The sequence below is a fragment of the Mytilus californianus genome, unplaced genomic scaffold, assembly GCF_021869535.1.
Source record: "Mytilus californianus isolate M0D057914Y unplaced genomic scaffold, xbMytCali1.0.p SCAF_11, whole genome shotgun sequence".
Taxonomy (NCBI): Eukaryota; Metazoa; Mollusca; class Bivalvia; order Mytilida; family Mytilidae; genus Mytilus; species Mytilus californianus.
This window is the reverse complement of record NW_026262593.1, coordinates 36250477-36374323: the sequence shown is the minus strand read 5'-3', so window position 1 is coordinate 36374323 and position 123847 is coordinate 36250477. Positions and strand designations below refer to the sequence as shown.

At 31.6% G+C, this 123847-nt stretch overlaps 5 protein-coding genes across 5 annotated transcripts; 3 read left to right on the top strand and 2 right to left on the bottom strand.

Moving 5' to 3' along the window:
• The first annotated feature begins 8140 nt into the window (after nt 1–8140).
• On the top strand, nt 8141–25498 carry LOC127720001 (protein-S-isoprenylcysteine O-methyltransferase-like). The gene is made up of 4 exons (XM_052226389.1): nt 8141–8354; nt 12253–12508; nt 15610–15827; nt 24734–25498. The coding sequence occupies exons 1-4, from the start codon at nt 8157–8159 to the stop codon at nt 24917–24919; spliced, it is 858 nt and encodes a 285-aa protein (XP_052082349.1). The 5' UTR covers nt 8141–8156; the 3' UTR covers nt 24920–25498.
• Nucleotides 21293–24581, top strand: LOC127720000 (uncharacterized). The gene is made up of 2 exons (XM_052226388.1): nt 21293–23275; nt 24039–24581. The coding sequence occupies exons 1-2, from the start codon at nt 21531–21533 to the stop codon at nt 24070–24072; spliced, it is 1779 nt and encodes a 592-aa protein (XP_052082348.1). The 5' UTR covers nt 21293–21530; the 3' UTR covers nt 24073–24581.
• Nucleotides 25499–29687: 4189 nt separating the features above from the next.
• Nucleotides 29688–54533, bottom strand: LOC127719978 (uncharacterized). The gene is made up of 16 exons (XM_052226358.1): nt 54435–54533; nt 50471–50683; nt 49682–49825; nt 46421–46575; nt 45239–45332; nt 43572–43715; nt 42810–42886; nt 40763–40852; nt 40129–40228; nt 39260–39429; nt 37399–37526; nt 36813–36922; nt 34000–34104; nt 33434–33564; nt 32234–32325; nt 29688–31605 (listed from the first exon to the last, which is right to left on the bottom strand). Exons 1-16 carry the CDS (start codon nt 54465–54467, stop codon nt 31451–31453), a joined length of 1941 nt encoding a protein of 646 aa, XP_052082318.1. The 5' UTR covers nt 54468–54533; the 3' UTR covers nt 29688–31450.
• A 4684-nt stretch (nt 54534–59217) lies between these two features.
• Nucleotides 59218–66988, top strand: LOC127719994 (uncharacterized). The gene is made up of 4 exons (XM_052226385.1): nt 59218–59346; nt 64027–64246; nt 65412–65548; nt 66400–66988. Exons 1-4 carry the CDS (start codon nt 59295–59297, stop codon nt 66420–66422), a joined length of 432 nt encoding a protein of 143 aa, XP_052082345.1. The 5' UTR covers nt 59218–59294; the 3' UTR covers nt 66423–66988.
• A 4450-nt stretch (nt 66989–71438) lies between these two features.
• Nucleotides 71439–93028, bottom strand: LOC127719982 (chorion peroxidase-like). Its single transcript, XM_052226361.1, has 13 exons — nt 92854–93028; nt 89627–89666; nt 88847–88990; nt 87677–87853; nt 85989–86028; nt 85457–85551; nt 83700–83801; nt 82867–82962; nt 77022–77514; nt 75820–76020; nt 73695–73861; nt 72636–72744; nt 71439–71945 (listed from the first exon to the last, which is right to left on the bottom strand). The coding sequence occupies exons 1-13, from the start codon at nt 92893–92895 to the stop codon at nt 71873–71875; spliced, it is 1779 nt and encodes a 592-aa protein (XP_052082321.1). The 5' UTR covers nt 92896–93028; the 3' UTR covers nt 71439–71872.
• Between the last annotated feature and the right edge of the window lie 30819 nt (nt 93029–123847).

Below are 123847 nucleotides of genomic sequence, written 5' to 3'. Positions count from 1 at the left end.
TGTCCACTTCTTCAGTCTTAAATATTTACCTGTTGTGTCATGTTCCTGGTTTAAAAGTTACCAGCTTTTACCCTACAGATTGTAATTTGGAATCATGTGACGGGTGAATGCATGCATACGAATATGATCTGATGAGTTAAGTAATTTACAGTTCGTTCTTATGTTGTGTTGTTACACTATTGTCCCGGGTTAGGGTAGGGTTGTGCGCCCGCAAACACGTTTAACTCGGCCACATTCTGTCTGTGTCTATCCCAAGTCAGGAGCCTGTAATTTAGTGATTATTCGATTGTTGCTGTATATCATATTTATTTTTCGTTTGTTTTTTTGTACATAAATCAGGCCGTTGGTTTTCTCATTTGAATTGTTTTACATTTTGTTATATCGGGATAGTTTATGTCTTGTTATGTGGTATTGGTTTCGTTCATTGTTAAATGCGGTATGGTGACCTATAGTTGCTAATATCTAAGACAGTTGGTCTCTGCTAGATAGTTGTTTCATTTGCAGTCATACCACATCTCGCTATTTTATATAGCAGGAGATATTTATCACGTCAACACATCTAGTCCACTACGGTTGAAAATTCATCTGTATAGTAATTAATTCACTAGTTAACGAATTTTAGTCTCAAATGGTCATTTTGATCTTAACATCATCTGAAAAGTCAGAGCCATGAATTATTCAGTCATGATCAGTCTTTCAATCAATTTTCAGTCTTATCCATTGCGGTAAATTTAGTACTGTTTAGACAATTCGCTTGTGGTTATTCTAGTACTGTTTATTAGCTTTTCAGACAATTAAGTAGGATATTCATGTGTTCAGGTAAAATAACAACTACTGAAAAGTCTGAACATAGTCTGGCCAGATCTTAATTGACTGTAAGCAAATAGTCTGAACATTTAAAATGACTTATTGATAGTAAGTTATTGTTCGGCCAATTAAGATCACTTTCGATTACAGGCTTTTGACTTTAGACATGCATATAAAGAATATATGCACTCATCATTCCCTAACCAGGGACGATGTTGTAACAAAAATTTGGTTTTACCTGTAAAAACATAAGCGCAAATGGGATATCACATCCAAATGCTTATGGGTTCTTTGAATACATAAGACACTTTAAGAAGTTTATAAATTGGCATGCTTTTCTCAGATTGTTTACGACATCTTTATACAAAATGCCTTGGATGTACTGACTGACATTTTTGTTCCGGAAAGCATGACTTATTTATACTTTGTAATAGACTTTTTGTCATGCTGTGGCATTTTAACGCTTACTACAGAAAAAACACAAAAGTAACTTACAATTTATATACATAAAACATTACATTACACATAATATAAAAATAAGGAAATTCGGTATGATTGCCAATGAGACAACTATCCACCAAAGTTCAATGGAGTGGATGTATAAGCCTATATAAATTGTACATAAGAAGTGACGTAAGGACACAATTTATACGTAATACAGATCGACTTGTCTTTCTAATGCAAAAATGGGGTAACATATGTGACAGTTTGTCTCTGGTGGAAAGGTGTCTCATTAGCAATCATACCTCATCTTCTTATTTTTAAAGTGAAACGAAATTCCATCTAAATGTAGCTTTATAGAAATGAAATGTGAAAAATAAAAGCAAAATTTAAGGCTACAACACAAAGTTGCGTAGGCTTAGCAAAAATATATTTCCACACGTCCGGAAAAAATTAAGTTTCGAAACCAAGGTTAAAAACTACAAAAATAACAAGAGATTGGTTTGCAAATAGGTTTGGCATGGCCATGTAGGATTCTGCGAGTATGATTTATGTAGTAACGGTATTTTTTACTATGGAAACCTGCTAAATATGGTAAAAGACATTCTTTAAAATTTGCAAACTGAGTAGGTGGTACAAAAAAAAATGTCACTTTAAATAGGTCAATTATCGATGTAACAATCATTCTATGTCTTGAAAATTAACAATTCGATTATCTTTATAATTATTATAAAATATTTATAAAGCGCGTTATCTAATAACCTCAGATCACCCCGTTTTTTTGGTGGGGTTTGTGTTGCTCAATCTTTAGCTATCAGATTCTATGTTGTGTTTTGTGAACTGTTGTTCATCTTTTGGTCGTTTTTTTTTGTTGTGATTTGTTTGCCATGGCATTGTCAGTTTGTTTTCGACATGTGAGTTTGAATATCCCTTTGGTGTATTTCGCTTCTCTTTTGCAGCCGCTTTGTCAAATCATCTTTCCCCGTAAGTTGCAGTGCGGAAACGCGGTGGTTGTATACACATAGTGTTCTCTGACCGCAGAGATCGTGATGGCTGATAGACATTGACAAGTTATCAAATCAGTGATGTCTAAAGTAAAATAACATAGTTTTGAAGAGAAACCCATCGATCTCGATGAGGATTAATCTACACAGGAAAAATCGAAATATATGTGTGACAGACCTTTGTTTCAAACGCATGGAATATGTACACTTTATATACGTTCCAACGGACGTTTTACGGACAAAAGACTTGATGACAAATACATACATTCAATTGATGTAAAAGATAAAAGTTGCACTCTAGAACCATGATACCATATGTAAAACATCCGCATTTTAACGTAGGTTTTTCATCCGTTGAAATAAACGTAAATAATACGTTTGACAAATATGAAACAGGTGTTGCTTTTTCACCAGTGCACCAATGGTGAGAACAATGATAATTAATATAGTGTTTGTTTTATTTCAAAAGTCCGGGATTTATCAATTCCCAAAGGATCGGACGTATTTATACCTGTATGTGATGTAAATAAATTTGCATATAATAATATACATGTATATGTAACATTCTTATGTTAGGTCGAGTGTTTTACGTAATTGTATCAGGTTTACATATTTTCATTAATAGTCATTTAACACAGTTAGATATATCTTTAGAAATATTAATTAAGAGTTATACTAAAGTATTTAGATTTCTTTGTTAGACTAGTGGGCCCTAATGATTTCCATATGGTGCCCTAGTAAATTTATGTAATGGAGCCCGGAGCACCCGGAACCCGGTCTCAATGCCCTATTGCCCGGTTGACATAGTATTCCATATTTGTATCCGGGCTTATAGGGCAAATAAGAGAGATATAAATGAGAGAAAGAGCTTGAGATAAGTGGAGAGAGAATTTACAGTGAGGGGAGGACAGTTACGTTTTTAGTAAAAGAAGAAAAACGTGTTGTTGAGCCTGAAGTTAGATGTACATTTTTATACTTGTTACTTTGTTATAGTCGTGTGCTTTTGATAATACAGTATAATGAACTTTTAATCGATTTTGGGTCTATTTTCTCTGACAAGGATTTGTTCAGACTACACCAGGGTCAATTTTATTTATGTGAACAGGCTTCCCTATATCACGTTACCAGTTGAATTAGGGTAAACCTGTAAAAGTGTATAATTGGCATCTGCCGTCTGTTTATGATTGAATGTCACGACCTGAAAGTGAGACACCCAACAACAATTCACAACAACACACCACACACGTTTTTTCGTCGCATGTAGTTATTAAACCAAGCTATGCATTGATTAGCAAACAAAGCGTTATTGAGGTTCTTTTCCTAGTACATGAGTTATGAGAAAAAAATATATACTTACACACAATTGAAGTAACGATGGATTTTGTAGTGTTTGGATGCTGTTACATTGGTGTATATCCTGCAACTTTCTTTTCAAAACTGTGAAACAAAATATTTTGGGAAATTGAGGAAGAATATATTTCCTGTGAAATAAATGACAGTGCAGTTGATATCAATTTGTAAATAAAACTAACAATGTACAATGGCACATAATTCATACAATGAATTAATTGAAACTAAATCCAACCAAGTCATTAAAAACATTATAATGTTAACATCAGCAAAAGCAGCAAATTTGAAATCAAAGCAATGTAAGCGCTATATAGGCAGTTAATCAAAAAATTGCCGCCAACTTAGACTACTGTAATACGTATTGCCGACAAACAAAATTCCTACGACTTTTGCCATTTGGGAAATGTAAACGACTTGTCTTTAGAAATTTTCGGCGATTAAATATTTCATACAATTGTTCTTTGACATCTTAGGCAAAAGTACATGGGGAAAAAAACTACATAAGGATTTCTATTGAGCACTATACTTCCTATGTGCAACTTCAAAACTTTTGGGTTGTTCGACGATCATTTAAGGTTTTTCTTGTCATATTTTTTGTATTCCAGAATTGATAGTATGAAAAAAGTGCCCAATTAGTTATTAATAACATATTAGCCAGCTAGATAATAACAACAGCACCTTTTTCGACATTAATGGGAAGAACACAAATCTAGGGTAGTAGCATAAGGCAGCTTAACTGCCTAATAATATTAGAAATAAAGAAAACTGTAAGAAGACCCATAAAGAAAGATATAATTACATGTCATATAAAACAAAGCATTAACAACCTTTCTCAAGGTTAAAAAGATTGTCAGAATTGTCAGAATAATAAATTAGTATGGATTCCTACAAACAAAACAAAATACAAACAATACGGTACAAACTATTAATAATAATATGCAAACAACATGTAATATAAAGTAGCAACTCACATGTTTTTTTATCTTCTTTTTTATTTTGTTATCACTGCTCTCTTCCAAATGCAAGGCTACCCCATTACATAAAGGTTAACTACAAACTTAATTAAGATGACAACTATCTTTGAACAGTGGCTAGCATATTTTTTATCTTATAAGATTGTTTCTGATTGACAGAATGGTTGCATCTTTGAATAAATACTAATTGGATTGCACTTAATTAACTGAAATAAAAAATTGCAAATAATGGAAACAATTATTTTACCAATAATACATTTAATTGTAACCATGATATCTTTTGTCGCCGAATAAAAAGTCCTTTATTACCGCATGGTTCGATTGATCGTAACAAAGTTAAACATAACATATGACCTACATTTGTATGCTGGCCAAACATCGCCTCATCATAAACTAGAAAAATCTGATGACAGGAAATCATCATATTTGGTCCAACATTTTACACTTCAAAAATATTGCATCAATAAATACAAACCCTCTCCAACAGTGTTAAAGAGAACACGTACTGTGTATTTCTTTATCGAGTAGAATTGACAAAGTTTCATATTCCTAATGTTGGCATTAAGTAAAGTGACCAAGTGTAGCTAAAATTTCAGCTTTGGCTGAACATTACGCCAACATAAGAGTTTGAAAGCATGAATTCGAATATTTTTATCAATGTTTGCCTAATACGCAACATTTCAATCTGACGTATAGTTAGAAATGTTAAATAAGATGAAATCGGATAATGTGAACCCAATTCTTAGAATAATTATTTGCTTTTGTCCAACATCGATCCAACATACATTGTCCCAAAGTTAGTTAAAGAAAGTGTTGCAACTACCGACGAATGGTTCTTGTTGCTAACAGTATTCCAACGTTGGTTCATTAATTAGTAGCCAACACGAGAAAAACATATGAACATAAGCCCAAAGTTAGTTAAAGAAAGTGTTGTAACCAAAAGAAAGGCGAAGAATACCAAAGTGTGAACATATATTTGTTCCGCATAATACTTGTTCCCCCTGGAACAAAGCTATGGATAATAAAAGTTCTTGGGAACAAACATTACATAATACTATTTTCACCTTCATAAGATATTTTCCTGGAACTAAAAAGTCATATGGTTTCATAATGATTGTTCTTTTAAAGAAAGAGTGGCAATTGGTTTTTTTTACACCTGATTACATCTTAATTAATGTTCACCTCACATGACATTTACCTGTACATATAGTACATACAAAGAATGGAGTCTGAGGAATACAACAAAAATTGTACATATTTAAACGATGGCTCTTATTCTAAACAAGGTAAGAATATATATTTTTAATATTTTATTACTGCATACTCCACTGTGACTTACTAAACTAAATGGTCCGTTAGTCCGTACCAATGAAGAAAGTTCAGCTTATACTTTAGTCAAGCATGAATTTAGCCACAAATTTCAGATGAAAATGCCTGTACTTTATTATTGGAAATTTACTTCCATACATTTGTAGCTAGAAATAATTTTGGATATTGTAGTATATATTCCTATAACTTTGATCATATAATAAATATTTCTAGAACTTTAATTATCTAATAACCATGATAACTATTCATGAAACATTTATGATATAGCCAATATTCCAATATGCCTGGAACTTTTATAATATAACAAATATTCCTAGAACTTTTAAATATAACAAATATTCCTGGAACTTTTTATAATACATGTATAACAAATTCTCCTGGAACTTTTATAATATAACAAATATTCATGGAACTTTTATCATATAAAACATTGTCCATAATATTTATTCCAAAGAACTTTTAGCATATAACAAAAGTTCCATTGGGAACTTTCCTTATGTAATATTTTATCCTTTGTGAAGGAAATTTTTTTATAGAATTGGATAAAATATTATATAAGGAAAGTTCACAACGGAACTTTTGTTTTATGCTAAAAGTTCTTCGGAACAAATATTATGGGGGAACTTATATTCTGTCACATTGGGACATTCAAACTCATAAGTCGAAAATAAACTCACAACCCAATGGCTAAAAAAGAAAAAGACAAACAGACAAACAACAGTACACAACACATAGAAAACCAAAGACTGCGCAACACGAATTAATCACACCAAAACCTGGGGGTGATCTCAGGTGCTCCGGAAGGGTAAACATGGTAAATATCGACGAATAGTTATTGTAACTAATTACAGTATGCCAACGTTGGTTCAATTATTAGTAGCCAACACGAGAAATAAATATGCATTTACAACAACAGTCTGACGTTGGTCCAACTTTGTGCAGTCAACACCAACGTATGCCAGACAGACAGACCAACATTGGCCCACTGTACACCTGTTGACCGGGATGGTTCTTCTTTGTTCCAGTGGTTTCTAGTTGAGTTTTTGTACCACTGATGTTATACTGATTAATTTCTCTTGACTGTGTGGTTGATTCTGTACAAATCTAGCAGCATTCTGCTGTATCTGTTTGATCTGGATTCTCTGTTTGTGTTCCAAATCGGTGTTTCGTTCACTTTAGGCCGGACTAGACATTGGTATGGTTTTTTTTTTTATTACCATGGGTGGACAATGTCTTAGGTTCCGCTTTAAGCTGACCCCCAATACACTTGCTTTCATGTCGATCCGACCCAAGTCGATCCGTCCCAAGTTGTTTCGGCCAATATTTAAAGTCGATCCGGCCCCAAATTAAAAGATGTTTACAACATGTACAATGGATAACATTTACATTTTTTTTACTTCTAGTCCATAAATATGAATAAGTTTATGATACGCTTGGAGCTTTCTTACACAGTGGGAAACCTGGTGACAAAATATTATCTCCCCTGTAAACACTGAACCTTAACCTGCACAGACAGACTTTTAAATTTTTATATTCACGAAAAAAACAGTATTTCTCAATTGAATATGATGTACATGCATGTGACATGAGCAGACCGGTGTACTCGATAACTTAGGTGTGAAAAAATAAGTATACTTTGGGAAATTGTAACATGCTAAGGACTTTGTGGAACACCGGCTCCGAAAATTGGTGACCCGAAAGATCTTTAGATTTTGTATGTAATGATTTTTTCCAATTTATTTTATCAATATGCAGCAAATATTAGCATTTTTTAAATTTCAGTTTCACAAGCTTCTAATGCAATTATCTCGATAAATACTGAACATAAAACATCGTGTATTTGCATGTATATTTCTAGTAACTTTTAAATGTACAATTATTATTTAGAAATAACTTTTGACCAGTATCGTCACCGGCATTGTTTTATTATTGACTTTCTCGACTCTATCATATAAAGAAGAGTAAATTTTCTTTTGTTTTCGTTCACTAGATTTCCCATTGTACAGATGTTGTCAATGTGCAGATAATATTTTAGGGTTTCACTGCATGATCTAATGTGTAGGCTTAGCCAAGGATTTGTATAGTCTCACTATGAAAGGTTAATCTTTTTTTAGTAAGACCCGTCACAACAAAGCTTGTGCTGTTTAACGCGATATCGCGTGATGGTGCTCTTTAGGAAAGGAGGAATATATACAAAACATTAAATAAACGTTTCCTTCTCCTGTCGTATGAATCCCTGTAAAAAGTAACAATGACGAACAAATATGCCGAAACCAGTATACTGGCTTTTTCACTTGGTTCAAGCACAGTATTTTTGAAATTTGTGTGTGTGTATATAATTGGATTTCAAAATATTTCCTTAACAACATGGTTGTTTGTCTGTTCCATTGTCGGCGCTCTGTTTATTACAGGACTGTATCTAACAGTAAAAGAAAAAAAATATTTTGAGGTGAATTTAGTTTAATATAAATAAAATATACGTATACGTTGACAACTATATCATGATTGATGCAAGGCATACAATACATAACCAAAGGAGTGGAAGCAAAATTGCAATAACCTTGTCCGTATGTTCAAAACATATTTCTGTCCATCTGGACCATCCTTGTGGAACAATTTGCCAATATCATTACGAAATATTACAAAGAGGGTGGTAAAGGGTTATTTTCGTGCAACGTGATCGCCGTTTTTTATTTCACATTCAACATGTTTTTACTTTTTTATTTGACGTTCAGTCGTGCAAGACAGGTGCCTCGTTCAACGTGTTCAGTTTATTTAATTTTACATGCATTGTGATTTTCAAATGCTTATTTTGCGTGCTCAGTATTTTTCAAATAAAAATCAAACACTTGGCAGGAATCGTCAAGAAAAAAATGGATTTAATTTTGTTTTTTGATAAAGCGGAAAGGCCTTTGATGTTGTTTCTTATCGATTTTGTATTTTGATAGTTAAGAAGATTGTTATATACTTTTTTAAAAAGCCGTAAACCATATATATCATGAATGTGTATACTAAATCAGGAATATCAAGTAACACAGAGAATTTATGCATACAAGAAGACAGTGACTCAGTCACAAAAGGTTCACATCAAAGTCTTTATTTTTCGTGCAACGTTCATGACAGAAATTATTTCACGTTCAACGTGAAATTATGTCATTTCACGTTTTTTCCGTGCAAGCACCCCCCCTTTACCACCCTCTACAAATGTTCATTCTTTCAAATGCAAATGAACAGATCATTTATTGAAATCAACCAAATAAAAAATATAAAATATCAATTATTTTTTTATCGTGATTATTTTTTCATTGATCATTATACTTGACTTTTATAGACATGGAAGATTAGTTATAGGGCTAACTGTGTAACCCTCTTAAAATGAAGTATTGTTGTTGTTGTTGTTGTCACACTTTTCTTAGCTCTACACTAATGGCAGTAATGGACAGAATGACTTCACAGCTTGATAGTGATGAGTGCTCTTTGTATGTGTCCCACAAATATTTCCTGTTGGTTGATACTTTCAATTTTTCAATTTGATGAACATGCTGCCGGAAAGACACATGTGTCCATAACGGCTGTGTAGGAGGGACCCATATGTTTAATTATGCAAGCTTCTAATCATTGCTGTATCTCTTTCATATAAGGTATAGAAGATTAAATAGTGTAATCTTTTTCTTCAGTGGGTTCCCAATGTAACGTTATTAGGGCATGATGTCATATACATATCAAATGACATCATTGTTGGGCATGTGACTTCAAAGTTGTTTAGCTGTCGTATTTTCTATCACACTAAATGCAACCATGTGAAATTAGCGGCAGCAAGAGGGCTAGTACATGTACATGTAATATATTGATGTCAAATATTTCTCCAATAATGATGATCAAAACAAGTAAGCATGACAATAATCTATACTTATAATCTATACCAGGGCTAATACAGTAACCACCATTTCTTAACACCTTTATAAGAAATTAAAACATTTCTCTGTGCAATGCAGTGAGTCAGGATGAATTTTTTGTCAATTTCAATAAGATTTCTGATTTCCCATCAGTAATTACATTTTTATTGTCATATTAACATAATTAGTTTGTGACAAAAACAAAATTATTATTATCAATATAGCAAAGAAATAACAATTTTATAACCAATAATTATTATAGTACATTGTACTTAATCTATGCTAACACAATTCATTTTATGTAACAAAAGGAGAATGTCTCTTCCACCTCCATAATCATGATAATTAGTATCTATGATTATTAATTTTTGATTGAAATGATTTTTTAATTCAAGATATCTATTTTGTTTGCATGTACATGTAGTATTTAATAAATATGGTAATACAAAATAAAAACCAGTACATGAAATAGTTTACAAAGACTATTTAACCTTTTGGGTATTAGCTGAATTGTCTCTGAAAGACCCAGGATGAGGGTCGAATGGGGGTACTTTCATGACGAATGATGGGAAAAAAATCTTGCCAACTGACGTTAACGATAATTTTTGGTGCATGACGATAAATTGTACATTTTCTTTATGACGATAAAAAAATCAACTGATTTTGACGAATCAGGCTAAATTCTTTCCAAAAATAATGGTAACTCATAATTATTTGAGACCTTGAGTTTGTCTCCTGACTGTAAAGGGCATTCCTATAGCTACCCTCCAGGTTCTGTTTCCAAATAAACTTCTGATATCATGTAACAATCATTTACTAATTATGATGTCAAATGTTTTAAATTGTGTTGCAATTTTTTATGGGAACTTGTGTGGTTGTAAGTAATGGCTAACAAATGTGCATACAAGTGTAAATATGTCTAGTCATGATGTCATAATAAATTTAGTTGTGACCTCATGGAAAATTTAAACTCTCCTAACACAATCATGACAATGATAACAGTCTTAAGTGTTTTCATATAATAGTAATAAAATTTGGTAATTTGTTTTGAACTCATTTTTTTTATCCGCAAATGTAGAACATATGCATATATATGAAAGTATGAATTAAAAATTTTACCACAATGTTTTACTGTATGAACATACCCTCTAATGTATATATTTATTTGGTACAATGTACTTGCATGTGCTTAAAATTTCCAACTCAGAAACACGACATATTATAATTCAAAACATGTCATTTTTTACCTTTCTTTTGTAGAAATTAATTTTATGCTACATTGTATCTTCACAATGTTCACATGTTTTTCAACAGAAAAAGCTTGAAATAAAATAAAAACACACATTTTAGGTGAATCCCATCATATACATAGAATAATAAAATATCTCCAACCATATATGTTGATTATTTTTATGCCCCCGCCGAAGCGGAGGGGGCATTAAGTTTTACCCTTGTCCGTCTGTCCGTACGTACCAAAATTGGTTTCCGTTCTCTAACTTAAGTTTGCCTCAACCAAATGTTATCAAACTTATACACAATGCTTATTACCACAAAACACAGATCAAGTTTGAATTTTGGTGGCGTCACTTTAACCGTTCTAGAGTTATGCCCCTTTACAAATGGAAAAATTGCTAAATTTTTCATTTTTTTTCTAAAAATATCAATGATGTCATTGTTCAAGTAATTTTTTAAATTGGAGTTATCTTCCTTTGTCCATGATTATAGTTGAATCAACTAAAATCAATGCTTTATACAATGCAATGTTTAATTTTGCCTTCCACTGATAAAACACAGATCAAGTTGAATTTGGGTAGTGTCACTTTAACCATTATTGAGTTATGCCCCTTTATAAATCGAAAAATTGCAAAATTTTTAGTTTCCGTTCTGTAACTTAAGGTTGCCCCAACCAAACATGAAACCTATACACAATACTTATTACCACAAAACTAAGATCAAGTACAAATTTGGGTAGCATCACTTTTATTGTTCTTGAGTTACAAATGTATGTCCCTTTTTAATGTTGTATGCAAGCGGGGGCATCATCTGTGTCCATGGGGACACATTCTCCATTTATTTCTAAAGTAGGTTACACTGAAACATTTTGAAAGCTTCATTGTAAAGTTTTGTTACATTTTAATTAATCATGTTAATTGTCAAGTTCTCACAAGTACACGCTACATATACTGCATAAATTTTACTTCTAAAACACATTGTCTACAAAATTTCTAGCAGGAAAAAGCAGGTACTGTGAAATGTCCCAACAATTACTTAATGTTCTTTGAAGATTTCAATCCAACTTTTTCAGTTGAGAATGTACATGATGTAGGAACATTGATAAAGAACACGTAGATTCGCAAAAAGTTCTGCACACAAAAAATGTTAATTAATTTTTAATCCAAGCCAAGATGACTAAACTTGGTTATAAATAAGTGATATGTATTCTACTTTTAGGTTGCAATAAGAGGTGGAGCACTTGGGTTTGCCTTCGGAATAGGTTTTCATCTGACATCAAGTGAGACATTCATGTTTTTTGGATATTATTTTATGGCACTGACATTTTTCCATTTCTCAGAATATTTTACGACAGCAGTAGCTAATCCAAAGTCACTTACATTAGCCTCGTTCTTGTTGGACCATAGCAGAGAATACACTATGGCAGCTGTTGCTAGTTGGGTTGAGTTTATGATTGAACTGTATTTTTTTCCAGGTAAATGAGATATTTTTACTTATTAATCTTCAGACAGCTAGTGCTATGAGATTTTGAAACCTTAATTGTGTTAATACTCATGACCTCACCTTGAAAGACATGCAAGATGGCAGATTTTTTATGGTTGAAATTTTATTGAGGTGTAAAAGCCTTGACTGAAGCACATTTTGTATGAAGTGCAGAAGTGCTTAATACTAAAAATGTGTACACGATCAATGCTTTTACAACCCTATAAAATTATAAAAAGAAGCATTCAATTCTAATATAATTACATTCCTAGAAAAATCTTATGACACAACCATGAAATTAAGAATTATATCAAGCTTTATCGTTTGTTTTCCTATGCATTGTTTTAACATTGTCACAAATAGCACACACAGTGAAAGCTGTTGTATTTTATATGGAAATAAAATATAATATTGGAGTGCCTTGCAATTGTTGTCAGGCAATCAAAATTTCAGATTCTAATGAAACATACAAGAATTATATGTAATTATTAAATTATGCAGGATTTTACCATGAAATTATTTCAATGAATTATGAACAATTTTACCATTTAAATAAATGCTTACATGCATATTTGATAGTTTCAAAAGAAATGAGATGAAATTGGGAGAAGTTTTGGTATAAGGTAGTTTTTCATGACGTTGTGGTCACATCAACTTGAAACTTTAATAGTAAACATGTTCATTATGGGGTTTTTGTTGAGCCTGCGACTTTTGTGGCAGAAAGCTCAACATGGGGATAGTGATCCGGCGGCAGCGGCTTTAGCTAACTTCTTAAAAGCTTTATATTTTAGAAGCTAGAAGACCTGGATGCTTCATACTTTGTATATAGATGCCTTATGTTATGAAGTTTCTGTCTGTCATATGTCCAATGTCCTTGACCTCATTTTCATGGTTCAGCGACTACTTGAAAAAAAAGTCAACATTTTTTGTAATGTTAATTTCTTTCTTATTATGAGTAATAGGATAACTATATTTAGTATGTGCGTACCTTGCAAGGTCCTCATGTCCGTCAGACAATTTTTATTTGACCTTGACCTCATTTCATGGATCAGTGAACAAGGTTAAGTTTTCGTGGTCAAATCTATACATCAGATACTATAAGCAGTAGGTCTACTATATTTGGTATATGGAATGATTGTAAGGTGTACATGTCCAACTGGTAGGTGTCATCTGACCTTGACCTCATTTTCATGGTTCAGTGGTCAAAGTTAAGTTTTTGAGTTTTGGTCTTTTTTTCTAATACTATATGCAATAGGTCAACTATATTTGGTCACGTGTATGGAAATATTTTATGATGTACATATCAGTCTCGCAGGTTTTATTTGACCTTGACCTCATTTTCACGGTTCATTTCTCGAGTGTTAAGTTTTTGTGTTTTGGTCTGTTTTTCTTCAACTATAAGCAATAGATCAACTATATTTGTTGTATGGAAGGATTGTAAGGTGTATATGTCTGTCTGGTAGGTATCATCTGACCATGACCTCATTTTCATGGTTCATTGGTCTATGTTAAGTTTTCATGGTTAAGTTTGTTTCTTAGATACTATAAGCAATAGGTCAACTATATTTAATGCATAAATTGATTGTAAGGTGTACATGTCTGTCTGGCATGGTTCATCTGACCTTGACCTCATTTTCATGGTTCATTGGTCAATGTTAAGTTTTCTTGGTTAAGACTGTTTCTTAGAAACTATAAGCAATAGGTCAACTATGTTTGGTTTATTGAATGATTGTAAGGTGTACATGTATTTCTCGTTTGGTTTATCTGACCATGACCTCATTTTCTTGGATCATGTTAAGTTTATGTGTTACTTGTATTAAAGCTTTATATTTAGGACTATCAACATACAATCAATGGTTAGTAAAGAAGGCAGGACATTTCAACGTGTGCACTCTTGTTAAAATATATACCAAATTATGAGATAATGAGAGCAAGCATAGTGACCTATGGACACACTCTTATTTTTATCACTCTGACATTACCCTTTCAAATGCAGTAAAATGCATATATATATATGTCTCACACAAAGAGATTAAGGTACGTAAATGTAAAATGTCTGAATCAATGTTATTGAGAGTGAGCAAACAATGAGCATAGGAGTGAGAGATAAATTCACTTTTTTTAAGATTTTAAAAAAGATGGTAGAATTTTTTGTAGATTCTCTCTAGTTTTTCCCACTTTTTATTCTTTTCTATATAAAGACCAAAGGACAAAAATGTGAACAATTACAGGTCACCATATATATATGTTTGGCAGTTAACAATAAGTAAACCCATACCATATAGTAAGCTATAAAAATCCTATTGGTGACAACATATGGAACAATTCAAAAGAGAAAATTAATTGCGTGCTTTATACTACAACAATATAAGAAAACCAATTATTGTAATAAAAAAAGCTACCAATGACAACAGCTGGACTTCATACTCCTGACTAAGGCTGCATGACTTGGGGGACAGGCACATAAAGAATGATGTGGGTTAAACATGTTTATGAGTGTTCAACCCTTTCCCTAACCTGGAACAGAGCTTATTGGTGCCTGTCTATCTAGTTATTTGAATTATTCTAGAAGACTATGAATAAGAATAAGAATAAGAATTTTATTAGTTTAAAATCCAAACAATAGGATTGTTACTAAATAAACAAACCAATACAAAACCAAAACAAAACAAACAAACAGACAGACAGACAGGCATATTAATGACAAAACGATAGACATCAAACAATATAAACATGTAGCATTGAAAAAAAAAAAAAAAAAATAAAGATTATTAATATTAAGTATTATACTATTTTTGACAGCATGCCTCCTCTATAAAATTATCAATTGAAATATTATGATTATATCTAACATTATAAGTTATGCGAAATTTCAGATTGCATTTTGATTTAGGACTATGATAGACTAAACAAGAATCAGTAGATTAATTGGGTATTAAAATACAGGGAAACACTTAAAAGGGAAAGTTTGACATACATGGAAGCATGTAAACAAGATTAAGATTAGTAATAATCAATGAATGATAGAGTCATATAGCTTTCTGATACAAATATGCATAACAAAAACATTGTGTCCTCTATTTTTATTTTCAGGTTTGAAGCATATCCATTTAATAAGCATAATAGGTTTAATGTTAGTGGTATTCGGTGAAATAGTACGTAAAGGAAGTATGTTCACAGCCAAATCAAATTTTAATCATTACGTACAGTATGTAAGGAGACCAGGGCATGAGTTAGTTACTAATGGTGTGTACTCATGGTGTAGACATCCATCCTATGTAGGCTGGTTTTATTGGAGTATAGGCACACAGGTTAGTACAGTACTTAAGAAGACCAGTGCATGAGGTAGTTACTAATGGTGTGTATTAATGGTGTAGACATCTGTTCTGTGTGGGCTGTATAGGTTCACAGGTGAGTACAGTATGTAAGGAAACCAGTGCATGAGGTAGTTACTAATGGTGTGTACTCATGGTGTAGACATCCATCCTATGTAGGCTGGTTTTATTGGAGTATAGTAACACAGGTTAATAAAGTATGTAAGAATACCAGTGCATGGGGTAGTTACTAATGGTGTACATGTGTACTCATGGTGTAGACATCCATCCTATGTAAGCTGGTTTTATGGGAGTGTAGGCACTCGGGTGAGCAATAAAAAGAAAAATATACTTGTTGAATCAGATTTTATATTTTTGAACTTACAGTATGGAACCTACATTGTATTCAAAATTTTATGCACATTTTTGATGATTTTTGAAACGCCATTATTTTGCATACAGTTACAGAAATTGTGCAATGCATCTTATCGTCATGTAAATATTAAAAGCCTGAATGATTGTATAGTTGTGAATGAAAATTATAAAAACAGATGAAGTGTGAATTGAAATTTTCACCATATAAACTGAAATTATACTTTATAGTACAGCCCGAAGAATGCCCTCAGATTTGAGGGAATCTCAAATTTCACAACTGATTAGCTTCACATTTTGAAGTCCTTGTAATTAATGTAATTTATAGATCACTCTTCCCAATAAACTGACCACAGATGTTATACATAGATTATCTGATAAGAAAGTCAACATTTTGGCATTTTCTGCCTTCACTTGAAATATATCTACTACATGTAACATTATCTATGTATGAATATTCTTCTTAAGATTTTTACAATCTAGTCAGTGTTTTTTGTTTAATCGTGTGCAGATACAGTTATTGGAATATAAAATAAAGGTATGTATATTATTTTTATTTATTTTCATTTTTCTAATTAAAAATAAAAGGATAATTTGTTTTCATTTTGAAGGTTTATTTTTATTAGAAATGAATATTCTTTGTAATTTCACATTTATTTTGATAAAGTGTCATTTAATGATATAAGGATATTTTCTAAACATTTAAAGGGAATTCTTAATAAAATATTCATGAAGCAAATACACTTTGGGATAAGAGCCCCCTTTTTATTTTTGTGTAAAATTTTCATTTGAAAACATTCTTTCACATTTCAAATTAATTTCTCTTATTTTAAGTGTTTGATCTCACTCTTTTCAATGCGATATAACAATAAAAGTTGTTTATATACATATTGCCCGGGCCTTAATTCAGTCGAAAAAAAGGGGGAGGGTTCACTCCACACTTGAATGTAAATAGAAGTAGGTAATATTTGAACATTATATACTCAAAAAATGCAAAATGTGTCTCAATATATTGATGTATCTATGCACATAGTATATTCTTATAAAATATTCCAATTTTTTAGGACAACATGTTTTTAATGAATTGAAGTATGGACAGACAGAGGAAAAGAAAATGAATAAACAAAGGTAGGTAGTCATATGATTTTTTTTATATCAGAATTACTATTTTAGAACATGCTGATTGCGTTTAAATACTATTACAAACTCCCGAAATGAGAAATACAAAACTATGCAGTTTTCACACAGCATAGATAAAATATATCTTTTTGAATCCAGGGAAAGTATAAAACTTTTATTGTTCTTTTTCTGATTCTTGAGTTACAGCTCAAACAACCGATTGAACCGCATCATATTCATAATTCATAGAAATGAAATTTATCATATCATTCGCTAAACAACTCAATAAACTGCCATAACATCAGATAAAAAATGTAATGCAATATTTATTTATTTTTGAAATATTTGTCACTGGACAATTAGAATTATCTATTGAATTATTTAAATTCATTGTAGATGTTTTTGAAGACCATTCCACATTTTAAAGATTTAGTCTTTATAAAGGAAAATAATGAGATTCTCCTTCCATTAGTGGATTTTGTTAAATTCCTTAAAGAAAATAGAAAGCCAGATGACACACCATCAAGGACCGACAACATTCAGAGAGATTTTGACAAAAAAAGAGGAATACGGAAGCTAGGCGATAAAGTGTACATCACATTAGAAATTCTTATTTCATATATCATATCAAAAACGACAAGTATTGCTATATGTAAAGATATATATAAAGATATTTTGAAATTGATCATTGCTGAAAAAAATTACTCAGATGATATATACACCAAGAAACTTTATGATGACATAGCTGTTTTTTCATCATGCAATAAGCACATCAATGCAACTGAAATTTTGGAATTCAATGAAAGTCAAATCTACACTTTAAATAGTAATTACAAGCACTTCTTTACCGATACTGAATGGAAATTTATTTGTCAGTTTGAATACCATTTTCAACAACAATATCCAGATTTTGCAGACTACTCTGAAACACTTACACGAAAGTTTAACTTTTTCGCTGAAATCAAAAAGGCATATGAAATTGGAAGCCAATTATCAAAATATACCAAAGAGTATACTTTACGAAGCCAGAGAAGACGGGAATTTTCGGACATCTTGTACGATGACAGTTTTGTCGTCAATGAAACTTTTCATATATACACTGCATTAAAATCCTGCATTCTTAATGCAGTGTCAGGATTCTTTAATAATATTGAAGAAATAGTGTGTGTGGAATGTAGTCCTGAAAGCTGTGCTCATGAATTTACAGGAGTCCATATTTATATTGAACTTTCAAAGCTTGAAAATACAGACGAGGAACTCCGTGATTTGTCTTTGGTGATATGTAATACCGTTACCAGAATACATGGAATCAGAGTTCCTTATGTTATATTTTTTAAACCAGGGTTATTCAAAGACTATAAATGCAAAAACTGTGAGCCTCAAAACTTGCATAAGTTCCACATGCGTGATGATTTTCATTTGCAGAAATTAGTAGACAAGACAGTGCTAGTTTATAGGACAATATTTGATGACATTGATCCAGAGACAGTTTTTGAGACTGTAACTTATGGACATGAAAGTTTCTGTAAGATCTGTGCCCAAACAGTATCTCAAGAAAATTTACAATTTAAGCCATTAGACTGGAGAAACTTCAATTTAATACAAGAATGGCATTTGGAAGTACCACTTCAACTGCAAACATTACTAGCAAATTTATTCATTAATACAGACAGTATTAAAAGATCCGAGAACCCACAGGCATTGACTAGAGCAAAACTAACACGGCTGTATTCTTTGACAGATTCTGCACTCAACTTGCTGAACAGAAACCATAGTGGCATTATTCAACTATTAAATACAGAAGATCTTATTATTAACTACCACTCACTTTCTTCAGTATTCGGAATTACATCTCAGGCTGGTGTTTCAAGAAGTCAAAAATGGGCAGAAAATTGGTTACAGCATCAAACAGACACAGACAAATTGTATTATGAGACATATTTAAAGAAATATCCGTTGGAATACAAAACTGCCAATGAGGAAAATACAGCTATGAGGCATGTAAGCATGAGGGACTGTATAGTAATATTTTACCTTGACAATCTAGTGCGCCTCAGAGTCCATGCTGATCCAGACCCAGGGCTTAATCGGACCTCTCAAATATGTACTTTACCTATGACTCTCAAAGGTTTACCAAGAGACTCGTACCTCACAAACCTTTGGCACAGTATAGATTGTTCAGAGGAAACATGTACATGCTACGACAGGATCAGTCTTGAAAAAGAAGACCATAATCTTCTTTTTGAACTAACAAAAACAGAATCAGAGGCTAAATACTTATTTGAACACGAGATGTATTGGGGATACTTGAATAACATTAAAAATAGTGAGGAACACTTTTGGAAAATCTTATCAAAACAAGATGCACCAAGCAGTACAGAAACATTTGGCAGTACAGATTTAGCTGATTTGAATGGCGTGTCAGCATTGGGTGATATTGACACTTTGAACAACACTCTCCAGTCATTATCTATGTATGAACCAGGTGAACATTCAGAGTATGAACAAACAGAAAGTGATGGGGAAGATTCTCTGGAAGAAAATATAGATGTGCTTGACTTAGAAAGCATTGAATTAGAGGAAGATTTCATGGATGGCATCGAAAGACTGGACCTTTCAGTAGATGATATGATTGAAGAAACAACTACCCCATCAGTAGATGACATAAATGAAGATAGAACTAACCCATTAAATGCAGATAGAACTACCACATCATTAGATGGTATGAATGAGGATACAACTACCCCCTTAAAATTACATACATCTGCTAACAAGCATAGCTATGCTAATGGAGACATAGAAAGTAGTCAAAGTGAATACAATCATATCTCACCTGTCACAAAAGCTCATCTCCAAAGATTTAAAGTGCCAGATCTTTTGTGTAGACACCCAAAACCAGCTTGTGGAAGGGATGATGACATTAACAACTTGAAGGATATTTTACATGACATTCTCATCAAACTTGGTAGAAACGACACAAACAAATATAAAGACAGAATTTTATTTGCACCAGACCATAAGATTTCAAAAAATTTAATTGCTCTTGTTCAAAAAGATAGTCAATGCAGTCAACTTCTTCCAGAATTTCCTATCTTGCACTTGAAAAAATCTAAGATAACAAATTTATTCTCAGCATACAAGGAATGTGGCCTAATGCATCTTTTAAAGTACATGAAAGACACGGAACAAGACAAAGATTGGATGGACCTTGTGACGATATCAAATATTGAAACAGCTGCTAAAAATGTGAAAAGAATAGCAATAGCTCTTCACTTATCGTTCACCAAAGCGTTCTTCAAAACCTTGTCTGAGGATGAAAAACACCAGTATACAAATGATATGCAACATAAAGACGATAAACTGCTAAGGCACAAGTGGGATACAGCATTTACTGAATTTATTGACAAAGGTCTAAAGCAGAATGGCACCTTTGCATTACATTTTGATATGATGCAGCACTGTGATGAAATTGTTGGTATATCTATTGCAGAGAGACTTGGAGGACCTGATGGATATAATCTTATGCTGGCATGTGTTAAGACATCATTACCATTTGCTTTTCTAAATGGCGCTACATCGTATGCTTCGTTTTGTGTTGATCTGTTGTACTGCCATTATACTGCAGGTGTATTTCATAAATGTATGAAAGAATCTCTGTTTTCAACACCCCACAAACACAGTAGTGTAAACTTCGCACTAGACACTCAAAGGGAAATGGACCACTTAGATGCTAAAAAAGGATTCCGACCAAGAGCAACAATAGACTCAGTATTGCCTAGAATGTCAACTGTGGACAGACAGAATGAGGTGCAAAATATTAGAAGGTTAATGAAGGACACAGATCTGGAGACATCTCATTTGGAAAAATCAAGTGAAGACACAACTAAATTAAATGAAGATCACTCCAAGTTTGACATTACAGAAAAAGGATTAAAATTCATATTACCAGTAGCAGAATTGGTCCAAAGGGTAGGTGCATTGAGTTTGGAAGAAGATCCATATCCTAGAAATGTATACGAGTCCAACAAATCAATCTTGTCTGAGTCTATTCTTGACAAAGAATCGTACCAGATAGGATGGTTCCTAGTATACAGGTATGCTTGTAAGCAGAAACTTTTTAAACTGGATTCTGATGATATACCTGCAATTGAGTCAATAAAAGGTTCAAAGCCCCTTCTACAACGTTTGAAAGCATCAAAGGGTGTGACAATGAAAAGATCCACAGTAAAACCCACTATGGCAAAAACAGACAAAGAAAAGAAAGAGATGAAAAGAAAGACTCTGGTGAAGAGAGAACACAAAATTACAGACTGCTTCAGTTCAGAAATGAATACATGCCAGGCTCTTGTGAAACCAGATGGAACAAAAGCATCAATTCAAAAATCCTTAGGAATAAAGCGGGCATTGTATAAAACCCTATCATACTGCTTTCCCTTTACAGACAGCTCTAAAATTGAAGACCTACTTGAAAAACATGGATACATTTACAGAGACCTCAAGGATTTTCCAACTGAAGAAAGGCACACAATTAGGTATGCAACAGTCGAATTTGCAGGAATAAAATTCAAAACCAAAGCTTCAACAGGAGATGAATACCTGGAAAACATCAATAACGTTGTTATTAATAGCCTTTTTAATAACAAACTGTTCCCAAATTTGCAGCATATTGTTATCTGTGAGGAAAAGTACAGCTTCACTCCAGATGATTTCAAAGCAGCCACAAGACAAAAGCGACAGAAGTCAATGCCATTCTCAATATCCCATTTGAAAATAGGAGATGAAATCATGTCATCTGAAAAGTTATCAAAGTCTGCAGTTTTAAACACGGAACTTGGAAAAAGGATGATAAGTAACTATCTTGCACGTAACATCAGCAAGCTAAAAATAAAACGCAATCTGACACTGGATGTGGATAGTGAATTGGTTTTAAGTAAGTGTGAATGTATGTCAACTGATGAAGGCTTATGTCCGCATATAAGGTACACTACACCAGTCAGAGCAACTTTTACAAATGAGGGGTACCAAAATACCACACTTTTGAAAGAAATCAAACAAATGAAAGGTGAAGCAGAAATGTCGCAAGTAGACTGGCTGAGTAATATTAAAGATGAGTTAAAGGAAGGTGAATCTGTAGTTAGTATTGTCACATCTGCAGATATTGATAGTATCGTTATTCATCTATTTGCTCTATCAATTCACTGGCCACGTACAACATCAGGAAGTTTCAAAAATACCGTATATGTGATGCTTCAGAAACCAAAGTCAGAGGTTTTTAACATTACTTCAATTATAGAAGTATTAGAACATCGTTTTGTGAAAGGAATTGGAAGGAACATAGCCATTGCATGTTGTATTGGAGGAAATGATTATATTCCCAAATTTCATGGATTTTCCCACGAAAAATGGATTACCGCAATACTAGATGAAAATTCTATCAACAGATTAGTCACTTTTGATGTTTCAAATGATAATGTCATCACTGGAATTTTGGATGAGGAGACATTTCTAGATACCGTTAAAAGAATGTACTGTCCAGCTTCAGTGAATGCTAACTCTGCAACTCTAGAACAAGTCCGCCAGCTCTCTATTAAATACCCAGATAAACCATTTCGACCACTTGTGTCTTGGATGCCTCCAAAAAGTGCACTACTTCAATTTATTAAATTAATCAACTGCCAAATACAGTATTTACTGACAGCATGGAAGCATGATGCCGTTTTGCCAAATTTCATCGGATCAGGATGCTTAATGAAAGATTCAGAAGGCAATATTCAATATAATTTTGGATCAGATATACGTATTGGAGCTAGAGAGGACGCACTAACATTACCTGAAGATGATATAAGGATACTGTATTCCAAAAAAGGAAAGAAGAAAAAACGGCAACGCTCAGCTAATAACACCCCAACAAAAGACAAGAAAGGAAAAAGAAAAGCTGTGATGTCTACCCCAATGTAAGTACAAACCTTTTCTTTATTTAGTTGAAAAAATTAAATATTTTCATATTAAATACAAAATTATGTGGTATGATTGACATTGCGACAACTCTCCATCCAAGACTTAAAAGCAGTAAAAATAAGGCAATTATATGTTACAGTACGGCCTTCAACGTGGAGCCTTGACTCTCACCACACAGTAAATATAAATGGCTACTGTGTAACAGTTCAGACAGGACACAAACTAACAGCCATATTCAAATATAAAAACAATAATGTATTGTCTGTATTAAGTATGAAATATTTGCCACTAGACATTCAATATTTGTATTTTGGTAAGCTCTTCAATAAACCAACAGCCATATTCAAATATAAAAACAATAACGTTTTGTCTGTATTAAGTATGAAATATTTGCCACTAGACATTCAATATTTGTATTTTGGTAAGCTCTTCAATAGAAAAAAATTTAAGGTTAGCAACTTTTTAGAAAATGGGCAAATTGATACACCAAACATATCTAATACAGTGTTTTTAAATAAAACTAACAAGTTAAATAATACAAACAAAGATTAAACATGTATTTATATATTCTAAAATGTCACACACAATTGAATAATATTATGGTTAAAAGTTTGAGGGACGTTAACATGAATATAAATGTAAAAAAATTTGCAGTAATTAATGATCGCATTATGTTTTTCAAAATATTAGGTGAAATAATGTTTGCTTTGTGTTAATTTCTAAAACTTTACTGATAAGAAATACTTCTTTGTATTCCAGCAAAATGAAGAACAAACAGGATGGAGCAAACTAGTCAAGTCTACAATGTATCAACCACAAAACTTTAGAAATTGAACTTTATTATTTTTTTGTGATATATATTGATGCTTTTTATGTCTATAGTCAAATTACATTGCCAGGTTTTATTAAAACATATCAAATTTACTAAATGAGCAAGTTTATAATTTTTATTCATAACATTTCCAAATTATCTGCAGAAATCTTTTTTTTATTAATATGCAAAAAAAAAAAATTATATTTTTTAATTGAATTTCGGATGAAAACATTGCAAAAATGTGAAGAAAAAAAATAGACAACACTTTGTCTATGAGAATATTTTGTAGATAAGAATATACAATGTATTTAGTGTAGATGATATGGAAATTAAATAATCTTGACCAGCTAACCATCTGTGTTTATTTGATAAGATCAGTGGACACCAACTGTGAGAGAAGCACTTAACCTAATCATTTAATTGCTTGTATAAACAATCAATTACATGGTTTCAAAGCTGAATATCAGGAAAAATCCGGGCTGTTCTATAAAGTAATTAATGAATGGTTCTCGTCTGTTCACTTTTATGTAAAATAATGGCAAATTTAATAGTGTTTCATGGATTGTAGAACAGCCAAAACAAAATAACATATTAAACGGTTTTAAACCTAATAAAAATTACAATATTTTTATATTTTCAGCTAATTTTATGTAACCCTCTGTGTTTGGTGGCCTATACAGTTGTTTCATGGAAATTCTTTAATGAGAGAATTCAAGAAGAAGAGATCTACTTATTGAACTTTTTCGGAGAAGATTATGTAGACTACAAGAAGAATGTAAGAACTGGTTTACCATTTATTACTGGTTACCAAGGGCATTACTCATAGAGCATTGTAGAAGTAGATGTTACAAAGTAATTTGTACTGTTTGTTGTGATGGGTATTTTTAAAGCTTTATTATATGACAATCTAAACAGATAAGATAAAACAAACATGAGGTCATATACATGTAACAATCAATCTAAGGTCAATAAACTGCTTCGCTGAGCGCAGCTGGATACGCCCGCAGAGGTCCAACCCTGAACAGTTGGGGCAAAAATGGACACAATATTCAAGCTTGATACAGGTCTGAATTTGGATTGTAATTAAATATTTGACATAAAGGTTTCTGAATAAATGTAGTCAAAGAACTTGAAATTGGTTATATGAATTGAATTTATATTCAATTAAAGATTTCTTGCTGTTGTGCAATACACTATGCTGTTGCGCAAAACTTAGTAAATCTGTTGTCAGACTATAAACAAATAAATTTAATAAAATTCTAAAGGGAGCTTACATCAATAGATATAATCAATTCACCAAAGTTTCATAAGAATTGTTGAAACTATTTTTGAGTTATTGTCTGAAAACTGGAAAATCCTCCCTTTCTTAATGAATAAAACCCCACAACTCGGAAATGTAATATCTAAAATTAATAAAATTCTAAAGGGAGCTTACATCAATAGATATCAACAATTCATCAAAGTTTCATAAGAACTGCTGAAAGCATTTTTGAGTTATTGTCCGAAAACTTGAAAATCCCCCCTTTTTTTATGAACAAGACCCCGTAACTTGGAAACGTAAAATCTAAAATTTATAAAAATCAAAAGGGAGCTCATGTCAACAGATATAAACAATTAACCAAAATTTCTTGCAAGTTGGTGAAAGCATTCTTGAGTTATTGTCCGAAAACTGGAAAATCCCCCTTTTTTTAATGAATAAAACCCCATAACTCGGAAACATAAAATCTAAAATTTATAAAAAACAAAAGGGAGCTCACGTCAATAGATATAAACAATTCACCAAAGTTTTATGCAAACTGGTTAAAGCTTTTTTGAGTTAATGTCCGACATGTTGACGACGGACGAAGGGACAGACGGACGGACGGATGGACAGACGGACGGACAGACGGACAACGGTATACCATAATACGTCCCGTAAACGGGCGTATAAAAATGAAGTTCTTCATCAGGAGATTTTATTGCTTTTAACAAAGAGTATATAATTTTAGTATGTTGAAAATGGAAAATGTGATGGTTGGAAATATTGCTTTACTTTGGATGGAGGCAGCTGTTTGTGTTTAGACTTCAGACTAACTTTTCAGTAAAACAGTTTGCTTTAGACCTATTTCTTGAAACAAATAACTTTGTATGTTACACATAATTATATCTTTATACCCCTTTCCTCAACCTCTCTATGGAACTGATTTCCAAAATCAGTTAACAATTTTGATGAACTTTGAAGTAAGTCATGAATTTTGAAAAGGAATTAGCTAATTTCTCAAATTTTCACTATCAAATGAACCATAAAAATCAAATGTAGGCTATTAAGACCAGAAGGAATAAGTTACTGAATTATTTTTTTGGAAGTTCACTTCAGGCCAAACATTTCAAATTCCAAAAACAAATGCAAAACAACTGATATATATATTTTGTAACGGATGTCTAGAGCCTAATTTCAAATTTAAATACTCTTTGATGTCTTTTCCATTTCACATGCTGATAGATTACTGTTTCATTGATTAATACCTCAGATCATAACTTTAGATTTACTTAAAAAACTAATTAGGTCTCAGGTTAAGTTTTCACAGGAAATTTGAAAATTATATTAGTATTACAAAATGTACATAATGACCTGTTACATGTAGTATTATAAATAGTATATTAACTGACAAAAAACAATTGATTTACTTTAAAATTGCCTTGATTATCCTTTCTGGATATGTTTTTTCCCTCAGAAATGTCAGTCTAAAACTAGTTTTTGAATAGTGGTAATTACATATACAGTTTGAGAAATATCTGATAAACCTTGCCATATGTCCCCATTTATACAAGGGTTCATTTTATGTGGAAAAGATTATATGGCCATTTTCAAAAATCTTGTTTGAATGATCACTCATAAATCATGTACAAATTTATTGTGTAACTTCTGTGCAATCTTAATATAATGTGTAAATAGAGCAGTCGACAATAAGTTATCAATTTTCATCAATAAAATGATGACATAATATTAAATGCCTTCTATACAGCAGTATGAATTTGTGTTTTGACTGTTGACTGTTCTGTCTCGCCATGTATTGTATTAATATTTTATTGGTATTGTCCTCTTGTACACCAATATGTGTTGAAGGCTATGAATAAAATCTGCAAGGACAAAAAAAGATAATAATATTTGTGGACTAAGGACATTTTCACTTAATATTTCATCTGTACTTGTAACTTGACATCTTAGGCCAACCCAATATGCATTCCAGAAGGATTTAATGTACCACATTACCTCAACATTACAACTTAATTTCTTACAGCATATTTAACAGTGTAGAGTTGAATTCATATCAGGTTGTAAACAAATATTTATATCACTTATATTTTAACTCTGAAAATTTATCTTGTTTTAAATTTCATTTTTATTGACTTGTACATTAACTTGGAAATAATTGTATGCATATAAATATTTATGAACACTGAACATGATGAATTGTAAAATATTTGCCAAAATATGCAATTTTTTTAGGAATTTTGATGTTGTAATTTATTAATGTAAAAATACTTGCACTTGTTATATTGTAAAAGAATTTACAGTGATGGATTTTCATATTTATATGGCTGTAAGAAAAATAATTGGTTTTGTGTGTTTTTTTTTATTTCATGGTTTCAGTGTCTTTGTCATGTTGTATAACATATCATTTTAAATTATTTCAATATATTCTTTTTAATTCATGGTTTAACTAGTTATTAAGAAATCTTAACTACAATACACTTGATTCTAATTGTTATCTATCCGTCAACGTACTTGGTTTTAGAGGGTGTTATGTAATTTGTGCATTATTGGGCATAAAATTTATGAATTGTTTGTCTTTCAATTTTTACAGACAGATGACCTTATCTGTTCCTATAATTAGTGACAATTATTGTTCTTATTCTACTCATACTGCCATATCAGTCCCTATTTAAATTATAATAAAGGGGAGACAAGTATTTAAGGCTAGATTGTAAGAAAGTATTACTTCATGTTGTAATTGTTAATTATATAAAAGTATAATTTAGAATACGTTTACATGTAAAATTAGCTTCCAAGATCAACATCTGTTTAAAAGAAATTGTGGTAGTGAAAGTGTATATACACATGTTTGATTGCTCATTCTGTTTAGTGTTATGTTTTGGGTATTAAATGATTAAAGAAAATTGATGGTTTTAATTGTCTATATTATCCAGAGTATTTTCTTCTATTTCCATGATCAGGTTGAAACCAACCCATGTAGTCAAAAAATATCAGATTTACAAATATGTTCAAGACTTAGACCTCACAAGTTGAACACAATTTTAGCTGTTAAGTAGTTTTGCTTACAAAAGCTATTACCAGATATTGTAGTATAAAATAAGTTGTCAATTATGTCCCCTTTAACATTTTCAATCAGGATTATACTGTTTTTCGCACATCCTCGGGTAGTGTTTTAAATTTATGTAAAATTTCATTGATATCTGTTTTGGAGGAGTTGCAATTTTTCCAGTATTGCAAAATTGAAATAAGTTTGAAATTCAATTATCTCTCTTTTAACATGTTGGAGGGGTTCAGATTGACAGACAGGATGATTCCTATATGCTGCCCAAAACTTTGTTTGCAGAGGGGTATAACTATTGATTTCTTCCTACAGATTCTATAAATTTTTGCCATACAACAGACTTGTCCTTTAAAAGAGAGTTGAAGGATACAAAAGGGATATTCAAACTCATGAATCGAAAACAAACTGACAATGCATGGCATAAAATAAAAAACAATGAAAGACAAACAACAGTACCCAAATCACAACATAGAAAACTAAAGACCGAGCAACACATACCCCACCAAAAACTGGGGTGATCTCAGGTGTTCACAAAGGGAAGGCAGATCCTGTTCCACCTATGGCGCCCGTGTTAACTACTGCAAACTTCAAAACAAAAACACATTAGGGAATAGCAGTGTATAGATGCAGGTATGTTATCTTTTTCTGCTTTCTGAAACTAGATCTCAATCTCTGCATAATAATAAAATTGAGAATGGAATGGAGACTGAAATATTTTTATACTGATTGTAAAAGAGGGACAGTCAAACTCATAGATCGAAAACAAACTGACAACGCCATGGCCAAAAATAAAAAGACAAACAGACAAATAATAGTACAGATGACACATAATAGAAAACTCAAGACTAAGCAACACGAACCCCACCAAAAACTGGGGGTGATCTCAGGTGCTTCGGAAGGGTAAGCAGATCCTGCTCCACATGTGACACCCGTCGTGTTGCTTATGTTATTACAAATCCAGTAAATAGTCTAATTCGGTAAGTCACATTCGTGAAAAGGGAAGGGTATAGTAGTTACGACATAATGACATATCCGATATCATCTGTGAAACGGTTATTCCATAACGGTCAACCAACTCGTGATGGTTTTACGAAGGGATGATTTCAACTTCACCATTTGGAACTCTTGGCTTAATAGCTTCCTTGTGAGCAGCAATCCCAACTTGAATGCTCCAAAGCATATCTATGGAAAACAAACCAAAAAGTGGATTTCTTCTGAAATAGGAGGCAAATTATATTTCTCATACTTGAGTATTTCAATCATAAAACCTTTTGATTTGGTTATTAGAATTTATTGGATATAATAAAAATAACAATATGGAGGTCCAGCCTTCCAAGGGTCATATAAAATGTGAAAACATTAATAATCTAATTATATAAAAAAATATATATATTACAAAGTGGTTATTTTGTCATAAACTGATACATGAAATAAGATACTGCATCTTGCAAGGATTTCTTTGTTCTACAAACACCTGTGATTTAAAGACAACAATCAGATTAAACTTTTAACAGGTTAGTTCTGTGCCTATGTTGAGTGTGAAAAAAGAAATTTCTGTCCTAGTATACATAAAATAGTAAAATTTCAGCAGTGAACATCCTTAAAAAGAAATTTAAAATGCCAAGAAAAAAACCTCATAACTCATTTAGATTAAACACCAGTATATCAAATTCTAAGATTCCTTTATCTTTAAACGTTGATACAATGGTTCAAAATTGTTGTCAATCTATCTTAGAAGTGATTTAAAAAAAATCTTGCATGTATTAACAGCAAATGAATGTTTACTAGATGGATAACTATTCACTGACTAAGTCATTATTGTTTCTCTGGGAAAACTATAATTAACCTTGTTGAAGGGGCATAACTCTTAAAAAATCATCGTTATGTTTGTATCAACCATTTACATATCTCTTCAAACTGTTATGTTTGTATCAACCATTTACATAATTCTTAAAAATCACCGTTATGTTTGTATCAACCATTTACACAACTCTTAAAAATCACCGTTATGTTTGTATCAACCATTTACATAAATATATCCTAATCTGCAAAATAACCAAGATAATTTTTATTGTTTCTACTGAATGCTTTATCAGCATTGATAGCATATTCCACAAAATTAAAGGAAATCTACAAATCTTTAAATTTAAACATGATCACTAAAGAAATGTCCTAGTCAATGGTAAACAATAGTTAAAGCAGGTCTTTTCAAATACAATTTTACCATATATGTACAATGTAAGTATTGTTATGAAAGAAATTTGAGAGAAAATAGGTATTGAAAAAGTCCATTTAAACTGATCTGTTAAACAATACAAAATCATTTTATATAGTGATTAAGCAAAGACAAATTGTAACAAAATGTCATCTGACAATATAAAGGCTGATCAACAGCTTCTGTCTAAAATTATTGTTTTACAAAATTAACAAATTGTCTTCTTTTCTTTTGTTTATCATTAAACTAATATTGCACTTAATCAAAAGAAAGAAACATAATTTATAAACATCATTTCTTCCCTTATTTTGTACTCAAGTTTAACAGTGATATATTCTTAACAAAAAACTGACACAGACAAATACAGTTTATCACAATAGGCTTGAAAATGGACGGAACAAAATATAGAATAAATTTAGATAAAAAATCTTGCAATTTCAACAAAAGTATTCAATTGCTAAATAAAGTATAGCTGTAAATAGATTTTATTTGTATCAAATTGTATCAAAACTAACATGTTAGTATCTACTTAAAAAAAAAATACAAATATCATTAAGCCATTTCTGTTATAATTGACATAAATTCATTTAACTTGTCTTCAAATTTGATTTTCATTTTTTACCAAATTCTATAAATATATTTAAGTTTTTTGATAGTATAAGGAATGACTAAAAACAATTTTCTGAATTCTGTTAAAAAACCTGAACTTGATCTAAACAAAAGTTTGAAATAAGATATTAAAGTCAAATGTCCAGGACAAAATATTTGATTGCAGGAGAAAATAAAATAATCACAGTCTATTGCTAAAATATTAGTGAAGTTTTTAGTCTGATGAACTTCCAGATGGTTTTACATCAGAACCCAGTGAGGTTTTAGAACCAAACTGTTCCTTGGATCCCATCTTGTTCAGCTTCTCTAGGGTACTGAGAGTTGGTAGGGTAGACAGGTTGTCATCATCACAATTCATTGCTTGTAAACCTACACAGGAAATATAAAATAGTAATTGTATTAATGATTTAAAAAAACATTTCAAGTTTACTATGCAAATTGAAATGATATATTATTTTGTAATATATTTTTTTTTAAATTTTGTGATATTTCAGTATTTTAAATTTTAGTGTTCAGTATGTTCACAAATATAAATATGCAAAAGCACAGCTAAAAGTTAAATGTATTTTTGTATGCCTGCAATGTTGAATTAGTTAATGTTATGACGCCATTGTGAAATCATTATGCTTAATTTCTAGCTGGTTTTTTTTATTTTTCAAAAGTATTATACGCGTAAGATGCTTTTAGAAAATTCAAATACATGTACACATATTTAGACAGAAAGGTCTTTAAAAGCCCCTTTACCTTTGTTCGTGAATTTGAAAATCAAAATATTTAACATTCATAAAAAAAAATTTTCAACAGTTATATAACACTTCCTTTTAAAGGAATATTTCTCTCTCATAGTCTTATTGCAACATATGGATTAAGGTGATAACTTTTACTTGTCGTGATTTTAATTGAAAAACAATACTATTGTCAAACCAATATGTTATTATGAAACCTTCAATATAAGCTTATGTTTATTCTTCATGTATCTGGAACTTAATTAACCAACCTTGATCAGCCATATCCCAAGCTTCTCTGTCAGCTGCATTGTCTCTGATGTATCCTAGTACTTTATCCAATCGTATCTGTTTAGCCTTTGACCTGTATTTATAAATGTCATTTCTATAACTTTAAAGACCTCATATAAAATTATCTTAAGATTAATAATAGAATATTAAAAGATAAAGCTTATCAAACACTCATTTAAACTCATTGTCACTTGATTATATCTTCAATCCATTAATTTCTCAGACAACATCATTAGACAGGGTTTGCAATAACAAAGAGTAGTTTTTAGAAAAAAGAGAAAAATTATCAACAAAGCTATTAACTTATGTTACATACAGTCTTTTTACATACATCTTCAGAGCGAAAGGGTATATCCCATTATAAAGAAATACTAATAGCAATGTGTCTTTGAAACAACATACATTACAACAACACACTAAAATTAAGAATGGAATTTACTAAGAAGAAATCTTTAACTAAAATAAAACACTCATTCTTTTTAAGTAAATTAACTAAAAGGTTATACCTGCCTCTTTAATTCTTAAATATGTAAGATCTGTGTTTGGTTAATATGAAAACTTTAATAAATTTGATGAACAAAAGAAGTACAAAGATGACTACAAATTGATTGATATATACAAATGCAGCTGTGTAATGATGTTTGATTCCAAACTACCATCTGTCCCTTAACAAAACTGCAGATGAAGAAGACTAGAAATAAAATACCTGTACAGGGTCATTTATAAATTTGTGAAATTTGTAAAAACTTATGGAAAATGTACTTAACCCTTTTCAAATTTTTAACTAGTCTTTTGATTGTTGTAAGCCATAATTTTACCAAGAAGGAGATCCAACATAACATAAATGTGTAATCCAGGATACAAAAATAGTATTTCCCCTTTCAAATAAATGGTTTCTATCTGATTACTAGTAAATAAAAAAGTTAACTCATTTAGCTAGGGTTCTGCTTTAACAATCATTCAAATTTGAATTAGTTAAGACAAAAATTGAAAGTATTTTCCAGTAGATATCAAAATAATTCCAACAACTGACAAGAAATGTATTCAGCAGACCATAACAATGACAATACTGTTTAAAGAATATTGGTACCACAGTGTTAAAAATGCATGGGAAAAAAAAGTTCACTGAATATATAATTTGTAAATGAATAAAAATATCAAAAGAATAGAAAATAACTAACTTGATCCCTTTATGTTCTGTTGTACAGAATATAACTTTAGCAACAACTTTCTGTAATACAGCATTCTGTGTCCTAGCAAAGATTGTAAGAGATTCCTTCAAGCTTGGATTCTCAACCAACTGCTTGCAAGTCTGAAAATGCACAAAATAATATACAAGCCTTTCTAAGCAGATTTTTGTTATTTTAAATTTTAAATTCAAGATTAAAAAAATTTAATGGTCTACAACCTGTTTACTACTTACACAATGCCAAGTAGAAAACAATAATTTTTAAAAAATGACGGGAGTGAAATTTTTTAGAATTATTGGTAAAGAATGTATTATTTTCAGTTAACACAAAAATTTGTCAAAGACTTTCTTCCTTTTCTATAATAAGATAGTTTTTTTTTGCATGAGGTTTCCTTTTTCACAATGTTGCAGAAAACCCGAAAACAACCAACCATCTACCATCATATTTATTGAATTTAAACCAATGAAAAGTTCAGAACCATAAAAAACTATGTTGCAAAAGTATGATTTGGTGCAGAATTTGGAACAGTATATCAGAAAACTAATAAAATGCCTTACAGCCTTATTTTCAGCATAGTATAACAGAATCTTCCCAGCAATAAGATAAAGTTTCTCATCCATTGTCTTCAGTGGTAACTCAAGCAGTATATCCAGAAGTTCTTCCTGTAAAACAAAATAACAATTTATCACAAAAACAAGACAAACATTCCTGCCAAGTTTTCAAGTTCTTTCCCTTTAATAACTGTTTATGGTTGTTGGAAGTAATACACTTATACTTTAAAAAGCTTGATTTTTAAATAAACTTTTAATTATTAAAATCAAATTGTAATTAAAGAACCTTAGTGAGCGTGCTCACATACCCCACGTCCCCACATTGTCATTGGAGAAATAAAATAAGTGTAAGAAAAAACTAGAGGCTCTCAAGAGCCTGTGTCGCTCACCTGACTCTACTTTGGTTTTAGAAATCATGTAAAGATAGATAAAAATCATAACAGATACCCAAATAATGATTGAGGCCAAATTTTGATTAATATTGGTCCCATTATTTAATAAAATATCCTGGTGGCCATCTTGAACAGTTAAGCCCCCCCCCCCCCCCCCCCCTAGCGGCCATCTTGGATGATGGATCGACTGCAAAGTAACAACACTTGGTCAGCAACTCATAAGGAACATTCATGTCATGTTTGGTTCAAATCCATTCAGTGGTTCTCTAAAAGAAGACAATTGTATGTATTTCCCATAGGGTCCTGTGTTAAACTAAGTCCCCCGCTGGCGGCCATCTTGGATGATGGATCGGCTGCAAAGTAACAACACTTGGTCAACATCTCATAAGGAACATTCATGCCATGTTTGGTTCCGTTCCATTTATTGGTTCTCTAAAAGAAGACATTTTTATGTATTTTCCAAAGGGTCCTATGTTAAACTAAGTCCCCCGCTGGCGGCCATCTTGGATGATGGATCGGCTACAAAGTAACAACACTTGGTCAGCATTTCATAAGGAAGATTCATGCCATGTTTGGTTTCATTCCATTCAGTGGTTCTCTAAAAGAAGACATTTGTATGTATTTCCCATAGGTCCTTTGTTAAACTAAGTCCCCTGCTGTAGGCCATCTTGGATGATGGACAGACTGCAAAGTAACAACACTTGGTCAGCACCTCATAAGGAACATTCATGCCATGTTTGGTTTCATTCCATTCAGTGGTTCTCTAAAAGAAGACATTTGTATGTATTTCCCATAGGGTCCTATGTTAAACTAAGTCCCCCGCTGGCTGCCATCTTGGATGATGGATCGGCTACAAAGTAACAACACTTGGTCAGAACCTCATAAGAAACATTCATGCCATGTTTGGTTTCATTCCATTCAGTGGTTCTTTAAAAGAAGACATTTGTATGTATTTCCCATAGGGTCCTATGTTAAACTAAGTCCCCCGCTGGCGGCCATCTTGGATGATGGACCGACTGCAAAGTAGCAACACTTGGTCAGCATCTCATAAGGAACATTCATGCCATGTTTGGTTCCATTCCATTCAGTGGTTCTCTAAAAGAAGACATTTTTATGTATTTCCCATAGGGTCCTATGTTAAACTAAGTCCCCCGCTGGCGGCCATCTTGGATGATGGATCGGCTACAAAGTAACAACACTTGGTCAGCACCTCATAAGGAACATTCATGCCATGTTTGGTTTCATTCCATTCAGTGGTTTTCTAAAAGAAGACATTTGTATGTATTTCCCATAGGGTCCTATGTTAAACTAAGTTCCCCGATGGCGGCCATCTTGGATGATGGATCGGCTACAAAGTAACAACACATGGTCAGCACCTCATAAGGAACATTCATGCCATGTTTGGTTTTATTCCATTCAGTGGTTCTCTAAAAGAAGTCATTTGTATGCATTTCCCATAGGGTCCTATGTTAAACTAAGTCCCCCGCTGGCGGCCATCTTGGATGATGGATCGGCTACAAAGTAACAACACTTGGTCAGCACCTCATAAGGAACATTCATGCCATGTTTGGTTTTATTCCATTCAGTGGTTCTCTAAAAGAAGTCATTTGTATGCATTTCCCATAGGGTCCTATGTTAAACTAAGTCCCCCGCTGGCGGCCATCTTGGATGATGGATCGGCTACAAAGTAACAACACTTGGTCAGCACCTCATAAGGAACATTCATGCCATGTTTGGTTTCATTCCATTCAGTGGTTCTCTAGAAGAAGTTCAAAATGTAAAAAGTTAATGCCGACGACGGACGACGCCGGACGACGACGGACGACGGACGCCAAGTGATGAGAAAAGCTCACTTGGACCTTCGGGCCAGGTGAGCTAAAAATTGAATCATAATTTCCTGTCAATATGCACATCTACATAGTATGTCCTTATTATCTACAAAGTTTCATGAATTTCTATTGTGTAGTTTCAGAGGAGTAGAAAAAAAATTGAATCGTAATTTCCTGTCGATATGCACATCTATGTAGTATGTCCTTATTATCTGAAAAGGTTTCATGAAATTCTGTTGTGTGGTTTGAGAGGAGTTGCGATGACAAACTGTTGCAGTAGTACATTTAAGTAAATAAGTTCAAAGGGGCGTAACTCCTAGAAAAAAAAATTGAATTGCAATTTCCTGTCGATATACACATCTACGTAGTATGTCCTTATTATCTGTAAAGGTTTCATGAATTTCTGTTGTGTGGTTTGAGAGGAGTTGCGATGACAAGAAACAGGACTGACGGACAGACGGGTCAAAAACATTATACCCTCCGCAACCCGTTGCGTGGGGTATAATTATTCAATAAATTAAGTGAAAGTTTTTCATATATTGTTCAGAAAATATAAATTAGTTAAGGCTTTAAAGTTTTTTTGCATAAAATGACAAACCTGAGCACAAATCATATCAGAACTCTCTATTGCAAGTAATTCCAGTGTCTGTAGGGCATATCTCTGCGTCTCAGGATCATTACTACGACACAGATGTGTCATGGCTTGAGCTGAAATGTAAATAAGACATCAATATTATTCACATGAAGTTTGCTATTAAAATACTAAAGTAGGCCTGAATACCTCCCTTAAATCTTATACTTTTCGTTTGGTAATCTCAATGATTTTCTGTTTCTTATTTTATCATAATCTCCCAAAATAACTAAACAAAATGTAAAATTTCAATACACACTGTGGATTCATTATGATTCGTGGGATATCAATTTTTGTGGATTTAGTGGGTATAGCTGAATCACCAATTTAAATGTTCAAATTTTCTATAGGCTTGTATGAAGGCTTTGGCAAAACCATGAACTAAAAAATCCGTGAAAATTAAATTTTTTCCTCAATCAACGAAAAACTGGTACCCATGAAAATGAATGAATCAACAGTAGGCAAACAGAACTACTAAACAAATGTATAAAGATCTTACTCAATCTATTTATTTTTCAATCTCCCCTTTTAGTTTTTGTTCTTTATAACATACCAGGAATATTTCTAGAGGCCAGTTGTGCTCTGATGTCTCTATTAAAAGCTAATTCTAAGAAGATACTAGCCACTGTTCTCTGACAATATATTGTTCCTTGGTGTGAAGCATAGGCCAGATCATCAATGCTGGAAAATAAAAACAACAATCATTAAATACAATATATTGTTCCTTGGTGTGAAGCATAGACCAGATCATCAATGCTGGAAAGACAATAATCATCAAATACATTGGCTTATCTCTGTGTTTCAGGATCATTCTGTGTCATTGTTCTCTTGTGAAGAGCTGTCTTATTGGCAATCATACCACATCTTCTTATTTTTATATTTGCTAGTATTTTACATTAATGTGATGCAAAACTAAAAATAAGAGTGCTTACTAATTAAAACAAACAATTAGTAAAACCAAGTTTTTATGTTAGATACAGCTATTTCAGCTTTCAGAAAATATAAAAAAAATACTTGGGCTTGATATTTCAAATGATTCCTAAATGTAAAAGTTAACAGTATAGAATAACAGAAATACAAAGTACCCAACTAGTTTTTCATTGAAGTTTTATGCTTTAAAAGTTTGTTATTGTAATGTTATTAAATTTAAATGTCATTAAATGGAAAGAAGATATACGTTATACAGTTGATCACAAAATGGATAACCATTTCAGAATTTATTTAAAACCAATTTTACTATGTTTCCTGATAACACATATAGTCTGATGAGTTTACCTGTATTGATCATCCTTCAGGTGTATATTTTCAAATAAACAGTTTAAAGTTGATAAACTTATCAAATTATAGTGTGCAATACTAAGTATATTTTGAAGTGATCTTTTTAAAAAATATTTAAATTTCTGTGTTTGAATATTTATGGGGTTACCGTAGAAAGGCTTGTATAGTCCGCAGTTTTATTCTCCAAAATTGGACCTTCCAGACGGGGTGCGGACTATAGAGTACAATAAGCTAGAAATAAGAGAAAAATTTCAATTTCGCGGGCGAGGTGGTTTGTTTACGTTCCGCCATCTTTGTTATTTATATTGTAGAGGGCGCTCTTATCATTTTTCAAACTTATAATTTTAACTCATCCATATTAATAAGTTATTTCTATTCAATATCAAATTAATACTGATAAATATAAAAACTAAACCTTTCATTACAAATTTCTCGTTTCTTTTCAATGCATTGGTTGAAATAAACTGGTATCTGCTTGATTGAAACGATACAAACATAGTGAAAAAGACAACCGTAAACCAGCTTAGAATTTGTAAACTACAAAACGTAATCCGTCATTGTTCGTTCCGTTTTGGTGTTTCATACTGACTAATATGGTTTGTATTAGCTTAAGACCCTTCAAACATTAATGTGATAGATATATTAAAGACTGTTTTACAAAAGGATGGAACTGTTTTACTTTCAAAGTCGTATTATAGTGATATCTGTTATGTACGGATTTCGACTCTCACCGGTTAATTTCTTCTTTTACACGTGCTTTTTAAACTTCCTGTTTAAACATACACAAGTTTCTAAATTGTTTTTTAAGTGAATTAAACTTATTTTAACAATCATGAAGCATTCTAGAATCATTTACAAGCAGTTTCAGCTTCTGTTTGATGATGGAAAACAGGGTTTTCCAAGAAAATACCGCAAACGACCGCACAGGATTTGAAATTACCGGAGTTTCATTAGACCTTTTCTAACAGTTACAAAAAGTTTTTTTACCTAAAATTTCGTGGGGAGAAGGGGGTGCGGACTATGTACCACTGCGAACTATACAAGCCTTTCTACGGTAAATTAAATGAACATTGTTTTATAACAACTATAAATGAACATTAAGCTATTTCTATTTTTTTCTTTCTTGTAAAAATTACCCATGATCAGCAACCACTGCACTTTGGTTTGAACTTTTATGTTCATTGTGCTCATCAGACTCAGACACAATTGTGTAGAGGGCACTTGCAGCTTCTTGCATCACTTTGGAATTCTCGGATCGAAGTAAGGCAGTTAGTGTCTTAACTCCTCCCATCTCAACAAAGTTGTCCTAAAATCAGAAACATCAAACTCAATACAATATTTCTAAAATCTCAAAATATCAACTGATGAACTTTAATATTTCAGCAATAATTTGTCCAAATCATAGCACACATTGTTATTTCAATCTAATGTACACATGGTACAAAAATCGATGACAAATCAATTAATTTGAATGATTTCCTTCATTAGCATTCAATAGCAAGAAACTGCAACAATTCGCAGGCTATTCCAACATATCCCATTTTATTTCTGCAGAAAAAACAAGGCTGTTTATGCATTGATGTTTTCCAACTTACCAAAACAATAAGTGACAAAGTAATTTAAAGAATTATTCATTGCAGTTACATGAGAGAATTTTATAAGTTTAACTTGTCCCTGCTATAAGTTAAATTAAGAACATTTTTCTATAAAATAAGGAGATGTGGTATGATTACCAATGAGACAACTATCCAACAGAGTCCAAATAACTTAGATTTAAGTAATTATAGGTAACTGTGCAGCCTTCAACAATGAGCAAAACCCATACTGTATAGTCAGCTATAAAAGGCCCAAACATGACAAAATGGGAAACAATTCAAACTAAAAAAAACCAAAGACCTGACATTTCTAAAACAGCAATTTTGTTACAAATATTTGAAGCAAATAGTGCATTAAACAAAGTAGTAAAGACTCAAATTGTGCAGACAGATATCTACAACATTCTTACCTGTATTGACGGAATAATGAGTAACTCTTCAATAGCCTCAACAGCATGCTCTTGTGTAGAGTCATCAGAGCTTAGAGCCAGTGACAACAGAACTTCAAGTCTATAATGTCATAAATGAAAAGTCATACAAGTGAAAATACCAAACAGTTTTTTTAATTTTAGTCGAAGAGAGTATAAATTTAATAGAGTATATTATGTTCTTATCTTTTGAGGACTTCCAAAAATATTTCATATTGTGGCAGATTGAAAGGGGAACATATAAAAATTTAAAGCACAAATCTAATCAAACAGGTTAATTAATTAATATGAGCGTGATATTGATTGATTATTGTTTGCTTTACGACGCATTAGCACAGAAAGGCTATATCGCGGCAAGAGCTAATTCGAATATTATAACAATTTAAGGTTATGAGCGTAATAAAGGATGGTTTTAAACAATAAAAAAAATGCAAGACTTAAATTGATCTTTTCATGTAAATGGTAGATAACTGAAATTCACTCATACAATAACAATGTCAGGGAATGTAGGTATTTTTTTTTTATATAGGTTTCTAGAATTTTGGAGCCAGTGAATCAGAAAAACTATAAATCATTTTGGAGTGGCCATAACATGATAAGTCTACTTTCTACTTACCCATCTTCAGCAACAATCCTGAACTTATTGTCATCTCCTGAAGCTGCCATGGCTGCTAGCTCATAAGCTGCTGTTCTCTTCTCTTTCAACCTTCAAAATCAAAAGTCCACTACCGGTAATTCAAAATGCAAAGGAAAAGAAGTCTTCTGAAAACATGTTCACTTCTTAAAGTCAAAGCATATTCATAATAATTGTTGTGAAAAGGAATAGCCATGTTACTTATATTAAATCATCATAAATAGTTGACCCCAGACATGGGGTCAATTACTTTTGAATGTAATTAATTACATTCAATTACAATTACAAAATTTTCAATTAAATTACACATTACATTTGACTTTTTTTACCAATGTAATTAATTACTTTTCAATTACTTGACAAATGTAATTAATTACTTCAATTACTTTTGAAAGGAAAATTTAGATAAAAAATTGAACACATGCATTTATTCTATGATATGCATGTAAGTATCATACATTGCTTTAAAGTATAAATAACAAACGAGATCTACAGCAACTATAATCAAATTCAGTCAGTATCAAAGATGAGTTAAAGTTAGGTATCTGGTGTGTTACAGGAATGAAGAAAAAAACATACATATATCCGAGGTGCACATAATACTTTGTCTATCAGGAGTCCTTAGGACTAGAGGTCTGGTTAAATTTAATGCTCAAAATGATAAAAAGCCTTAAGCTTATACTATAATTTGAAAATATTATATTTCGTTTTAATTACCTATTGAAATTTTATATTTTAAACAAAAAGAGAGCCCTAATTTTAATATTTTGAAATGATATTTTATTTTGATCACTACTTATTAAAATTATTTTTTCTAAAGAAATGATTTAGAAAGCCTGACTTTTTAAAAAAAATATACTTTAGTTTTAATCACAATTAATTGATTTAAAAAAAAATTCATGTACCTATTTATCTTTCTCTAATTGGCTTAACACCTGTATAACATACAAACATAACTGTTGTAAAAACAGTCATTATATAGTTAATAATAAAACAAATAGCCATTGGTTATATTTACTGATTGACTTTGTCCTTTAAAGTTGATTGTGTTAAAACAATATCTATCTAAATATACATGTAGGTAACAAGCTAATTAAAGTATAAGACAGTAACTTACTAATGGTTTCTTTTAAACACAAATTATGGCATGTTTCTACAATCTTTTTTTTTTCTTCTTTTTTAATTTTTGTTCATTCAATACAAAATAAAGAATCTTCCATGGTTGTGTAATTACAGAGAGTTTATTGTGTAGGCTTTGCTTTGTCAGTTAACTACATTTACTAAGGTCATGGCTTTCATCATTTTTTGAGAAAACACTTAAGATTCAATCTTTCTGATCCCAAATTTCAAATGTAATTGAGTTGTAATTGAAAAGTAATTGTCAATTACTGACAATTTTGGCTATGTAATTCATTACTTTCAATTACTTGTAATTGAAAAAAATGCTCAATTACACATTACATTCAATTACTTGAGAAATTGTAATTAATTACGGTCAATTACAATTACATATTTCAATTACCCCATGTCTGGTTGACACAGAGATATGCCTTGCCTATATGTAATTTTGATAGTGTAAAGCAAATGTTGAAATTATAATGGCAATAGTTTGACAGGTCAACTTTGCAAAACATTCAAAATCAATGAACCATGACTTAAGGTGCAGGGCCAAATAATCTTTGTGGAAATGAAGTTTGCTAATTATGCTTATACAATTGCATATCAAATATCATTAAATTACCATTAAGGATAACCTGATAAACCGATCTAATCACAAACTTTACCATGTTAACTACACAAAAGTTTATTATCCATTAAGATTTCAGCATGCAATACACCTTATCGCTATTTGTCTGCCATTACTGGACATCACACAGGTTCCCGTAAAATTTTGACGTCACAATACAAAATATCTCACGCCACAATGAAAAAGTGATTGTTGTATGACGTCAAAAGTTCAAGCGGGACAGATTCTCGGGTCAGCCAGGAATAGCGATAAGGTGTATGGTTATTTGTATCATAATCTTACTTTCCATTCCTAGCAGCCTTCATAACATCTTCGATATCTCTCTCCTGTACCAGGAATTTCTCTATGTAATCTCCTATCTAAAAAATGGGAAATCATTCATTAAAGCAAAAACAAAGTAAAAATCATCTAACAATATTCTGGGTTTCAGATAAAAAAATACATAAAATAATTTGACTAAATGACGTCCTTCATTCCTTAAAAGATAAGAAATAATTTTTAATAAAGAAGAAAAAGGATATCTTTAATAAGAATTCAACCTGTATGGACCACAAACATTCACAGTGAATACTTTCATTGTCAATATCTTCATTTTCTATCAATATTTATGGTTCATATTTTAGAAAGTTCTGATTTTGAATTCTTATATAAAATTCTCAAGTTACAAGTTTTTCCATTTTCTCATTGTTGAAGTTTGTACAAGGGCTTATAATTTTATATATCAACTTCATTTGAACTCTAGCGATCTAGTGGATAGCTGTCTCATTGACAATCATACCACCTCTCCTTTTTTTTTTTTATATATGTACCATTTAACCTAAAACAATTCTTCTTGTTATTAAAAAGATTGTTGAATGAACAATGAACTAAATTTGCCTTGTTTTCATTTCTTGCCATAAGTAAATAACAATTTTCCACAAAAAATATTAATAGTTTTCACTCAAATGTTATTTGTGCAAAGTTTCTAATATATTTGTTTTAATATCTAATATGCTCAGATTTGTAAACATTCGTTTGCAAACACAGAATAAAACTTTTACAAACCTGCAGTCTGAAGTTAAAGAATAGAATGGCGACTATAATGGCAGCGCCAAGTAACAACAGAGAATTAAAACTGAAGAAAATTGCTGTAAACACATGCTTGTGGGAACAAGCATCCACGAACACCCAGTCTTTACAACCATGATTCTGAAATTTTAAATTATGTGATCATTTAAAAAACAATCTTAATCAGATAATTCATTCATCTTGGACATATTAAAATTGTATTTTTACAACTTTTGATTTTGATGTATTTTTAAAAAAAATTTTTAGTCTATTAAATGCCTCTTGACAATTTGTAAACAAGTATACAAGCTTTAGTTTAAATTGAAGAACATAATAATATTTATTAATTTCAATCTGAGAGCTTTTGAGTTTTTTCACAAAAAATTAGCGAAATTAAATGAAACATGACATTTTTGTGACAAAACTTCTAATATAGTGTTTACAAGGGGGTAATTTCTCTTTGCTAAACACTGGAACATGACATATGAAACAACTGTATTGGATTAAATGTTAGCTGAATATAAACATAAAATTTGTCATGAACCTAAAAATACTCCTGTTTACCCACTTTTAGCAAATATGCAACAAATTTATCACACTAATGGCTTTATCATGTCTCTGTTAATGTCCAAATGTCAATCTTTTGCTTTAATTACTAGTTTTTTCTGTACACCATGAATGTTGATAAAGTTAACATTTTCTTTAAAGAAGTCAAGCAAGATTTAACATAATGTATGTATATGCATATGTCTACAATGTAGACTCGTCAGTTTGTACTGCAATATTACTATTTACTTTACTGAATAAAAGTACATTTCAAATGTACAATATGATTTCAAATTTGAATATGAAGGAATACACAATTTTCTCTATTACTTATGTGCTATAGAATGAGTGTATAGTTCTACATTGAAGACTGGATAGTGGGATTTAAGATGGAGAACAGCAATAAAGGCTTTATTCTTTTCTCACATGTGATTGTTTCATGTTTACTTACACAATACATGATATCTTTCTCAATACTGATAAAAAGTTGGCATTGTAAAATGCACATTTAAATGGTATGTTTCTGTCCTAAAACAGATATATTTGTTACAACTGAAATCATAAATACTTCAGCACATTTTCTTGCAAATAGGTAGTCAATTCTCTCCTAAAAGACATTAAAAAAAAATTTCAGGTGACTGTGCAATATAAAACTGCTCTTAGGAATTCTTATTGATCTAACATGTCTAAGGTGAAGTCCCCTTAAGCAACCTGTTTCACTCAATATTGATCAAATTTCAATACATTAAAACTGTTTTAAATAGCTCTAAATAAAATTCAAACTGAACAATTGATCAAGAAAATTGCTAAGCATGTTTATCACAGGTTTGACTGCAAACACAATATGATAGTTTCAGCTTACAGGATGCACAATGATAAAAGATTATTTTCAGTACCAATCTATCAACCCAAAGTTTTTAAAATATCATTGGAGTCAAGTTACATTCAGAAGGAAATATAATAAGCTTTAAGACAAACAGACTCACATAAAATGTGTAGGCATGGTACATAGTGTCATCCCATTCTTAGCACACACATTTTAAAGGCCAATCCTAAATAATATTTTGCTCTATTCTCTTGCAGGAGATAAAAAAGAATGCATTTGTTTTGTATCTTACCACAATACTCATCCATTGGACAGATGAAAAATACAGAGAGACTCCTAATGTTGCCAAGGCTCCTACTGCATAAACTACGCAAAACACATACTTCCTAAAACATACATAAACCAAAATCATTACCATAATACATTTAATTTCTTCTTGTAGCAAGCTTAATTATTGCAGGTAACGCCCCTTTAAAGAATCTTAATTAATATCATCAGAAATATTCATTGGTATTGTTAAGATAATTGAATAGCAACAGTACAAAAAGCTAGTTCATGTACAAATAGCATTTTTTTTTTTGAGACTGCAGTATTTATATGTAGTATTTCCTGAAATCACTTAAATCATTCTCACATTTGGATTCATTGCACAACAATTGAAATAATGAAAGAATGCAAATTTGTCTGAATTTTCAGTACTTCTAGTACAGCAGTGCTACAGAAGACCAAAGCACAGCTATAGATAGTTATCTATTGATGTAATCTGAGTCTAACTTGTTTGGCATAAACGATGGAGGTCAAGCATTCAGAATAGAATTGAAAAAAAAAACAATTCATAGCACTATTTAATTATGTCTTTAAAAAATTGGTACGGAAAAGGTAAGAACAAACATGGTGAGGTTCTCATGAGTCTTCATTGTTTGATGTATAAGGTTTGAAGAGTTCTCCTCTGTTTCATTACCTATGTCCAGAATCTAGAAGTGATAATTTTATTACAAAAAGGAATTAAATAAACAACCTAATATACATACCTTTATTTCTTACCAATAAATATGAAACAATGGTATATTCGATTAAATCCCTATCCATTACAGTGCCTTTATATCTATGTAAAGAGTGCCCTAAAAGTGTTGTTCTCTGCGCAAAGGGTGCCCTTAAAGTGTAGCCAATTGCGCTTAGAGTGCCCTCTGAAAAAAAATTACCCTGCCCTGCCCTTTTCAAAAGCTGCAGGAAACACTATGCTTCGCGATAACTTTTATATCAACCAATGAAATGTCTGTTTTCAAATTTTTCAAGGTGAGTATCATTACGACAAATCATGAAGATCCCGAAAGTTAGTTGCAGAAAGTAGAAAGGAGGGTTGTAAGATCCTTGTAAAAGAAGTGTGAACACAGGATCTGTATTTTACATAGATTGACATTTTGTATACTTGTCATTGAGCTTTATCGTTAATTTTTTGTATAGTTTTACTTACCAATGAGTATAGTTTCCAACATAACCGCCAATTCTAGTAAATTGTGGACAGAAGATAACTCCAATAAGGAACAGTGGAAACGTCCACGAGAAAGAGTACCAGTAAGTTGTCAGTAGTGTCAGACAGGCTGCCAGGAAGTGCATATACATCAAACCCTGTAATTAAAAAGGAACAACATAAATGTCCATGAGAATGAGTACCAGTAAGTTGTCAGTAGTGTCAGACAGGCTGCCAGGAAGTGCATATACATCAAACCCTGTAATTAAAAAGGAACAACGTAAATGTCTACGAGAATGAGTACCAGCAAACTGTCAGTAGTGTCAGACAGGCTGCCAGGAAGTGTATATACATCAAACCCTGTAATTAAAAAGGAACAACGTAAATGTCTACGAGAATGAGTACCAGTAAGTTGTCAGTAGTGTCAGACAGGCTGCCAGGAAGTGCATATACATCAAACCCTGTAATTAAAAAGGAACAACGTAAATGTCTACGAGAATGAGTACCAGTAAGTTGTCAGTAGTGTCAGACAGGCTGCCAGGAAGTGCATATACAACAAACCCTGTCATTAAAAAGGAACAACGTAAATGTCTACGAGAATGAGTATCAGTAAGATGTCAGTAGTGTCAGACAGGCTGCCAGGAAGTGCATATACATCAAACCCTGTAATTAAAAAGGAACAACGTAAATGTCTACGAGAATGAGTACCAGTAAGTTGTCAGTAGTGTCAGACAGGCTGCCAGGAAGTGCATATACATCAAACCCTGTAATTAAAAAGGAACAACGTAAATGTCTACGAGAATGAGTACCAGTAAGTTGTCAGTAGTGTCAGACAGGCTGCCAGGAAGTGCATATACATCAAACCCTGTAATTAAAAAGGAACAACGTAAATGTCTACGAGAATGAGTACCAGTAAGTTGTCAGTAGTGTCAGACAGGCTGCCAGGAAGTGCATATACAACAAACCCTGTCATTAAAAAGGAACAACGTAAATGTCTACGAGAATGAGTACCAGTAAGTTGTCAGTAGTGTCAGACAGGCTGCCAGGAAGTGCATATACAACAAACCCTGTCATTAAAAAGGAACAACGTAAATGTCTACGAGAATGAGTACCAGTAAGTTGTCAGTAGTGTCAGACAGGCTGCCAGGAAGTGCATATACAACAAACCCTGTCATTAAAAAGGAACAACGTAAATGTCTACGAGAATGAGTATCAGTAAGATGTCAGTAGTGTCAGACAGGCTGCCAGGAAGTGCATATATAGGGTTTCCCCTGGGTCAATTTTCTTTTTCGACACCTCTTTTACCAAACAATATATTTTTCACCACTTTTAATTTTTTTTCGCCATAAACATATTTTTTGTTCCAAGTTTTCCTTCTTTCTAACAAAAGCGATTGAAATATAGATCATGAAATCATAATTTTTGACTTCGGGGAACACCGGATTAATCTTCAATAAGTTTTTTGGATACTTCCCGATTATTTGAAGGATACAAACTAAAGTCAGAGATTTTACTTAATTTTGAATATTTTTCTTCATAACAACAGTTTTCTTTTCCGGGGCATCCTTAAAAGAAAAAGCTGAGTCTAAAACTATGCTTCAAACACATGCGTCACTAAAACAATTGTGAAGTACCCAATTCAAAACAATTATTTCTATCAAAGTTGTAAAAACAAATCCTTACGGTGACATGTGAAGCGATTTAACCACACCATTTCATTAAACAATACAATCAACACCTTTGTTAATTAGTCCATTGTTGCAGATAGCTATAAAATGCAATCAGCTGATTATTGATTTTCTATCAAAATCGTAACGAATTCAAGGTGAATTCCATTATTATTGTCTAATCACAGAAAAAGTCAGAGAAACCCAAAAAAAGTAAACAAGATGGACAAAGTCGAACCGTTATATTTCTTTCGCCAATAATGTATTTTAATTGCCACAATTTTTATTTTTTACCTCCAGCTGAAACCCTGTGCATATTCATCAGACCCTGTAATTAAAAACATGCAGCACAACAAATGCATGTAGAACATGCAACTTAATTCAAAATATATACTGTAGAATTGTTAGAACAGCGACAAGACAATTGATTTTACATCTCTTAGCCGTGAAAATACATACAGTAAAAGTACTTTTGTTCCAGGGTATAATATATATAACATTTACTGGAGATTTCATACAACCCAATAATTTATGGACTTTAAATCTATTTTTTCATACTTTATGAAATAGCAGATTCTGCATTTTGTTAGAAACAGAGTTAAATTGCAGTTTTATTGAAAAAGAAAAATTCTTAAAAATAAATCATGCCATCCTATACTCTAGAACTTGAAAATTGCAATATTTTAAAAATATTTTCTTTAGATATAGTAAATATAGTGTTTCATTAATGTCTTTATCATAACAACAGGATGTTATTAAGCTTTTGTCTTGCACTAAAAAAATTTTAATACTATATATAAATGCCATCATAAAGATCACCAACATGGCCAAAGATGTAGATAATAAGAGTTTTTTTCTGTTTCATTTAATTCATTCTTTTTCTTTAATAGCTTTGTGATTAAATGCAAGTAACTATTTGAGCAATCTGATCAAAATATAGGTACTGTGTTAACGCTTTGCTTTCAAGGATCTGACATCTCTCCGTTCTACTGTTTGTTCGATATTTAGTCCAATCCAGGAAAAACAGTTACTTAGACAACTTCCTGTTGAGGTCAAGCAGAACAGAACAAAGGTCATCAGCAATGAGCTGAGGGAGGAAAAAGTTTGGAAAGTGGACATTTTAAAATTTTGGTAGTTTAAGAAGCAATTTTTAAAAAGACAAATTAAACTCATTAAAAATGCTTTGTTTGATGTGTTTATGATGGTTTAAACATGTCTCTATGAAAAGTTTAATGCACAATACATTGTTTAAAAAAGGCACCATATAGCTTCAACTGGTTTGAAAGTTGTGTAATTTTAGAACTTATCCAGATAGGAATAAATAGCGTTAAGGTGTAATTTTACATCAGCCAATGAATTTCCTGTCTTCAAATTTTTGAAGACCTGTACATGTATTGTTGTGACAAAACCAGATCCCAAAAGATCTCTAAATCAGAAAGTAGAACAGATCATTGTCAGATCCTTGTAAGCAAAGCGTGGAACAGGATATGTATTTTAATCAGATTGCTATGTGAGTATATATGTACAGATATGCTTAATAACTACACTTGTACAATGGTTATATCAAATCAGATGGAGAAATTATTGGAAAACTTACAGAAAAATCACTGATAAGCTTTTCTCTAAAACAGAACCCTTTGAGTTCTCTGTATAGTGCTGACTTCACATCTTCTGTCTGTCCTGGTCCAAGGTCAAGGTTTAATGTTGTACTACTGGTTAAAGATTTCAGGTCGTACACAGACTATAAGATAAGAAGACTAAAGTGTGGGTAACATTTAAAATATGCCCAAATTGTACTCCAAGAAATTAATTACAGCTTTTAGAAACACAAATTCACTCAGGGATGTTTTAAATACAAAACACTGTGAGCAGATGCTCCTCAATTTCAATACATATTGTAAAAAAAAAAAAGTAAAAATAATTGTTATTCAGATTTAATTTTTCTGTCATTTGGTATTGATTTCTGAGTTTGTTTTACAACAAATGCTATAATGCTACTTCAAAATGTTCAAGTTTAAGTCATAAATAACTTCTAAAGATGAAACACAATGCACAAATAATGTTCCTTTTTACATATGGATAGTTCTCTATAAAAAATCACCCAATCCAAAATCTCATTACAAGCCATAGGATGTTAAATGAATCTAAGATTCTGAGATTTCAACTCCCTCAGGTAAAGTTGACCTGAGATGGATTTGTCTTTTTTGGTCATATAGCTCTTAAACTGTTTTGGTTCTTATACATCCTTGGATATCAAATATTCGGCTATAAGTTTTCCTGATGAAGGTAAGTCTAAAAATGCTCTTCAGATGCATGCAATTCATTTAGTGTTATTTTCTTTTTTTATCGTATGTTTTTTTCAATAACATTTTAAAGAACCTCTTACATCATTCCTCTTTGACATGGGGACCATCTTGACGACAGCATTTTCACCAATGTCATAATCCTCCAAATAGAATGCATCACGCAGATATTGACCTTTGAATCTAAGTCTGAACTGATGGTCCTCTCGTCCAATCTCATGAAGGGAATGAAGAAGGTGGGCTCTGACTCTGGCTATCTTATCTGTAGGGTCCACTAGAGTCACAAATGTGCGAAACTTAAAAAAAACCAATACCATCATTAAACTTCAACGCTGAAAATTTTCAAAGGCAAAAACACAGACAGTCAGTAAACTTGGGAACAAAATAAATATTGAAATACTTGACTAATATTACTGTAGTTGAAAAAAAATACAGGTAGGTTCAAAGCAAACAGTTTTTGGAATTTCAATACATGCATTGGCTGTTCTTGAACTAAGTACCGATCTAATGAGTCAAGTGTTAACAATGTATTTTTATGTTTTCCAGTTTCAACACTATCCTATGTTATGGGAGGGTTTTGTTTTAAAGTTATATTAGCTTAGGCCACAATTTAAATAAAGAGCTGCACCACGAGCACATGATACGCCCATCGCTTTTTGCAAAGAATAAAGTTCCATAACTCCTCAATGTCATATCAGAAATTTATAAAAAACCAAAGGGAGGTTATTTTAATAGATATAAAACAGTCACCAAAGTTTCATGAAAACTGCTCAAAGCATTTTTGAGTTATTGTCAGAAAACTGGAAATTCACCTCTTTTTTATGAATAAAATCCAATAACTTGGAAAAGCAAAATCTAAAATTTATAAAAATCTAAAGGGAACTTACGTCAATAGATATAAACAATTCACTAAAGTTTCACAAAAACTGCCCTAAGTATTTTTTAGTTATTGAAGGAAACCTGGAAAAATCCCCCTTTTTAATGAATAAAACCCCAGAACTCGGAAACGTAAAATCTAAATTTTATAAAAAATTGAAAGGGAGCTCACATCAATAGATAAAAAAAAATTCACCAAAGTTTCATGCAAATTGGTTAAAGAGTTTTTGAGTTATTGTCCGACATGTTGACGACAGAAAAATGGACGGACAGACAACGGTATACCATAATACGTCCCGTAAACAGGCATATAAAAATGTTTGTTTCCCCACCCCCCTGCCCTTAGTATTGGAGCTGACCAGGTAGGAAGGGTATATTTTTTCTTCTTTTAGGATTCCACTTCAAATTGTTCTAGATTTGAAACAGATTGGAACGGCTATCTAAATATCATCAATTCATTCTAAAAACTATAGACTGGAAGAATACAACTGTTGTACTCAGTTTCTTTCACAATTCTGACAATCACAATAAAAATATATTTTTTGGGTGTGTCATTAATGGCCTTTCCTAATATTTAATATTATTATACTTCACGTTAAAATGCCATATTTTGATTGGCTAATACGAGGGTGCTAATTTACTCTATTACCCTTCATGGAGACGCTTGATCAAGTGTGCGCTTTATTAAATACAACTCTATCCTACGGCAAATACTCTATTACCCTTCATGGAGACGCTTGATCATGTGTGCGCTTCGCCTCAGTTGACAATGTTTTCTCGGGGTAACAATCTGCTCTATCACCCTCTCATCTATGTGTTATTTATATACTGTATCTTTTTAGTAATATGTATTGCCAGATACTTTGAAAGCCTACAACATATTTTTATGGTCATAGAACACTGAATTTCTGAGGTCTTCAATTGCTCTTCACCTCAGTGTCAGATATACAATATGCCAGGTCACTGTATTAAAAAAGAATTGATATATGAAACAGAATATTTATTAAACAAGTGACTAGAATCAAACAACTATGACATCATGATCAGAATATTTTAAAACTGTTACAGATTATTTTGTTGTATTTCGTTTGGGAATGTCCCTTTCAACAGAAATGAACAGTTGACACACTCATGACACTGGCAGAACAATTTTAAATTTGGTCATCAATGCAGGATCTTTTGGATAGTCTGTTTTTCTAAAACACCCATGCAACCACGTACACAATATTGCATTGATAGGTCAGAACACTATTTTAGTCCTCAAGCACCTCCTTCCAAGTACCCCTTTTGGGAAAAAAATATAGTTTGTTGTTCACTATTTTTTTTATTTTACTGGTGTCTGAATATCGTATTATAACAGACGACGACAAGGTAATCTAGCCATCCATCTTGAAATGGATTTAGGAAAACAACCGAGGACTTCTGAGAAATACTTTTCATAAGGACAGATGTCGGACTATCTCCGAATTCTTTCCGGAAATAAAATTTTTTTTTTAAATGCCGATAATTTTTTTTCACTCACATTTTTTTTTAAGACACGGCAGGGGTGAGGGGAAACAAACTTAATTTTTATTTCGGCCTTACATAAGGCAGCTATTTTTCTCTGTTGTATTGTTTCACATATTGTTATCTGTAGTTATTCATATCCTTGTCCTTTGAACTACGAGGTAGATAATTTACTCTATCCCATGGTAAATCCTCTATAACCCTTCACGTAGACGCTTGATCAAGTGTGTGCTTTATTTATCATGTTCATAGAATGGTTGTTATATGTACAAGACACGAAAGTTGATTACTTTGAATTTGAAAATTTAATAGACAGTAAAATCAGAACATTCAGTATAATAAATTAAATAACACATATACCTGAGAGGGTGATAGAGTAGATTGATACAGTAGAAAAAAAAAAAAAAAATCAATCTACTAATGAAATCAAAATCTTTAACTTTTTTTATTTTCCTGCATCTGCGCAGAAATCTTTTCCGGTATCGTTTTATTGGGTTTTGAGTAAAATATTATGGGGACGTGCCATTATAACAGTAAGCAAATCAATAAAAATCAAAATCAACATACAATATACTAATGAAATCATAGCGTTTCTTTGTTTACAATGAAAATGGTGTCACAACTGAAATCCCTATTAAACAACAGACCAACATCTGAAACGTTTCCTTATTTCCGTTTCTTTTTCAACAGATTCTGGAGTTAAAATATGCTTGAATTCAAATAATAAATTATACAGACTTCGTCCCCTTTCACAGGTAACACCTGCCTCATATTATTTCATTGAAAACATTTAACATACAAATGTACCAAATGTGTAAGAGATCATACAGTATGCATACATGCCAGGGATAGGCATGGCACAATTACTGTCAAAAGTAATCTTTTATTTATACTTAATCGATTTATTGCCTGATTTCGGTTCAATTAACAATTGATTACTAGTACACTGATTTGTATATGTAATACAATTTGATCATTACTTTAACAAAAGTAATTACATCACTAAAAAAAAAATTAAAAATATCTTGATAAGCTTAAACACTATTATGCTGCCCAACATATTAATAGTGGAAATTAGAACTTTAAAAAACCATTGTTTCTAAATATTATGTTTTAAACACTTGATTTGACTTCTAGATGGAAGCTCATACCATGGATTGAAATTATTGAAATAAAATTGAGAATGGAAATGGGGAATGTGTCAAAGAGACAACAACCCGACCAAAGAGCAGAAAACAGCCGAAGGCCACCAATGGGTCTTCAACACAGCGAGAAAATCCCGCACCCAGAGGCGTGCTTCAGCTGGCCCCTAAACAAAAATGTGTACTAGTTCAGTGATAATTCTAATTTCTAATGCCGAGTAATGGACGTCATACTTTCATTAGATCTGCCATAACCAGATATATATAACCTGCTATTTAAGAGATTACCCCTCAATGACTGCTGACTGGCAAATAATATTTTATTCATGTAAGTCATTTTGACTTCATAATACTTTAAAAGAAAATTTAATGAATGAGAAAATTATTTGGAAAAACGCCAAACGAAGCAATCTTAAAGCGAATAAATATCATTGGTAAACAAAATGCGTAAAAAACATCATGACAGATCTATACTAATGAATCCCAAAATCTAAATACATAAAACTTAGATTTGTTTGCGTACAGGGAAAGCCTTGTTTTCAACGTAAATAATCATCTTTTTCTCATTTTTTGCCTTCTTTCATTTCATTGTTTACATGTGCCCTTGGAAATCGGAAGTGACGAACTTAGATTGCGGAGTTTTCAACAAAGCGCATTTAAAGAACGACTGCGATTACGAACTATTGGAAAGAAACGAATTTCACTGAATGTCTGTATACTCTAAGTTTGAATCATAATTATTTGTGAAAATTTATTTGTCAAGCCTTTATTCATTGGGATTAAAATCCTATTCATGAGTGAGGCTAGTTGGTAGGCCTACATTCAATGGGATTTTACTCATCTTTTTTATAAGTGGCGCAGGACTTATTCATCGGGATTTAACCGTTCATTTTCATGAGTGGGACGAGTTGGCAGGCCTAAAAACATTATTTTGATCATGAAAGACAAGGCGTGACCAGGCTTAATGATCAGAACACAACATTTCTTTTACCAATAGATATACTTATAGGGAACTGTACGACCTTCAACAATGAGAAAACACATACCGTATAGTCGTCTACACTGAAAAGGCCCCAACATGTAAAATATGAAACAATTCAATTCAGTTAACTAACGGCATAATTTATAAAAAAAACAATTTGCGAAAAACAAATATGACAGACATGAACCTACGAATACCACTGAACTACAGGCTCCTGGCTTAGCCTGACAGTCATACAACGTATGTGGCGGGTTAAACATGTTTGAAGGCACCAACCCTCCCCAAACCTGGGACAGTGGCGTAACAGTGCAACATAAGAACAAACTATAAGAAATCAGTTAGAAAGAGCAAGTTAACTCATCAGATCGATACAATGTCAAAGCAGAAAAAAACATAAAACAAAACCACAGACCGGACGTGGCATGTTATTTCTGTTTCCCTCACAACAACAAAAAACACAAAGTACATATATGAGAGTATTCGCTGATTTACTGACAGCAGAGACATATAATACAATTGTATTATATGTCTCTGCTGACAGCTAGTACAAAACCAATAACAAAATGTTATAAAAAATCATGTATCTGAGACATAACCCTATTCACAAACTAAGTGATGCGGAATAAGTCGTGCAAATCCAATCTTTGCTATACTAATTACAAATATAAATAATCATGTCATCACTTTGAATGATTTGATCGTTTTCGTGGATTTTTGCAATCACGAATAAGCGGCAACAGATCTTTCACGATCGATTTCACGATCATTTAAAAGCGCGGTACCCGATCTACCACGATTAGAAATATCAAATGTTACAAATATTCCCATTTTTGTAAAGTTTTGGACTAAACTAAAAACAAAATAACTTTAAGAACAATTTTAAACAGTAACATAGAACAATATTTTTAAGAGAAAAGTAGTTTATGCATTCAAAATATGAAAAAAATCATGTTTGTTTACATTTTTATTTCTTTGAAATTTCGTTTGCAATTTGCCTTTTGTAGTTTTGTAAAAACGGTGTACTTTTGAAACTTGATTTTTCTCGGAAACTAATTAAATGTTGAAACATTTTGACAAACAGTTTTATTTTTCCAATATTTGTCATTATAATTCATTAGATTACATTATCGGCTGACGTTGCATGTGTCTTCTCGATAAGATTTCATTCCGAGACGGTCCTATACCAGATCTTTCACGATCCAGTCGCAACACTTGACCACCGTTACTTATTCTTTTCACGCGATCATTTTTCGCGATACACCGAATGACAACCGTGTTATAGATACGTAATAAATGTTAAAAAAAATCGTGCTTAGAGGACTTAGTTTAGTATATATGCATGCATTGGTTCAAATATTTCCTGAACATTAAAATTACAAGAATTTGATCTCGTTTCATATGACTTTAAGCTTTGTATAATTGGCCTCTCTCTATTTTTGTTTTAGCGCCAATTGTGAGTCTTTTGGAAACTTAGAAAGAGAAAAAAGAAAATGTGTATTGTGCAATTTAGATGCTATTTTTCAATTGTTCACCCTTTGATGACTGTAGAAAACAATGTATTACATTTCATTATAGGAATAGACCTAACACGTTGAAGTTTCATGCCTTAATGAATCCCAAAACATGTTCAGAACTGAATGAGTTGTGTAAACTAATTAAGGAGATCAACAACAAATTGAACTTTTCTGGGTGCACAATTGTAAATGACTCTATCTACTTTCGTACATTTTTTTATGTAATTGTATTAATATATGTATAATTATCTCTATACCTTTGTAATTTGGTTTGTGAGAGATATATATATATATATCTCGAAATCCGGATATGGTGTACAAAAACCTTTGCACCTTTTGTTTGCGATATACCATCTTTTCCGCAAGTTTATTGTTTTCTGTTTAGTATAAATTTATAATTACGATCTATTTATTACATCGGTGATCCGTTTATTTGGCAATCGCCAATGGCAGTCAGCAGGGTTTAAGAACATTTGTTGTTCGACCTGTTAGTGAAATGCGTTTTGTTAAAATATACTTTTTCACTTTTTTGGTCTTTTGGAAAATGTTGTTTGTGCTGTATTTAGACCCCTCTAACAAGAAATTTGTTTTGCATGCACACGTTTAAAAATTGCGGTTTTTATCCAACGCAATCATAGGTTTGAACGTTGTTTTCGATTTAGACTTGTTTATATTTTTTCGTTTGGGCTTGTATTATATTTGCCTTCGGGTTTATATGATCTGTTCATCCTATTTTGACTCCTCAAAATTCAAGAGTCTATCCCAAATTGAGGTAAATTGTATAGCTTTCCAAATACCGTTTCGATTCCTATCATCACTGAAGAGACATTAATTGCCGAAATCCGGATATGGTGTACAAAAACCTTTGCACCTTTTGTTTGCGGTATACCATCTTTTCCGCAAGTTTATTGTTTTCTGTTTAGTATTAAATTTATAATTACGATCTATTTATTACATCGGTGATCCGTTTATTTGGCAATCGCCAATGGCAGTCAGCAGGGTTTAAGAACATTTGTTGTTCGACCTGTTAGTCAAATGCGTTTTGTTAAAATATACTTTTTCACTTTTTTGGTCTTTTGGAAAATGTTGTTTGTGCTGTATTTAGACCCCTCTAACAAGAAATTTGTTTTGCATGCACACGTTTAAAAATTGCGGTTTTTATCCAACGCAATCATAGGTTTGAACGTTGTTTTCGATTTAGACTTGTTTATATTTTTTCGTTTGGGCTTGTATTATATTTGCCTTCGGGTTTATATGATCTGTTCATCCTATTTTGACTCCTCAAAATTCAAGAGTCTATCCCAAATTGAGGTAAATTGTATGGCTTTCCAAATACCGTTTCGATTCCTATCATCACTGAAGAGACATTAATTGCCGAAATCCGGATATGGTGTACAAAAACCTTTGCACCTTTTGTTTGCGGTATACCATCTTTTCCGCAAGTTTATTGTTTTCTGTTTAGTATTAAATTTATAATTACGATCTATTTATTACATCGGTGATCCGTTTATTTGGCAATCGCCAATGGCAGTCAGCAGGGTTTAAGAACATTTGTTGTTCGACCTGTTAGTCAAATGCGTTTTGTTAAAATATACTTTTTCACTTTTTTGGTCTTTTGGAAAATGTTGTTTGTGCTGTATTTAGACCCCTCTAACAAGAAATTTGTTTTGCATGCACACGTTTAAAAATTGCGGTTTTTATCCAACGCAATCATAGGTTTGAACGTTGTTTTCGATTTAGACTTGTTTATATTTTTTCGTTTGGGCTTGTATTATATTTGCCTTCGGGTTTATATGATCTGTTCATCCTATTTTGACTCCTCAAAATTCAAGAGTCTATCCCAAATTGAGGTAAATTGTATGGCTTTCCAAATACCGTTTCGATTCCTATCATCACTGAAGAGACATTAATTGCCGAAATCCGGATATGGTGTACAAAAACCTTTGCACCTTTTATTTGCGGTATACCATCTTTTCCGCAAGTTTATTGTTTTCTGTTTAGTATTAAATTATAAATTACGATCTATTTATTACATCGGTGATCCGTTTTTTTGGTAATCGCCAATGGCAGTCAGCAGGGTTTAAGAACATTTGTTGTTCGACCTGTTAGTCAAATGCGTTTTGTTTAAAATATACTTTTTCACTTTTTTGGTCTTTTGGAAAATGTTGTTTGTGCTGTATTTAGACCCCTCTAACAAGAAATTTGTTTTGCATGCACACGTATAAAAATTGCGGTTTTTATCCAACGCAATCATAGGTTTGAACGTTGTTTTCAATTTAGACTTGTATATATATATATATATTATATAAAACACACACACAAAAAAACTCGCATACTAAGTCATAAGACAAAAATCTTCGGTGACTTTTCACAAATTCCAAACGAAAGTAAAACGCTGAAAATTACTTTAATGATATTAATTATCGCGATGAACAGGTTAAAGGCAATTCAAATCGTTCATTTCAAAATTTTACCAAACATGTTTGTTTGTATTTACATTAAATAATTCAATTAAAAGTTCATTGTACTTAAACATTCACAACTTAAAACTTGAACATACTTCTACTTAATATGGTTAAATACATGTACTTAAAATAACTAGACAATTGCGTTTCCTTTGATGAATCGTGCTAAGGGGAACCATAGGGATTAAAATTTTGTCACTTATTGAAGAATTATAGTTTTTGTATCCAAAAATAATTTCCCCAGCGAATTGATTATAATCATTTATTCATTATATCATTGATTTAATCTAGTTTTAGTATTCTAATTAACCTTTTACATTTTATTTCATTTTAAGTATCTAAATGTCTTTTTATTATCACGTGATACATGTAAACACTTGATGAGGATGGACTAAATATTTACTAAGGTCAAATAAGTCAAGATGGATTCTTTGATGAATGTAATTTTTATTGCTAGTGTTATTCATTTGAATTGTAAGTATTTTCTTACTCGATTAATATACAATTTCATTCAAATAAAACTTAAAAAACTACATCAAGATATAATTCATACTGTAAGAGTGAATAAACTTAGATGCTGTTTCTGCGTCAATGAGACAGTAACCCAACGATACGAAAATAGGCGCAAGACATTTGGTCTATTTTTTTAACCTGTACAGGTAAATTACAGGTAAAATGTATCAATATCAATATTTGATATGAAATATATAAGATATCAAATAAGAAAAAACAAAATACAACCTACATAAAAAGCCGGTCATTGGGAAACAATGCTAGTTTGAAAAGAAAAGAACTTCAAGTTTTACACCATTTAATTGAAATGAGTTTACAGTGGAGATCAGTCAGCATCACAATATGACTTTTTTTAAAGGTTGTTAGATTTAAATTAAGGACCAGAACCATTTTTTGAGAAAAAGCTGTTTTATACCTGCTTGTTGTACATAGTTGAAAAATATTTAGTGCTACAAAGACTTGTGCTGCTAAAATCCCACTTTCAAAACCCCGTGTTGAGCAGGGAACAGACATTATCTTGCAAACAGAATGTTACTTAAAAAAAGAACATATTATAGTTGAATTTCATTTATTACATATAGAATATTGATTATGATTAAAAAAAATATATTTGAAATGTAATTTACCGTTAAATGGAAGGGTTAGCCCAAATGTCGACTTGCCATTGGCCAAACGTAACATATTTTGAACCCAAATTTTACACCAATTAGCCCAAATATGCATCTCTCACAAAAATTCCTCTAGAATTCAATGAAATAAACACAAAGCATAATTAAGATTTTCTGGAGGGATTTTAATTATAGAATAGAATAGAAAATTTAAGTTACATCGGGTTTACATGAAACATATTACAAACATAAGCTCTGTAGAGCTTTTTGCCGATATAATAACAATAACAACACATACAATATAAGACATATAAAACATACACCTTAGACATACAAGGTAAGACAGCTATATTGCAATTCAATTCAATTCAATTCAATATTTTATTTAAGTCTCGCCTCTCAATAATAATACAACATTACATTTTGTGTAAAAATATATAGATATAAAAAGAGAGCCATTCTGTACTGAATTATAAGAGACTATAACATTAAAAACATTATAGAGAATTCGTCTATTATAAAAACATATTTATAAGAACATTATTTACAGTATAAAACATTTCTACGTCTATTTAAAATAAGATAACAGGCTTTGACACAGCTACGAACCATATTAATATCTGTAAATAAAAACACTAATTTCTGTTTATCATCAAAAGACTAATCACTATTAAAATGTGTTGCTTCATCAAATAATATTTTTCTCTCTAAAATCGTCATATAAAGGACACGATAAAATAACATTGGCTTCATCTTCTAAAATATCTTTACAAGTATCACAGACTCGCTCCTCTAAAAGTAATTTTTCAAATCTCCCCGTTTCGATTCTTAGTGGTGCTACACCACATTGAAATTTGGCAAAAGAACTCCTTTGTGAAAATGACATTGGAATTGTACAATAAGTTTCCGTTTCAAAACTGTTCTTAAATAAATTATATGTTCGAAGTTTGTTACCACCTTTACCAGATAAAGCTTTCTCTGACTGTAAATTGCATTGCCACTGTTCAACATATTTACTAAACATTTTAGACATAACAGTATTGACAACTGAGGTACTATCAACATATTCTGTAATATTACACAAATGTTCTGCATTACACTCAGAAAATGTTTTCCTTACATAAAAAATCCAATTTTTTATACACTTGTGTTTTTTACTGATAATGTCTGCCCATATGAAAACTTTTCTGTTAACCGATTAGAACTCATATTGTTCAAACGGCACCAAAGTCGAATTAAGCATTGCCATTGTTTTTGAAAGATAGGTATCCACTCCATATCCCCTGCAACTGCAGCATTTGGAGTATATTTACCAACTCCAAGAAAAAATCTGCAAGCTCTATTATGTATGGCATTAATAAAAGAAAAGTCTTTGCAACCACAAATACCAGCACCATATTCAACAATTGGAAGCACCAAACTCTCATATAATTTTGAAAATACATTATGAGTAACACCACATAAGATTTTGCACTTAGCTATAACAAGACCAAGTGCTCTATTTTCAGAAGCTGCAACAGCTTTAGCAGTTACATTATAATCTAAAAATTCACTTAAAACTAAACCTAAATAATTATAAGTAGTAGAATATTCAATGATATCATTTCCACATTTAAATACAACATTTGACTTATTAGGGTTTCATAGTCACTAATGACATCTTCATATATGAACCTCAAGGCACGTTCTTGTATTTTTTCCATTTTTTTAGTGTTACCCTTCCCACAAAAATGCCAAACCACAGGACAATAGTTGAAATTAGACATAATATATCAGTGATAAATAGTTAACCCAATTCTTTTTAGTATATTTAACTGCCTTGATGCTTTTTACAAATTTTAGAAATATGTGTTTTAAACTTAAGTTGATAATCTATTGTTACTCCCAGGAGCTTTACTTCAGTGTCACATAACATTTCATTCCCATCCAAATTGAATTAAATTGAATATAATAATCCCCACTTTTTGATTTATTCCCATTGGCAATACCCTGAAATTTATCCGGATTAGCTTTCATTTTGTTATTAGCAAACCAATCAATTAAAACTGCACTTTCCTTTTCCAAAAAAATAACTAATCCGTTTAGATCTGGTCCTGAGTGTGACAATGTATTGTCATCTGCATAGTTATACAAATCATTTTCTTTTACAAAATTGAAAATGTTATGAAGATATTATTTATTAGAAAGAAGCTTTCAACCTTTTCATCCATCGTTCACATGCCCAAATTAAAAAACATATTTTTCTTTACGTTTTTTTTTTGTTAGCTGTTTTTACTTATTTTTCAATTATTCATTTCGAAAGACGGTAAGTAACGGTAGAATTTATTGAAAAATCGTAAAAGAATTACTTTTTTCAATACTTAGTTGAGAACCAGTTGGATATCGGAGAAAGGCGTGTTTTTTGAAGGCAAATATTCCTCTGATATTTCTTAAAAACAGTGAAAAATCAGTCACCGTTTCAGAATCCGAATGATTATGGGTAATTTCATCGTACGTACACCAAAATGAAAACAGCTAAACACCATTGGTCGAATGCAATTTAAATACTTAGACTTTATAACCGAAAATAAGGTTTGGTTTACGCTTTTGAAACTATTACCCCGGTTGTACATGCATATAGTTCTAAGATAGTGAATCGATAAAATGTTTCATCGTATCAATGCTATGTTGAAATTAAAAAGAAGTCTAGCAATATGAAAATAAGGAGGTGTGATATGATTGCGAGTCACACCACTATCTACAAATGTTTTATCACACCTGTAATAAGGTAGAAATTATGAAAACCACAGACACAACACAATGCGTTTCATATTTAGCCTTGCACTTATAGATAAAAAGAAACAGAGGACGATTGCTTGAAGAAATTTTTTAAAATTGATTTTGAATTTTTGAAATTGTGAATTTTCCTTGTGCTAGAAGTAAATACATGCGTCGCTAGTGAATAGTATTTCCATGTCGAAAACTGGTGTCAAAAATTATTATATTCTTAACAGTTAAAGAGCAAGATATTGTCACAAAGCTACCTGCCAAAGCGTCATACACAAGACGATTGAAGTTTCGAATTCATGGTAGCCATCCCGAGTTGCTGAACCAATTTGAACTGAATGTCTCGCAATTAATTATATGTTACCCTGTTACTTTCTATTCTTTTATTCATTTCTAATCATTTCTTGTTTAGTTTAAATATTTTGTAATATGATGGATGAAATGTGTGATTTTGATAAGTTTTACCCTTTTTTAGCATTGGATACCAGTTTCTGTGTCACTTGAATTCACATTGCCAAGCATCAATGTTCGGTTTCGTTGTTTAATTTCTTTTCGAGTAGTTTTGTCTTTTTGATGAAGTACCTTGCGCATTTATTAATCCAGACATGCAATGATTAATTTAAGTTGTACATAGTAATGACTTTTTTACTATTTTCTTTGTCATTAATTGTGTTTTAATTCATTGAGTTTAATGAAGTCGTGAGGATATTCTAGATTTTATGCCGAGATGTTTTTTTAAAGTTTAGTGCACCATTTTATTGACTAATATATTTAACGAGAAGTTAAGCTTAATAGTCACTTTTAACTATTTTCGTTGCCATTAATGATGTTTTAATTCATTGGATTTAATGAAGTCATCATGAGGATATTTTGAATTTTATACCGAGATGAATTTTTAACAATTTAGTGCACCATTTTATTGACTCTTATATTTTTAAGGAGAAGTTAAGCTTACTAACCTCTTGGTGTTCCATAACTGGGAGTACAATACGAAGATAAGAAAAAAGAAGAAATTGTCAAGCCAAATTACTGTATGATTAATTTAACCGTACATGTCAGATTTGGTATACAGTGCAACTAAATACATAAAAAGCCAATGAAACAGCGAAAAGTGATATATTCTTAAAATTAAAAAATGCATGAAGTTAGGACATAATTTCTTAGTTAAACTTGCAGTAAAATGGTCCAAGTGAAAATTCAGTAGCAAGTTAGACTATCGCCGACTTTCTTCAGATATTTTGACCATGGTTATCTGTTTTATTTTTAGTTGTTTTTGCAATACCGCCACCTCTACCTAACCTTGTTCCTGAGGCTTGTAACCTAACAGTTTGGCATGGGCATTCAGATGTGACATCACAGCGAATTGTCGTATTGGAAGGCGATACCATTAATTTGGTATGCGATGCCAGATGTACAAATGACCATTACGCACCAGTTCTCAAATGGATCAATCCAAACTACAAGCTTGTGTGGGATATTCCTGGAAGGTAAACTTATAAACCAATTTCTAATTGGTTGACGGCTTTTCTACGAAGGGCACATTATCTCTTTGGCTGCTGTTTTTAATTCTACTTAATTTCCTTAAATTTCACGATTAGAGTCCAATAACACTGGAATGATATATCAGAAAAAAATCATAACTAAAAGTAGAGCTTTCTTTCGCCAATTTCAACAATAGCGTCCCGTACCTCTGGAAGGACAACCCCAAAAAATTAAAACCAGAAGGGAAATCCAGAAGGGAAATTTTTGCAACCGAATCAAATGTTTGATACAAACTTTTTGTACAACATTTGGACGACATGCAGAAAAACACCAGTATGCCCTTGCAAGTCCCGTCGATGCGAGGGGTTAATAAAGATATACTAATAAAAATTAGAGAAAATTAAGATATGGTGTTGACAATTTTAAATCACAGTCTCTAAACTTGAAGAACTTCTATACATTACTATTTATCTTTCATAATTGAAGTCGTTATGAATAAAAGATATGAGTCATGGGAATGAGACAGCAATCTAACGACAAAAATAACTAAAAGACATATGTATATAGAGGTTTAGAGACTCAAGTAAGATAGAGGGACAAACAGTTCTGGTATAAATGAAAATTCATACGCTTAAAAGTTTGTATTTTTTAAATCATACGCACAAAACACTAAAAATAAATGTGTGGAGAAGTTGGCACTACATACCGTCTTGAAAACGGGATAGGCGTCTACATGTTATATCAAGCTCTTAATTGTGAACTACACCTTTTAATTAATTAGTCATTGTAATAATATTAAATTGAAATTCCTTATTTGCAAATATTTAAAGCTAGGTTTTCAAGGGTAATAAATGTGCGTTCGTGTTGCTAAAATAAAGCAGACATTACACTTTACGACATAAAAACAAGAAGAAACACCTAGTTAGATTTTACTTTCTGTATATTCCTGGTTTTCTTCATTCAATAATTCCAATTTCACCTTGTGGTTATTTCTCATATTTCAGATAGAACTAACGATTAATGAAAATAGAAAAATGACAATTTGTTTAATATTTGACATTTTTCTCGACTTTGACACAGATATGAGCCATTGCTTCATTTCTTTCTCCGGAAAGGTTAACAAAACTTTGTTTTTAATATCAAATTCATTAAATAATGTAAACTTTACAGATTGTTCACTGCACCAATGAACAGCCATCGTTTACAGACACTTTATATACAAGATATATCGGTAGAAGACATTGGGGTGTATAAGTGTCAAGGGTGGATTGGTCACTGGACAGAAACATCTGTGCAAATTGCTATGGGTTTGTATATTTGAATATTGTATCAACTTATTCTTTCTTTTTTTTTTGTTGTTGAATAAAATGAAATGAAAGTAAGTGAGTGAGTAAGGTAATATAAAAATAAGAAGATGATGTATGTTATGAGTGTACATAATCTAACGTTCAGCTTCATCTTGCTCCGAAACAGGATAGAAAACCTCGCCAAAAGTTTGTAAATATAGGGAAGCTGTAGTTAACCGATGTCCAAATTTCGTTCATTTAATTTGAATATGCAAACAAAAATAATTAGCTCCTAAGGCAGCGAAAACATCGGGTACTACAAACTGAGCAAACACGTATGGGTGGACAGGTAAGCGTCATATGCTGTGCATGCATCACCAGCAATGACAGTCGGTAAAATTCTGTATTCATTGACAATTATTGTTTTATTTCGAACGGAAAGTAAAAAGGAAAAATTGATTCATTGCTGTCAATTGACAGTCACTTCTTTTTTAGCGTTTACTTCAAGCAGAGGTATGTGATACTTTGTGCAATTAAATATAAAGCTTTCACTATGAAGTGAATTAAATATACAAAACAATGTAAAACTATTTTTTTGTATTTGCTTAATCTAAATATAAATTATAATTTTCCAGTATCTTCCGCCTCTTTGTTTTATTACTATATTTTTTATGCCAACATAGTGCATGCATAGCATAAGACGCCCACCCTGTAGACTCAATCGCTCTCGATCATTTGGAGTTCAAGCGATTCCCTCAGTGTTTGTTTGTTACCTTGAATTGTCTTCTTAATCAGTTTATGATATTTGAACGTCGGTAAACTACTTTTGCCTATATCTTAACAATGTATGATCTTATCTTTTTTGTTTACAGATGAGATAGACTTACACGAATAAGAAACGAAGATGTTGGATGTCAACAAAGAAAAAAAAGCATTTTATGTGCAATAGTTTTTTTTATATATGACACAAAACAATTTCTCAGACTTTGCTGTGATGATAAGACAATTGTTAAACATGATTTATTCAATATATAGAATGTGAATATAGTTTTGTATATATGTAAGAGTCATTTATGTATACAGCCTCAAATTTGTGCCCTTTTATATATTTTGATTTTTAACTGTTAACAAAACTTTAAATTGTTCGAAATACTAAATTAGATTATTGAGTCAGTAATGGTCAAAAGTTTGCTTGCTTATAATAAATTGGTTCATATTGTGTTAACATCCACAGAACAGAAGTCCACCAATAAAAACTTGTAATCTAGCACATTACATTTATACATGTAGATCATTGCTTGGCCTATAATGATAAGTATAGTAACCGATTAAGTAAGTTGTAAATGGGTCGAGGGCAGGAAGCAGAACTTCACAACGTTCCCAATAAACTAGTTTTGTGATATTCTACTATTGTTCCTACGCTTATGTTATGTTCGTCAAATAATATATTATTATGATTTATCTATAGTTGACTTATTCTCATTTAAGAATGTATTCGTTGTGTATGTGCATGGTCAATTTAATTTAATATTGTTATCATATTGTTTTACAAGAGAAGACTTTATAAGTTAGTAAAACTTGTGTCCGATCCTTTTTGAATCATTGATTAAATACAATAATTATGAACCTAAACAAACATGCCTTGATGGCCAAATGGTCAAATTGATTTGAGGTGAAACCAAAAGGCACAGATTTGAGTCCCGTGACGTCATTCCATTTAACGTTTTCATCATAAAAAGGACACAGATTTGATTAAACAAAGGGCTACAGATTAGATTCACACGTCATGTGACATATATTTGATGAAAGGACATAGATTTAATGCTGGACATACACACACACACACACACATATATATATATATATATATATATATATATATAAAACGGATCACCGATGTAATAAATGGATCTTAATTATAAATTTAATACTAAACAGAAAACAATAAACTTCCGGAAAAGATGGTATACCGCAAACAAAAGGTGCAAAGGTTTTTGTACACCATATCCGGATTTCGACAATTAATGTCTCTTCAGTGATGTTAGGAATCGAAACGGTATTTGGAAAGCCATACAATTTACCTCAATTTAGGATAAACTCTTGAAACTTGTTTTAATACTTGATCGGCTAAGTTTTAATATAAAACACAAGCACATAGACTTTTTCAATCAAGTCTGTACTACAACACCAAGGTAATATGTAAAGCTTATATAGGGAGCAAAAATCAACAGCTGAAACAGAAAGTATTTCTGAAGGTAGCATGTCAAATATCGAAAGGAAACCATTTTATTTATAACCAAATCCTGAAAGTAAAAAAGGGAAAATGAAAAAGTCGAATTTGAGAAAGGACATTAATGCAGAGGATACGATACGACTTATAGTGGATACAATAATCAGAGCAGCAGACGAGAGATGATGATTCTTGACATGTTTGTGTGTATCTTATGGGGTTATCTCTTGATAAAAAAAAAAAAAAAACGTTTCACTTCAAGGATTATATTTGAATTTGTTTAAGTAACATTCTGTTTAACTTTAAATGCTTCTTAATTTTCATTGGCTTAAAGTTTGGACATTGTGAAATGTTGCTATCCATTTGCATCTTCCATTACATCTTTGTCATGAGTAAAACTGCCTGATATTGAAATTTTCAACATAATATCTTTATCTTAATCTTTCATGACTCAAAAGTATATAAAGTCTATAGTATCATATTGTACCCTTATGATGTGGTAAATGAATATAGATATGGAGAAAAGAGTTACACTGTATAATTTAAAGTTTCTTTGATTCAGAAACACACTCATATGTGATATTCAGAAAACAATTTTTATTTGTCTAAGTTAAATAAAATACACAGAGAGGCATTTAGTTACTATTATTATACATGTAAATAGCAAACTAATGCTTTTTAATATGTATATAGTCAGTCTGGTTGTCATATTTAAGACAAATAATTGTTATCAATTATCATTAAACTCATTAGTATTGGCAATTTATTTTCATTTTTCTATTTCCATAGTGTCAAAGGTTCCCTACAAATTATCCTAATTGTTTGTTCGACAATTAACATTATTAAAAAAATTCAACGGAGAACATTCGTAGGTAACTTGCCTAAACAAAATTCTAAGTCTAAACAAAACATGCACACAAATGATAGACTCATATCTATGTCATCGTGGATCAATTACGTTCACCAACGACTATCAATGTTTTTTTGGATATTACTTTATGGAATACTAGAACACACCCGCGACACCACAGGTCCGTGGCTGAATTAAAGTACCTACGCCTTATTTATAGCCTGGATTTTTAGTATTCGTATTGTCATCTGATAAAGTCATGCTGATTATAAGGTGCACAGTTTTCTCTGCTTTCACAATCTTTCTGTTTGAACATGTCGAACCGGAACTTGTTAATTATTGGTTATATTAATTACGTGGAAAACAAAAGGGCTTGGAATGGTGTTATTTTGAATCAACACCATTGTCCTGTATTAGTTATATATAAAGTCGAATTCTTTGATTCGTCGTTTTTACGTCACGCCGGCTACACATTGGAAAGTACCTACGCCTTATTTTTATTCTGTAATTTTAGTATTCGTATTGTCATCTGATAAAGTCATGCTGATTATAAAGTGCAGGTTTTCCTTTTCTTCTTCAATTTTGCGTTTTAATTCCACTTTTCTCTTCTCAGTTTTTAAGCGTTTAAGTTCGTTTTCCAATGCATGAATTTCTTCATTCATGTTCATTGTCATTTTCCTGATTTAATTTTTCGAAAGAGTCCGCGTATTCCCCGTCACTTTCACTGTTGCTCTCATCTTTGTCGTCGTGCGTTTCACTTTTACTTTCCGTGTGTTTTGTTGCTTTCGGAGGCTTCAAACTGTCAATTATGTCTTTTAGTTTTTCACCAGCATTATCCCTTTTTTTCTCGTGTACTAGCCACTGGATTAAGAGCTTAAGAAAAAACGTGCTTGCATGCTTACGAAGCTGATCACAATGCCATGTGGTAACAAATCTCTAGCGAGGCAGCGAGGCTTGCACATGAATGAGGGGTCGTCTCAAGGCTAGCTAACACCGGGATATTAATACACGTGGCTAAAATTACATTTATCCTTAATTACACAACATTGTCCTATATTAGTTATATATAAAATTGAATTCTTTGATTCTTCGTTTTTACGTCATGCCGGTAAGGAAATTGGACCGCGTTATTTTAGTAGTATAGATAATTCAAACAATCATTCTCTGAAATCATAGCATACTAATATTTACATAAAATGACATTTTAAGCTTATTAAGTATGGTGCAAACGCCTAAAAGATTCATAGAAAAATAAATTAAAATTTTCTCTTGAATGCAACAGTTGAAGCTATTAAAAAGTCTCATCTGAACATATCTGATGGAACTGGATTCAAAATACGTATATAATACCTAACTGTCAGTCAAACCTATTCGGATAAATTCAATGTATTGAGTACAATCTGTCCTCATTTAATCCAATGAACTAGTTGTTATGTTGACCTCTTTTAAGCTCATCTTGCCTAAAGGATCATATGAGCTATTGTCATTACTTTGTGTCCGTCGTCTGTAAACTTTTCTTTAAAAAAATCTCCTTTGAAACGGCTTTTTAGAATGAAACGAACATAGGAGTGTACTATGAAGTTTGTGATTTTGGTCCATGGGCATTGTGACTAAATAAAAGAAAGGGTTCAAATAACAGAGTTTAACATCTCTAAAATGTGGCATTAAGAAAAACTGACACGATAGAGTTGGTCAGCTCTGTCTACTCTAAAAACGTAGAATTTAGTTTTACCCATGTTTGAGGAAATATAAAACATATGCAAAAGTACCAGCTAAATAATTTACCACTATATGTGCTATATGAACAACACTCCTCGTGTATTATTATGAACAGTGCGCTAGTGACCTAATACAGCGCTCTCACCCCATATGGAATTTAACGACCCCATATATATCGTATTAGATTACTAGTGCACTGTGTAACGAATTTATTTCACCGACTATCTTAACATGTGGTATTTAGACTAGTGGCCTATCAAAATGACCAAGTCTTCAAAATAAAGGACCTACGAACCTTCTTCCATTGGTCTATACAAAAACAAATGCCAACAATAACAATGTGTTAGCTTTTAATGTGATTCCTGCATTTATTTCAATCGTTCATCGTCAATTTCATCATCTGTTGACCGGGCGAAACGTTTCGGATTTTTCATCCACGCCGTGTTGTTTTCATAAATGGACATAACACCACTACAAACCGTGTATTAAAATTAACCACGCCCACTAACCCCATATTAAATATACACGGTCTCCACGCGGTCGCTTTTAACCAATGATATTCCTAGACATGTATAGGTGGTAAGATAATCAGTAGTACTTGCGTTTGCTATATATTTCCGTACTTCAGGTATCTAGACGCATGTTTCGTTTTTACTCGACCATCAGCGGCACTCAGGTAGTTAACTTTGAAAGCTTAATGTTAATCCTGGTATATATAATGAAATTATTAGTAATTACACAGTTGAAGGGGATTGAAACTAAAATTAAAGAAAGGTAGAGACTGGTATGGCTTATTACTGGGATTTTAAAAAATCTTAATTTTTCGAATAGTTTTAAACATTTTATGAACAGTTATTTTACAAACGATAACCACATTAATCAGATTTCGTGTCAGCATCGGAGTGTTGATAACTTTTCTGCTGGTAATACCCTTGAGGACGAAACGTCCACTAGCATTGATATTCATCCGTTGGTTGTAAAAAGTCTTCAATAACGCCAATCTTATAATATAATACACAATACGCGCGTTTCGCCCTTATAAGACTAATAATGACACTTGAATTAACACAGTTGGAAATTCAAATCAATTAGGAACAAAGTTTCTGAATTTGAAATCATTTAATAACTGACAAAATGATATGTCTGTAACCAAACATCTGTGCTGTACAGTGTTTATCGTAACCTTTGTACCTATATATTCCCGGTAATGACACCACACTTCCATTTTTATTATGCATATGATCCCCCACAGTAGCAAAAACAATCAATAGTGAATTATACACAATTCTATTTTATAGGTAAACCGAATTTGTAACGCCTTTTTGCTGCAACCTGAATTTATTCCGGAATTTCTTTGCTGGGTACAGTCTGAAGACAATATTACAGATATCATTTTTGATATGGATTAATTTGTTTGGTTTGAAAAAAAAAAAAATAAATAAATGCAATGATTTCACACCAACATTATGTGTTATCTCAGCAAATGAAACAAAAACAAAAAACCAAAGCATTAAATTTTTCAAAAGTCATGTACATTTCTAAACGTTTATTTCTTGTCACGTTCTTCCCTCCATAAATCTAGGTCGAGTTCAGGCAGATCTTCACAACTGCAAAGACGACTGAAAATATAAAAGGACAACTTTTTTTCTAGCTACTTGACATTGTTCACTCTGGGGGGCAGAACGATTAATAGTTACTAGTATTTATATAAACATGATATTTACACCTGTAAAGATTACAAGTGGTAAAAGAACAATACAAGTGAATAAAATATTCCTATGATTGTTTATGATCCCCTTTAGAAAGTGTCATTGGAATATTATTTTGGTTTCAAATTGAATTGTAAATATTTTTGTCAGGAGAAAAAAACCTGTTAGATGTAGGTGTATATTTACATTCCAGCATATGCAGAGCTGTATATACTGAGGACACTTTTATATACAACTGACGTTTACAGTTCATCAGATTATTTTATCATATCGAACACATAAGTTCAGAGAAAAATGCTAGAATTATCAATCTTAAGAAAACTGAAACATCGATATGATATTTTACGCCAATTTCACTTTTTACTAGTATAAATAAGGTAAGATAAACAAAATGAAAGCGTATAATCTGGGTTTTTTTTATCAAATAAGTATATTTTGGTATTCTGGGAGATTTGGAGCTTGATATATTCTAGAGAAATTTTCTGAATACGATATGTTAAGCTCTTGCTTGTTTTGTTTTGTTTTCTCATGGAAGTTTAAATTTAATTTTATGCTGCAACCTAATTATTAAGCCATACCTAAATACATGTTAATACTTACTTTGTTTTGGATGGGAGTCGAAATATGTCACGTTGAATTCTCTTATGTTCAAAGTTATTGCACCATAATTTAGAAAATAAGGTAGAATATTTGATAGCGTATATTTGCTCTGAAAAAAAGAAAATATATGTACTGTTATCATGATAAGTGTTGCATGTATATTCTACATTATTAATTTTTGCTCTGAAATGAAAATATTTATAATGTTATCAGGATAAATGTATATGCTACATTATTTTAAAAGTAACTTCAGAGAGAAAGTACTTTAAAATAAAAGTAAAATGAGGCGTTCAAATTGTTGATAATACGCTCAGTATTTTAGAGTAATATTTATAGTTATCATTTACATAACAGATTGTTTTTACTTATCTTAACAAAAGAAAGTATGAATACATATAAGATTTAAATATTTGTAGAAGAGGCAGTGACACATGTGCATTCCATGGGTATACATTTTGCGGTTTTTAAAAAATGGCATTTGTGTGTGGAGTTTAAACAATTCGTGGTTTTCAGATTTCACATACGCGCCCAATGGCAAATATATTTGGTGGTTGGAGGAAACAATGCAAATCTACGAAAACTGGTGTCACATGAACTAGTATACTTTTTCAGTATTTTGAGGAATCTTTCTCTTCTGATAAAACTCTGTGGGATCCTTGTAAAGAATTTGTTATTGCATTTACACATTGTTCTTATTTGGATTCTTTTTTGTGAAATGTATTTAGATATGAAAAGAATCATAAAAAGATAATTGATTAGAGCCTTTTGTTTCGAATTATATGAACACATATGTTGGTTTAATGTGATAACTGAAACATGTGACAAGAATGAGATTATAAATATCGCATAAGTGTCCAAACTAACTTTACCGCGATATATAAAACAAAAATGATCATACTTTTTTGGAAAGAAAGAATTTTGACTTTAGTAGTTTATGGAGCAAAAACAATGTTTTAAAACCTTTCGATTTGTTCAGTATAAACAAAGTATGATACATTTCACTGCTTTTTAAATCATAATATGATATCAGTAAAACAAACTCAGTACTATTCTGTATACCTTCTGTCAATCCACTCGTACGGTCACTCGACTCATACCAAAATCTATCTCCAACTTTTAAACGATGAAATTGAATACCAATGATACATGCAAACGTAGGACCAACACCTCCATTTTCGCCCTTTTCTAATAGAGCACCAATGTACAAATCAACATCGTCTACAGAGCTAAAAAGTAAAAAACAAACAAAAATGACCGTTTGAAACTTTATGCAGTAAGCACGACATTAAACTTTCGACCAACCTTTAGAAGGTACAAACGTGACCAGAGAGAGACATAAAACTTTAAAGAATATAAAACAAATGGAAAACTGAAAATACATGTTGTCTCTTTGACACATTCCCAGTTTCCATTCTCAATTAAAAAACCACTTTAAAGGTCAGTTTTCGCGGATGCAGATATAAATCTATTTTCAGTACATAATTTATAAACTTAAAATAAACTATTTACAATGTATTATTTAAATCATGTTGTCACCAAAGCAAGTAAACGAATATCATCACAATTGATTTTAAAGTTTATCATCTTAAAGCGTCCAAATTTTGTCAAAAAGGGTTTTTTAAGAAGGTCCTTGTTTTCATACAGGAGGCATTTGAAATATCGATTTATGAAGGACATACACTTGAAATAAAAACACGTTAATTATTTTCTTCTCTTTTAGGGGGCAGGGGTCTGTTATAAATTCCAATTTTTTTATTCTTGTTTAAAAGGCTCTTGTCGAAAAGCTTGAAATAAGAAGAAGTTTTGCTAATTGCAAGGAAAAATACGAATCAAAGTATGGATCTCAACTGAATAAACTTCATGTTGTAAATAAACCTGTTCGGAGAGTTTGTGTAAACGTTTAATAAAAGAAATGAAAATATGTATCAACGCTTCCCCAGCAGACATGGAGATTTTGGTAAAACATTATAATCTGATCGTGTTAACAGTTATCTCATTGCTTTGTTATAATCCAAATGAAATGCCAGTTCAGTCCAAGACTTACCCCGCATAGTTTGTACCAAATATGATCAAGATATTTAGCCCTTCTGAACAAGAAGCAATAATACAACCGATTAATCAGTTATTATTACAATCCTTTAAACAGACTTCAGAAACCACACGATTCGGTATCTGGGACTGTGGTAAAATGTATTCTTTGCATAACAAAAAGTTTTCCTCATGACAAACACATGATTTCTACTGTTAGAGCATTTTTGTCCCTTCAGATTTTCTCTTTTTATCGTGGTTGTCAAGGTATTAGACAATTACTGCATTTCACTCTTATGTTCTATTCTAGCCATGGCAGCCATATAAAAAAGGAGATGATATGATTGCCAATGAGACAAATATCCATCAAAGTTCAAATGAAGTGGATGTAAGCAATTATAAGCAACCGTACGGCCTTTAACCAAACCGTATAGTCGGCTATAAGAGGCCCGACGTGAAAAATATGAAACAATTCAATTGAGAAAACTAACGGCCTAATTTATAACTAAAAATTTACGAAAAACAAATATAACAGACATGAACCAAAGACAACCACTGTACTACGGGCTCCTGACCTGGGACAGGCACATAAAGAATGTGGCCGGGTTAAACATATGTGTGAGCGCTCAATGTATGTTGACTGACCGGAATTAAAAAAAAATATACTCCTAGAAGATACCCTAAGTATTATTCACCCCAAGTTTTGTTGAAATTTGTTCAGATGTTTCAGAGGAGAAGATCTTTGAAAAAGTTTACGACAGATACCGGATCTCGAACGACGAACATGAGCTAAAAAGATTATATACTTCCCTTTATTTGTACCATAAAACTTCATGTATATACCTTAAGCATAGAATACTTCAAATTGTATATAAAACAAATTAAGCCACCAGTTTTTTTATGTGTGTGTTTTTTTTTTTTGGGGTGGGGGGGGGGGGGGCAAAAGTCATTCGAATGCCACCTGACTTCATGTGTTCAATAAATATAAAACTGGAGCAACAAAAACAAATATAAATCGAAAATTTACCTCACAAAAAATAATGTTTACAATGTTGCATTGATGTAAATTGCAAATTAGACATCTTTAATATGCGAAGAAGGCAACGAATGTACATGAGATCATTGAGGAATAACCTTATGAAATAAATTAGTATACCGATAGATACGTGCAAGTCTCGAAGCAAACTCTCCAAACTCATAAAAGGATGCAAATCTTTTCAGATTACAGAATTCTCTCCAGTCATTATACGCAGGAACGCCTTGATCACGTCCTCTCTGTATGTTTAACGAAAACAGGTCGAATCCTGGTGGCTGTGATAGGAAGAAAAGCTTATTACGGAGTCCGTCGATGAGGAAGCTTTAAAGTAATTAGAATTAAATATTACAAATACAAACTAATACGAGGTATCACTCTTAATATTTTGATTAACATTCGACGAAAAATAAAACATATTTACACATCCTTGTCCTTTCGTCTATGGATAGTTGATTCATTGGTAATCATACCATATTTCCTTATTTTTATTATATAATTAACGTCTTGTACTAAATCTTCATACATTTTGACTAAGATACCTTTCTTTAGAAGGTTTTAAACTGTATGTATGCTGATCATTTTTAATCAGAACGATCCTTGTATATAGATAGTATATTGTATCACGTGTGCGATTTGTATTGGATGTAGTGATTTTCATTATCGCTTTCCTAAACATATTGTTATTTCACCTGTTTTGGTGATTCGTCGACGACATTGCTGCCTGTTCTTCAATACCATATGATTGACTACAGTTTAAATCATATTGAATTGTGACAATTATATTGTACAGATGCTCAAATATGAAATTACTTGTTTTCTGGATAGTTGTATAAAGAACAAATGAAATGTAATTACAACGTCCAAGTGCCGGCTTAGGTTTTATTACTGTGGATTCGTTTATTTTCATGGGTACCAATTTTCATGAATTAAGAAAAATATCTATTTCGTAGTTTTCCAAAATTTGCATACAAGCCTATAGAAACTTCTTCATTGTATTTCGTGGTTCACATTACAAACGAAATCCACGAAAATTGTTATCCCACGAATAATGATAAATCAACAGTAGCAACTTATTATCAATATATTAATGAATCATAAAAGTCCTGTATGGGAGGCAGAGGAAAGCATGTAAGATCTATTGTTAAAAACTATCAAGAGTTTGGAAAGAACACTAATAACACCTTAATATGCATTTTCTGAATAACACCAATTTTATCCATGAAATTTATCATATCATTCTGATTATGAGTACAACTGAGTATTAAAACACCTCTATTATGCACATGATTAGTTTTTTTAAACATGTGCTTATTTTCACGTACTTGTCAATTTTTTGGGCCGGTTTTGCTGCAAGCCATCTGGTAATACCTTTCACGGTCCGTCCACCTTGTTGTTGCCATAAATGAGGGCTCTCTAAATTGTTCTCTAGGGTGTGTAGTTTAACGGTTTTAAAATCTTTTTTTAACTCCGATATATCTGGCATTATCAGTGAATGTCCAAAACGCCATGCAGCCGCTCCAAAGCTATTGACAATAGACGCATCAACTTTACTATCATATACATCATCAAATCCTGGACGTTTAGATAATAATTCTAAACGTGCCATTGTACTATGTCCTACTATAAGTGGTAGATAATGGTTGTAGACTATATGTTGAAATTGTGCTATGATGATCCTGCGCGTTTCTTGAAACACTTTCTCATTATTCCATCGGGGGTTAACATTATGAAGCCTAATAGCCACTCGATTATGCTGTCTTACAAAAAGTAGATGGTTTAAAGATAGTTGTGGTGCTTCAGCACTTCTTTCGTCGCCTGCAAACGTTGATAAAATTATGACTTTTTATCATCTTTCTTTTGTATAATAAATAGAACCCTTTAAAATAATTGTCTTGAATCATTTTGTAATCATCTTATATTTTATCGGCCTTAGTTGATGTGTTTCCCTCGGTTTTGGTTTGTGACCCGGATTTGTTTTCGCTTAGTCGATTTATGACTATTGAACAGCGGTATACTACTGTTGCCTTTATTTAGCTGATTCTATGCGAGGGTCATCGGAAAATAGTTCATATACAATGATCACTTGCCTGTTGCCACTGGAGGTTCAGTGTTCGAAACCGCTTGTGTTTGACATCGAGATTAATTAAAAAAGAATTGCACGTTTTTCTACCGAAGGTCGGGTTTCCTCAAGGTACCCCAGCTTCCTGCACCAAACTTATTGCCTATTTAGGATGAGAACATGTGATGTGAATGTCAACTCTGCTTTTAAAAGATCGGCGGTCTGAGACGAACTGTTTATATGCTAGATCACATGGTAACCGTCAGCGGGTAGACATGTTACCATTATCGGGCATATTATTCCGACGTGTCTTGGCTCTTACTTTTAAATGCGGATTGTTTAGTGGAGAAACGGTAAATACCAATTTTTCTCGCAGTAGTATGACACAAGGTAACAAACAAGCTGATTGCAAATGAAATATGCAATTTACAGCAAAAGAAATTTAAGTTAAAAGAAAACATTTCCAGTCTCATAAAAAAATAAATAGAGTAGATTTTGATTCTGTATATTTATTGTGCATCAATTTGAAAGTATCTTTTATACTTTTTTTTAGCTTCAGGTCCGCTATGTATATCAAACAGTCAAAATTAAGGTTGTCTTTCTCCGCAACTATTACCGGTTGACGCCGGTTTTTCGGTTCGTCTTTGTTGAAACCACGGTTTGAAATTATGCAGGAAAAATATATAGAACAAATTGTAAAACGAACCGTTTCGCAAAACATAGAAAGTTTCATTCAGATGCGCTTGTGGTTTAAAGAAATATTTAAAACAAGATATGCTTTAAATATTATCCCGTTGAAGAACCTATTTTAGCAAACATTTAAACTGAAGCAAGAATGTACGTGTTTGTACAAAAAAGCAACACAAACGAAAAATCGATCCAAAAAATGATCAGACCTTGGATAGGGATCTTCAAGATGAAAAGAATAAAATATTTCATCCAATAGCATACCAGCAGCACGTGTAGGGTTCGAATTGAAGACGACGAATTCATTGAAATCTATATGGCGCTCGGTTTTTGTGGAGTTTTGTTGCTATCTCAAGTTTCTTCAAATACCTGTACTTCAAAGAATAGATTTTGTTGCGAAAAAATATTTAAATATTGGTATTAGTATAAGAAGTAATTAAATATATATGTTGTGTACAAGTTACCATTTTGTACAAATTATAATTTGTACAAAAACAAAAAAATTGTACAAATTATGATTTGTATGTAAACAAATTATAATTTGTCCAAAAAACGCTTGTTCAAATTACAATTTGTACACAATTTGACTAAAATTTACTTATAAATTGTACAAAGGAAATACGATAAGTTAACATGATACAAAAGATGGCCTTTTATATATTTTTAACAGTAATACATTTAATTGGCTTAATTTTTGCATTCAACTCTTCTTGAACACTTTTGGACTGTTCATTATTTTGGGTCAATTGTTCTAATAAGTTGTCAAAGATATATATTCTCGGTGTTTGTGAACACTATTTTGGTCGTTTACCCATTTGATGATATAGTGTAGACATGGCCAGCATTATTGATTTCCAGGATAAATCTGTTCAAGAAATTCTGAACCTAGTACAGAATAATACATGAAAGCACAATCATGTGTTCACCAATGATTTTTTGTACCGCTTTGGAACAGCTGTAGGAATTTTACAGGATATTTGTCTAGAATTCAAATTGAAGCTGTTGAAGACACAGGTTTATTCGCAGAAACGGTTCATGAGCTTCAACTTTCGCTACGTGAAACAGTTAAAAAGCTTTTAAAAACTGGTGGTCAGGGGTTTCTATCATGTAAATGCAAAGGGGGTGCAGCACTCTGCAATAATTTTGAATTCTGGAAATTGATAAGAAATGTATGATAAAAACTAACCCAATTAAGGAGAGTTAGCCATGCATGCACGGCTACGGGGGTTAGTTACTTCATATTGAAATATCAGTGAACATTAGCCATGGGCTTGAGTTTGGTTAGTTTTCATCATACATTTCTTATCAATTTACCAGAATTTAAAATTATTCCAGATTCAAATAATTCCTTGTTTAAATGTAAAAAGCAAAAGATGTTGTGCAATTCCCGATCCCATAACGACGGCATTTTGGTAAATACTATAATTGAAAACGACTAAATTAATATTTACATTTAACATTTATATATAGGTGTAAGTAATGAAGCATTTTAATACATAACACGTTAATTAATTTATTTAGGAGATTAGGGTAGCATAAATTACAAAATTGTAAAAACAGGCGAGTAGTTATGATATAATTAATGAAATAGACAATGACTAGAAGTTATATTTGCCAAGCAGTCTTGGAGCTGGCATGTCAGTTAACTGCTAGTAGTCTGTTGTTATTTATGTATTATTGTCATTTTGTTTATTTTCTTTGGTTACATCTTCTGACATCAGACTCGGACTTCTCTTGAACTGAATTTTAATGTGCGTATTGTTATGCGTTTACTTTTCTACATTGGCTAGAGGTATAGGGGGAGGGTTGAGATCTCATAAACATGTTTAACCCCGCCGCATATTTGCGCCTGTCCCAAGTCAGGAGCCTCTAGCCTTTGTCAGTCTTGTATTAATTTTAATTTTAGTTTCTTGTGTACAATTTGGAGTTTAGTATGGCGTTCATTATCACTGAACTAGTATATATATTTGTTGAGGGGCCAGCTGAAGGACGCCTCCGGGTGCGGGAATTTCTCGCTGCATTGAAGACCTGTTGGTGACCTTCTGCTGTTGTCTGTTCTATGGTCGGGTTGTCTCTTTGACACATTCCCAATTTCCATTCTCAATTTTATTATAATGAAAGAGCTCTTGCAAAAAGCGAACGTAACCAGCAATTACGATTGTTTGACGACAATCGTTTTATCTTATTACATGAGATATAGCAGCACATTGCTCGAATCTTAAATGCTCCGAATGTTGAGCAGTACACCCAAAATAAAACAAAAAAGGACGTTTCAATCTAAGCGAACAAAAACAGAAAAAACAATGAACTAGTATAACTTATTCATAAATATTAACATTTTCCAATTTACTTTTAATAACCGAGACAAAACGATGGTTTGCTTTCTTAGTTACTTTCAAGTATATCGAATGGTAAACCTCGAAATTACTACTTACTTCTTAAACAAAAAGTTTTGAATAGTACATGCGTATGTAAATAAAATCACTTGTATTGATTGACTAACTTAGAGTAAAAATCTGTGTCCATAGAATACCAAACTCCGCTAGTATTATCAATTTCCATGTTCAGTGAACTGCGAAATCTTTGTCAAAACCCTAATGTCTCATACACTTAATGAGATTCACGTCCTACTAAATATTCGCACTAACTTTCAAGTTGATGTGACCTCAAATTCATGTTGAACTAATTCAAACTAAAACGTTTAAACCTTAACTTTAACCTGACCAGGGAACCGCGAAATCTGGTTCATGACCTTTATTTAGAATACATTTTAAAGATCTGTCGGCATAAAAAAAAACATATATAAAAAGGATTTAGTTAATATATTTCATGGTAATCTACTGTAAGCCAACAACAATATAAACTGAATTGGAACAGACGGTCAAACGGATGACCAAATGGCTGGATGGATACGCAGATCGCCAAAATAAACACTTTCCAACTATCGAAGACGAATTTATAAATCATAACCAAGTCTTAATGTGAAAATGTTTCGAAAGGACGACGTCAAATCGTGTTTGTAAATCAACATTTCTACATTTCAACCGAGCTTCTATATGTTGTTATGATTGACACATCTTTATTTTATACCATAGAAAAATTAAACTCGAATGAGAATCTGTCAAGCAATTACGAACGATGAAAAAAAGAAAAATAAGGTACCAAAAGGACAATAAAAGTTATTTGTCCAATAAAAAAGACAATACCATGGTCAAAAAGAAAAATGATGAAAAGACAAACAATAATTACAAAACATTACACATAAAACTAAAGTTTGTGAAACAAAAATCCTACAAAAAAGAGGTTTCATGTGCTTATGATAGGTAATTTCTGACTACTAGTGACACCCGTCGTTTTGTTCAGTATAAATCGGTTATAAGTTGCATGTCCATATAAGGGTTAATAGGTTGAAACCAGAATAAAAAGAGTAAATTGTAATAAAATATGTGACTTAGTAATAAAATACTAAATTTACCTTACTAGAGTAACGACTTTTGGATGAATATTCAAAAGTCATTGATACGTGAATAACTCAAACGGGACATCAAAAAGGTGTCCTACCAAATGATGTGTTCACTTGGGATCATCCTTACAAATTAGAATGTGAAACTAAAACATAGCAAAAACTACATAATAAGCAACAAAACAGCCAATTTTAGAAAGATATGATGGTAATGGTCAACAAAATAGCCATATTTCAGAACGATATGATTTTAATGGGCAACAAAACAGCCACCATTCAGAAAGACATGATTTCAATGTGCAACACACTAGCCACATTTCAGAAAGATATTATTCTGATGGGCTAAACAATAGCCATATTTCAGAAAGATATTATTATGATGGACATTACAATAGCCATATTTCAAAAACATATCATTCCGATGGGCTAAACAATAGCCATATTGCAAAAATATATTATTCTGATGGGCAACACAATAGGCATATTTCAAAAAGATATGATTTTGATTAGCAACAATAATACTATGCATTTAAATTTATGTTGAATACATCTAGTTTATCGAAGTTATAATCTTCACATTAACAGTTAAAAATGTTTGACATTGAATTGGTTTGTATTCATATATCATTGAATGGTATCGTTTGAATTTTTTGTTAAATTTGATTTTAATCAATTACTTACTACCGTTTTAAATTTTATTAAATTGATTTGTAATTATTTCAATAATATCTTTAGTTTTTGTTGAATTGCTTTGTAATCAATTTAATACTACCTTTAGTTATTGTTGTATTTGTTTGTAAGCGTTTGAATGCTACCGTTTGAAATTAAAATTTGGGGTTTGTAATCAATAGAAATGCTTTAGGGTTTTTGTTAAAATGAGGTGCAATATATTGACCATAACCGTTTGACGTGTATCAAATGAAATCAAATAAATATGTAGACATTGTTATTCTTATACCTGTTATTGGACATCGATCGGTTTTCTGAAACATCTGACATCCACCTCCACCATGAACAGTTGGTAAAAGGTTATGTGTGTCTACCAGCATGAGAACTGCAATTAATTGTTTGTTCAATATTGAGCATAAAAATGAATAAGATATCGTGTAAGTTAATGTAACACTTAAGGTCAAGAAATAGTTAATGTAATCTGTCAAGTAGAAGTCATGGATTTGAAATTGGAGATTTTAAGACAAATTTTAGAACGTTTTTTGCCGGTTTTAAGTGCTTTCTGCTCAAATATTCGCCTACTTTGAAAATCAATCACTCAGTAATATTAATCACTCAGTAAAATTTCAGAAAATAAAAAAGACAAATGCATTTTTTTCGATTTTCGGTAATAGTTCAACAAACCAAAGTTGTATGCAAAATTTTACCAAAATCTGTGACAATGTCCAAGTACTGTAACTTGACCTTAATTTAGTGCAGCATATTCTAATAATGGGAAAATAAGATCATGTGAAAATACGAGACTGCAAAGTACCACTACTCAAAAAGTTATCGATGTTTACACTGAATTGGAAATGTGGTCATGATTTAATTTTATTATAATTTGTAGGACAAAATTGTAAAAAAAAACACCATGAAGACGATACACATGGCATGCGATAACGCATTAAAGCGCTTGTGTGTGTATGTTTAATGACAAATTCAAACCAAAATCAATAGTTCTTAATTGATAAGCAAATATGAAGTACCTTTCAGTGATCTCATTTATCACTCAAACACCCTTAATTGTTGTACACTAGGTGTTAGATAAAAAGAATATTTTAAAGTTTAATTATATCTTACAGCTGTTTGGTTTCCTCAATTTTTTATTTAGTTCTTTGCTACTCCCGTATAAAAATGAAGCATCAATGTACGAGGTTACTAAATTTCTCTGTTCTCTTCGATCTGCAATAGTAGGCATTAGTTTGTTCATTTTTGCTACTGTAAATGTAAAATACATAAATAATCTTTGAAATTTTGGTGATTCATTCCGATTCTTTAACTCTGTGTTTCGGGAGGGGGTTCAGATAAACATGGTTGAGTTGGATAATTATCTAGTGAATCGACTATTTTTTTTTATTGTTAAACAATACGTCATTTTTGATAATTAACGGAGCATGTTTTTTTCAAATGGCTAATTTATCAATAACAAATAAGTATTTATGGAATGATTGTAATCCTAGAAATCTTTAAATACAATATGTATGAGTACTAGTAATCATGAATAGGAAAAATTGCAAAAATATTTTCGCGCGACTTCCTTATCAATGTTTTACTACCACCAGTTTCTATGATCTATTTTTGTATTTCAGGCGTTTATGCTTCCATCTTACCCGTTGAAGTTTATGCCAGATACATATGTCGTGTTTACGGAAAATTAATTGGCATTATAAAGATTGTCTTACTTTCAATTTACAAGGTTCATAACTCCTTCAATAAAGTTGAGTATTGATTAAAGAAAGCATGTCAGGGTAAAAGAATGTAGAAAAGCAAATAAATAAAATTAGTATGCTTATGTTAGCTGAAATATCATTAGTCTAGACAATAAAAAGCATATAAATGATGAGAAAATAACAATCGGATCCTATGAACGCCAGTCAGAGTGATACAAGTTGTTTCGCCTTTGAAAACCTGTTCTATTCACAACTTTCATGTGATACGGAACTTATATCCTGACTTATATCCTGTAGAAAATGTGTATGCTAGAAACACGATAATACCTATTATATGTCAAATAGATGAATATTGACATGTTCGGTTTATTACAGTGTAATAGGACCCCATCCAATGTCAATTTACGTTTTTATTAGTCAGGAACTTTATAAGTGAAAGCTTTTTTGTCCTGTCAGGAATATTATTTTAATTTCAGATCATTTTAAGTGTTTATAAATGTATTGCTTACTTAAGCTTGAAACAATTAATAAACTGATGAGAAGAGGAGGTTTGACATCAACTAATTCATTAGCGTGGACTGCAATATCCCAAAATTCAGGCTAAGTTGTAACCGCTTATTTTTTAACAATAGGGTTTTTGTATTTTAAATCTTATTTTTTCATGAAACTTAATTAGGCATATTTTCCTATTTCCTCATTTATTTCATCATACATCTGTGAGAAAAATATGCCAGCAGCTGTTGAAAAGATAAAATATATTTTCAACTTTATATAAAATGTCAGGCGCTCTCCCCATGCTTTCTGGAAAAGATGTCTAGAATCTTTCAGGTTAAAGTGTAATAAAAAAAACTACACAGAATGTAATGTATAATTCAAAAGGTAAGAAAACAGAAAGTTGAAATAAAAATAAAACTTTCATTTTCATTAACCTGTCAACAAAATATAACTACTAAATAAGCTAATAATTCTTTCAAGAATTGAAATGCCAAAGATTAAAAAAACTCGTAGAGCATAACTATGTCATCATTGTTTTGTATCTTAGTTTTTTAAGTTATTTGTCAAAGTCTCTCTTTTCAAATTCATAACGAACGAATGATATACTAAAAATGAATAAAAATAAATTTAAATTTAGAACAGACATTATACAATATAAAACACTATACAAACGTCCCAAGACAGCTGTTGATCTTCTAAAGCTGTTACAACCAGGTGTAAATCGTCTATCTCCTCGGGGAATATGTAACGGGAAGCAGGCATGTATACTGAAATAAAATGACAAATAAATATATTGATAATTCATGCAATAACAGCTTAATATCTTCGTATAATTTTTAATTTTTTGACAGATGAAGTTTTCTCAAGGATTCTTACAAAAGTTTATAAAATGATAACATGAATATTAAGGTATATTAGATTAAACTATTTCATAAAATTTATTTAGTTATATTAGATTCACAAACATTAAATATATTTATGGACTTTTTATGATCCAGAAACGGTCGAACACTTATAACGTTGTGCAATAAATGGAACTACTCTGTAGAGTCTTTCTCTTTCTCTCAAATGGGACTGTCTAGTGATTAAGGTTTTAAGTAGAACTTGGGTGGTTGATATCTACAGATTAACTGGTAAATAAATTAGTCAAAGAAAAATGAAGAAAAGCCCTACAACACACATGATCTACTTAAGTAAAGCTTACCTGCCATAATTAGAATCTCCTTTTTTACAACAGTCGAAACCTATTCAAAATATTTTCTTTGATTAAATTGCTGATCAATGTTAATGAACAATTGCTCTCATCTTTAATGTATACATGTAATCGAGAACTCATCTGACTATATCTATTATCTTATTTCAAATCAAGGTAAATGCTTATTAAAATGATTCAAATTCATTGTTGCCTATTTCGATGATATGTTTGTCATTTTGCAAATCTTGGACTTGATAACTATAAAGATGATTTGAGAACAAACAAACTATTTATTTATTTTTTATTATTCTTGTTTCTTGTTCATTTACTTATTTCTGTTATGTCACAATGACAAAAATGAAATAAATAAGTGAAAAGTTACTCGCCAATGGAATACTACAAGTGACACTTGGAACATACCTTGGACAAGTAACTCGCACAGTCTTTAAACAATTTTTTTGTTCAATTTGAATATCGCCATTTATTAATCTTCAAAACATAAACATATGCTACAAAAATCAACCATGTTACATCTATTCTTTTCTCTGATAAATCAAATTGGATGGTGGTGACAGAAATAAGATGCAGAAACTAATGACATGTACAAAAATATCATTTCTGACAAAATGAAATAATGTTATAGTGATATAGGTTATTTGAAGTAGATAATGGGTATGTAAACTCTGCCGGCTCATTCACAAACTGCATAAAATCTGAATGACTCTATGTCGAAATGGTGTGTGAAACACCATGTAAACATACAAATGAATTCTGTATAAATCATATTTTTTTCAAAGTACTTTATCATCAATACTTAAAGATTTAATTTGCCTGTTGAGGGATTAATACTCATGACGCCATAACACGGGTTTATAAACTTTTGGTTTCCATGGCTCTCACAAATGAAAATATCATAGAACATTGAAATCATGTTTAAGTAGTAACAAGGGTAAAGAAAGTTGAAAAGGATATTGACTTGACAAGTCCTGACAAGTCTAATTGTAAAAATGAAAACAAGCGTTAAATATATTAAATATGATTAAATCACGGTTAGAGCATGGATACAATGTTCACATTTCATAACGACATAATTTGCCAACTTGGTTTGATGTTTCTATGGGGGTAGTAGTAATTCACGAATCAAATACAGAACATAATTTAATGACATTGAACTATTTGTAGCACTATCTCCAAATAAATGGGTAGAGGAATGATTTATTTACGTATAGACTACTAATGTATCAAAATGAATAATTATATTCAGAACGAAGATGTTTTTTAAATAATATATATGTCTTATTTAGCATGTTTGTAAACCCCAGTAAGGAGTTTCTATTCTCTCATGACAATTTTCACCATGATCAATTGCCTGTATAGATGTAGATGATTTCACAAACAAAATGACAAACTAGAATATTCCTTTTTTTTACAAACATTGCAAATAAGATGCTTCATACACAATTTCGGAACGTTCGGAAAAGCATTTTAATAGACATTTTTTAAGAATGTAATTACGTCATCTAAATTGTGAGGAAAAAAATACTTTATAGTAGTTAGGCTATTTTGGTCATAAAGCTTCTCACTTTTTTACTTTTTCAAATATTAAGATTTGCGCGTTCCAGATGAAAGTAAATCATGAAAAAGACTTAAGACGCAAGACATGTATTAACAGTTATTTTCAATACATGGAAGTTTACCTGACGGTATTTGAGTTTCTATTAAATCGTGTGCTAGGATTTGACCAAAACCCATAACTTCTCCTGATCTTATATTATCAAATTGATCATCTGGTCCTAATGCTGAATCTGATATTAAATTGCTGACAAGTCTAGCATCTGGAAGATGGTGTGGGAAACCTCTAGGTATTCCTCTGCCTGTAAACAGCGGTGAAGGTTAACTTAAATACATTATGTTTGCTTTATTTATATCATATCTATGTGTAATCAGAAGATCTCATTATTAAAATATTCGGGGGATGTGGGATTAACTGAAGGGGTTTTCCGTTTTCATTTCATTTTATCAATGACAAATACAGGAAATATCTTTGCAATGACATATTTATTGGTTGCATAAAATATCCAAATAGAGGAGTGACATATATATAAGACTGCTTTTCAATTTTAATTGACCTCCATACATGCAGGTTAAATCAGTAATCAATGTTAACGGGAATATCTAAACTTTATGTTTATTTATGAATTTGAAAAGAACCGATAACTGAAATTTAAAAAGTATGCGTTAGTTTCTGCTTAAGCTTTTTTTAAATACTACACTTGTGTTACTTTGTAAGAAAGTATGATAAGGGAACTGTTTGGTCCTTTGAATTCGAAAATCAAAGAGTATTATAAATACTTGAACTGTTCACAAGGCAGTGAAAAGTCTCCTACTATTGTTTTTGAATTTATTTTATTTTGTCTTACTTATTTGATTTAGACATTCAATCTTCTATCATTCAAAATGAATCTGATCAACCTACCACATAAATGCACTACGAGATTGTGTTATTAACAATAAGATATAAAGAAAAGCCTAACTCATCAAGATAATTTCTATGCAATCTGTCTTATAAAGATGTTGATTGTTGTAAAATATCTGCATGGCTTTACAATATCTTCATGGCAGTAAAATATCTTCATGGTTGTAAACTATCTTCATGATTGAAAATATCTTCATGGGTAAATAAGAGTCAACAGTAGTTCAACCTTTGTTCAGATGTCATAAATCTGTTTCCAAAGAACGAAGCAGGTGAAAAATCTCGACAATTTAAAAGAACGATACCGGGTACGTCAACAGGGTAAGCGTATCTGAAAATGTATGTATGCATTGTTTTACTTTCAGACATCATGAACTTATTTATCATATCGTACCGTCCTCGTAAGCCTCCATTGGTCTTCCTTTTGCATCCTTGAGTCTTCTCTCTGTCGTTTTAGCCCTTCCCCATGTGGGATGTTGTAGGTTGTTACATGATCCATCTAATGTTCTATATCTGGTTCTCGAACAAGTTTGTTGTCCTGAAAATTAAATAACGAATTAGATAACCCTAAAAAAGTTTGACCGAATGCCAAAGAGAAAAATGAGTAACAAAATTTTGAAGCCTACAAACATTATAAATGATACTTGCAACAAAATATAAATGACATACGTAAACTTTTCTGTAACAGTTAAATATTATTGTCGAAATGAGCAACTGGTTGAGAAGAATTGGTATCTTTAATGTAAATACATTACTCGTCAAGTCTTTTTATACAATTTTGAACATTATACATGTTTTTGCCCAAAAGTTATTTTTGAAGTGCATCCATGAGCAAAAGGACTTAATATATTTTGAAATGGAATGCAAAGCATTCGAGTTTTGGTTAATGATGTATATTCTTCATTGTGCTTTTTTACTAAATCATTACAAAATCTAATCAAATGCAGTTTGAGCTATCTTGAGGTATTCTAGGAATATGTTAAAAATACTCTTCGATGTAAAAGTATGTACGTTTCTTGCTATATGTTGAAATTTATAATTTGGTTACATGTTTAAAAATAAGTCAAACCGTTGGTTTGCTTAAAATCTAAATACCGCCTCTCAAAATTTAAAGACAAAACAACTACTGACTGCAATAATAGCAATAAAATAGTATAAGGACAAGTGTACTTACTATGGTAATGATGAAATGAATCGACGTTACTTACAATGATCTGAAAATCATAAAAAGAAAACACTATACATATCTATAATACTGTAGAATCGGCAAATAGTGCGTTTAACTTGCTTTCTGTGGTCTTTGTTTGCAAAGAGACAAATGCAATGTTATCGGAAATCAACCCCGATTACAGTATTTTATACTTAGCTGACAGAATTACACTTATTTACATAATTTATAAAATGAATTTAACAATAGAAAATCTTTTCAATCATAGCTTTAAGGCAATTATTACCTTTGTCGAGTGTCAGTCAACAAGTAGCGCTGACATATCAGAGGAAATTAGTTGGTATGATTAAACAATTTATATGTATATATAACAAACTTGTGGGAAACCGAATGCATAAAACTTTAAAGATCATACAAATAGTAAAGGTGTAGGCTAAATAGGAAAAAAAACAACAAAGATTGGCTGTCTCGTCAAATGTGGGGTATCTAGGTAATTCCTGTTATATTGTATATGTATTATTGATATATATTTACAAAATGGTATGTTTCACATTGCAGTCAATTCCTTTAAATCTTAAAAAAAAATGGTCATATATGGGCAATCTTAACCGCTATGTTAAAATCCTTGTTCAATTTCTTACAATATATTTTTGTCATATTTGATTTGTTGCCTGTAAAATGGTGTCCAAAGAATAAAAAAATTGAAGATATATCAGTTAGACACCGGTGTATAATTAAGTCTACTGGTGTATAATTAAATCTCTCTTCTCAAACAACATAATGATTTAGACAAGTACTCCTCATTTTAACTCACATTTTACATTTAGATAGAGAGAATTAGTCCAACCTTGATAAACAAAAAGGAATAGCCAACAATATTTCAAGGGGGATAATTAGAGGGTTATTTATTACTGTGGATTCTAAAAACATTTCTATGAGACTGATATCATTAGCATGCTTTTACTTGTTTATGGACAATACAATTTTCATCCTACATTTCATGCTTCATGTGCGTGTTTTATCAGATAGTCGGCATTTTTGGAGGAATAGCAGTAATACTATTCAAGAAGCACGAAAAGAAGCTTCAATTATCACTTTACATGACGTTCTTCAAAACCAATGATTTCTTTTCACTTAACAATTTAAAAATAGGTGACTTTTTTATTATAAAGTATACTTGAAATTAAAATACATAATATCAAAGTTAAAGCAAGACTTTTCACACCTTGATGTACATGCTAACGTATATGAAGAAACTGACAGACATGGTCTATAGAGCACCAAAAGTAACGTTAACAGAAATGACTTAATTTTTCTAATGCAAGCTTGTCATTGTAATGTCAGTTTGTTTTCAACAATGTGTATGAATATCCTTTTGGTATCTGTCGCCTCTATTTAACATTCCCGCAGCATCAGCATATCGAGAATATGTCTCCAAGTTGATATCATTTAAAAAAAATAATCAATCTGGTTTAAATAAAGATCATGTGTTCACGCTTTATTTACATTGATCTGACAATATTCCGCTCTACTTTCTGTTATTGTAATTATATTATCATCCAAAAAAAATGTGAGCCTTCAAATTATTAATGTATTTAAAAACAGAAAGTAGAACAGATTGTACGTAAGCGAATAATTTCAATCAGATTGAAATACTAGTATTATTTTACTTCAAAGATAGGGTTTCAAATCAGTATTATTTTTTTTATAGAAAGGATGTCTTCCTACAAAAAGAATCTCCACAAACAAATGAATGCAATTATGGATTGGAAGACAGTTACAATATATATATATATGTTTCATAGATGATAATGGATATGTACCTTCTGTCGTAGCAATCGTTTAATTGTCTTGAGAAATATAGTTGATAGGTAGTTGCGAAGTCGAACCCGTAATGTCTTATGAATATTATGAACATTAGCAATCATAGTAGAAAATGTCACACAAATCGTACCGTTAAAGAAGTCACACAAATCGTACCGTTTTGACACAATTTTGTGGGGGAAAAAGGAGAGGGGGTAAAGCGATGGATATTCAAAGTAACATTTATGAAATATTTGTTGTCTAAGTAGACAAAAAATATGATCAAAACTGTTTATATTTTCACAAAACACCCAAACATTATTTTTTCTCCAATATCATAATTATCTTTATGTCAAAAATCCTAATGTACATATTTTCATTTGATTTGAACAACAAAGTAGCCGTGAATGAAAACATTTAATGGGTAGTGAAAACTTAGGCCATATATGACCCTAAAACCCAACTTCTTTTTCTGATTCATATAAACAAAATGTGTTTAGGATTACTGGCTTACTGTTTGCTTTATAAACCAATTCAGTACTGTTCAGCAGCTTTTATGACAACTCAGGATAATGTTGATTTGTACAGGTAGATAACAACTCACGAAAAGTCTGAACATAGACTGAACAGACCTAAATTATCTGCAAGCGAATTGTCTTGGTAGTACTCAATTTACCACAGTGTATAGATCTGAAAATTGACTGAAAGACTGTAAATGACTTAATAATTTGTTGTTCAGTCTTTTAAAAACTGTTCAGATCATCCAATAACATTTCAGCCTTCAAATTATTAAAGGTGCTTATCTATACGACAAAATCAGAAGCTCCCGAAAGGTATTTAAAAACAGAAAGTAGAACAGAGTGTACAGGTTCTCGTAAGCGAACATAAACACAAAATCTGCATTTTAATCAGATGGAAATACTAGTATTAATTTACTTCCCGATAGGGTTTCCAATCAGTATTATTTTTTTTATAGAAATGATGTCTGTCTACAAGAAGAATTTCCACAAACACATGAATGCAATGATGATTGGAAGACCATTACAATATATATGTTTCATAGATGACCATGGATGTGTACCATCTGTCAGAGCAAACATCATATCTTCTGTTCCTCTTTAGTAACACATCACCGAATTTGAGTGTTCAAACTATTTTCAATTACCATGAGTAACACATCGAGTGCAATTAGTTAAGTTCGAACTTAAACAAAATGCTTGATCTTTGGTGCATATTATATACCCCGGTTTTTTGTCGAGTTTGCCTTGCTAAATCTTTAGATTTCTGTCAAGTGATGCTAGGAAGTGAATCTATGAAATAATTCAAATACAAAACATAAAGGACGATTTTTTTAACAGACAGGGCTCGGAGGTTGGATGCTAATTGCTGACATTATATCATGTGCATTATGAACTGAATAAAACCCTTACCATTATAGATATAATGAAAATGATGAACGTCATGTTCTCCATTTCTCCTCAATATTAAACACGCCAAACTTTGATATTATCCAAATTCTGAATAATATATTATAATACTTCAAACGCAAATACTATACTTTGACAAAACAAAAACGTTGATTCGACGGTAATCGTCCGCTACTAGAGGTCTTTCAAGGTGACTGATTGCAATATATAAGGGGAAAATCCGATTAACATGTTTCACAAAATGAAACACTGAAATATTTTCAACCTGAATGAAAAAATATAAAGATTGTAAAAAAATGCATTGTTTTCCCGTTATAAGCAGACATGTTATTACGCTATTTATACATTACATCATTCATTGTGATCTTACAAGTAACCTGTTACTCACCTACCCTGTGATTCTTCCGCCAATTTACTTCTTATTCCAACACGTGGAACTAATTTATTTATATTTTTTATAAATATAACTTATGACATTATATTTATGTTTGAGGTTAGAGATAACATCGGATCACAATGATTTTTGTGAAATTTTTCTTTCAATTTAACTCTTAAAACATTGTCTAGATGTTGAATCGTTAGATTTAAGTCAAAATTTCCTGATATAAACATTGCAGAAAATGTTAATCGGATTTTCATTGTTAAAATGATGAATGCATTGAACTCTACATGCATGACTTTACACAAATGCAAGCGGAAATGTCTTGGTATTTGGTAACATGTTTGACGAACAAAATACATATAATGTTAAGGTAAATATTTGTTAATAAGTTCCTTGTTGATTTTTTTTACAAAGTACACGCTGTTGTGACGTTAACCTATAATCTTTTTGATTATGCATTGTATATCATTCAACTAAAAAGCTATTTCTGCTAATGATTTGAGCATTATCTTGACAATACATTTCTTCTCAATAATCACAAAAGGTTTTCGTACATTTGTACATGAATAGATTTTCCAACTGTCTTCTTTGATTTTTGCTCTCTCAAAATTGAAGATATATGTATTGTGTTTACCTTGCAAACACACGCTTTAAAAAATAATTCCGACAAGTCTTTCATTATTGGCACATGATTTGAAAGTTGTGCAGTCAAAGTTAAATTCATGCTCACAAAATAAACGCTTGCAGTTTGGTTTTTTTAAATTGCTTGCGAATTTTGTTAGCATTTAAGCATTTCTGTGTAAAGTGATATAGTTCAAATAGATATTTCCAACGAACTTGAAACGGACTGGACAAACATTTTGGTTGAAGACCGCAAAGTTTGCTTTTGTTAATGTATGTCTAGTATTAAAAAGGATTCTCTGTTTGATCGACATATTAATTATGAATCTAGGGCTTTATAATGTATAAAGTAAAATAACAAAAATACCGAACTCCGAGGAAAATTCGAAACGGAAAGTCCCTAATCAAATGGCAAAATCAAAAGCTCAAACACATCAAATGGATAACAACTGTCATATTCCTGACTTGGTACAGGCTTTTTTTATGTAGAAAATGGTGGATTTAACCTGGTTTTATAGCTAGCTAAACCTCTCACTTGTATGACAGTCGCATAAAATTCAATTATATTGACAATGATGTGTGAACAAAACAAAGTCATAATAAGTAAAAATTTAAATATAGGGGTATAGCAGTCAACATTGTGTTATAATCTTAATCACTATAAAAACAAACAAATATGCCAACAAAGAAACACAAAAAGGCACATTAGCAAGAATGAACGACAAGAATACAAAAAAATTACCATAGCACAATAACACAATGACGGGATGTATAAGTACCGAGCCACGTCAAATGGATATCACCAAAAATAGACTAAACACATAAAAGTAATATTCACAAAGACAAATAAAAGAATACTATAACACGTTATTAAGACGATAAACAACGTCAGTACCCAAAATCTATACGTCAAGACCATCGTGTATTATTTGTGAAGTTGATACGGAATATTTATCAACAAAGTCTTGGTTCCTTCCGATGGACTTTTTTTTAGAAAAAGGACGAGACGTTCTTTGACATACCCCTGGTTCGTCAACTTTCTGCTCAGACACTAGTGACGTTTTACAAAGTCTGAGTAGCAGCTGCAAGCTCTTGAATACCGAATACGTTGTAAAATGTATATCCCATATGCAGGTGAAGTTGGTATATTGCTTCCAAAGTGGGGGAAATTGATAATTTCAAAATTAAAATCGTCTCGTTTGTCATAGATTGTGGTACTGAGATGACCACGTATGTCACATTCGAGGTAAAAGTCTAAAAATGAGGCGGAGGAAGCCGTGTCTGTTGTTTCTTTAATTTCTAGTTCTGGAGGATATATTAATGGAACCCATTCAGAAAAGTTTGGATTTTTAATGGAAAGAACATCATCAATATATCTGAATGTAAAATTAAATTATCTGGCTTCTTTGATCTTCTTGTTTTTGACAAGTGTCTGATGGAACTCCGACTCAAATGAAAATAAGAAGAGGTTGACAAGGAGAGGCGCACAGTTCGTTCCCATAGGAATGCCGACAATTTGTTGTGAAAAAGTCTACCTCCAAATTCAACAGATATGTTGTCAATAAGAAACTCCAGCATACTGATCACTTGTTCCTCTGTGTAGCATGTTTTACCTTTTTGTTCACTATTAACAAAATATGCCATATGGTATCCCAAAGTAATTGTATTGAAAAAAAATGTTTTATTTTTATCCAAGATCAACAAACATTTAATGGGTAGTGAAAACTTAGGCCATATATGACCCTAAAACCCAACTTCTTTTTCTGATTCATATAAACAAAATGTGTTTAGGATTACTGGCTTACTGTTTGCTTTATAAACCAATTCAGTACTGTTCAGCAGCTTTTATGACAACTCAGGATAATGTTGATTTGTACAGGTAGATAACAACTCACGAAAAGTCTGAACATAGACTGAACAGACCTAAATTATCTGCAAGCGAATTGTCTTGGTAGTACTCAATTTACCACAGTGTATAGATCTGAAAATTGACTGAAAGACTGTAAATGACTTAATAATTTGTTGTTCAGTCTTTTAAAAACTGTTCAGATCATCCAATAACATTTCAGCCTTCAAATTATTAAAGGTGCTTATCTATACGACAAAATCAGAAGCTCCCGAAAGGTATTTAAAAACAGAAAGTAGAACAGAGTGTACAGGTTCTCGTAAGCGAACATAAACACAAAATCTGCATTTTAATCAGATGGAAATACTAGTATTAATTTACTTCCCCGATAGGGTTTCCAATCAGTATTATTTTTTTTATAGAAATGATGTCTGTCTACAAGAAGAATTTCCACAAACACATGAATGCAATGATGATTGGAAGACCATTACAATATATATGTTTCATAGATGACCATGGATGTGTACCATCTGTCAGAGCAAACATCATCAATGTATCTGAATGTAAAATTAAATTATCTGGCTTCTTTGATCTTCTTGTTTTTGACAAGTGTCTGATGGAACTCCGACTCAAATGAAAATAAGAAGAGGTTGACAAGGAGAGGCGCACAGTTCGTTCCCATGGGAATGCCGACAATTTGTTGTGAAAAAGTCTACCTCCAAATTCAACAAATATGTTGTCAATAAGAAACTCCAGCATACTGATCACTTGTTCCTCTGTGTAGCATGATTTACCTTTTTGTTCACTATTAACAAAATATGCCATATGGTATCCCAAAGTAATTGTATTGAAAAAAAATGTTTTATTTTTATCCAAGATCAATTATTTATTTCAATGCATGCAAATGTACCATTATTATCTCTACAACTGATATACGCCATGCATAAGCGGAGCGAAATGATAAGTAAATAAATGCATTTTACGTGAATTTTACACCGATGCTTTATACAAAATGAGGACGGAAACGATTTGGTATTTAGACAACATGTTGTACAAACAAAATTATTGTAATGTTAAGAGAAGTATGCGTCATTAAGTTCCTTGTTGGTTTTCTTTTAAAGTGGATAATGCAACGTTCGTACGAACAAGTATTTACTTTAATCTTAATTTGGAAAATATGAATTCTATAGAATTATATGAAGACAACAAAAAATAATGAAAGTTCGCCTTCATAAGTTAGGGATGAATTATGTAGGGCCAAAACTGGTTTTGGATTTATATAAGAACCCACTTGTAAATACTCTTTGCTTGGGTGTGTGTTTATAGAATCAGACTTCATATAAATAATTGTTATAACTTAAATATAGTAACTTTCAATCAAAACACAATAAATTTGAGAAATAATGATAAAAAATTTAAAATCTTATAACTAGAATTCTAATTTCACCAAAGCAAATTTTTCGCATGACATCTTTTTGCATTATGTTTGTAATATTTGCGCTGAACTTGAACAAGCTTGTAAAATTAAAATATCTGCCTTAAGCATTAGATAGATTTATACCGGAATATATTTATAAAGTCAGCTAAAGTCTTAGAAGTAAGATGCAAAGAAATTGAGGGATGGTAAGCATGGAGCAATATAAGATGAGCCTATGTTTAATAGTTAGTGCTTCCATCACTATTTATAGGTGGAGACTTTTAAAAGTCCTTACATAAAGAAACACTTTTTAATGGTTAAGTAGGTTCGTTTTCTGACTTTAAGTCGACCCCTTTAAATATACAATATTTATTTTTGATAGAAAAGGGTCTGTTTGATGTCCAAAGATAGCGAAATTTCTAGGAATCAATCGCGCAGTCACTATTTGAATGCATCATTCGGTAGCTAAGAAGACATGTCGTTGGGAAGCAAAACTTTGCTACACTGACAGTGTCTGTAAAGAATATATGTGCAAAAATGACACAAATATCAAAGTAACATCTCAGTTTAATTATTGAAGTCTGCTGATTTCAGTTCTTGGGTTCCCAGTGAAGGCATTTTTCTTTACATACACACATTTGAGGTATACACATACTAAATAAATAAATATGAAAATATGAAGCACACCTTGACTTAAACTCGTGTGTGAGGTAAAGGTTAATCAGACAGCAACCTAGCGACAAAAATACCTATGTAATAAATCATAGCGACCTTCTGTTTAATTCTGTTCTTAGATTAAAGCTTTTTATAAGTTAAGTAAGTTCGTTTTCTAACATTACGTCGACAACTTTAAATATACAATATTTTTCTTTAATAGAAAAGGGTGTGTTGTATGTCCATGATTGCGAAATTTCTGGGAATGTATCGCGCAGTCATTACTTCAATGCATCTTTCGGTAGCTATGTACAATATCGTTGGGAAACAAACTTTCTTTCACTGGCATTGTTTCTAAAGATCCTATGTGCAAAAATGACACAAAATATCTACAGATTAATGTCCCGCTAAACTGAAGTCTCCAGGTTTTAGTTCTGGAGTTCCAAGTGAAAACTTTCTTTTACGTACATACATTTCAAGTATACAGTTTTTAAATGAAAAAAAAAGTTGAAAAACTGATGACCATCTTGACATATACTAGTGTGTTTAATTATTCAGAACTGCTTACACATGAAATAAAGTCATTAGACACATGGGAAAAGTCACGCTTTAAAACAACGATTTTCTATTTCGTTGTTTAAATAGACAGAGTTTCGCTTCAAACAACTTTGACAAACAGTCCCACAATGCCATCTGAAAAAGTTAAATTAAAAATAAAAAATGCTATATTTTACTATGAATGAAATAACTCAACTAATACATTTAAGCAATAGATTTTGATCGAAAAGACACGGAATTTATAGTTTCCATACATAAGAATGACAGGAACTAGATTTATAGACAACCGATTACGAGCGACCAAACAGGTCATTTTTGAAAATTAGATCATTTCTTCTGTTTTTCTATTTAGTTGTTTGTTCTTCTCTTCTGCTTTTCTCATTTTATTTACATGAAATTACACCTTAACTGAATGTTTGAAAATATAAATGTGCACCAAAAAGAAAACGTGAGGTAAATGTCAACCCAACAGCAACCTACACACAAAAATAACGTAAAGAAATGTGCACGTTTCAAGATAAAATGAGATGGGAGATTCCCTCAATCACACAGCATCCCAGCGACAAAAGATATGTATGAATGAACCTTCATTTGGCTGATACTACCATTCTTGTTTTTTCGATTTTTTTAAAACCTCTTGTTATCTTCAACTGACATGATGGAAAACAAAACTATGTATCGAGCGAAAACTGTTTACAGTGAAAAGAAAAAGGTGTCTCGTTAGTAAAATTATAGCCTCATTATTTATTTCAGATTTCGAACACCGCACCTGGCATGTGGTTTCGATTCAATTTTAATTGAGTAGATTGCCAGTTTTAATGCTGAAGGTCGGGTGATTCTCTGATAACACTACGGCTTTTTCTACTAATAAAAACTGGCCGCAATGAAATAGCCAAAAGTGATGAAAGTGGCGTTAAACACCAAAAATAAATCAGTCAATCATTGTTTATTTCAGACGTTTCCTATACAGATCATTGTTCTGTTAAAAAGAATCAATAATGTTGAATTTTAATTTGACTAAAGCAGTTTTTCAGCATCACATAACCATCTATTTGAATTTTGACTGTAATATTGGCCGCTGGACATGAAAAGCAGCTTCATCAAATAAAAATGTGTTTGAAAACCTTGAAGAATGGATAAGTTCAAATATTTATACACTATATTATAGTAAGTAAGTCGGTCAATTATTTGTAAGAAAACACATTCAGGGATTAAAGGGGTAGGGCAATATATGTAGGGCCTGCAATTAAAGGTCGGTGTGCCCATCACAATTTATGTGTGGCGACCTTCTGTTTATGTCTGTACTTAAAGTAAAACTTTTTATAAGTTAAGTAAGTTCGTCTTCTAACTTTACGTCGACATCTTTCAATATACAATATTTATATTTAATAGAAAAGGGTGTGTTTTATGTCCAAGGATTGCGAAATTTCTGTAAATGTATCGCGCAGTCATTACTTCAATGCATATTTCGGTAGCTGGGTAGACATGTCGTTGGGAAACAAAACATTCTTTCACTGGCTGTGTTTGTAAAGATCCTTTGTGCAAAAATGACAAAAATATCTATAGAGTAATGTCCCTGCTAAACTGAAGTCTGCAGGTTTTAGCGGTGGAGTTCCCAGTTAAGACATTTGTTTTACGTTCAAACTTTTGAAATATACAGTTACTAAATCAGACAACAGTTGAAAATCTGAAGCACATCTTGACATATACTCGTGTGTTTACTTATTCTGAACTGCTTAGACATGAAATGAAGTCATTAGACACATTGGAAAAGTCACACTTTTAAAGCTACGATTTCCAGTCTATATCGCTGTTTAAATAGACAGAGTTGTCCTTCATACAACTTTGACACATAGTCCCACATTGCCATCTGAAAAACTTAAAACAAAAAAGAATTAGGATACACTTCAATATAAAAGAAATAACATAATTTTCTCATTTCATTTACATGAAATAACACCTTAACTGAATGTTATGAAAATATAAATGTGCAACAAAAAGAAAAAGTAAGGTAAACGCCAATCAGACGGCAACCTAGCGACAAAAATAACAAAAAGACATGTGCACGTTTCAAGGTAAAATGAGATGGGAGTTTCCCTCAATCACACAGCATCCGAGCGACAAAAGATATGTATGAATGAACCTTCATTTGGCTGATGCTACCATTCGTGTTTTTTTTTTGTTTTTTTTCGTTTTTTTAAACCGTTTGGTATCTTTAATTGACATGATGGAAATCAAAACTATGTATCGAACGAAAACTCTTTGTAGTGAAAAAAAAATTGTCTCTTTAGTAAAATTATAGCATCATTATTTATTTCAGATTTTGAACACCGCACGTGGGCGGTAGTTTCGACTCAATCTTAATTAAGTAGATTGCCAGTTTTCATGCCTAAAGTCGGGTGATTCTCTGATGACACTACGGCTTCTTCTACTAGTAAAAACTAGCCGCAATGAAATAGCCAAAAGTGATGAAAGTGTAAATCACCAAAAATCAATAAATCAATCATTGTTTATTTCAGACGTTTCCTACACAGGTCATTGTTTTGTTAAACAAGAATCTATAAACTTGAATTTTAATATGACTAAAGCAGTTTTTCAGCATCACATAACCATCTATTTGAATTATGACTGTAATATAAGTAAGTCGGTCAATTATTTGTAAGAAAACACATTCAGGGATTATAGGGGTAGGGCAATATATGTAGGGCCTACGATTAAAGGTCGGTGTGCCCTTCACAATTTATGTGTGGCGACCTTCTGTTTATGTCTGTACCTAAAGTTAAACTTTTTATAAGTTAAGTAAGTTCGTCTTCTAACTTTACGTCGACATCTTTCAATATACAATATTTATATTTAATAGAAAAGGGTGTGTTTTATGTCCAAGGATTGCGAAATTTCTGTAAATGTATCGCGCAGTCATTACTTCAATGCATATTTCGGTAGCTGGGTAGACATGTCTTTGGGAAACAAAACATTCTTTCACTGGCTGTGTTTGTAAAGATCCTTTGTGCAAAAATGACAAAAATATCTATAGAGTAATGTCCCTGCTAAACTGAAGTCTGCAGGTTTTAGCGGTGGAGTTCCCAGTTAAGACATTTGTTTTACGTTCAAACTTTTGAAATATACAGTTACTAAATCAAACAACAGTTGAAAATCTGAAGCACATCTTGACATATACTCGTGTGTTTACTTATTCTGAACTGCTTAGACATGAAATGAAGTCATTAGACACAATGGAAAAGTCACACTTTTAAAGCTACGATTTTCAGTCTATATCGCTGTTTAAATAGACAGAGTTGCCCTTCATACAACTTTAACACATAGTCCCACATTGCCATCTGAAAAATTTAAAACAAAAAAGAATTAGGATACACTTCAATATAAAAGAAATAACATAATTTTCTCATTTCATTTACATGTAATAACACCTTAACTGAATGTTATGAAAATATAAATGTGCAAAAAAAATGAAAAAGTGAGGTAAACGCCAATCAGACAGCAACCTAGGACAAAAATAACAAAAAGACATGTGCACGTTTCAAGGTAAAATGAGATGGGAGTTTCCCTCAATCACACAGCATCCCAGCGACAAAAGATATTTATGAATGAACCTTCATTTGGCTGATGCTACCATTCGTGTTTTTTTGTTTTTTTGGTTTTTTTTTTAAACCTCTAGGTATCTTTAATTGACATGATGGAAAACAAAACTATGTATCAAACGAAAACTGTTTGTAGTGAAAAGAAAAAGTGTCTCTTTAGTAAAATTATAGCATCATTATTTATTTCAGATTTTGAACACCGCACGTGGCAGGTAGTTTCGACTCAATCTTAATTAAGAAGATTGCCAGTTTTCATGCCTAAAGTCGGGTGATTCTCTGATGATACTACGGCTTCTTCTACTAATAAAAACTGGCCGCAATGAAATAGCCAAAAGTGATGAAAGTGTTAAACACCAAAAATCAATTAATAAATCATTGTTTATTTCAGACATTTCCTACACAGGTCATTGTTTTGTTAAACAAGAATCTATAAACTTGAATTTTAATTTGACTAAAGCAGTTTTTCAGCATCACATAACCATCTATTTGAATTATGACTGTAATATTGGTCGCTGGACATGAAAAGCAGCTTCATCAAATAAAATGTGTTTCAAAACCTTGAAGAATGGATAAATTCAAATATTTATATACTATATTATAGTAAGTAAGTCGGCCAATTATTTGTAAGAAAACACATTCAGGGATTATAGGGATAGGGCAATATATGTAGGGCCTACGATTAAAGGTCGGTGTGCCCTTCACAATTTATGTGTGGCGACCTTCTGTTTATGTCTGTACTTAAAGTAAAACATTTTATAAGTTAAGTAAGTTCGTCTTCTAACTTTACGTCGACATTTTTCAATATACAATATTTATATTTAATAGAAAAGGGTGTGTTTTATGTCCAAGGATTGCGAAATTTCTGTGGATGTATCGCGCAGTCATTACTTCAATGCATATTTCGGTAGCTGGGTAGACATGTCGTTGGGAAACAAAACATTCTTTCACTGGCTGTGTTTGTAAAGATCCTTTGTGCAAAAATGACAAAAATATCTATAGAGTAATGTCCCTGCTAAACTGAAGTCTGCAGGTTTTAGCGGTGGAGTTCACAGTTAAGACATTTGTTTTACGTTCAAACTTTTGAAATATACAGTTACTAAATCAGACAACAGTTGAAAATCTGAAGCACATCTTGACATATACTCGTGTGTTTACTTATTCTGAACTGCTTAGACATGAAATGAAGTCATTAGACACATTGGAAAAGTCACACTTTTAAAGCTACGATTTCCAGTCTATATCGCTGTTTAAATAGACAGAGTTGCCCTTCATACAACTTTAACACATAGTCCCACATTGCCATCTGAAAAAGTTAAAACAAAAAAGAATTAGGATACACTTCAATATAAAAGAAATAACATAATTTTCTCATTTCATTTACATGTAATAACACCTTAACTGAATGTTATGAAAATATAAATGTGCAAAAAAAATGAAAAAGTGAGGTAAACGCCAATCAGACAGCAACCTAGGACAAAAATAACAAAAAGACATGTGCACGTTTCAAGGTAAAATGAGATGGGAGTTTCCCTCAATCACACAGCATCCCAGCGACAAAAGATATTTATGAATGAACCTTCATTTGGCTGATGCTACCATTCGTGTTTTTTTGTTTTTTTGGTTTTTTTTTTAAACCTCTAGGTATCTTTAATTGACATGATGGAAAACAAAACTATGTATCAAACGAAAACTGTTTGTAGTGAAAAGAAAAAGTGTCTCTTTAGTAAAATTATAGCATCATTATTTATTTCAGATTTTGAACACCGCACGTGGCAGGTAGTTTCGACTCAATCTTAATTAAGAAGATTGCCAGTTTTCATGCCTAAAGTCGGGTGATTCTCTGATGATACTACGGCTTCTTCTACTAATAAAAACTGGCCGCAATGAAATAGCCAAAAGTGATGAAAGTGTTAAACACCAAAAATCAATTAATAAATCATTGTTTATTTCAGACATTTCCTACACAGGTCATTGTTTTGTTAAACAAGAATCTATAAACTTGAATTTTAATTTGACTAAAGCAGTTTTTCAGCATCACATAACCATCTATTTGAATTATGACTGTAATATTGGTCGCTGGACATGAAAAGCAGCTTCATCAAATAAAATGTGTTTCAAAACCTTGAAGAATGGATAAATTCAAATATTTATATACTATATTATAGTAAGTAAGTCGGCCAATTATTTGTAAGAAAACACATTCAGGGATTATAGGGATAGGGCAATATATGTAGGGCCTACGATTAAAGGTCGGTGTGCCCATCACAATTTATGTGTGGCGACCTTCTGTTTATGTCTGTACTTAAAGTAAAACATTTTATAAGTTAAGTAAGTTCGTCTTCTAACTTTACGTCGACATTTTTCAATATACAATATTTATATTTAATAGAAAAGGGTGTGTTTTATGTCCAAGGATTGCGAAATTTCTGTGGATGTATCGCGCAGTCATTACTTCAATGCATATTTCGGTAGCTGGGTAGACATGTCGTTGGGAAACAAAACATTCTTTCACTGGCTGTGTTTGTAAAGATCCTTTGTGCAAAAATGACAAAAATATCTATAGAGTAATGTCCCTGCTAAACTGAAGTCTGCAGGTTTTAGCGGTGGAGTTCCCAGTTAAGACATTTGTTTTACGTTCAAACTTTTGAAATATACAGTTACTAAATCAGACAACAGTTGAAAATCTGAAGCACATCTTGACATATACTCGTGTGTTTACTTATTCTGAACTGCTTAGACATGAAATGAAGTCATTAGACACATTGGAAAAGTCACACTTTTAAAGCTACGATTTCCAGTCTATATCGCTGTTTAAATAGACAGAGTTGCCCTTCATACAACTTTGACACATAGTCCCACATTGCCATCTGAAAAAGTTAAAACAAAAAAGAATTAGGATACACTTCAATATAAAAGAAATAACATAATTTTCTCATTTCATTTACATGAAATAACACCTTAACTGAATGTTATGAAAATATAAATGTGCAACAAAAAGAAAAAGTAAGGTAAACGCCAATCAGACGGCAACCTAGCGACAAAAATAACAAAAAGACATGTGCACGTTTCAAGGTAAAATGAGATGGGAGTTTCCCTCAATCACACAGCATCCGAGCGACAAAAGATATGTATGAATGAACCTTCATTTGGCTGATGCTACCATTCGTGTTTTTTTTTTGTTTTTTTTCGTTTTTTTTAAACCTATTGGTATCTTTAATTGACATGATGGAAATCAAAACTATGTATCGAACGAAAACTCTTTGTAGTGAAAAAAAAATTGTCTCTTTAGTAAAATTATAGCATCATTATTTATTTCAGATTTTGAACACCGCACGTGGGCGGTAGTTTCGACTCAATCTTAATTAAGTAGATTGCCAGTTTTCATGCCTAAAGTCGGGTGATTCTCTGATGACACTACGGCTTCTTCTACTAGTAAAAACTAGCCGCAATGAAATAGCCAAAAGTGATGAAAGTGTAAATCACCAAAAATCAATAAATCAATCATTGTTTATTTCAGACGTTTCCTACACAGGTCATTGTTTTGTTAAACAAGAATCTATAAACTTGAATTTTAATTTGACTAAAGCAGTTTTTCAGCATCACATAACCATCTATTTGAATGATGACTGTAATATAAGTAAGGCGGTCAATTATTTGTAAGAAAACACATTCAGGGATTATAGGGGTAGGGCAATATATGTAGGGCCTGCGATTAAAGGTCGGTGTGCCCTTCACAATTTATGTGTGGCGACCTTCTGTTTATGTCTGTACTTAAAGTAAAACATTTTATAAGTTAAGTAAGTTCGTCTTCTAACTTTACGTCGACATCTTTCAATATACAATATTTATATTTAATAGAAAAGGGTGTGTTTTATGTCCAAGGATTGCGAAATTTCTGTAAATGTATCGCGCAGTCATTACTTCAATGCATATTTCGGTAGCTGGGTAGACATGTCGTTGGGAAACAAAACATTCTTTCACTGGCTGTGTTTGTAAAGATCCTTTGTGCAAAAATGACAAAAATATCTATAGAGTAATGTCCCTGCTAAACTGAAGTCTGCAGGTTTTAGCGGTGGAGTTCCCAGTTAAGACATTTTTTTTACGTTCAAACTTTTGAAATATACAGTTACTAAATCAAACAACAGTTGAAAATCTGAAGCACATCTTGACATATACTCGTGTGTTTACTTATTCTGAACTGCTTAGACATGAAATGAAGTCATTAGACACAATGGAAAAGTCACACTTTTAAAGCTACGATTTTCAGTCTATATCGCTGTTTAAATAGACAGAGTTGCCCTTCATACAACTTTAACACATAGTCCCACATTGCCATCTGAAAAATTTAAAACAAAAAAGAATTAGGATACACTTCAATATAAAAGAAATAACATAATTTTCTCATTTCATTTACATGTAATAACACCTTAACTGAATGTTATGAAAATATAAATGTGCAAAAAAAATGAAAAAGTGAGGTAAACGCCAATCAGACAGCAACCTAGGACAAAAATAACAAAAAGACATGTGCACGTTTCAAGGTAAAATGAGATGGGAGTTTCCCTCAATCACACAGCATCCCAGCGACAAAAGATATTTATGAATGAACCTTCATTTGGCTGATGCTACCATTCGTGTTTTTTTGTTTTTTTGTTTTTTTTTTTAAACCTCTAGGTATCTTTAATTGACATGATGGAAAACAAAACTATGTATCAAACGAAAACTGTTTGTAGTGAAAAGAAAAAGTGTCTCTTTAGTAAAATTATAGCATCATTATTTATTTCAGATTTTGAACACCGCACGTGGCAGGTAGTTTCGACTCAATCTTAATTAAGAAGATTGCCAGTTTTCATGCCTAAAGTCGGGTGATTCTCTGATGATACTACGGCTTCTTCTACTAATAAAAACTGGCCGCAATGAAATAGCCAAAAGTGATGAAAGTGTTAAATACCAAAAATCAATTAATAAATCATTGTTTATTTCAGACATTTCCTACACAGGTCATTGTTTTGTTAAACAAGAATCTATAAACTTGAATTTTAATTTGACTAAAGCAGTTTTTCAGCATCACATAACCATCTATTTGAATTATGACTGTAATATTGGTCGCTGGACATGAAAAGCAGCTTCATCAAATAAAATGTGTTTCAAAACCTTGAAGAATGGATAAATTCAAATATTTATATACTATATTATAGTAAGTAAGTCGGCCAATTATTTGTAAGAAAACACATTCAGGGATTATAGGGATAGGGCAATATATGTAGGGCCTACGATTAAAGGTCGGTGTGCCCATCACAATTTATGTGTGGCGACCTTCTGTTTATGTCTGTACCTAAAGTTTAACCTTTTATAAGTTAAGTAAGTTCGTCTTCTAACTTTACGTCGACATTTTTCAATATACAATATTTATATTTAATAGAAAAGGGTGTGTTTTATGTCCAAGGATTGCGAAATTTCTGTGGATGTATCGCGCAGTCATTACTTCAATGCATATTTCGGTAGCTGGGTAGACATGTCGTTGGGAAACAAAACTTTCTTTCACTGGCTGTGTTTGTAAAGATCCTATGTGCAAAAATGACAAAAATATCTATAGAGTAATGTCCCTGCTAAACTGAAGTCTGCAGGTTTTAGCTGTGGAGTTCCCAGTGAAGACATTTTTTTTACGTTCAAACTTTTGAAATATACAGTTACTAAATCAAACAACAGTTGCAAATCTGAAGCACATCTTGACATATACTCGTGTGTTTACTTATTCTGAACTGCTTAGACATGAAATGAAGTCATTAGACACACTGGAAAAGTCACACTTTTAAAGCTTCGATTTTCAGTCTTTATCGCTGTTTAAATAGACAGAGTTGCCCTTCATACAACTTTGACACATAGTCACACATTGCCATCTGAAAAAGTTAAAACAAAAAAGAATTAGGATACACTTCAATATAAAAGAAATAACATAATTTTCTCATTTTCATGAAATAACACCTTAACTGAATGTTATGAAAATATAAATGTGCAACAAAAAGAAAAAGTGAGGTAAACGCCAATCAGACAGCAACCTAGCGACAAAAATAACAAAAAGACATGTGCACGTTTCAAGGTAAAATGAGATGGGAGTTTCCCTCAATCACACAGCATCCCAGCGACAAAAGATATGTATGAATGAACCTTCATTTGGCTGATCCTACCATTATTTGACATATTTGAAATATCCTAAGCTTTGAAAATGTATAGAACAGTTAAACAATAATTTTATATAAAATAGTTTACAGAGTAGAACTTACACACATTAACTAATAAACTATATGAAATAAAATAAACTGCATTTTTCTATTACAATAATTAACTAATTTTCTCTTATTCAAAGTTTTCAAACTCTCAAGATGATTTAAAAATGATAGTAACGTATATATGCACCCCTCCCCTCCCACCCCATTTACATTTATCTTTATCGGGATACTATTATAGAGTGGTAACATAATATAATTTATGTACGATCTGTTGTTTCAATTATTACTGATAGTTCATGTCCGTCCCTCGGTATTAAAACTTTGATAATTATGTCGCAATGAAATAATAAAATTGAAAGTGGTAATTTTGTAGTATGGAAAGGCGCATCCTGAAATGCCAGCGTATTTCGAAGTTGGAGTACGGAAAACCATCCCGATGTTGGTATTGCATGTCCCGATTTTTACATCTCATTAGTTCCAAACTTTAAATAGTCCGACTCCCCAATACTGAGCCTCCAATACTAGTAGTCCACGATTTGGACTAAGCTTACTTTAGCTTACTGCCCATTACGTCAATTGGCATATGGGGCAGCATTTGGACTAAGACGAGGGATAAATTCGTTTCGTACGGATATGAACGTAGATAACTTATAATGACGTCGGAAGACAGAAACTACTGGGGTCATGCAAGTCAGCAAATTGGTTATAATTGAAAAACATTGATTGCACTTGTATAAATAATCTTTGATATTTCAACATATTTTAACTAATTGCCTTCAATCATCATCATCATAATCATCATCATAAATTCGAAGTACTTATTAGTTCGTATCGAATTAATGGGGTGTCGGACTTTTAAGGTGTCGGACTGATATTTTGTCGAAATATCGGATCTGCCCCGTTCTTTTACAAATTATTGTTATGTTATGCTATTGCAAACTGTTCCAGTTAAGGAATATAGCCGCTGCCTTCAACCATGTTTACTCCCGTTATATCATACACTAATGCATGACATCGTTATTCAGATTTTGTCTTTTTTAATGTTTATCATATTTAATTTTTGTTAATTGTTAAACAAAAAGACAAAAAAAACAATCAGTTAGTTTTCTTGTTGTAATTCCATGATATTTTCTTTTTATTTTGAGGCCTTTTTAGGCTGCAACGCGGTCAAAGTTTTGCTCAATGCTGAAGAACATTTACTTGCTGATATATGCTCCTCTACGATACATTTTTTACTCCTGGATTGGTGGTTGGTTGATGTTCTGAGATTTCTTTTTGTGACTGTTCATTTTGGCTTACTTTGCTGAGCAAGACACAGCGCCACATTGAAGACTTTACTCTGACTTAAAATAATTGTTTACAGAGACAATAATAGGTCTGTAAAGTAAAGCAAAAAAGTAAAGTAACGTGTAAAGTAAGGAAAAGTAAAGTAAAGTAAAGTAAAGTAAAAAAGTAAAATAAAGTAAAGTAAAGTAACATAAGTAAGTATTTAATAAGTAAGTAAGTAAGTAAGTAAGTAAGTACGTAAGTAAGTAAGAAAATAAGTAAGTAAGTAAGTAGGTTAGTTAGATGTAAGTAAGTTAGTTAGTAAGTAAGTAAGTAAGTAAGTTAGTTAGTAATAAGTAAGTAAGTTTCAATGTTAATTAATGAATGCTTAAAATGCCTTTTAAAAGTTCTTTATAGTTGTCATATTTTCTTCAAAAACAAAAACAAATGCATTTTACCCCTATGTTCTACTTAAACCATGATAGGGGCTATGTTTCTTGACGTACAAAGAAATAAAGCACAAACTTTATACTAGCTACTCTGGAACTCATTCAGCCTAAGTTTTGCTGAAATTGGTCCAGTTGGTTAACAAGATTTTTGAAAGTTAACAAACATGATGAACACATTGTGAAAAAATGTTTGTAAAGGGCAATATCTCCTTATAGGGTAAATTTTCGTCATTTGAGTTATTTGCCGATATTACTTTGCTGAACATTTCAGCTGTTTACAGTTTATCTTTATCGTATAACACTATTCAAGATAATGCCCAACAACTGGAAAATGTACATATGTTTGTTATATTTAAATTTTAATTTACCGGTGAAAGTTGAAATGATTTATTAACCGCCATTTTCTCCCAACAGTTGCTTCATGCGTCCTCCTTTTCTATTATTGACTGTAGCTAGATATAGGAAGATGTGGTATGAGTGCCAATGAGACAACTCTCCATCCAAGTAACAATTTATAAAAGTAAACCATTATAGGTCAAGGTACGGCATTCAACACGGAGCATTGGCTCACACCGAACAGCAAGCTATAAAGGGCCCCAAAAATTACTAGTGTAAAACCATTTAAACGGGAAAACCAACGGTCTAATCTATATAAAAACGAGAAACGAGAAACACGTATGAACTACATAAACAGACGACAACTACTGTACACCAGATTTCTGACTTAGGACAGGTGCAAACATTTGCAGCGGGATTAAACGTTTTAATGGTACCAAACCTTCTCCTTTTTCTGAAACAATAGTATAACATCACAACATAGAAAGACACACTATAAAATATCAATTGGAAGGCTTAACTCAATCAAAAAACGTAAATTAGCACACAATGAACGAAAAAATATGATCTGTGATACCTGAATGCAAATACATAGTTAATAAAAATTATAGGGGATAAATAATTAAGGTCAAAAGTAAATAAACAGGTTTAAACAAATTTAAAGTATGATACCACTATATTTAGAAAATCATCACTTTTGAAAAAACCGGCGTCATATTATACACAGGTAAATGAAAATAATTGTGTTATTAAGTATACTTCTTCTTCTGTGTGTATAAAATCTTCCGTTTAGGAATACCAAGAATTTCTTTAATATCAATAAAACTAATTTAACACTTGGTACACATGGGGTGAATATCAACAATAAAACTATACAATAAGTGCTAGATAAAACTTCCTGTACAGTATTTAAGGAGAAATGAAATATTTTTTATGTTCATAGTACGAACAAGTGAAAATTAGTAGTAATACCAAATAATGAAAGCTGGTATATAGACAAGATCCATGTTAACATTAGATAACAACGTCTATATACTAGTATATGTTTTATAGGCACATGCGTTTTATTATTGTATACATACTGTGTCGCGAAGTATACTTATTCTTATAGTTGTGTTTTGTGTAATTCGTTGATTTTTTTATAGAGTTAAGCCATTTTCAATTAATATTTTATAGTGCGTCTTTTTTCGTTGTAATGTTATACTGCTGAGTCAGGTTTAGGGTGAATGTTGGCGCCTGGTAAAACGTTCAAACCCACTGCATATATCATTTGCACCTGTCCTCAGTCAGAAACCTGTTGTTCAGTGGTTGCCGTTTGTTGTTATGTTTCATAGAAGTTTCTGCTTTCTCAAAAGTTGCTAGGTCAGGGCTATGAATCAATCAAATTAAAGTCATCACTCATGAAGTTTTACGGTCGCCATCATGAGCTGATTGGCCATTATGACAAAAGTGTCAGAAATCATATCTGATATTCTTCTTCAGTCATAATAGCTTTCCATCATTACCGAACTGAACAAAGAAATAACACGACGGGTGCCGTATACGGTGCAGGAAATGCTTACCCTTCCGGAGCACCTGATTTCACTTCCGGTTTTTAGTGGAGTTCGTGTTGTTTCTTATTTATTTTTTACTGTTGTTGTAAATGTCTTTTGATTTTATGAGTCTTTTGTTTACTCCTTGGTTTTGATTGTTATTATCTTTCTCGTTTCTCGTTTTGTAAATAGATTAGACCGTTGATTTTCCAGTTTGAATTGTGTTACACTGGTCATTTTGGGGCCCTTGATAGCTTGCTGTTCGGTGTGAGTTAAGACGCCGTGTTGAAGACCGTACTTAGACCTATAACTGTTAACTTTTTATACATTGTGACTTAGATGGAGAGTTGTCTCATTGGCACTAATACCACATCTTCTTATTTATATATGCAGTAACCTAAAAATCGGTTACCCAATTTGGCTGAAAATTTCAGGACAGGTAGACCTTGGTCTAATGCATGATTTAACAACTTGTAAGATTTGCTCTAAATGCTTTAGTTTTTGAGAAAAAAAACTGCATTTGATCCGTATGTTCTATCTTTATCCATGGCTGCCGTGTTTGTTAATGGATCAAAAATTTGGATACAATTTATAAACTAGATACCGAAGGAACATTCAATTTAAGTTTGGAAATATTAGGCCCAGTAGTTTAAGATGAGATTTTTTAAATGTTAGCAAACATGATGAACAAATTGTGTAAAATTATCCTTAAAGGGCAATAACTCCTTAAGGCGTTAAATGACAATTTTGGTCATATTGACTTCTTTGTTGATCTTACTTTGCTGAACAGACAGGCGACAGACGACGAAGGACGACGAAGGACGACGACAGACGACGAACGCAAAGTGATGGCATAAGCTCACCTGGGCCAGATGAACTTAAAATCAATATGAACTGTCAATAATATTGAAAATATATTATAAATAAACATGTATTCGAATCAACAAGCTGGCGTCTCAAAAGTTAGATTTAAATATTTTGTTTTTGGTTTCTCGCTTCTAGCATATAGGGAGTAAGCGATCGTTCACTGGCAGTACTTGTATATTATGACATTCTGAATTGTCAGTTCGAGTGGCAGTACGTCTATATCACACAATATGTCACATATAATACATCTCTGTATGGTAAATGCATCCATCCAACCCAAAACCTGAAAAATTCAAACAACACAGCAGCTAATGTTTCATATATTTATTGTGGGGTTAATAGGGGTAGGGTGAGATTTTAGCAAACTGTGCTGGCAGCATTTTGTACTTGGTTAATAACGCTTGAATGACCGCACGAAACGACGTATTATGAAATCTCAGACTTAATTCGAACACAATTACATTTGATTCCAGAAAAAAACGAAGTTCTACTTTTATTAAACCAATTTATCCTTAAATGATAATATAATATTAAAATACTTAACCAAATGATAACACAAAGCAAGTCAAAAATTTGAAATTTTCCCTGCTTGTCCTCGTATCGTTTGACAATACTATTTCCTTTGGTTGCAAAATGACTTGTCGACTTCAGAAGCATACGATTTTTTCATGCAAAGAAGTAGATTCGCATTCAGTTGACACACGCATTGATATAAAATGCGGATGGAAAATCTAGGCTTACATATTTTTGTACAGACTTTCCTCTTCCAAACGATATCCAATATATATGTGTGTGTTTTAAGTTCTAAGAAGAAAGAAATACTTATACCAAACATCAAGACAGCTGTAACGAGCCCAAATGACAAAGTCTAAAAAGGAAATGGAAATCTATTAAGAAAAGAATATCTAAAAAAAATGGAAATTGAATAAGGAAATGAAAGTCGAATAAGGAAAAGAAAGTCGAAAATCGAATAAGGATTTGGAATTCCATAAGGAAATGAAAGTCGAAAAAGTAAATGAAAATTAAAAAGCGAATAAGGATATAAAAAGAAAATAAGGAAATATATATAGAAACCGAATAAAGAAATGAAAAATCAAATAAGGAAATAGAAACCGAATAAGGAAATGAAAATCGAATAAGGAAATAGAAACCGAATAAGGAAATAGAAACTGTAATAAGGAAATAGAAACTGAATAAGGAAATAGAAATCGAATAAGGAAATGGAAACTGAATAAGGAAATGAAAACGAATAAGGAAATAGAAACCGAATAAAGAAATAGAATCTGAATAAGAAATGAAAATTGAATAAGGAAATAGAAACCGAATAAGGAAATAGAAACCGAATAAGGAAATGAAAATCGAATTAGGAAATAGAAACCGAATAAGAAAATGAAAATCGAGTAAGGAAATAAAATCAAATAAGGAAATGAAAATCGAATAAGGAAATAGAAACCGAATAAGGAAATAGAATCTGAATAAGGAAATGAATATTGAATAAGGAAATGGAAACCGAATACGGAAATGAAAAATCAAATATAAAAAGAAACCGAATAAGGAAATGAAAATCGACTAGGGAAATAGAAACCGAATAAGGAAATAGAAACCAAATAAGGAAATAGAAACCGAATAAGGAAAAAGAAACCGAATAAGGAAATAGAAACCGAATGAGGAAATGAAAATCGAATAAAGAAATAGAAACCGAATAAGGAAATATAATCTGAATAAGGAAATAGAAATCGAATAATGAAATAAAAAATGAATAAGAAAATAGAAACCGAATAAGAAAATGAAAATCGTCAGGAAATAGAAACCGAGTAAGGAAATAGAATCTGAATAAGGAAATGAAAATTGAAAAAGGAAATAGAAACTGAATAAGGAAATAGAAATCGAATAAGGAAATGAAAATCGAATTAGGAAATAGAAACCAAATAAGAAAATGAAAATCGAGTAAGGAAATAAAAATCAAATAAGGAAATGAAAATCGAATAAGGAAATAGAAACTGAAGAAGGAGATACAATCTGAATAAGAAAATGAATATTGAATAAGGAAATAGAAACCGAATACGGAAAATGAAACCGAATGAGGAAATGAAAATTAAATAAAGAAATAGAAACCGAATAAGGAAATAGAAACAGAATAAGGAAATAGAAATCGAACAATGAAATAAAAACCGAATAAGGAAATAGAAACCGAATAAGAAAATGAAAATCGAATAAGGAAATAGAAACCGAATAAGAAAATGAAAATCGAATAAGGAAATATAAACTGAATAAGGAAATGAGAATCGAATAAGGATTTAAAAATCGAATAAGGAAATGAAAATCGAATAAGGAAATAGAAATCGAATAAGGAAATAAAAATCGAATAAGGAAATCAAAAATCAAATAAGGAAATAGAAACAGAATAAGGAAATGGAAAATCAAATAAGGAAATAGAAACCGAATAAGAAAATGAAAATCGAGTAAGGAAATAGAAACCGAATAAGGAAATAAAAATCAAATAAGGAAATAGAAACCGAATAAGGAAATAAAAATCAAATAAGGAAATAGAAACCGAATAAGGAAATAAAAAATCAAATAAGGAAATAGAAACCGAATAAGGACATAGAATCTGAATAAGGAAATGAAAATCGAATAATAAAATAGAAACCGAATAAGGAAATAGAAACCGAATAAGGAAATAGAATCTGAATAAGGAAATGAATATTGAATAAGGAAATAGAAACCGAATACGGAAATCAAAATCAAATAAGGAAATAGAAACCGAATAAGGAAATAAAAAATCAAATAAGGAAATAGAAACCGAATGAGGACATAGAATCTGAATAAGGAAATGAAAATCGAATAATAAAATAGAAACCGAATAAGGAAATAGAAACCGAATAAGGAAATACAATCTGAATAAGGAAATGAAAATTGAATAAGGAAATAGAAACCGAATAAGGAAATGAAAAATCAAATAAGTAAATAGAAACCGAATACAGAAATAGATACAGAATAACGAAATGTAAATCGAATAAGGAAGTAGAAACCAAATAAGGAAATGAAAATCGAATAAGGAAATGAAAATCGAATAAGGAAATCGAAATCGAATAAGGAACTAGAAACCGAATAAGGAAAAGAAAATCGAATTAGGAAATAGAAACCGAATAAGGAAATAGAATCTGAATAAGGAAATAAAAATCGAATAAGGAAATAGAAACCGAATAAGGAAAATGAAAATCGAATAAGGAAATAGAAACCGAATAAGGAAATAGAAACCGAATAAGGAAATAGAAATCGAATAAGGAAATAGAAACCGAATAAGGAAATGAAAATCGAATAAGGAAATAGAAACCGAATAAGGAAATAGAAACCGAATAAGGAAATGAAAATCGAATAATGAAATAGAAACCGAATAAGGAAATAGAATCTGAATAAGGAAATGAAAATTGAATAAGGAAATAGAAACCGAATAAGGAAATGAAAACTCAAATAAGGAAATAGAAACCGAATAAGGAAATGAAAACTGAATAAGGAAATAGAAACTGAATAAGGAAATAGAATCCGAATAAGGAAATAGAAACCGAAAAAGAAAATGGGAAAACAAATTTTTGAGTAAAAAATTTTGAGAAAATTTTTTTTTGAGGAAAACAAAATTTTGTGAAAAAAAAATTCAGTTTGGACTTAGAATATTTTTTTAAAATTTGAAAATCGAAAATTGGAAAAAAGGAAACAACTTTTGTCTGGTGCAGATTGTTACCTCTCAAAAAAACATTGTCAACCTTGGTTTTGCCTCGGTTGATAAGGTTTTCTTGGGGTAACAACCTGCTCTATCATCCTCTCAGCTATGTGTTATTTATATAATGTTTATGCACTCCATTAGCTGATTTAAAAGATACTATCACCAGAAAATAACAAGAAATTTGTAGAATGTAAACATTTCAAACAATATATTATCCTATTTAATTTTACTGTTATACATTTAAGTGAACTACAGGTTGCACTTTGTAAATACAGCTGTTTCACAAGCCACGCCTCTTTTGGGGAGATATATAATATTCATAGATAAGTTAATTTGTTAACGTACTGGTTCCCAGATATGATCTCTGTGTTTCGTCTCACAGAGACATAATTTGGGAATGTAACCAGTATAGAAAACATGTTAGCTCCTAAAATTTAATTCTTAGGAGGTCTAAAAGTGGAGGTATGGGTAGTATAGAATTTTAGTATAAGTTAACTCTTAGAAGTTTAGGGCATATAAATGTTGAAAATATGCCACACAGCCCTATATTTTGACCTTTGAATAAAATAGTAGTTTGTAAAATGTAGTAAAATAATATCAATTTTCCGTTCTGGGATATAATTTTTCACGAAACTTCATAGTAAAAGTGGCACAGTTTTAGCCGCAAAGGGAGTTCCTATGGGAAATTGAATTGTCTATATTTACAGAATTGCAACCTATATAGGGTAAAAAAAGAGAACATACAGAATTTCACCAAATCTGGTTTATCTCAGGGATTTAAATGAAATTAACTCAAATACAAAGTTTAATGAATATTTCATGAAGATTGAGAAAGTCCTGGGCTTTAACTATGATGACTCAGCATAAATTCACAGTTTACAGTGTGCATAGTTTACTTAAAGGCCTGAATTCAAAAAAAATCCTTAATGTATGCATATTTGTAATTTGAATTAATTAGAAGTGCTTATATTTACTCTTTGCAGTCATTGAAACTCATAGATCCTTCCTGAATATTGTTTTTGGGGTGTTTTTGCTCTGTCGATAACCCAAAAGTAAGCCGTTACACCTAAATAGGCTTTTTTGTGACCGCGGCATAAAAAAATACAAGCTACATATACAAAAATACCCCAATAAAACTAACAATAGTGTGTTCTATCCTAAATATGTACTTAATATTCCATATTTACAGAAAAAGGAGAATATTTCAGCAAATGTGAGGCCTCAGTGGAAAAAACAGAAAAATGCCTACCCCCTGGGTCACAAAACAGATAATTTAACCTGTAAATGGTATGATTTTATTATTTTAAGGGTCTTTTGTATAGACAACAATAACTGTGCTTTAAAATTATACAAAAAAACAGATGTTAGCAGTCAGTTCTATAAAACTTTTAGTGAAGTCATACATTAGACTGGTAACTTCATACATACAACTTTTGAAAATATGGCTTTGTTTAAACACTTCTAGTTCATATATTAGCTAAATTATGTTAGATATATGGTTAGAGATGAAATTGTTGTGACAACATTTCTACACTGACCATTTGAGGTAGAAATTGTTAACTTTAATTGACAAATAGGCATACAGTAAGATGTGGACTGTAGACAAAAGGAGGATTTGATACTTTATATAATCTTGAATGTTAGAATGATTAACTACTAAACTTTACATTTATATCATTCTGAAATGCTTTTAATTTGTTATAAGAAAAGTTTCAAACAGGTTCTAGACATTTCATGTCAGAAAACATCCACATAGGGGAGGCGGACAATAATTAAAGTCTTGTTTTTAAATTGTTTAAAAAATTGAAACAGGGGTGGGGGTATAAAATGTACTGTAAAGGAAAACTTTAGTATATGTAGTGATTTCTTTAAGGCTATAATTCTTATTAATAAGTATTGTTGTGAGAAAAAGTGTTTTTCAAGAGTTTTCTATTTGAACAAATGTGTGTTTATAGGGTGAAAAAAGAGAACATATAGAATTTCAACAAATCTGGTTTATCTCAGAGATGTAAATGAATGTAACTCAAATACAAAGTTTTATGAATATTTCATGAAGATTGAGAAATCCTGGGCTTTAACTATGATGACTCAGCATAAATTCACAGTTTACAGTATGCATAGTTTACTTAAAGGCCTGAATTCAAAATAAATTCTTAATGTATGCATATTTGTAATTTGAATTAATAAGAAGTGCTTATATTTACTCTTCACAGTCATTGGAACTCATAGATCCTTCCTGAATATTGTTTTTGGGGTGTTTTTGTTCTGTCGATAACCCAAAAGTAAGCTGTAAACCTGAATGTGCTTTTTTGTGACCGCGGCATAAAAAAATACAAGCTACAAATACAAAAATACCTCAATAAAACTAACAATAGTGTGTTCTATCATAAATATGTACTGAATATTCCATATTCACAGAAAAAGGAGAATAATTTAGCAAATGTGAGGCCCCAGTGGAAAACAAACAGAAAAATGCCTACCCCCTGGGTCACAAAACAGATAATTTAACCTGTAAATGGTATGATTTTATTATTCTAAAGGTCTTTTGTATAGACAACAATAACTATGCTTTAAAATTATACAAAAAAAAAAAGATGTTAGCAGTCAGTTCTATAAAACATTTAATGAAGTCATACATTAGACTGGTAACTTCATACATACAACTTTTGAAAATATGGCTTTGTTTAAACACTTCTAGTTCATATATTAGCTAAATTGTGTTAGAAATATGGTTAGGGATGATATTGTGGTGACAACATTTCTACACTGACCATTTGAGGTAGAAATTGTTAACTTTAATTGACAAATAGGCATACTGTACTGAATTTTTGAATTGGTCTGAAATTTACTTGATAATACTCGACTGTAGTCTGAACCATACTTAACAGTCTGAACTTGTACTCGACCCTTACTCGACCAGTACTTAACCATTTTATACGTGTCTGAACCATGCTCGACCTAGTCTGAACCATGCTCGACCTAGTCTGAACCATACTCGACCTAGTCTGAACCATACTCGACCTTATCTGAACCATACTCGACCAAGTCTTAACCAACCTAGACCTATTTTTTGTATCTATCTATTGTATTTCATCAATTTAGGAACTGTTTTTAACAACGGCTATTTCCCCTGGCTGGAAATTTGAAATTAAAAATGTATTCAATATAGCATTGAAACCAAAATTTCACAATAAACATAATATAACTTCATCACCATATTCATCAACACTTATATACATACATATATATCACCTTTAAAATAAAAATAAAACAAGCTGATCAAATAAGCTCAAAACTGAATTGTGACTAATATTTTCAATGTTATTCAAAATTTTTTGAATGTTTCAGATATATTTTATGGTTACTGGACAATTTTCACCATTAACTTAAGCCTCGTATAGATTTATGGTGTCAGTTGAGTTTAGTTAATAATGCAGTGAACATTTTTGTTTATTAAAATATATATAAAATAGCATATAAAGCAACTTAATAAATTTAAAAAATGACACCTTTGTTTTGTTAAACCAAGAATTTAATATAATCATGATAATAGAACTTCCATAGTAATCCTGTGATAAACTTTTATAAAAAGAAATGTGTTCCAAAGTTACAGTAAAAATTTATTTCAATTAAATTTAAATAATTTTTGTCAAAATTAAAGACATGGCATACAAGAAGCACTTTAATAAGGTTTAATTACATCAGTACAGGTAAAAAGAAAGCCCTATTTTTCTTAAACTCGTGTATTACTTATCTAGTGAATTCAAAAGGCCTTGCGATTTAAGTTTCACAGGATGTTGCAATTTTGAATGAATGTTATTTAGAATTTAATACTCTCTGACCAGGTGTGATCTTTTTCATGAGTTTGCCCCAAGCAGGAGGTATTACTTTATACTTCACCACTAATCAGAAGAACAATTTTATTAATTTCTTTAATTCTTATCCCTTTTTGATATATATTGTATATAATATATCCCAAATTATAATAATAGATACATTTCTAAAATAAGGTTAAACAATTTCAGTGATTTTGTTGGCTGTTATAACCTCATTAAAAAGATAATTATATAACTATTGTACATTTTTTGTATGTAACCATGAAACCTATGTAGTTTTTATTTAGGAATTTAGGAAAATTAATTTAAAAAAAAAAACACATGCCAAACAAGAAGCACCTTAATAAGGTTTAATTACCCTCAGTATAGGTGTGGTTTTTAGGTAAAAGAAAATCTTTTTTTAACAAAACTCTAAAACTTTAAAATTAATATATTTAAATTATTATATAAGATAATTTGATTTAACGATCTCTATTCGATAAATCTGAGAATCATGTAAGAATGTAAAAATCTTTTTTATAATATATCTTTATTTTATTGTGGCTGTTGTCATGTCAGTTAAAAAGAAATTTATTTTAACAGTTAAAATTTAGATAAAGTAGAGGTTATTTGGTCAAGTATGGTTCAGACTGGTCGAATATTGTTCAGACCTTTGGTCGAGTATGGTTTAGACTGAAAAAAATAGGTCGAGTACAGGTAGAGAATGGGTTACAGACATGGGGCGAATTACATTGCAATGTAATGCATTATATTACAATTACTTTGACCAAACCATGCATTATATTACAATTACAATTACATGCATTTATCAAAGTAATGCATTATATTACAATTACTTTTGCAAAGTAATGCCTTGAATTACACATTACAATTGAAAATTTTATTAAGTGAATAGAAAAATTAATCATTTTGAAAAACAACTAGAAGTCACAAAAGATTCTAGCATTTGCAGTAACTGTTCCGTGAATTGAATATAAGTATACATGTAAAAAGTCTATTTAATTCGATTGTTACAATTTTAATTATTTTAACTTAATGTTGACTTTACTTTTATAAATATACGTTTTGTTGTTTTTTTTAATTTTAAACAAAATATTTAATTACTGTGAATTACTTCCCTAATTATAAAATAAACATAGACCTTAATTAATGAACAATTGTCCAAATGGTGAAAGTATTGATTGTAAAACAAACTAATTAGTGTTTTATAACAAAGTTTAATTATCTTTTATTTAAGCAAGACAAGATATTCTTTGATCTTATGACAACAATACAGTTATGCTTTTCAAATATCAATCTTTTTATGCAGGGAAATGTATGAAATAAGATGAAATAAAGAATGTATTCTAATGATTTACATATTCTTAGTTAATCAAGAAATCTTAAATTTGGTTTAGTTAAAACTCCAACAATATGTTAAAGATGTAGTATGTGAAAAAAGTAATGACATGTAATGCCATGTAATGCATGAAATTACACAACTTTTTGCTAAAGTAATGCATTATATTACAATTAAATGTAATGCACAAATTGCTGCATTACACATTACATGCCATTACTTGGAAAAATGTAATGCATTACCATGCATTACAATTACAAATTTGCATTACCCCATGCCTGATGGGTTAAGACTGTTTCAGACTGGTCGAGTAATAGTTCAGACTATTTTCAATGGCAAAGATAAGGGTCAAGTACAAATCAGTACAGTCGAGTATGGTTAAGACTGGGGTCGAGTAATGTTGAGTAAAATTCAGACCAATTCAGACTGGTCGAGTAAAAATCAGTACAGTCGAGTACAGATATAGGCCATTTCAGACTTTTACTGGTTTGTAGTGTGTTGAATGTGAATATTGAAAACAAATAAAAGCGAACTTAACCTGTGTTTAATGGTTGGAAACATTCCATAAATATTTCAAGTAATTTCATCCGGAAACCACTTTATTTTTTTTCAACAATCAAGTACCGTAACTCTTGAACGGTAAATGTGACAATGACGATAACAGAAAACCTGTTATAAGTGGTTCTACACATTTAAAATTGAAATAAATTTCAAAAAAGGTGTTTTGCTTTTAATATCTGGAAACCACAAAATTTTCATTTTTTGAAACATGCATGTACCATAAACTGGAATGGTAAAAGTGAGAACGACATAAATCAAATTTATATTCCAGAAAGCCATAAAATTTTGAATTTTTCTAATTGTCAAAAATCATCACTTTGGAATGGTAAGTTAAAACGACAAAAATCAAATTTAATCTGTGTTTCGTTGTACCAAACATTCCATTAAAAGATCATAAAGGGTTTCTCAAATCATTTTCCCGAAAGCACGAAATTTGAATTTTTTCAACAATCAAGTAACTCTGGAACGGTAAAAGTGACAATGGCGAAAATCGTACTTAACTTGTGCTTAGTGGTCCAAAAAGGTTCTAGTCAAATTTCAATTAATTTGACAGAAAAATCTCCATTTATTACTCAGCAACCTTAACACTTGAACTTTTCCAACATTTTAGTACCATAACTCTGGAAAGGTAATTGTGAAAACGACGATCATCCAACTTACATTTTGTAATCCGTCTTTGGTGGTCAAAAACATTCAATTAAAATTTGAATTAATTTAAAATAGCAGATATCTATTTATCATCTGGAAACCAAAATTCTAATAAATGATCATAGTAAAAACGGAAAAAAATCTTTGTTTAATTGTGCACAGAATTCCATAACAATTTCAAGCAAATTGAAAAAAAGCTTTTCCATGTGTTATCCGAAAACCAAACAAAAATGAAATTTACGATCAATCAAGTACCATAACTCGGGAACAATAAAAGTCAAAATGACCAACACAGAATTAACCGGTCTTAATTGGTCAAAAAAATTACATTTAAATTTCAATTATTTTCAAGTAGTTCTCTATCTATCATGTAGAGACGAAAATTTTTAACAATCAAGAACCATAACTCTGAAATGTTAAAAGTGAAAAACACACAAATCGCGCTTAACCGGTGTTTAGTTGTTCAAACCATTCCGTAAATTACAAAAGCGGTTCTCTTTTATCATATAAAAACCACAAATATGGCGGACGTACAGACGCACCAACGGACAGAGGACATGATGATTCCTACATATTCCAACTCTGCAGAGAGAGGGTATAACATTTCTAATAATATTTTGTGCAAATCGTAATAACAATCAATATAACATATCGTTCTACTTTGGTAAACAATAAAATACAATCATACTTCTTTTTGATCACTCAATACATAATTGTTATTTTTTTTTTGTATCACATGGTACAATATGTGAAGGTGGGATAAAATACAAAATGCCAAGATTCGTTTGAATAAGATACTGCCAATAAGATAATGCCAAAAAAGTTTTAAAAGATATCCAATATATATATTTCAATGGATACTACAACATTTATCTTAGAAAATGTATTTTGACCTATATATATATGTTTTATTGCAATATATCAATTAAGAGTTAACTATGACTTTCTTGAGACTGTTACTCAATGACAAAAATAACCAAAACATTTTGTAATGATCGATGCAGTGTACGAGACTCATTGACTAGCCTTATGTTGTACAAACATTTGGTTGACAATGTCTACGGATCGCAATCTTGATAGCAAATTAGATTGGTAGTATCTAAATTTTACTTTTGTATTAGAAAATCATATA

Bases quoted from the DNA above. Each gene is read 5' to 3' on its own strand.
- LOC127720000 (XM_052226388.1), top strand. From the start codon at position 21,531: ATGAAAAGATCCACAGTAAAACCCACTATGGCAAAAACAGACAAAGAA. The intron at 23,276-24,038 runs GTAAGTACAAAC...TTTGTATTCCAG, and splicing joins GCTGTGATGTCTACCCCAAT to CAAAATGAAGAACAAACAGG.
- LOC127719978 (XM_052226358.1), bottom strand. From the start codon at position 54,467: ATGATTATTTACGTTGAAAACAAGGCTTTCCCT. The intron at 37,527-39,259 runs GTAATTTTTACA...TTTATTTTCCAG, and splicing joins GCAGTGGTTGCTGATCATGG to CATTGATGATCTGGCCTATG. The intron at 36,923-37,398 runs GTATGTTATAAA...TTTACATTTCAG, and splicing joins GGCCTCTAGAAATATTCCTG to CTCAAGCCATGACACATCTG.
- LOC127719994 (XM_052226385.1), top strand. From the start codon at position 59,295: ATGGATTCTTTGATGAATGTAATTTTTATTGCTAGTGTTATTCATTTG. The intron at 59,347-64,026 runs GTAAGTATTTTC...TTTTATTTTTAG, and splicing joins TAGTGTTATTCATTTGAATT to TTGTTTTTGCAATACCGCCA. The intron at 65,549-66,399 runs GTTTGTATATTT...TTTTGTTTACAG, and splicing joins ATCTGTGCAAATTGCTATGG to ATGAGATAGACTTACACGAA.
- LOC127720001 (XM_052226389.1), top strand. From the start codon at position 8,157: ATGACGAACAAATATGCCGAAACCAGTATACTGGCTTTTTCACTTGGT. The intron at 8,355-12,252 runs GTGAATTTAGTT...TTCTACTTTTAG, and splicing joins AAGAAAAAAAATATTTTGAG to GTTGCAATAAGAGGTGGAGC. The intron at 12,509-15,609 runs GTAAATGAGATA...TTTTATTTTCAG, and splicing joins TGAACTGTATTTTTTTCCAG to GTTTGAAGCATATCCATTTA.
- LOC127719982 (XM_052226361.1), bottom strand. From the start codon at position 92,895: ATGGAGAACATGACGTTCATCATTTTCATTATATCTATAATG. The intron at 83,802-85,456 runs GTTTGTATAGTG...CTACTATTGCAG, and splicing joins ATCAACAGCTGTCTTGGGAC to ATCGAAGAGAACAGAGAAAT. The intron at 71,946-72,635 runs GTAAGTATTAAC...TTATATTTTCAG, and splicing joins CGACTCCCATCCAAAACAAA to TCGTCTTTGCAGTTGTGAAG.